Source organism: Ostrea edulis, chromosome 6, assembly GCF_947568905.1.
Source record: "Ostrea edulis chromosome 6, xbOstEdul1.1, whole genome shotgun sequence".
Classification (NCBI taxonomy): Eukaryota; Metazoa; Mollusca; class Bivalvia; order Ostreida; family Ostreidae; genus Ostrea; species Ostrea edulis.
Genome location: NC_079169.1, coordinates 60,784,128 through 60,926,848, shown reverse-complemented (window position 1 = coordinate 60,926,848; position 142,721 = coordinate 60,784,128). Strand labels below are relative to the sequence as shown.

The 142,721-nt window shown below is 35.7% G+C and overlaps 2 protein-coding genes and 1 long non-coding RNA gene across 4 annotated transcripts; 2 read left to right on the top strand and 1 right to left on the bottom strand.

Annotated features, from left to right (window-relative positions):
- Positions 1-41,513: 41,513 nt before the first annotated feature.
- LOC125646706 (uncharacterized) lies at positions 41,514-42,543 on the bottom strand. The gene is made up of 3 exons (XR_007359802.2): positions 42,439-42,543; positions 41,933-42,061; positions 41,514-41,602 (listed from the first exon to the last, which is right to left on the bottom strand). It is a non-coding gene; the product is annotated as an uncharacterized LOC125646706 (long non-coding RNA).
- A 10,749-nt stretch (positions 42,544-53,292) lies between these two features.
- LOC125646704 (uncharacterized) lies at positions 53,293-79,501 on the top strand. Of its 2 annotated transcripts, none has more exons than XM_048873213.2 (10): positions 53,293-53,527; positions 67,514-67,638; positions 67,925-68,133; positions 69,508-69,657; positions 70,767-70,820; positions 73,890-74,028; positions 74,445-74,560; positions 75,006-75,084; positions 75,236-75,558; positions 78,096-79,501. In XM_048873213.2, exons 1-10 carry the CDS (start codon positions 53,430-53,432, stop codon positions 78,114-78,116), a joined length of 1,314 nt encoding a protein of 437 aa, XP_048729170.1. In that variant the 5' UTR covers positions 53,293-53,429; the 3' UTR covers positions 78,117-79,501. The 2 variants fall into 2 exon arrangements, with proteins under 2 accessions (XP_048729170.1, XP_048729169.2); XM_048873212.2 differs by lacking the exon at positions 53,293-53,527 and adding an exon at positions 65,092-65,256.
- Positions 79,502-94,597: 15,096 nt separating this feature from the next.
- Positions 94,598-133,078, top strand: LOC125647288 (protocadherin Fat 4-like). Its single transcript, XM_048873973.2, has 18 exons — positions 94,598-94,667; positions 102,697-102,774; positions 112,295-112,468; positions 113,210-113,291; positions 116,794-116,960; positions 117,124-117,291; positions 118,328-118,443; positions 118,676-118,844; positions 119,977-120,135; positions 121,326-121,460; positions 121,550-121,672; positions 123,954-124,142; positions 126,063-126,256; positions 126,669-127,026; positions 127,148-127,306; positions 127,863-128,076; positions 130,159-130,214; positions 131,638-133,078. Exons 1-18 carry the CDS (start codon positions 94,598-94,600, stop codon positions 131,724-131,726), a joined length of 2,700 nt encoding a protein of 899 aa, XP_048729930.2. The 3' UTR covers positions 131,727-133,078.
- The last annotated feature ends 9,643 nt before the right edge of the window (positions 133,079-142,721 follow it).

Below are 142,721 nucleotides of genomic sequence, written 5' to 3'. Positions count from 1 at the left end.
AGGGTAATTGTTAATTGCTTGCTAAGATACTATGAAGTTAATGAAAATCTTTGAAACTGAGCTGAGCTAAGCACAAATGGAAGAGGATGGATGAGCTGGACGTGATATACAGTATTTCATTCTCCCTTACTTCGTTCGTCCGAATATGAATTAATCAAATGCTGATTACCAAAAAATAAGAAATTCATCTGGTATCAGTAGGATAGCGGCTCGCTAGAACTTCATTATTCTTTCCAAACGTAAACATATCACACGTTTTCAACAAGAATGATGATTATCAAAAATAAAACAAAAGGTACATAGGTCTCATTAATTACTTAAGACAGAGATTTTAACATATCATAACTCATATGTATATATTCACATATATAAACAAGTCTAAATCAACATTATGCCTCTTCTTTAATTCACACATCGTCCCAAAGAAGCTCAAGAAGAAGTTAAAAATGTTCAATTGTTAACGCACGATGACGGACGACGATCAATTGCAATATGTCACCTGAGACCTAAAAATCGTAGAAACGATTTTCTAAATCGTAGAAACGACTTTCTAAATCGTAGAAACGACTTTTTAAATCGTAGAAACGATTTAATAAATCTTAGAAACGATTTTCTAAATCGTAGAAACGATTTTCTAAACCGTAGAAACGACTTTCTAAATCGTAGAAACGACTTTTTAAATCGTTTCTACGATTTAATAAATCGTAGAAACGATTTATTTTTATTTTTTCTGCTAGGTTGAATTGGCACGAATACGCCGTCGTAATTTCACAAGGAATAAATGTGAAATCTTTAACTGAATTTTTTCTATACCAAGGAATTATTTTATTCAAATTGTATATTGTTGTTTTTAATGCGATGATGTTTCCGATTTCGTTAATGTTTAAAAACATTTTAGAAGTTTTATAATTTTATAACAACATGATAAAAATAAACGCTGTTTTATTTTATCATTTATTTGAAAGCATACAATGTTGGTTGGGATAATATATCCAAAGATACATGTACTCCCGCATAATTCTCACCTATGGTGCCAGGGGTCCATTGGGTTGAATGCATTTTATTTATTTTTTTATTTCAGGCATATATATATATATATATATATATATATATATATATATATATATATAATTTATATATACATATATAATAATATATGAATAATAATAATATACACTGTATATCAAATATTTGTTACAAGTATTTTTCAAAGTCATAGAAATATCATATACAAAGTTGATGTAGATATACATGCATGTGTATTGTAGCATCAGTTTAAGATGTGGACTGTATGCAATTTTAACAGTAGAATAACATAAAAATTGCATAAGGAATAATGTATACACAATGTAGTCATAAGTTAACCGTATTGTTATAATAATAAATATTTAAGGATAATATATATATATTGTAGACAGTCTTAAAGGATAATATACCATGTAATAAAAATAAAACAAGTATATGTATACCATATAAGAGGGATGTACCATTACGGAAACTACAGTTTATTCACATCCCTTTAAGACTGTTCTACTGGAAGAGTAGTCATGTTACACCAATTTAAAAAAAATTTCAACTTTTGCATTTACATACTTCAATACTGATGAATAAAAACATTTTTTAACACGAGTTTCGAATCGGGAGTTACTTTTGAAAAAATATTTTACACGAATTTGAAGTCAAAAAGCGCTTAGCCAAGAACGCTCATCCGAGACACTATGCTCATAAACCCGTTCATTGTAACTGATAATGAGTTATGAAATAAAACTTTAAATAAACAGTCTCTATTTGATTTTATTGTTTGTGCTTAGCAAGGACGATATATTTGAAAAATATAATTATGATGCTGTCAATTACTTTCTACCGGTGAAATAATTACCAATTGTTATCAAACGTACATGTAAATTGCAATTAAATTAGAAAACTTTAATTTTCTCTAAATTTGTTTATTACCGTGTGATAAATCATCGTGTGTTACCAGGTTCATCAATTTGTCATCTTAATATGTTTAACAACTTTTAAACCTGCCTAAAAAAGAGACGGCTTACTGTTGAAAAATGGACCCCACAAAAGAAGCATGATTGATCTTTCTCTTAAAGGAAAGCGGACGTAGTTCCTGGTACATGAACAGTATATTCTTCACGAAGCGCAGTTACTTCCTCATTCTGGTTCAACTTATGTCCGCTTCATATGAACCTCAAGGAGATCACAGACCACAAGATCTAGTAAATGCGTTCAAAACAGAATTCATAATAGGTGGAATTGTGTAAGGTTTTTTTTTTTTTTTTCGAAGCGCGCAGTGATGGGATTAAATAGTTTTAAAAGATTTTTTAAAAATATAAAATAGTTAATTAGACACTCATATATAGATGTGAAGAAAGAAAAACACCTCTTATTTCATATCAAAATCTGTTGGAGTGGGGATCCGGGTTAGAATAGGTCTTCAGTATCCCTTCCTTCGCGTAAGAGGCGACTAAATGGGGCGGTCCTTCGGATGAGACCGAAAAACCGAGGCCCCGTATCTATGGCATGTCAAACGTTGCAATATTTGATCTTTTCCATTTGTATTGTATAATTTTCCATTTGTATTCTATATTTTCCATTTGTATTGTATAATTTTCCATTTGTATTCTATATTTTCCATTTGCATTGTATAATTTTTCATTTGTATTGTATCCAGGGAATGTTTATTTTGATTTGTTACGAAGGATTTCATTAGTTAACGTCACTGATGTACCACAAATGGATAATTATACAATGCAAATGGAAAAAGATCAAATATTGCAACGTTTGACATGCCATACGTATCACAGGGCTAGTTGTATTCGGTGCGTCCGCGCGTCGATCGTGGTCAATGTTTTCCAGTGAAATTTGACGTGTTAATCATTTAATAACTTTTAAAGTGATGACTTATACACGATGCTGATTGGTTGAAAAATTCGTTTGATTTCTCAGTCAAGATTTCGTTCGGAGTTCATCTGCACTAAGCACGCGGGACTACTTTTCTCTGGAATGCGTCTTCCCCGTTCTAATTTTAGCGCTATTTATAGAACCGGATTTTCCACACAAGCATTATATATAACGAAATGCATTTGTTTGATTTTTGTTTTTCATTGCTATAAAAAATTAGCACAACTAAAGATATGAATAAAATACAAATTAATTTAAAGAAACAACATACATAGGCGATGACGTGGCAGAATAGTCAATTTGATGACGTAGACCACTTACTGGTAGAAGTAGACAGATTGCACGAGTTCCCGGTATGAATCGTCTGCTTTACGAGATCGATAACATGACGGAGCAAGTGGCGACTTCTGATCTGGTAAATATCAATGAAATTGAACTGCGTTATATGGGGCTCAGTCAACGGGTGCGTTTTGAACGTTTTCCTCGATATTGAAATGGAGCCGAATTGCATTCCACCGTTCCAACGACACAACCAGTGTTCAACGTCTCCTCCAACACGATGCAGCATAAATCCAGTCACCACTTGTTATCTTCCTTTATATTTAATTCAGCTTTTAACCATTGCACCTTTAATTTGGCGTATAATCCATTTAAATCTGCACAGTAACTGTTCCTGACCTGAACGCACAACCATGCCGTTTTGTTTTTGTTTTCATTCTTGCCTACATGTACATGTATATGTATTCCTACGCGCCATTTCAGAAACGTTAATTCAAGCTTTTTGATGGGAGAAACTATTTGTTTTTCTATCTTAAAAACATAATTAAATGATAAGAAATAAAACTTAAAATTCTTTGTTTGATGCATGTATCAAACGAAACATTGGACGGAAAACTTTTTCATTGCTACGCGCATTGATGAAGTTTTCCGTCCAATGTTTTGTTTGATACATGCATCAAACAAAGAATTATAAGTTTCATTTCTTAAATAAACACTCAAACGAGTTTGATTTTCTTTACTTTTTAGCTTTTTTTTTTTTTTAAACAAAAATAGCTTTGTTTCCAGCACTGAAGCTTTTTATTTCAAAGTCAGCAAACGAATGAAACATGTACTTTGCGTCTTTTAGCTATCGATATATATTTTGCCTTACTAAACTGTTTATATTTTTATGAGAAATCACAATTTTAGGTGCGAGGATATTCACATAGTGATTTCCACTATTATAAAAAAATAATTATTTGCTGAATAAGTAAAGAAGAGTCACTCCTAGTCCAGTCATTCTTTACAAATATGTAGCGTAATCTCAAACTAATTGCAACAAAAATGTTTTTGTTTTCAAACGGTGAGTCAAGAGATGCTCTAGCGTGCATAACAAAATCGAGAGCACAAAACAAAGGAGAAACGTGTATTTTGGGGCCAAAACGTACATTTTGATAAAAAAAAAATCACCGAAAACTGGGAATTATCATTTATCTTAACACATGAGAGAAATAAATGAAACACGATTGCTATAATTATCGGGAAGGGTGTTAACATTCATAAACTACTTTATTCATACCAAAATTTCAAATGAATGAATGTTTTTTATAAGGCGCAATACCTTATTGTGGACGAAAAACCGATGAAAATGAGAAGAGTTAATATGAAACTCGTAAACATTGATTCTGGTACAAAATGAGATACTATTTATATGAGACAGTTAAAGAAGTGATAATTAATTTTTAAAAAAATTATTCAACAGTTTGAGATTTTAAGAACATGAGAGTGTATCAGTGGCGGATTTAAGGGGGAGCAGCCGGCGCCCCCCGCCCCTAAAATTTTCGAAATTAAGGTAAATCGTAGTCTTTTGTTTAGAAAAATGTAAAACGATAAAAGAAGCAATATCTTCCACTCTCGGAGAAATAAATGACAAAATGTTTTGATTTTTATTAATTACTTTTATTGGGAGAACTTGCATTCCCCCCCCCCCCCCCCCCAACCCTCAAAATTTAAGTCATTTTATTAATTTCACTTTATCATAAATGACAGAAAATAGTAAAAGTAACTACTTAGGAGACATATTTCAAGCCCTATAAAATCTGTAAAATCCAGGAGCTCAAGGCCGCTCCCAGACCCCCTGCCTTATAAACTTGTGCCCTCCCCGCTTAACCGCAATATCTGATATTGAGATATTTGTTTATGTATATCTGATATCTTTAAAAAGGTTGCAACATTACACATTTTCTTTGGTAATTAATTACATTAAACTATATTAAGCGAATATTGATAGAGTTTTTCCACTTTGAACCATTAATATTAGAAATTCACATATGATGGAGCTACATGTACCTCCAGCAATATTAGGTATCAGACAGGTAAATATAGTGGATTATCTGACAAACACAGGTTTATGTAATATATACTGGATTATATGGCAGGTGGATATAGTGGATTATCTGACAAACACAGGTTTATGTAATATATACTGGATTATATGGCAGGTGGATATAGTGGATTATCTGACAAACACAGGTTTATGTAATATATACTGGATTGTCTGACAGGTGGATATAGTGGATTATCTGGTCCCATACTTTATTGATGTATATGTATGTACTCATGTATATGACCTCTGACCTTGGTCTGGTTCCTCACTGAACTCTGAACTGGAGCTCCAGTGCTCGCAGCCCTTCCCATCTACCCTGCAGCAGTCGACGATTTACCCCAAACCTGTGATGATGTGTTCCTCTGTGTTATGATATTCAAGTTGGATGCCATTTGTTGAAGCCCTGCTGAATTAAGGTAGGGCATTGTTTATATGCCTTGTGTTCTTATATCATGTAATATCTCGGTTACACGATACTGCACATTTGATTTCTTTAAACCGTTTTAAAAAGCATTTCTGTATTTCAATATATTTATTCATATTAAGATTTCAGAAAAATTTTCCTCTTTTCCTAGCCCTCACATGATTGTTAAAACTGGTATAGCTCTTCCCAATTTATAGCCCAACCGTCTAAATTTTAAGGTCAACATTCTCTTTCAAGCAGAATTTCCATGTCCTTGTAAACAGTTAATGACTCGAAAGTTAATGAATGATTTGCACTATGATTGCATTAATTTCCAGTCTTCGCACATACATCTATTTCAATATATAATATGCCTCTTAATATTTCTTTAAAAGTTTTATAGTCAAAACGGAGAACCTTTTTTAAAAAAAGTAATACTTGTTAGGCCCCATGCTATGAACGATTATTTTAAGAGTTATTGCTCTTTTCCCAATAGTGACGTTTAGTCGATTGCCATTACACTGCTTACAAATTGAAGCGGCTTGATAAACGTTACAAACGAGGAGGTGACAGACAACGTTTTATTTTATTTTACTGTAGTGTAGCTATATACACTTTTGCTTTGTTGTAACCCGTGGTGTGATATTCAGCGAACCCACACCAATACATGTATGTATACAATACATACATTTACATGCCGTACATAATAGATTATAATATTTCTAATTTCGGCTATTTATAAAACAAAATCAAATACACGTCGTAGAATGACCCATTTAGAAAAATGTAGCAATATCCACTCAGAAGACATCATCAATTTCTTTTTTACTTTTATTCGTAGAATGACCGACTTACATGCAGAAATATTTGGGGGAGAGGTAATTGATTACGGTTTTACGCCGTTTTGACAATATTTCAGCCATTTTACGGGGGAGGGGATGAGGAAACAAAAAGCAAATCTCGTCTAACGTTATTGACACTTTTGTTTGAAATAACATAACACTAAATATGACTAACATTTTTATTCTTTAAACCAGTTGTAAGAGCATTTCTATATATTTATTTGAATAAAGATTTCAGAAAAAGTTCTTGTTTTGCATGCCCATAAAAGTATGATTGTTAAATCTGGTATAAAACTCTTCTTCGTTTGCAAGAAATACGTGACGACTTTTTAAAAGGTTATTCGAGGGACATTTTCAAAAAGACATTTAATCTCTAGCAAACCATTAGATGAACAAGAGGTCCATGGGCCACATCGCCCAACTGAGTCACCCTTGACACATATTTAAAGATTTTCCCTACATATTTGCATTAAAACTTTGATCGCTATTGTGGCCCCAACCTACTTGATTTTTACGAACTTGAATCCGCACTACGTCAGGAAGCTTTCATGTAAATGTAAACTTTCCTGGCCCAGTGGTTCTTAAGAAGATATTTTAAGATTGTCCCTATATATTTGTATGTAAAACTCTGATCCTCTATAGCGACCCACCGTACTCCCCTGGGATCATGGTTTTAACACACTTGAATCTTCACTATGTCAGCAAACTTTCATGTAAATGTAAACTTCTGATCCAGTGCTTCTCGAGAATGTTTTTTCCCTATATTGTTATGTAAAACTTTTATCCTCTATTGTGGCCCCATCCTACCCCCCGGGGGTCATGATCTGAACAAACGTGAATCTACTTTATACCAGGAGACGTTAAGGTAACTCTCCACTGTTATGGTCCAGTGGTTCTTGAGTAGAAGACTTTGAAAGACTTTCCCTATATATTCGCACGTAAAACTTTGATTCCCTATTGTGGCCCCACCCTACCTCTGAGATTCATGATTTTCACAAACTTGAATCTCCATTGTGTTAGGAAGCTTTCATGTCAATTTAAATTTTTTCTGGCCAAGTGGTTCTTTAGAAGATTCTTAAATGATCCCACCCTATTTTGCGATTATCTCCCCTTTGGTTGAGGAATGGTGGGTAGCCTTCACCTGAACAAACTTGACTCCTCTTTACCCAATGATGATTTTTACCAAGTTAGTTGAAATTGGTCCATTAGTTTTGGAGATGATTTTCCTATATATTAGCCAGGGGCGGATCCAGGAATTGGGGTTACGGGGGGGGGGGCACTTTATTAGGCAGGGGGTCTCGGGGCCGCCATGAGGAAAGCTCCTGAATTTTACAGATTTTATAGGGCTCGAAATATGTATCCTATTTAGTCATTTGTACTATTTCTATCATTTTTTGGGGTGAAATTAATAAAATGACGCAAATTTAGGGGTTTGGGGGGGGGGGGGGGAAATAAGTTCTCCCAATAAGTAATTCAAGAAATCAAAAGATTTTGTCATTGACTTCTCTGGGAGTGGAAGAAATTATTCCTTCTTTTAACGTTTAGTAGATTTTTCTAAACAAGATACCACAATTTACCTTAAATTTGAAAATTTTAGTGGGGGGGGGGGGGCTGCGCCTCCCTTAAATCCGCCGCCACTGTTAGCATGAAAGGTGAAGATAACGAACAGTGATCAATCTCATAACTCCTATAAGCAATACAAAGTAGATAGTTGGGCAAACACGGACCCTTGGACACACCAGAGGTGGGATCAGATGCCTAGGAGGAGTAAGCATCCCCTGTCGACCGGTCACATCCGACGTGAGCCCTATATCCTGATCAGGTAAACGGAGTTATCCGTAGTCAAAATCAGTGTGCCAAGAACGCCCTAACTTGCACCTGTCTACCTTGAAGAACTGGTCAGTCCATACAATCCATCTAGGTCTTAACGATCCGAAAACGCCATGCTTATTCAAACACCAAGAGTTAAGACCAAAACGTATGACGACAGAAGGTTTGACAAAGCAACCGCCACACTCTGGAATAACCTTCCAAGTTACATCCGCAACGAAAATTCTTTCGAACTTTTCAAGAAAAAATTATGAAAACTTACTTCTTCAGACTTGCTTATCACGATTTTATGTAAGCCATTTCCAGTGACAGTATTAATATTCTTTTTTATGAAACCTTTTTGTATGCATTTTCTGTAGTTTAATCACGATTTTGTGTAAGCCAGTGCTAGAATTCATATTCTTTTAATGAAACGAATATTTTTTTTTTACACTGTTTTAGATATGTTCAATTTTTAATTGTATTTTATTGTTGTTTTAATGTAAAGCGCTTAGAGTAACTTTTTTTAATTATATAATGCGCTATATAAATACTGTAAATAATAATAATAATAATCGGTATGAAACACGTCACACAGCATTTGACCTAATGATAGGTTGTATTGACGACCTTGATCGTTATAACGACAGAGAATTTGCGAAATGCTGACTTCAATCGAGACTGTTGTAACCCCTGTACTATAAACTTGTTTGTCAGTAGCTTGCCTCGATTTGAAACTGACTATACTCAGAAGAAGCTCTTGCGTATCGAATCAGTTGAGAGATATAAACACCATATGCAGGTGATAATGGAATATTGCTACATAAATATGGGAAGTTGACGATGAAGAAGCTGAAATCATCCCGTTTGTCATACAGTTGAGATGTCAGTTTGCCGTTAATGTCTACTTCCAATAAAATATCTAAGTATGAAGCAGAAGTGAGTGATTCTGTGGTGTATTTTATTTCGAGCTCACAGGGATATATCGAATCGACATATGAATGAAAGTTAATATTGTTATTAGACAAAACGTCGTCGACATATTTAAATGTCGAATTAAAGGCCACAGCAACAGATTTTTTCTTCTCACATAGAAGTGTTTGAATAAATTCTGCTTGATATGAATATAGCAACAGGTCAGCTAACAAAGGAGCACAATTCGTGCCCATGGGAATTCCAACAGACTGTTGGAAGACCTGATCACCAAAGACCACGAAGATATTGTCAATGAGGAACTCTACTATATTTTTAATTTCAACTTCAGAGTACTTGTGCGTGGAATCAGAGTGTGTTTAACAAAGTTTTTGGATGATTGATCACTAGATATGAATATTTCCTTATCCCATTTTTGTTGAAGAAGCAACTGTCTATGATGTCAAAAAGTCTAGTCTTTAATTTATCGTGTGGAATGGTCGTGTATAGTGTTGAAAAGTCATAGGTTTTGATGTTATTGATTTGGAAAAAGTTTTGCGATTTCAAGTTTACTAAAAGTTCTTTAGAATATTTTAGAATGCACATTTGATTAACACCACTTCTGGCATATGTAGTCGCACAGTAAGTTTGAGGTTTTTCCTTCATAGCTGTTAATATTTTCGTGAGGAGCAAAGATAAGGGCTTGGTAGAGCACTTACTGGATCCAGCAATGTATCTCTGTTTGTAGAAGAAAAGTACAATAGTATAAATTAGGACATAACAGTGGTAGGATGGACATTAGGTTTGCGCTTCGTCCGTCTGTCTGTCTCTCTGTCCGTCAGGCCTGCAAATCAGTTTTCCGCACGTTTTTCTCTGTTCTTGCAGAAATTTCTTACATATTTATTACATTGCTTTGCCATAACAAGTTATAGATCAAATGCGAATTTGGTTTTGGTTTGTTGATTTTTCACAGTTATAGCCCTTGGACTTAGAAAAATCGCATGAATTCTCAGTTTTCCGTACTTTGTTTTCCTTGCAGATATTCATTTGATATTTGGTACATTGCTTTGCCATAAAAGAAGTTACAGATCAAGTTCCAATTTGGTTTTGGTCTGTTGATTTTCTTTTTTACGAATTTATGACTTGGAAAAATAGCATGAATTATCAGTTTCCCGCATTTTTCCTTTCTTTTGCGTGTAGCTATTCATTTGATATTTGGTACATTGCGTTGCTATAACCACATGTAGTTTCAGATCAAGTTTGAATTTGGTAACGGGTCGTTGATTGTGCTAAGTTATAGCCCTTGGACTTAGAAAAATTGCATGAATTATCAGTTTTCCGCACTTTTCTCTGTTTTTGCAGATATTCATTTGACATTTTGTAGATTGCTTTTACCATAATAAGTCACAAGTAAAATTCGAATTTCGTCTCGGTCCGTTGATTTTTCACCAAGTTATTGTTCTTGAACTTAGAAAAATTGCATGAATCATCAGATTCCGGACGGGAGTTTTTGTTGGACTTGCAGATATTCATTTGATATTTGGTTCATTGCTTTCCCATAACAAGTTACAGATCAAGTTTGAATTTTGTGAGTTTTCGCTGAGTTTCGGCCTTTGGACTTTAAGTGATAGTGTGAATGATCAGTTTTGCGGACTTTGATTTTTGTTGTTGTACTTGCAGATATTCATTAATTTTGATAATTGGTGCATTTTTAGTTTGCTTAGATTACAAAGTTGATAAGAACTAGTGGAGTCACATCCACACCAGCTTAAAGTTTACATCCAGGTTTCTTATTTATGTAGATAAGAATACTACACTCATTAAAACTTCTAGCATAGTAATACAACAATTTAGCTAAATTATTCATGATCGTCTACATTTCACAGTTCATTGATTTGGTGAAAGACCTGAATCTAATTATAAATTTGTCTTTATTCCTGGTCTAGTCTCTACTCGAATAGTAGTTGATTTCCTATCATTCCTATCCTGGTTCCCCAATTTTCCTCTTAACCATATCCTATATAATGAACTTCAAATATTGTTGCGGTCCAGTAATTTTTGCGACCGGTAGGGGTCTATGTATTGTCATGCAATACTCTCAGAATACTAAGTCTAGTTTTGGTAACAGTTGAGATCCTTGAAGGACATATCTCATGTTTTCAAAATATACAAAATTATATACCTTTTGTCTTAAAGTTTCTTTTACTTAAAGTAATTAATTCTAATGGTTCGTTCATCGAAATATTGCGATAATTAGCCACAATGCGGATTCAAATATAAGCCCCGATTAAAAAAAAAAGTCGTTAATTTGTGAGGTGGACAGCATGAAAGATACAGTGATATATCGCATAACTCCTATAAGCAATACAAAACAGAAAGTTGGGCAAACACGGACCCCTGGACACGCCAGAGGTAGGATCAGGTGCCTAAGGAGGAGTAAGCATTCCCTGTCGACCGGTCACACCGCCGTGAGCCCTATATCTTGATCAGGTAAACGACGTTATCCGTAGTCAAAATCAGTGTGCCAAGAACGGCCTAACAATCGGTATGAAACACATCAGACAGCATTTATTTAAATGTTAACAAATTTCTCGAATGTTATTATATGTCTTAGCCACCAATGTATACAAATAGCAATGTAAATACCCAACATGTGGCGAGGAAAGCGAGTATGAATTCGGCAATCGCGAGTAAATAATGTTTACATGTTTCATTGTCTACACACTATTCGGTAATTGTATTATTCCATTAAACATCTGTAATTGGCGTTTTTTGTTCTTTCAAGTAAACAGTGCAGTTATTATTTATATTTAGATTACACAAGTTATGATACGGTACATCGTTGACAACTAGGCCTACTGTCAAGAGTGCATTTCCAAAATAAATGAAAATCATCAAATTTAACTTGAAAATCACAATAATTTATAAAAACTTAGATAAATCGACGCAGACTACTGACAAACAAGTTGATGGTGCAGGGGTTCCAACAGTCGCGTTTAAAATCAGCATTTCGCAAATTATATGGTCGTTATAACGATCTAGTTTGCCAATATAACCTGCCATTGGGTCAAATGCTGTCTGACGTGTTTCATACGGATTGTTAGGCCGTTCTTGGCCCACTGATTTTGACTACGGATGGATCCATTTGCCTGGTCAAGACATGGGACTCACTGCGTGTGTAACCAGTCGACAGATGATGCTTACGCCTCCTTGGCACCTGATCCCACCTCTGGTATATCCAGGGGACGTGTTTGCCCAACTCTCTATTTTGTATTGCTTATAGAGTTATGAGATTGATCGGTGTTCGTTATCTTCACCTTTCATTTTTTTTCTATGCATTTGTTTTTTCATATGTTTCGTTAGGTTATTGCTATTTTAGCTGGTTTGATGGGTATATAATTGGGTTTTGTTTAAACTCAGGTGACTCTTAAGATTCAAATCTCTGTTTGATTTTCAGTGCTTTCTGAAAATACTTCTAATGCAAGGTGAAGATAACGAACAGTGATCAATCTCATAACTCCTACAAGCAATACAAAATAGATAGTTGGGCAAACACGGACCCCTGGACACACCAGAGGTGGGATCAGGTGCCTAAGAGGAGTAAGCATCCCCTGTTGACCGGTCACACCCGCCGTGAGCCCCATATCCTGATAAAGTAAACGGAGTTATCCGCAGTCAAAATCAATGTGCCAAGAACGGCTTAACAATCGGTATGAAACACGTCAGACAGCATTTGACCCAATGCGAGGTATATACCTCAAGTTCAAAGTTGTAGAATGACCCACATACAAAAATGTCGCAATTTTACAAGATTTCCACTCTGCAAAAAAGGGGTGTTTTCAAAATGACATCGTGTAATTATACACCCTTTAGTCGTAGGATAACCCACTTACATGTAGCAATAATCTGGGGGAAATTAGGAAACGAAAAGCAAATTTCGTGTAACGTCATTGACGCTTTGATATGTTCAAAATAACATTACACTTTTATTTAAATAAAATATGAGTAACATTTTCATTCTTTAAACCAGTTTCAAGAGCATTTCTATATATCTGTTTACATAAAGATTTCAGAAATTTTCTAGCTTTTGTTTGCATGCCAATATATGATTGTTATAAAACTTGTATTGCACCCCTCTTCGTTTGAGGGTTTTTTTCACAAAGACATCATGTATCTATAGCAAATCATTAGAAAAACAATACCGTAACTTACTTATACTATTGGGGCTAGGTACATGTACGACAATTCTAAAAATATCGCGAATCAACGCGTTAAATTGAAGCCGTATATCAAAGTAGGAATACACTCAGCCAATTTGTATAACATCCATGTGTTCTTCAGCCGAGAGGACGCAAATTTCCCTTATGGCAATCCCTACTATTTCACTAGATCCGCCATCTTCCATGGATCAGGTATTGTTGTCTATCACTGTTCCTTCATTACCGATGGATATTGAAAGAGACGTTACGGAGTAATTTCGAATACATTCGCGTGTGTTCCTCGTATCTCCCTACCTCCTGCAAATTTGTAATATCATCATTGGTTTATATCCATTAAGTGCAAACCACATATATTCAATAGACCGTCAGTGGTAGCCATTAGAATCTAGTCTTTATACACGGTGAATACATATATACGTGTTATCTCCCTCACAATTACTTTGGTTTCAAAGTGTCGGACTGCTCAGTAACACAGCTGAAAACTTCGGTCGAATAAATAGATTTCGGACTGAATGCGGACAACACATTGAACGCAAATACGTAAGTTAAGCAGTTTTTCACGTCATGGTTGTTTCAGGCCACATGTACAGTTTATTCTACATGACTGCTGAAAATCATTTTCAAGTTTTATTTCTCATACATTTTCGCTATTTAAAAAAAAAGCAGTTGGTAAGGAAGTTGACCCCCTGCATGTACTAGTATGGTTTCTACATAATCAGTAAATTTCGCATGGGGCTCCAACATTGCTCTCGTCCTGTATGGAATTTACTGACACGTATATACCACAGGTCATCTACAAACCATGTTACTAATACTACATGTATCTCTAATAAAGTAATGACATTACAATGGAATATTCTAAATTTGCTCGTTGAAAAACTTATTTCATCTTAAATCATCTCTTTGATCCGTATCCGAGAATCAAAATCATTGCACTATGCACATCTTCAAGTTGTTTCCAAATACCCAAGCTTCTAAACTGTGAGAGGAGTTATAAGGACAAACCATGTCTTTTATTTCATATATTTCCTCAAAATGGACTCTGTTGAACAACCTATAAAATTGTCTGAAAAATTGAAGAAAATTAAGATCCTTTACACATGCACATCTTCCATACCCATACAAATACTCTGTGAAATAAGAAGGTCATTGCTTGAAAACTGTGGAAGGAAAAATAAAAGACAATTCATGTACTCTCTGTGCAATATGTCCTCTAAACTGACTAAGTTTTACATTCTGTAATTTTCTCCAAAATTGAAGGTAATCAAAATCATTGCCATATAACACTTTCAAACCCCATATAAATACTATGTAAGATAAGAATTTTCTCACTTTGAATACTGTGGGAGGTGTTCACCAAACAAATCATGTACTCTCTTTATAATATATCCTCAAAAGTGACTAAGTTCAAAACCCTGTAATTTTCTGAAAAGTTAAAGAAAATCAAAATTCTTGCCAAATGCATATCTTCAATATTCATACAAACACTCTTTAAAACAAGATGGTCCTCACTTGAAAATTGTGCGAGTTTGCTGACCAAATTATGTACTCTCCATATAGCAATAATTTTCAAAGTAAAGGGGCAAAACTCCTGCAAGACAGGTGAAAATGGATAAAAAAAAATTGCAACATAATCTAGGGTGTTCCTTAAAGAAGCTACAAGTACATATCAAGTTTCAGCTTGATATGTGAAAGGAATGAAATTAGAAACAGAAAACTCCGAACGGACGAAATGAAATTGGAAACAGAAAACACCGAACAGACGGACGTGCAGACATCGCTGTACCATAATATATGTACACTGTACGTCCCGTCTAAAGGCGGGTGTATAAAAAACGATAAATGAAGCAATCATTTTGATTTATTGTTACTTTAATTTGGGGATTTTTTTTATTTTATTCAAATTTACCCTAAAAGTTTTTATTAATTTCACCTGATTAATAATGACAGAAAATAGCAAAATGACTTCATAGGAAGCTTTGACCTCTGGCCCACTTCACCTTTCATCAGGGCTTTGCCTGAAGACACTGGGGCCTTTATGCGGCCCCAGAGCCCCTTCCTCATTAAGTTGCACTCCCTAACATTATTCCTGGATCCGCCCCTGAGTATACATTGTGCAACAGCTGTATGGCTGTTACAGAGTTACCTGTATATTATTTCTTGGAACTCCTTATAAAGGTGCCTTATTGTAATTTTCGAATTTATTGGGCGAGTGTAAATATAGAAATTACAGCATTATAACGTAATAATGTAATTTGTGTATTTATTGGGCGAGTGTAAATATAGAAATTACAGCATTATAACGTAATATTGTAATTTTTGTATTTATTGGGCGAGTGTAAATATAGAAATTACAGCATTATAACATAATATTGTAATTTTTGTATTTGTTGGGCGAGTGTAAATATAGAAATTACAGCATTATAACGTAATATTGTAATTTTTGTATATACACCCACCCAGTAAATTAAAAACACTTTACAATATAACAAAGACATTGTTGATACACATGTACAATGACGGTTCAAGCCTTGTATTCCGATAGTCCGATAGCCCGACATGTTGGCCATCACAAAAAAAATTAATTAATAGAGTTTGAAGTTATTCATGCAAGGTGAAGATAACGAACAGTGATCAATCTCATAACTCCTACAAGCAATACAAAATAAATAGTTGGGCAAACACGGACCCCTGGACACACCAGAGGTGGGATCAGGTGCCTAGGAGGAGTAAGCATCCCCTGTTGACCGGTCACGCCCGCCGTGAGCCCCATATCCTGATCAGGTAAACGGAGTTATCCGCAGTCAAAATCAGTGTGCCAAGAACGGCTTAACAATCGGTATGAAACTCGTCAGACAGCATTTGACCCAATGCGAGGTTGTATTGACGAACTAGATCGTTATAACGACCATAGAATTTGCGAAATGCTGACTTCAATCGAGACTGTTGAAATCCCTGTACCATCAACTTGTTTGTCAGTAGCTTACCTCGATTTAAAAACTGACTATACCCAGAACAAGCTCTTACATATCGAATCAGTTGAGATATATAAACACCATATGCAGGTGATAATGGAATATTGCTACATAAATGTGGGAAGTTGACGATGGAGAAGCTTTTGTCATACAGTTGAGTTGTCAGTTTGCCGTTAATGTCTACTTTGAATAAAATGTCAGGCATTATTTTATGGAAATTACCAGAAACCGCCAAAATCGGCACGGCCTGATTATAAATCAGACAATTAATTTCTGACCAAAATCATTCAAGTGTGAACTAAATCAGAGAAACCTGGTATTTATGGAAATTAAAACTGCTACATGTAACTGATGAAGTACAGGCAAAATATGTAGTAAATGACCCTTACCATTGCAGAGAAATTCAACCAATTTTTTTACACGGACGGACAAACATCATCAAGCTTTAAACCGGATTGCTTTGGAATCTGGCCAAAACACATAACTTTAAAAAAAATAATTATTGCCTTTCAATGTTATGTTTAAGTCTCTCCGTGTCTTACTCCCTGACATGATAAAATACTTACATCATTTTGAGATCTAACTGACTAGGTATTTGTGTATGAATATGAATGTAGTAGTCTATGAAATTATTATCAAGATAATGAGGCAAATGATATTTTGGTCGATGATGAAAGACTGCTACACATGTTGCAAGTTTTAATCTGTATAATCAATCAAAACAAAATGAATGTTACAATGAGCTGTCCCGTACAGAAAGTAAAATTTGAAAAACAACTTGTTCACATGAATGGTAGGATTTGGCAAAAATAACATCCATTCATAATATTTGCAATAACCATATTTGTTGGCAAAAAAGGAAAGGAAAAAAAAAAGCAAACAGAGCAAACAAAGGAAAAACAGAGCCCCGGTGTCGTTATCCAGGTGAGTCAAGACCTTATAAGAAGTGACTTAATTGTAGAAAAAGTTGTTACGATAAAACGTGAAATATGCCCCAATTAAAAAAATATTACAAATTAAGTAGATTATGCTGGTAAATATCCCTTCTAAAAATTTGAAATAAAACTCAAAATATCACTAAGTAACCGATTGAGATTGTAAATTACAGTGCCATGACATTAAATGGCGTCCGTAACGAAGAAAATGTTTACACTAGTTTATATCAAAGTTATTTTTAGGAAATGCAGCCGAGAAACAACATGTTTATTCCATTCCTAGTAAATTTATAATGTTTATAGCATGAATATTAAGATAATGTCAGCTAATACTGTAAATATTTTTATGTTTGTAAGACTTTTACTGACCCCCTTTTTCGCTTCATTTCTCAAGCAGTTTATTTGAATCTCTAAGAATATCTTAATCTATAGGTATAAAACGATGTTCAAAATTTTGGAAAAAAGTTCTTTATGCACAACATCACTTACATGTAGCTTCAATTTTGATGAATTTTCGGTTACTGAATTTGACAAATATTTGTTTTTATAGTTAGTTGATTAAACAAATGCTGATGAGGATTTATTACCGAAAATTTGTATGTGTCCATGTTAAAACGTATATCCTACACTATATTATAATAATTTTGAACTGTGTTCTTTGGAGTTTCTCTACGTTCAAAATATCTCTTGTTTGTAGCGGGGGAAAAAACTCATTGCTAAAAAGGTACTCATGTACAAATCATGCGAGCAAACAAACAGGAAAAAAACCGAATTAATCTCAAAAACTATACGACACAACTTATAAGGAACCTGTTGATGGAATCAACAAGCGTTCTCCTTTTGATGATTTTTTAAAAATGCTGTTCAACGTCAAAGTTCCTTCCCCTTAAGAATCACTTATACTGAATACTATAGGGGTTTTGATTTTCTGTCATGCAATAAACTGCCGGTGATACGTCGAATAGTGTAACAGATATAACTTAATCTTTATGACATCATATTTCCAGAGACGGAAGTGGAAATTTTTGCATTTCGATTTTCTTCTCTTTTTTTCAACAAACTGTAATCTATATCTCAAAATTTAATTAAAATAAGATGGAATTCTTCCCCTTTCGATTCTATTCTCTTTCATTTGCAACCAACCTCAGACTTATTAATACGTTGAACAGTAATTGAATTATTCGCAATTGAATTTTGATGACGTCATTGAACATCGAGTCACAATAAAACTTTTCCCGAAAAATATACATGTAGATGTATGTCGAACCCGACCAAAGTTTTCCCACTGTGCGATGTTTTGCTCTTGTGACGTTAAAAATCGCTCTGGCACACGGCACTTGATCCTGTTGTCTGCTGCCTATTACATAGCGATCTCTTACAGTACCAACCAGACCCAGCCTGACAGAAAGTAGCCCCGGGGACTGCTCTCTGGGACTGTTTAGCAGTCCCAGTAAACAAACCGAAAAGCATTCCCAGCAGTCAAAGTAGACGGGGTTAAAATAACTAATTGGAGGAGCTAAGCCGACAGTGAGATTATCATTAAACATTGTCGATAATCGTTGGAGCGCGTCAATACGTTAGTTGAAATCGAAGATAAATGCCTTACAATGTAATTAAAGAGAAAAACAATACATTATACATGAAAACAGCACATATTCAAAATACTCGTGGGACACTTTTTCATGAATTTATAACAAAATGATAGTTTATGAATATGAGTGAAAAAAGATACATGCAATGTTTATAAGTCTGATAACCACAATTTCACAACATAAAATCAATTGACGTTCATGTCCTCTTAGGCAATTTTGTTGTTATTATTCATTTTTTTTTTTAATATTTCATACATGTGAAGTGTATCTTGGGTTCTGAAAATTATGTAGCATAATTATATTTATTTCATGACTGGGTTATTGAAATAAATGTGTTTAAAGTCGCCTAAACGAGTTATTCACTTAAAACTGCTTTCCACTTACGTGTACACGTATTTTAAATTTGTAAATGATTGGTTAGATACATGTATGGGTTACTTATTGCCAGCATTGTAAAATTGTTTAATTTCACTACAACATTTAGACAGATTTAGATAATTATGAAGATTCCAATCAAAGTGTATTTGTTCATGTTTTAACCTGAAATTGAAGGTTTTCTTGTCAATCTTAACATCACGTGATTCATTCACGCTTGGCTGAACAAAGCAGTTCCGGGGACTGCGGTCTAGAGCAATTCCGGGGACTGCTGTCTAGAGCAGTCCCACTTTTTGAGAGAGCAGTCCCCGGGACTGCTCGGGTGTCAGGTTGGGTCTGGTTGGTACTGTATATGTGGCCACAAATTGTCGGAGTTTTCGGACCGTCGGACTATCGTAATACAAGCCCGTCGGACTATCGGATCGTCGGAATAATGGGCGGTCACTGTACGAGGACATGGAGTCTGCACAAGGACATGATCGTCTATCACAATTTCTAAACTGTTATTGTTGTTATAGTATTCTGCTGTTGTTCTTAAAACTTAGAATCATAAACATCCGTTGAATTTACGAAAAATAGTGTGACCATTTCATTACCCGTGTCATTCCCTTAAATTCAAATTCACAAACTCTTAATCGGCCGCAAGAGATCCGATTTAAATCCATTTATATATATATATATATATATATATATATATATATATATATATATACTACTCAAAATTTGATAAGGATCATAGATATTTTTCTGTTTAAAAATTAATAATTGCATAACTGACAATATTGTGTCCAAGTGAAATCAAAAACGTCTTCAACAAACTTGGACGTGTATTTCATGCCATGGGAAATGCGTTCCTCATCACAGTTTATGCTTTTGCTACCATTGCACGATTTTCACTCAGGCATCGGTGTCTGATTCTTTCTAAAATTTCAAAACTCACTTGAGTGTTTACACTACGTTTATCAACACAATGCCTCCTCAATGTGTAAGGCGTCGCCTGACGACAGAACAACTAGGCAGATGTATTGGAATGCTTGACGCTGGCTATTCACAACGTGGCGTTGCAAATGCACTAAACGTCAGCCAGAGCGTTGTAAACAGGGCCTGGAACCGACAGCAAAAGTTTGGTACAGTAGCACACCGACATGGGGGTGGTCGTCAGAGGTCGAAAATCCAACGCCAAGACCATTTTGTGGTTCTTCAGGCACGACGCCATCCCTTCTGGACAGCAACCAGCCTACGTAACGACCTCCTGAACGCCTCGGGGGTGAATGTGTCCACTCAGACGATACGGAATCGGCTTCACGATGAGGTCTCAACTTGAGAAGGGGATGTGTTCGAGTCCCTCTGACTGTTCGACACCGGTGGGAGAGATTGGACTGGGCTGAAGATCATGTCACTTGGACACAGAACGACTGGGTTCAAGTTCTGTTCTCCGGTGAGTCCACTTTGGCAGAGCTCGGAAACGCCCTCGTGGAAGAGTGGAACAACCTTCCCATTGGAAACATCCGGGTGCTTATTGACAGCATGGCTCGACGTTGTCAAGCCGTCATTGATGCTAGGGGAGGCCATACCCGGTATTGACACTTCATCGACTAAGTGTAATGATGGACTATCCCCAAAAACTGTGTAATTCTTTCTGTTTTGCTGTTAACTTTTTGTAATGAAATGCCTTTTGGTGTTGTTATCAGATTTCAAGCATTCCATATTGATAAAAGTTCATGCCGTTCATGAATTTTCGTTCATAACCCGAGTAACCAAGTTTCTGAGTCAAATTTATGTCTTTTGTTATGTTAGTGGTAAATTACACACATATAACCTAGTGATCCTTATCAAATTTTGAGTAGTATATAATATAAGCGTCGAGCATAGGCCTAAATTTGGCAGCCCTTCACCGGCAGTGGTGACGTCTCCATATAAGTGAAATATTCTCGAGCGGGACGTTAAACAATATTCTCTCTCTCTCTGTTTACATATATATATATATATATATATATATATATATATATATATATATATAAAAGCAGGTATATAAGCAGTTCCGAAATATATTCAAATAACTAGTGCTTTCTGGATTTTAACATCAATCCTCAGTTGAATACAAATATTGAGTAGATATATATGTTCATATCTATATATATATATATATACTTTTAACTTTGCCATAACAAACATCGTTTTCCATTTTTTGACATCTCAGTTAAGGAAATGGCATGTTCTCTGATGTCTGAAAAACTAAATGCGGTAGTAGTTTTTCCAACACTCGCATCTCTTACGTGTATCAATTAAAGATGACCGTAATTTCATGTCCATATAAGTGAAATATTCTCGAGTGGGACGTTAAACAATATTCTCTCTCTCTCTCTTTACACACACACACACACACACACACACACACACACACACACACACACACATATATATATATATATATATATATATATATATATATATATAAAAGCAGGTATATAAGCAGTTCCGAAATATATTCAAATAACTAGTGCTTTCTGGATTTTAACATCCATCCTCAGTTGAATACAAATATTGAGTAGATATATATGTTCATATCTATATATATATATATACTTTTAACTTTGCCATAACAAACATCGTTTTCCATTTTTTGACATCTCAGTTAAGGAAATGGCATGTTCTCTGATGTCTGAAAAACTAAATGCGGTAGTAGTTTTTCCAACACTCGCATCTCTTACGTGTATCAATTAAAGATGACCGTAATTTCATCTCCATATGAATGAAATATTCTCGAGCGGGACGTTAAACAATAGCCTCTCTCTCTCTCTCTCTCTCTCTATATATATATATATATATATATATATATATATAAGCAGGTAAATATGCAGTTCCGAAATATATTCAAATAACTAGCCGCCTACGCTTTCTGGATTTTAACATCCATCCTCAGGTGAATACAAATATTGAGTAGATATATATGCACGGTGAAGATAACGAACAGTGATATATATATATACTTTTAAATTTGCCAGAACAAACATCGTTTTCCATTTTTTGACATCTCAGTTAAGGAAATGGCATGTTCTCTGATGTCTGAAAAACTAAATGCAGTAGTAGTTTTTCCAACACTCGCATCTCTTACGTGTATCAATTAAAGATGACCGTAATTTCACACCACATTAATGATTATGTGATACACAGATGTTGGAATTCCCTTCCGCCTCGTTGCACTGTCATCAAATAAATTGCTGTATGTCTGATTTTTAACAAACATGTTTACCTGGGTCTCTAAATTAGTTAAAATGTCGTCCGATTCACTATCACATCTGTTTTCGTTAACAGAGAACACACTTGCGTTCTAATTAGTAAGATTTCTTGTGGGAAATTATTCATTGTTGATATTGTCTAGAGTGTAAAACAAGTAACAGAATTTTTTATTTCAAAATGACACAAGTGAAATAGAATAATTTGACTGATCATCGAGGTTTTTAAATAAAATTAGATAGGGTTACATGAGGAATATGTTTTGGTTCCAGCTGACAAAGCTCATAATAACATTGTCATTGTAAGGCGTATAACTACAACTGTATTTTAAACGAACTGGGCATTTTCGGTAATCGTACTAATACTCCAATTGCCCTTTAAAAAGATGAAATTCTTCAAAACCATGCTTCAGTTTTAGACACTTTTAATATCCCAGTCAATGGGTCGAATGAATGAATATGACTTACCGTACCTATACTGGATTCCTAAACTACATAAAACCCCTACAAACAAAGATACATTGCTGGATCCAGTAAGTGCTCTACCAAGCCCCAATCTTTGCTCCTCACGAAAATATTAACAGCTGTGAAAGAGAAACGCCCAACTTACTGTGCGACTACATTTACCAGAAGTGGTGAAAATCAAAATTGGATTTAAAAAAAATTCTAAAGGACTTTTGGTAAACTTGAAATAGCAAAACTTTTCTCAAATCAACATCAAAACGTATGAATTTTCAACTTTTTACACGACCATTCCTCACGATGAATTAAAGACTAGACTTTTTGACATCATAGACAGTTGCTTCTTCAACAAAAATGGAAAACGCAAATATTCATATCTAGTGATCAGTCATCCAAAAAATTACTTTTGTTCAACACCACTCTGCATGGTGTGATAATCGAGACGTAAACATTCATGGTATTTACCTCCTTGCACATCATTCAAAGAGCAAATTTCCAACCTTCGTTATCCGTGCCAACATAGACGAGGACGATTATGATTAAACTCAGGAATCTGACTTTTGGCCTGAAACAATCTCTGTTAGAGATTTGATTGCCCGCCAGGAAAACAACAATCATGCAGACATGGGACGTTCAGAAGACTGACTATGAATCCGTTTTTTCAAATAATAACTTTCATGATATTATCTTGTTGGAATGTACATGGTGTATCTAGCTGTTTACCTGAGTTAACAGAAGTAGCGTCTTTTTCAGACATAGTCTTTATTTCTGAGCATTGGCTTTGTAAGGAGAACTTATCAATTCTAAATACATCTTTCCCAAACTCCATACACAGTATTGCTACTCCTGGTATTTCTAAAAACAACATTGCAAGAGGAGGAATCGCCTTTTTAATTCGCAAATCCACTGAATTCAATATTCAGGGTGTAAGGTCATAGTGAAAGAATTATGAGTATTGAGCTCGCTTATGGTGCAAATGAACTGTTTATAATTGGATGCCTTCTGCCATCTACAAATGTACATTTCGAAGAATACAAAAATGTATTATCAGAAGTCTTCGATTTATTTGATGAACTGTGTGAAATTGGACCTGTACTTATTTGCGGTGACTTCAACACTGACATATAAACAAAAGCACAAGCTCAAAGTCAAAGCTTCTTACAGAACTAATGCATGACAGAAACTTGTGTAGTATATTCAAGATGGAAAATCAATACACATTTCAAACAAAAGACAAAACTTTCAAATCTATCATAGATTACATTTTAGTTCCTGAATGGCTAGAGTGTGAAGTAAAGTACAAGCAAATGTTTAACGACTTCAAATATGAAATATCAGACCATTCACCTCTACTTTGTGAAATAAATACCTCAAATATTTTTCAACTTCTGCCACATGATATGTCAAGAAATATTCCTAAATGGTCGTCTGCTGATCCCAAAAACCTTAAGAACTTTATACAGAAACAACCCAACATCTTTTGAATAAACCCAACGTAACTAATCTTTCCACAATTGACATTGACCAAAACCTTGTTCACATTACTGCCTCACTTCTATCTGCCGCAGATCAACATATACCATATGGAAGATTTAGACCCCATCTCAAACCCTACTGGAAAAGATCACACCTACAAATTACTCATTATGAAATGAGGTGTGCGCGACGAATATGGAAATCAGAAGGATCTCCCAGAGATAAAGACAGCACATCTTATGTAAATTACAAAACCCAAAAAAGGATTTTTAGACAACAACACAGACAAGCAAGAAAAAACTGGAATCTTTCAATATTTGATGAAATAGACAAAGCTGCAGAAATTGACATAGGAACATTCTATAAAACAGCATAGAGAAACACAAAACGTACTTCAACAGCAATTCCACAAAAATTAACTTACAACGGTAATACAGCAAACGATGTCAAAAGCATATGTAACTTATGGAGAGACTATTACTCTGACCTTGCTGAGGAAAAATATGTACCAGATAAATTTGATGACGATTTCAAGCAAAACATTGATAATGATATTGAGCGCATAGAAAAGGATATCAACCTTCAAAATAAACCTTATCCAAAAGAAGATCACATAACTCGAAATGATATTATGGACCAAGTGAAACACCTCTCTAAAGGCAAGGCTCCTGGACCTGACTTCTTAACAAACAAATATCTTATACACGGAGGAAACAAATTGATTGAACATTTATGCATACTCTTCAATAATATATTGGAGTGTGAATATGTACCTGAAATGTTTAGAGTAGGTAAAATTATATCGATATACAAAGGTAAAAACAAGGATAAATATAATCCTACAAACTATAGAGGTATCACACTTCTGTAATTAGCAAATTGTTTGAAAAAATACTTTTGTCAAGTTTTACACATAATAATGTGACTTTTCCACACGATTTACAGTTTGGTTTTAGATGCGAATATGGAGCAATTCCAGCTTACTTTGTTTTGAAAGAAGCCTTAAATTATTATATCTCAAGAGGTTCAACGGTTTTCTGTGCATTTTTAGACAATGAAAAGGCTTTCGACCGAATATGGCATAATGGCCTTCTGATTAAATTGTATTATCTGAATATTGACAGTAGATTTTGGCAAATTTTAAAATACTGGTATAATGATAGCAAATGTTTTGTATCTTTTGGAGGTCTTAATTCAAGCCTGTTTAAAATATCTCAAGGTGTAGGACAAGGAAGAGTGCTGAGTGCTTTTATGTTTCTTGTATATATAAATGATCTCTTGCATGAACTGTGTAAATATAATTATGGACTAAGACTTGAAGATGTACATATCCCGGGTATTTTATTAGCTGATGATACTGCACTTACTAGTTATTTACCAAAGGTCTTACAAAATATGTTAAATATTGTCGAAGAATATGCTTACAAATGGAGGCTACATTACAATCCATCTAAAAGTGTTTTTGTAACATTCAGTAAATCACAAAAAAAGGATTACTGTATTACTCTTTTTGGTAATGATATTCCTCAGAGTGACTCAATTGTATACGCTGGATGCCTTTTACAAGGAAATATGAAAAATGATAAATTAACAGAACGTGTATGTAAAACTGCGAGATGTAAAATACATTCGTTATATTCAATCGGAGTCAACAAAACTGGATTACACCCAGCTGTATCTGCTAAAATATGGAATATGATCGTTTTGCCTTCTGCCTTCTATTCTTGTGAACTCTGGCCGACTTGATCAAATACTGAAATTCAAAAGCTTGAATATATCCAAAAACACTTCTCTAGGATCGTGCAAGGTTTTCCGAAATTCTCACCTTCACTTGCAAGTATATCGAACCTTGGACTTTGGACTATACAAGGCTATATAGATAAATGCCAACTGCTCTTTCTTGGCAGACTCTTGAGAGCGGATCATTCCTCTATTTTTTATCCAAATATATCGATTTATAACTGCCACTCCTGTATCTTCAACGTTTTCACCAACTAAGACTTTATCAAAAACAGCAGAAAAATATCAACTCTCTGACACTATGAATTCCGCAACTGTCTTCAACAAAAAAGAATTCTCAAAAATCGTTGTGAAAACTATACGGACAGCAGAGGAAAGACAGTGGAGAGGTGCATTATCTCCTGATCCATCTCTGTCTACATTTGGAAAAATCCACACAAGATTATGTCCAAACAAACTCTGGTACCTGATGAAAGAAGATCCGTCGAAACGGTTGCTATTTAATTTTCTCATACAGCTTTCATCTATGAAAATCGTTTCTAAATTGTGCTCATTCTGTGACAAATATTCGGATAACTACAACTTGCAAATTCTCCTCGAATGCTTTTACACATTAGATGATAGACAATGTCTTTTAGAAATGATATTAGATATTATTGATGTTCATGAATATGTTCTTTTTGAAAATCAGGATACAGAAAAAAAATATATATCGTTACTGGGTTGTATTGATGAAACTAGTTTCAATGACATATCCTTTTGTAAATGGAAAGAAATAATGCTGTGTGTTGCAACGATAATATACAGAATAAGAAGTTGCTTTATTGTAGATTGCCGAAAGTTCTAGATGATTTGTTACCTAAATATATGGTTATATATATTATAGACATAACTCCGTTTACCTGATCAGGATATGGGGCTCACGGCGGGTGTGACCGGTCAACAGGGGATGCTTACTCCTCCTAGGCACCTGATCCCACCTCTGGTGTGTCCAGGGGTCCGTGTTTGCCCAACTATCTATTTTGTATTGCTTGTAGGAGTTATGAGATTGATCACTGTTCGTTATCTTCACCTTGCATAGACATGTTACTTATATTTTCCACTATGTAAATATGTTCTATGTTTGATACATGTAATTTCCACAAACTCTCCGTTAAGTCGGAGGAAATAAAGAATATCTTATCTTATCTTATATATATCTCAAAAATTGATAAGGATCATATATATTTTTCTGTTTAAAAATTAATTACTGCATAACTGACAATATTGTGTCCAAGTGAAATCAAAAACGTCTTCAACAAACTTGGACGTGCATTTCATGCCATGGGAAATGCGTTTCTCATCACAGTTTATGCTTTTGCTACCATTGCACGATTTTCACTCAGGCATCGGTGTCTGATTCTTTCTAAAATTTCAAAACTCACTTGAGTGTTTACACTACGTTTATCAACACAATGCCTCCTCAATGTGTAAGGCGTCGCCTGACGACAGAACAACTAGGCAGATGTATTGGAATGCTTGACGCTGGCTATTCAGAACGCGACGTTGCAAATGCACTTAACGTCAGCCAGAGCGTTGTAAACAGGGCCTGGAACAGACAGCAAACTTTTGGTACAGCAGCACACCGACATGGGGGTGGTCGTCAGAGGTCGAAAACCCAACGACAAGACCATTTTGTGGTTCTTCAGGCACGAAACCATCCCTTCTGGACAGCAACCAGCCTACGTAACAACCTCCTGAACGCCTTGGGGGTGAATGTGTCCACTCAGACGATACGGAATCGGCTTCACAATGCAGGTCTCAACTTGAGAAGGGCATTTGTTCGAGTCCCTCTGACTGTTCGTCACCGGCGGGAGAGATTGGACTGGGCTGAAGATCATGTCACTTGGACACAGAACGATTGGGTTCAAGTTCTGTTCACCGATGGGTCCACTTTGGCAGAGCTCGGAAACGCCCTCGTGGAAGAGTGGAACAACCTTCCCATTGGAAACATCCGGGTGCTTATTGACAGCATGGCTTGACGTTGTCAAGCCGTCATTGATGCAAGGGGAGGTCATACCCGGTATTGACACGTCATCGACTAAGTGTAATGATGGACTATCCCCAAAAACTGTGTAATTCTTTCTCTGGTTTGCTGTTAACTTTTTCTAATGAAATGCCTTTTGGTGTTGTTATCAGATTTCAAGCATTCCTTATTGATAAACGTTCATGAATTTTCATTCATAACCTGAGTAACCACGTTACTGAGTCAAATTTATGTCTTTTGTTATGTTAGTGATAAATTACACACATATAACCTAGTGATCCTTATCAAATTTTGAGTAGTATATGATATAAGCGTCGAGCATAGGCCTAAATTTGGCAGCCCTTCACCGGCAGTGGTGACGTCTCCATATGAGTGAAATATTCTCGAGTGGGACGTTAAACAATATTCTCTCTCTCTCTCTCTCTCTCTCTCTCTCTCTCTCTCTCTCTATATATATATATATATATATATATATATATAAGCAGGTAAATATGCAGTTCCGAAATATATTCAAATAACTAGCGCTTTCTGGATTTTAACATCCACCCTCAGTTGAATACAAATATTGAGTAGATATATATGTTCACATCTATATTTATATATACTTTGAAATTTGCCATAACAAACATCGTTTTGCATTTTTTGACATCTCAGTTAAGGAAATGACATGTTCTCTGATGTCTGAAAAACTAAATACAATAGTAGTTTTTCCAACACTCGCATCTCTTACGTGTATCAATTAAAGATGACCGTAATGTCACACCACATTAATGATTATGTGATACACAGATGTTGGAAATCCCTTCTGCCTCGTTGCACGGTCATCAAATAAATTGCTGTGTGTCTGATTTTTAACAAACATGTTTACCTGGGTCTCTAAATTAGTTAAAATGTCATCCGATTCACTGTCATATCTGTTTTCGTTAACAGAGAACACACCTGCGTTCTAATTAGTAAGGTTTCTTGTGGGATATTATTCATTGTTGATATTGTCTAGAGTCTAAAGTAAACATTTATACGGTACCAATTTTGATGCACCAGATGCGCATTTCGACAAATAATGTCTCTTTGGTGATGCTCAACCGAAATGTTTAAAATCCGAAATAACTATGAAGTTTTGGAGCTAAATATAGCCAAAAACAGCGTGCCAAAAAAGTGGAGCCAAATTCGTCCAGGGATAACAATTAACAGAATTTTTTATTTCAAAATGACACACGTGAAATAGAATAATTTGACTGATCATCGAGGTTTTTAAATAAAATTAGATAGGTTACATGAGGAATATGTTTTGGTTCCAGCTGACAAAGCTCATAATAACATTGTCATTGTAAGGCTTATAACTACAACTGTATTTTAAACGAACTGGGCATTAAGGGTCGAATGAATGAATATGACTTACCGTACCTATACTGGATTCCTAAACTACATAAAACCCCTACAAACAAAGATACATTGCTGGATCCAGTAAGTGCTCTACCAAGCCCCAATCTTTGCTCCTCACGAAAATATTAACAACTGTGAAAGAGAAACATCCAACTTACTGTGCGACTACATTTACCAGAAGTGGTGAAAATCAAAATTGGATTTTAAAAAAATTCTAAAGGACTTTTGGTAAACTTGAAATAGCAAAACTTTTCTCAAATCAACATCAAAACGTATGAATTTTCAACTTTTTACACGACCATTCCTCACGATGAATTAAAGACTAGACTTTTCGATATCATAGACAGTTGCTTCTTCAACAAAAATGGAAAACGCAAATATTCATATCTAGTGATCAGTCATCCAAAAAATTACTTTTGTTAAACACCACTCTGCTTCCACGCACAAGTACTCTGAAGTTGAAATAAGAAATATGCTGGAATTCCTCATTGACAATATCTTCGTGGTCTTTGGTGATGTCTTTCAACAGTCTGTTGGAATTCCCATGGGCACGAATTGTGCTCCTTTGTTAACTGATCTGTTATTATATTCCTATGAAGCAGAATCTATTCAAAAACTTCTACGTGAGAAGAAATAAATTCTTTCTTTGGCCTTCAATTCGACATTTAGATATATCGACGACGTTTCATCTATTACATGTAATAATAATAACTTTCATTCATATGTCGATTCGATATATCTCCGTGAACTCGAAATAAAAGACACCACAGACTTGTCCATTTCTGCTTCATACTAAGGACATTTTTAGAAAGTAGATTCTAACGGCAAACTAACAACTAAACTTTATGACAAACGGAGTGATTTCAGCTTCTCCATCTTTAACTTCCCATATTTATGTAGCAATATTCCATTATTATATGTACCTGCATATGGTGTTTATATATATATACTGATTCGATACGCAAGAGCTTGTTCTGAGTATGGTCAGTTTTCAAAATGGAGGCAGGCTACTGACATCCAAGTTGATGGTGCAAGGGTTTCAGCAAACACGTTTAAAGTCAGCATTTTGCAAATTCTGTGGTGATTACAACGATCTAGTTTGCCAATAAAACCTATCATTGGATCAAATGCTGTCTAACGTTTTTCACACCGATTGTTAGACCGTTCTTGGCACACTGATTTTAACTACGGATAACTCCGTTTGCCTGATCGGGAAATGGGGCTTACGGCGGGTGTGACCGGTCGACAGGGGATGCTTACTCCTTCTAGGCACCTTGCCCCACCTCTGGTATATCCAGGGGTCCGTGTTTGCCTAACTCTCTATTCTGTATTGATTATAGGAGTTATGAAATTGACCACTGTTCGTTATCTTCACCTTTCATATGCATGTCAAATATATACGTTTTTACAAATACATGTATATGTATATGAATTGTTAGTATTTACTTTATTATCATTATGTATCTCATATTGTATAACAGGATTGTAAGTCAACATGCTGGATGGATCAAATAAATAGATTGAATGTTATACCGGTAGAAGCTTTCAAAAAGCGTGAAACGATTACATAAATCAAAAAAGGATAAGTTAGACAGAGAATCCACATATTTTAAAGAAATTATCGCAGCCAAATAGTTATCAAAAGGAGGTTTTACTGCCTAGATACCCGCCTGTGCAAATGTAAATCATGTTTATAAGATAAAATAACAAAACAACTGGTAATATTTGCGCATCAGTTCTCATGTGCATACTTATGTACATAACATCCCCTTTCTAGAATGAAATTATTTTTATACAGAACCAATAATGTATCCAAAATATGTCCCCCCCCCCCCCCCCCCGATCATCCTCAGAAGTCGTTCTGAATAGTCAGTTTCTTGCTTCTGTAAGCTTTTGAGATGACCACTTCTGAGATTCAGAACGACTTCTGAGGGTGATCAGTGGGGGAAATAACATATTTTGGATAAATCATTGGTTCTGTATATAAATATTTTCATTACTATACTGATAGTCTACCGCAAAGTTTTGATAAGTTTCCGCAATATTTTAGTTCTGTATCAGTTTGTACAATATGGTGTATACCAATTTTCAGCTTTGTGGAAACTTACTGAGACTTTATCATCGCCATGTAATTATAATAGGATGTTTGTGTTGCAATCAATATATAGAATTTTTAAAAAGATAACTGAAAACACTCGGACTAAATGCAAAGACAGCCTGTTACATGTATATTATAATTTGCGGAATGTGTTTTTCCCCTTTCGTTGTTAGTCTCACCCCCTCCCTTTGGAGGGATGGTGGTGGTGGTGGTGTCCATTTGTACTAATGAAGTATCACCTATAAGGTGTCAGTATATTCTGGTAGATTATTGCAATATACATCAGTGGCGGATTTAGAGGGGGCGTAGGCGGAGAAATAAATGACAAAATCTTTTAATTTTTTAAATTACTTTATTGGGAGAACTTAATATTTTCCCCCCAAAAAACCTTAAAATTTGGGTCATTTTATTAATTTCACCTTATTAAATTGATAGAAAATACATGTAGTACAAATGACTAAATAGGAGAAATATTTCAAGCCCCATAAAATTTGTAAAACCCAGGAGTTTCCGGGGGCTTCGCCCCCTGGGCCCCAACCAGGGCTTCGCCATGGACCCACTGCCTCATAAAGTGGCGCCCCGTAACCACAATTCCTGGATCCGCCCCTGTACATGTAGATATGAGGAGATACTGTCTGTATAAGTTGATAGCTCATCAAACGCACCTCCTGCGATGTGAAAGTGAAAATAGCTGCAATCCTCGCCGGCGGAATTATGGTAAGGTTCAATTTCAGCAACTATTTGCGATAATGTGCTCCACGAAGATTTCCTTAAAGATTACAATTATTCTAAATGAACCCTGTGCTTCCTAATCCCCGTAATGTAGTTCTTGTTCATCAGTGGCGGATCGAGAGGGTTGTAGTCACTCCACTTTACTTCCATAGTTTTAAACAAAACTGGTCATTTTACCAGTTTGCGATATTCACCCCTCTTTGGGGCCGGGGCGGAATAGGCACAAACTTGGGTCGCAATCCGCTCATCCTTTAAACAATTCCTGGATGCGCCCTTGCCCACAGGCACCTTAAATATGGATATTACTACCCCCCCCTCAACTTTTTTTTCATATTTTTTTTATGGGAATAATTTCTCTGAAGTGTATGAATTCGTAGTCTATTTCATCCCTCTTCGATTCATGTAATCGTTTCACGGTTTTTTTTTGTAAGCTTTAGAGATTGTCCTTCTACCGGTATAGAGATTGGCCTTCTACCGGTATAATAAAATTCATTTTATTATATACCAGTAGAAGGCCAATCTCTAAATACATGTATCCATACTTCCGGTGCCTGTGCCCTTGCCCGTGGAGAACAATACGTAAAGTGCACTTGTAAATATATTACCATTTTGTCTGTAATGATATTTCAGGGCCGTAAATTAACCTTCAATTTGGAGGAGGCAGGAAATTAGGCGGGGGTCTGGGGGCCGCCGAGGCCCCCAGACGCTGAGCACATTTTGTGCACACTGAACACGTTTTGTGCAAAATCCTTGATTCTAGGGCCTTCTAAGATGTTACTTGACTAACTCATTCTAAAAGAAAGATTTGGAATCCTTTTTAAGGGAGGTATCATGTTCTTAGTTATTGGAAACAACATAAATTCTAATGAACTTTAAATTTTAATTTTTTTTTTGGCTCAAAAGTTGGAGGAGGCAGCTGCCTCCTCCGCCTCCATGTAATTTACGGCCCTGTATTTACGGGTGTATTCAATACCACCTCCTAATAAAAACACGGGGGTGGGGGGGGGGTGGTATCGTATAGACTCTCATTATTATCATTACAAACAAAATTACCGGTTCCTGTGATTAGACAAATATTGATTTATATTCACAAAATAAAAATTAAATCAAAATCGGAACCAGGAAAGCTTAATTGATTCCCAGCTACATGGAAATGGACATAAGATTTTAATAGTGATATTGTTTAGCTACAGTTCATAATGCATAAGATATAATTGCAAAAGTCTATCTGTTAGTTGGATAATATCTTGTATACAATATAAGAATTTCATAAGTTAACATCAGGGACCTATATACTAACTAGTATATAGGTCCCTGTTAACATCAACACTGTTCCAAGTATCTGATTTAAATCATTACTTCTTTTTACTGGCTAACAATTTATATTTCTATTAATTTGTCTTGAAAATGAAAAATCCATCGTACCACTGGACTTGTTTATAAAATGAAATTGATCCAACTTCGCCCCAAAATCACAGATTAAACAGTGGCGGATCTAGACCTCACTGTGTGTGTGTGGAGGGGGGGCTTTTTTGGTCAAGCAAAGGAGATATGGTTTTGGTATTAAATGTTAATGAAAATTGAAACATCCATACTTCTTCATTATACTAGCCCGAATATTTAGAAATAATTGTCAAAGTGCACAAATGATCTTACAAAGATTTGGCCTAAAAGCAAAATATGCTTGACCTGGATCATTTAAATTGGCTTTAAAAGTGTTTCAGGTGTTTTCCCCCAAAAAGTCACTAAAATGATTTTAAAAGATTTGAGATGACCTTATAGAAATTAACAAATTTTGCACTAATCAAAATTTATAATCCATAGTTTTGAAATGTTTGAGTGGAGTATGAATGGTTGGTATGAGTGATTATATATCAATTGTACATCTTACCTTTAAAAGTATATATTATGATGCACTTAATTTCTATTTGTACAAATAAATTTAAAAAAAATTAAGCCTAAAAAAAATAATTTAAAAAAATTATTATAATCCGAGGATTAATGTGCATTAAATTATACTTTGTTGTACAATATGAAAAAGGTACAAATTAAACAAATATTAGAAAGAGATTACATATCTTAATGGTAGTATAAGTTAACCACATTCACTAACTGCAAAATTGTAGCTCTCTGAGAAAATATTGGGACAGATCTGTACCAATTAATATTTTCTCAGAGAGCTACAGTTCTGAAGTTATTGCATTCACATGATTATGAATTTCACAATATTTCATATGAATTTAAACGTAAAAATTAAAATGTATCCTTTGTCTTTGTATTGGGTGATGTATATTGCAACATAATTTTCAATGTTCATGCTGAGAATTGCTTTGCCATTATTTTCCAAATATCACCATATAAGCCTACAATATTACATATTATGTATCAAATGAATTATTTATAATATTGACTGAAATAGCATGATATGTTGATCATGATATGAAATGCTTATAAAAGTATTAGATGGCAAATTACAACCTCACAAAGTCATTCACCCAGTAATTGTAGATAAGGAACAATGAGAAACAAAGTCAGGGGCTTGCTGAGCTGTAAAGAACATCCCATGTGTATTATACACAAAGGGATTAGTTGGGGTAAAATTCACCAGACAAAACCTGGGTACAGATATAACAAAAAAATGGACAAAATGACCATGCAAGGACAAAGTCAATATTAGAAGTTTATTAAAGCATAATAACAAAATGTCACAGGACATAATACTGATTTTTATATAAATTCAGGGGGGAAATCTGTTCCTTTTGTAAAGTTTACAAAAATGCATGTGTAAAATATATGTTATATTTTTATGAGATTGTTTTTCAATTTTATACTATAGATTTTGATAATTATTATTAAATGCTTATTCCTTTTATCATATCTATTGCAAAATATGAATTAAAATAGGATTTTCTTTTACTGATATAGAATACTAATAGGCTTTGTAATCATTGGGTTTACAAATTGCTACACAAGATCTGACATTTTTCACATAGCTTCTGCGTGCATGCATGTCATTTGATTCCATATCAACATATCAATTAATAAGCAAGATTCAAAATGTGAAATTACTTTGAAAAAAAAAAAAACACAACAAAAAACTTGATGACTGATAATCTATAATATGCATGATAGTTCAAATTTTCTTATGAATATATATGTATATCAAATGATATATCAGAACAATCAATTTGCTATTATTGTACGTACATGTATATGCTTTCATAATTTTGCTGTTGTGTGATAATGAAATATTGTCAAATTAAAAAAAAATGTGAAATTACAATTTATTGTCCTTAGGTTTGTAATCAAGAATGAAGGAGTAAATGATAACCTAGTGGTGGATCCAGAGGGGGTGCTGGTTCAGGAAATTTTGCTAAAATAAAGTAAAAATAACACATTTTGAGGGTGGACCCCCCTCCCTTGATAACCAAAATTAATGGTAAAATTCCCCTCTCTCAAAAATTCCTGGATCCATCCCTGTAAGCATTAGACAATCATTAATTTGTCATTCCATTATTCATAATTTCTTCATTGGACACATGGAGGCCAACTCTCACATGTGTGTATATAGACATAATTCCAATTATTTTGAAAATAAAGAGGTCAAAGTACCAATTGAATTCAATATAAAATATATAAAGAATATCTTATCATGGATATAAAGATTAAAACATTTCAATCATGTTAATTAATAGATTTTTAGGTCAATTGATTCTCTCATGTGACCTATTGCTAGTGGTCAACTTCTGTTGTGACAGTAAACAAAACATCAAGCTTGAAAATATCATGATTCCTAGGGTAGAAATTCTGACTCCAGGAGGAACCAAACTTGATATATAGTGTTTATGTGTAAAACATTTAAATTTAGATAACATCTTCCTTAATGCTATTGATACTTTTAGGTAAAGAAGGAACAGGTAATTGTAAATTTCATGACCTCTATCAGTGATAATAATAATAAAATTTATATACATGCAGCCTTATATAAAACAGTTTATTACTCTAAGGTGCTTTACACAATCTGATTAAAATAAGATCTTTGATCCGCTCCGTTATTGTTATGTCGTTTCAATAAGATCTTTGATCCGCTCCGTTATTGTTATGGAGAGGATCAAAGATCTTATTTATAACAATAACGGAGCGGATCAAAGATCTTATTTTAATGAGATTGTGCTTTACAAGGGCAAGAAGAGGAATGCAACAATAAAAAAGAATTAAATGACATTATGACAACTTATACATGTATCTGTAAATTAAATTATCAAAATAAAACACTAATGGCTAAAAGTTGGTTGGTTTTTTGGGTGGTTTTTTTTTTTTGGTATTTGATAATTAAAAACACAGTTTATATATACATGTTAGAATCTAAAGGTTTTGATACTAGCTTTAAAATAGATGGAACCAAAAATGGTCATAGTAATTACATGTCTTTATGATTTAAAAGAATCCTTCTTTAATTTTGTTGACACTAGAATATTATAAATGATGGATGCATTGTCAAGAAAAACAGAAAGATGTACAAAAATTGTGACACTTGCAACTCCAGGGTTCTGATTCAAGGTCAGATCCAAATAGTGTTAAAAGTGTATATCAAGTTTATAATTGTAAAATGTTTCATCAGTATAGACGCTTTTGGGGGAATGAATTACACCTTATACATGTATTATACTTCTACTGAATATTAGAATTTAGCATATAAATGCATGCCTAGAGCAAGAAAAGTTACTGTATTATATAGATTTCATTCATATTGAGGTTAGTAATACTTTTAACTAAATAACTCAGGTATTTAGTTAAGGTCAGTGTCTTGTTGATATTTTTGATGTGTGTATGCATGTACGTGTATGTGTGCGTGTGTGTGTGAAATACAAAACAATCCATAAAGATTTGTTTCAGAGTTTTGAGTAGTGATCAGTTTTAGCAATCATCAACAGCTAGAGTATGAATCTGTACACTCATCTTTGTTAATTTCTAAAAAGACTTAAATTGCATTTCAAAAGTAGTCAAGTGTTATGTGAAGGAGATTTGAGGAACATATGTTCCTGCTAAATGTGTGTGATCATACATTTGGGGTGTCAATGGATGGACAATCATCTGAAGATCGAAGTTTTGAAGAAATTGAAATCCTTTATTGAATATTAATCAATCTTATTTTCATTCTAAAATCATGTACTCAAAGGAATTTTCTTTCAATTACATATGTAAGTGCATTAAATTGAATTATTTTTCTATTTCTTACTTACATTTAAAACAGTTATGTTTGTCATTTTGTTTCTCAAAGTAGAAAATATTTTCATGTAGATTTTTCTTCCAAGATTATTATTCCTTAGATTTCAATTTAGAACATTCAAGTAAAAGAAAATAAGACTCTAAAAAAGGAGGTCTCCATGTGAATTGAGAGAAAGAAACGGAAATTATAAATTCTGTGGTGACATTAAATTTCATTTCATAATTTTGCCAGCTATAATAAGGTATGATATGAGATTCAGGGTGGTACATTTATGTGCATACATGTACCTTGTATCTCCAATTGAAAATTGATTGCTTTAAATCAATTTCAACATTATGAATATCCTACAAAAGTAAAACATAATGATTTTAAAGTTTAAAAAACACATTGTTTCACTCCTGAAACCTTGACCTCACATGGATATATATTGGTATTTAGTGTTGGTAGGTTTTGGTTCTTTTTGGGTGGATTTTGGATAATGTAGTGAATTTCAGTTAGTTGTAGCACAGTAACATGGAGTGAGCTTGCTTGCTTCCTGATATCTAGTCAATCACTTTTTAGGACATACATATTTTTCAAACTTGCATTGCACATATTTGTTTACATTTTTGGTAGGAGTGTTTTATATGCTCACTATATATGTCATCTTCATATATAGATGTGTAATTGTTTGCAAAAAGAGGAGACATCTAAATTCCTAATAAAAATGATAATTACATTTAAATCATAATTGTGCACTTCATGTACTTTTTACATGCAAAATCATTTCATATAATTATATGGTTTTTGTATTTTCTGTCCATATCTGTAAGTCTGTCTGTCACAAAGTCTTAAATTGTGCATTAAAATGCTTCTCCTCCTGTATGGATTATCTGATAAACTTGAAACTTTGTACAATGCTTCATTGCCATTTGCAGATGTGCACATTGTTGGGAGAGGATTTATTGTTATCCTAAAAGTTATAGTGGTTCGATCCAAGAGGGATGCGGGTGTAAAATAGCTTGTGACCATTTCTCCTAGTTGCAAACATATTGCAGAGTCTTGAATTTTTTTTTTATTTTTTTTTTTATACAATACTTCATTATCATTTAATGATGTCTAGATTTCTCTGACCCAGGAATCTAATATTTTCCTAAAATCTACAGTGGATCAAAAACAAGTATTTTAAGTGTTGTTTTTTTTTTACCCTTTATTGAATAATCTTTGTAAAATTGCATGTGCAAAAGTAAAGATGCTTTGAAAATTCAATTACAAAATTAAACATTTCACTGGTTTGTTAAGGTACTCACTACACTAAAGCTTTATGACACTATGTTACAAGATGGCGATTTAAATGTTTTGGGAAAGTATTTGTATTGATCGATTTATTCGTCTATAACACCATAGCTAAGTGGTTAATTAATAAAGCATTGGGCAAGAGAGAGAGAGAGAGAGAGAGAGAGAGAGAGAGAGAGAGAGAGAGAGCATTGGGCTGGTGAACTACAGATCTTGAGCTCAAATCCACCAGTCTTTTGTTCATGTGTTGAAATAATATTTTTGAAAATCATGTTTTTATCCAAATTTGCATTTTTTGCTGTTTTTGGCATACACACTTATTGTATATCATCAGATCTTTTTTAAAATATTAAATCTATTTGTACTGATTTGAGAAACTATTTCCCGGTGTAGTGAGCCACCTTAAATGTAAACATAAAAAGACTCCAGTCTTTGTTTACATAACACAGAATGAAGGCTAAAATATTGCTTTTATTCCTGCATCCAAAAGGTTAAAATTTTGGCTGTGAACACAGATTCAGTTATACTTTTCATGTTTAACATTTAAAAAAATGAAAACAAAATTTAAAAAAAAAACAAACAAAAAAAACGTAAACGTCCTGTTTGAGAATTTTTCACTTGTATGGAGACGTCACCATTGCCAGTGAAGGGCTGCAACATTTAGGTCTATGCTCGGTGCTTATGCCCCTTTGAGCAGGGGTGGATTAATATTGTGTCACACATTTAGGTAATGTCATATAACTGTAAACAATGTCTCTAGAGGATTTGGGTGTTGCTCAACCGGAAATGTAATAAATGAATGCATAAGATTGGATCATACTTCTTTTTGGACTAGAACATCCAGGACTGAACTTTCTTAGGGTCGAAATGTCTGTTAACCGTTTATTCGTATTTACCTGTCAAAGTCTTTTTGACGCTTCAGGTATAGGAGAAAGTACTTTGACTTCAGAATGAATGTGATTGTCAGAGGGAGAATGATGGACCGAAGCATGCATTTTGTAAAATGATTCTTGTGTTGTTAAATCTTCGAGAATCTTGTTGGAGATGTCTGATTCGGTTCACGAAACAACTTAGCATCATCTAGCAGTAGCAGATTTCACCGTAAGCACTTAATTAACACTAATTTTAATATATTGTAAACCAATTGTAACTGTAAGCTAGGCTATTCCAAAATTCCACAACATATCAGAGGAACCGGTAATTTAGCCTGTACATAATGATAAGAGTAGGGGTATATACCACACACCCCTAATAAAAGCACTGGGATTACTGAATCAGAATGACAATTGGGGTGGGGACGATAAAAGCAGAATTTTCGAATTATTTTGAAGCGAAGTTTTGAGTAAGAAATGGTGCCATTCCTTTTGGGTTATTTTTTTCATTAGGGATGGTACCATAGGGCCTACTATTATTATTACAGACAAAAATACCGGTTCCTGTGAATATTCACACCTGACGACCTGTAAAGGGTTGTAAATAGAGAATGTGAACAGCTGCATGTAAATAAGTTAGTGTTCTAACTGCATAATTTAATACCGTTCAATTTTATTCTAATATTTTTGTGATAGGGTTATATGTATACAATTGAAATTGCATGAGAAAGAGTTTAGTAATGCAGAGCTCTAATATAATTTAATTTCTCATGTTGTTTAGACATTTATCCATTAACACATGTATAGGTCTACATAATTTAGGAATGTAATTACTAGATATAAAGTTAATGTCATTCCTTAGCTTGCAAGTACATTCTTAAGAATCATGACAAACAACACTCTTTAAGATACAATTTTCTGCTTTATTACTATATTCATGGGATAAAAGTCCCCATCCTGTGTTTTATTTGGGATATTTATTCCCATTCATGCTCAAATAGGATATTCACTGCCATTTCATGTTCATTATGGGACATTTCCTCCTATGGGACATTGTATCCCATTTTGAATTTAAATATGGGAGTTAAAATCCTATGGGAGAAATTATATTTTTTCTCCCATGGCATTTTTGGTAGGAGTGAAAATCCCCCAAGTGGGATTAAAAATCCCTCCAAAATCCCATGGGATTTTTTGATTTCAGGTGAAATATCTTAAAAACTACAATAGTTACAAGTGTAAATGTTGGTGCATGTCTTGTGGACATAAAATCCCATCTTTTTTTGTAAAGGGTTTATTTGTATCCTTAATAAAAGGGTTGGCGAAACTCCGGACTTTTGTCGTGTCCAGAGTTAAATGTCGCACTGTTTATAGAGGAGGGTATGTACATGAGATCTATACAAGCTATCCACACTTCAGGTGCCTGAGGTTCATCACGTTACTCCTATGTAGGCGCTCCAATGTCATCTATATAAATGAATTTAGGTAATTCCCCACAAACACACAAATATTGTTTAATACACTTTTAATTCTTTTTGAATATCGATCGTATGTCTGACAAGTCCGAAATTTCTCAGTTAAAAGAAAACTTCTTAACATTTGATCTGTAGCTTCTCATGGATATGTTAGATACAAGCAAATATATTAGTTTTATGATAACATAGCAGATTGCTGCTCTTTTTATTCAGCAGCGTGAAAGTTAACATAACACAAGCAATTATGCTTAATATGGGCCCTCTGGAAAGAAAGGGAAAAAAGAAATCTTACAATTCAACACATAAGATGATTTATATCATTGTAGTTTACTATTTACCAAAAACTAAATATATATATTAACTCTTTGTGTTACATGTTAGACAGAGTACAATATAGCACCACAATGCATATCCTCAGGGATTATACATACAAATGTACCATTTCTTGATTGTTAGCTAACTATCTGAATATTTTACATATTGCTAGTAACAATATTTCTCTTCCAAATTGAACACCATCAGAAATCGATGAATTTAAATTTTTTTTTTAGTATAAATAAAAGTCAATACCAAATAAGTGTTAGAAGCTTACGTTTCCACGAGCAACAGTATCCATAGCGAAGCTGACCCCCAGGTCTGTAACAGTAGGACCAACTGTTACAATGGCGGTTACTTCTACAACTACCAGTCGACCGCACACCTCCTGGACATCTTAGTCTCGCTATTAATCCATAAATTAATTATTATCTATAGACACCCAGTTGAATTCAAGATAATAGATGCAAGATGTGCTTGAAACAGTGTACACACAAATGCCCTCCATGAGTGACCATGTGTAATAAACAATGGATAAAATTATAAAGTTTCATACAGAATTACATGCTGGACAAATTCAATATGCCCCGAACTTAAAATTCGTTAGTATAAAAACATTTAAATTTGAATTTGATAATTAATTTAACTAATGAGATAGATTACTTATAAACTGTTATTCCAATTAAAGTTCACCAATATAAAAATGAGAACTATATCAAGAGTTTTCTATTTACGTTTATAGTTAGTGCACTGCTATTCAGTGTTAATGGACGATATTCTCACCATCTGTAGAAGATGTCAAGAGTAATATTGCAGCCAGGAAAATAATAGTGGCCTTCATTTCTGGGTTTTGCTGTAGTTACGAGAGCAGACATTCATGCAGAGCTTTTATACAAGCTCTGCTCAAATACAAATTAATACTTGTACATGAATTATCTTCAACAATAGAAATGAAATATCTTGATCGATTTACAAGTATAAATTGATGTCATTGATCTGAAAACATTTTCAAGAACATGAAAAAGACCCCAGACGATGCTGTGCACGTTGTACATGTCATTAACCTTGTTGTTGAAACATCAAGTAGCATACATCCAGTCTTGTTTTTATTACGTACTAAAACTTCCTTAAGTTGTTAATTCTTTGTCTTTATAACTGACTGAATATGCTCTATAAAATAAAAATCAGCTTTTGACTGTATGGAATTGCAGATATTGGACAGCATTATGAAAATTGAGATGACGCAAAACATTGACTTTACCTGGAAAGTGGGCGGCGCATATTAGCGAGTCCATTCCTTAGAGATAATAATGATCAATGACTAAACAATTTTGAATTTGATAAAACAACCCAAGAATTCCAGTTTTAATTTACACACTGATTAATGAAATGGCGAAGATAATAAACAGTGACTATTTTATAAATCCTATAAAGAAAACAAAATTGTGAGTAGAGCAAACACGGACCCCTCGGCACACTAGATGTGGGGTCAGCGTGCACTGTAGGAGTAAATATCCCTTGTTGACCGGTCACATCCACTGTAAACCTTAAATCTAATGACAGGTTTTATTTACAAATTACATCAAAATGATATAAATCTGAACATAAAATTTTCGAAAGGTTGACTTTAAATGACAGAGACTATTATTAATTAGATATTAACGGTTAACTAACAACTCATTTTTATGACAAACGGGATGATTTCACTTCTCCATCGTCAACTTCTCGTATTTATGTAGCTATATTCCATTATCACCTGCATATGGTGTGTCTACATCTCAACTTATTCGATACGCAAGAGCTTGTTCTGCGTGTGATCGGGTTTTAAATTGAGGCAGGCTACTATCAAACAAGTTGGTGCCGGGGTTTCAACAATCTCGCTTAAAGTCATCACTTCGCACATTCTATGGTCGTTATAACGATCTAGTTTGCCAGTGCAACCTACATCTGTATCATTAGCTCAAATGCTGTCTGACGTGTTTCATACCGATTAAGTCGATCTTGGCACACTGATTGTGACTACAGATAACTCCGTTTATCTGATCAAGATATAGGGCTCACGGCAGGTGTGACCAGTCAACGGGGATGCTTACTCCTCCTAGGCACCTGATCCCACCTCTGGTATATCCAGTGGTCCTTGTTTGACCAACACTCTATTTTATATTGCTTGTAGGAGTTATGAGATTGATCACTGTTCGTTATCTTCACCATTCACTATTGAAATCCCTATAACATCAACAAATAGTCAAATTTTAAAGTAGTCGTGTATACCCATAGTCTATAGCGATATTCAAACAAGAACGAGTGAAATTATATTTGGTAGATGGTTTCCCTTATTGGCTACTGTATTTGTCTGAATGTAAAACAATTATATAACTTTTGTTAGGAATGTTGCTCTCTCTCTCTCTCTCTCTCTCTCTCTCTCTCTCTCTCTCTCGAGATAAAGCGTAAATATATATAAAGTGGGTGTTTTAATAATTTTCCAATCTTTCACTGAGAAGACGTTGTTTTTCAACATTGTTTATATATGTCCGTCTTTTGACCTATCGGAGCGTCACTTCCCGTGCTCTTTGATTAATCTATCCGGTAAGCCATTGTTTGCTGCGGCCATCGCACCTCCATTATGTTAATTAAAAAGTGTACAGGAAGATTTACCACGCTCTCGCAAAGTGTTCTTGACATACAATGTATTCTTGGATTTGATATACGAGGGCGAGTCAATAAGTAACCAGCTTATCCCATTTCCGATTGACCGAGACGAGACGGTCACGATTTTCATGCCTTGTTTCAATACATTTTTTATACCTGGGTACAAAGTTACACGCGTATCTAGTCATTCTTTAATAAGATATAGAATGTGAAACATGGCTAATGATGTAAAGGCATGCTTTTTATCTAAAGTTGAGTACTTTGCTATAATTCGGTACTTGTATTTAAAAGGTAAAACAGGCAAGAAAATACATGGTGAGTTAGCCAATGTTCATGGGTCTTCTGCGCCATCTTATGCTCAGGTTAAATTCTGGGTAGGATAATTCAAACGCGGTAGAACGTCTTTAGAAGATGAAGCCAAGTCTGGACGCCCACTGGATGCCACCGACGAAGAAATGTGTAAGAAAGTTCGGGATCTGGTATACTCTGGTAGGCGAATTCAGGTGTGAGAAATAGCGCAGGCATTAGGCATTTCACATGGTAGCGTTTCAACAATCTAGCATGATCGTTTAGGTATGTGCAAGCTAACAGCCCGTTGGGTCCCCAAATCCATTAACGATGAGCAAATGGCAACCAGAGCATGAGTTTGCAGCGCCTTGTTGAAGCGATTCAGATCAAAAGATGATTTTCTTTTGCGTCTGGTGACTGTAGATGAGACTTGGGCACATTATTATGAGCCAGAGAATAAAGCTCAGAGTCGTCAGGGGGTGAGGCCAAAGAAGTTCAAGACACAACCATCTGTTGGCGAGGTGATGGCCACAGTATTTTGGGACGCAAAAGGCGTTATTATGTTGGACTTTTTACCCAAGAGAAGTTCAATAACTGGAGTGTATTATGCAAACTTGCTAGACCAGCTGAGAACCGTCATCCGTGGAAAACGCCGAGATAGACTCTCTAAACGTGTTTTGCTGCAACACGACAACGCGAGAGTCCACATTTGCAACGGATGCCGTAGAGCGAAACGGGTATGAATTAATGCCACATCCTGCCTATTCGCCTGACCTAGCTCCTAGCGATTTCTTCCTATTCCCAATCTTGAAAAAGGATATCTATGGATGTCATTTCCAGTTTGACGAAGTGGCAGCAGTTGAGGAGTGGGTTAATGGAAAGGAACCTGACTTTTTCAGTTCTGGGTTGATGGCATCTGAACACCGTTGGTCTAAGTGCATCACACTAGAGGGCAATTACATCGTCGAAGAAGAGGTGGATCTCAATCGGAAATAAGTTAGACTGGTTACTTATTGACTCGCCCTTGTAGCTTATTGAGCTAAAACTATATTGATCACGGTTGAATTCTAGATTAGTCATTTCTATGTAATTCAGTAACCATTATGATATTATCGTATTTTTATAGTCAACAGTCTGAGTTCTCTATACATATCGTGGAATGTTCAGATTTGCTACATCATTTATACATGTATTTTAGAAACCCCGCAAATGATATGAACAAAATTGCGCATAATCGGACATTTAGTAAATGCTTTGTATCATTGCCGAAGTTTTCATAAATTTTTGTAGATGTATTGCTGTAATTGTATCTTTTTAACCAAAGGCCCTCCAAGACCTCCTTCAGAAGAAAGAATTTTTCTTCAATACCTTTAGATCGTCTGAATGCTGTAAAAATGAGCACACAAAGCTGCATGTGACACTGCTCTCTAAAACAACCCACTCATCTAAACGGCCACTAATGGGTACTTGCTGGTAGATTGACTGTGATTTTCAGTCATTTGTTTCGTACTTTTTATCAGTGGGTGCCGTTTTATTGATTTTGATGATCTTTAGAATTTCTTTATCGTATCCTGAAAATTTTCTCTATGTAAATTGTTAAATACTGTGCTAGTTTGTTTTACCTGTAAATCGAAGATTATTTTCTAAATTTATTGAATCTATATTTTCGATTGATTGTAACCAAGTAATCTGCACCCCTGTCTGTTCCATAATTCAAAATATGATAAAATAGTGTGTAAGTCAAATATTTGATACATAAAAACACCACGTTAAATTACATTTAAATGTACAAGAAAAATTGCCGCAACAACTATTGCGTCTTTTCTGCTGCATCAAATCAGGAACACTTTATAACGCTTTTCACCGAATACTACAACTACCGTAACAACTAAAATTGCTTTCTATATTTCCGCACCCATCACAACATCTAAATTCTATTACTAAATCAATCAGGTGAAGAGAAAAATTACTATCAGCTGCATTGTACTTGAACTGCATATTCTGGATACGCTCTACCCTCCTTAATCAGCTTCATTATTTTCTAATTCAGAACAATCCTGAACAATCGATTTTCAAGTAATGAAAAGTCACTTTAAAAAACCAAACACTTTTACTATGTAATCCATTTCAACATATATATGTATAATAGCAATTATATATACTACTCAAAATTTGATAAGGATCATAGATATTTTTCTGTTTAAAAAATTAATAACTTCATAACTGGCAATATTGTGTCCAAGTGAAATCAAAAACGTCGTCAACAAACTTGGACGTGCATTTCATGCCATGGGAAATGCGTTTCTCATCACAGTTTATGCTTTTGCTACAATTGCACGATTTTCACTCAGGCATCGGTGTCTGATTCTTTCTAAAATTTCAAACTCACTGGAGTGTTTACACTACGTTTATCAACACAATGCCCCCTCAACGTGTAAGGCATCGCCTGACGACAGAACAACTGGGCAGATGTATTGGAATGTTTGACGCTGGCTATTCACAACGTGAAGTTGCAAATGCACTAAACGTCAGCCAGAGCGTTGTAAACAGGGCCTAGAACCGACAACAAACTTTTGGCACAGCAGCAAACTGACATGGGGGTGGTCGTCAGAGCTCGACAACCCAACGCCAAGACCATTTTGTGGCCCTTCTGGCACGACGCCATCCCTTCTGGACAGCAACCAGCCTACGTAACGACCTCCTGAACGCCTCTGGGGTGAATGTGTCCACTCAGACGATACGGAATCGGCTTCACAATGCAGGTCTCAACTCGAGAAGGGCATGTGTTCGAGTCCCTCTGACTGTTCGACACCGGCGGGAGCGATTGGACTGGGCTGAAGATCATGCCACTTGGACACAGAACGATTGGGTTCAAGTTCTGTTCACCGACGAGTCCAGGTATTGTTTGGAATTTACAGACAGGAGGCACCGAGTGTGGCGACGACAACGTGAACGTTTCCATGATGCCAACATCAGTGAACATGACCGTTATGGTGGTGGTTCCATCATGGTCTGGGGTGGAATCAGCAGGGATGGAAGAACAGATCTTCATGTCCTGGAGAGAGAAACATTGACGGGGGTGCGGTACCGGAATGAGATCCTCAATGTTTTCGTCAGACCCTACGCTGGTGCTGTTGGCCCTGAGTTCATCCTGATGGATGATAACGCCCGTCCTCATCGCGCCAGGGTGGTGGAGCAGTACCTTCAGCAGGAGACAATTGTCCGTATGGACTGGTCAGCGCGCTCGCCGGACTTGAACCCGATTGAGCATGTATGGAACATGCTGCAGGTTGCCCTTTCACGCAGTAGAGCACAACCCACGACTTTGGCAGAGCTCGGAAACGCCCTCGTGGAAGAGTGGAACAACCTTCCCATTGGAAACATCCGGGTGCTTATTGACAGCATGGCTCGACGTTGTCAAGCCGTCATTGATGCAAGGGGAGGCCATACCCGGTATTGACACTTCATCGACTAAGTGTAATGATGGATTATCCCCCAAAACTGTGTAATTCTTTCTCTGGTTTGCTGTTAACTTTTTGTAATGAAATGCCTTTCGGTGTTGTTATCAGATTTCAAGCATTCCGTATTGATAAAAGTTCATGCCGTTCATGAATTTTCATTCATAACCTGAGTAAACACGTTTCTGAGTCAAATTTATGTCTTTTGTTATGTTAGTGGTAAATTACACACATATAACCTAGTGATCCTTATCAAATTTTGAGTAGTATATATATAGTATGCAATATAGGTAGTGCATTTGTTTTTACAACTTTCAAAAAAATCATACATGTAGACCTATAGACAATAATCATTTCGAAATATCAAGGAGTTTACACAATAATTGTTTTTCTTCCTATTGTACACATATGTATTTGTGATACCACATCACCAACACAGTCTATTCATTGTCTCCCAGCTAATTTAGGACAATCGTTCTTATCCTAAAATGGGTCCATGACTAAAGTTACAATTTTTCTTCTATATTTTTCAAAATATTTACAACATTGTAGTTTTTTTTTAAATATACCTTTGAAAATAATACATTCTTTGTGTGATAACACATTTCTTCTGATTTTTCTTGTTTTCTAATCTACTAGTGGAATGTGATGTATATATGTATATATTATAAATGATTACGTAATAATTATGGTTGGCGATGATTTTGATCAAAATATTATTGAAACAGTGCAGACAGCTTATAATGATTTTTTATCCTATAATGGATTGGTGTGTGGTGTGGTGTGGTGGTGTGTGTGTATGATTTTTTATCCTTTAATGGAATGGTGTGTGTGTGTGTGTGTGTGTGTGTGTGTGTGTGATTGCTTTAACTTAAGAAAACAACCTGTAATGGATTTTACCGTATGAAATATTGCTTTACATTGTGAAACCAACTTATGGTGGGTTTTCCTGTATCCGCTGACCTTAACACACTCGATAATGGACGTAGCAAACCTGATCCAGAAGCCATAAATTCAAACGTGACAGCATATCAGGAAAGAGGCAATAAAATTTACAGTAATATTTTAAGATCATACATTCAAGTGGACAAGTGGATGTCCAACTCATTTATTACAATACCAACAGCCATATTTTGTGACAGAAAAAGGGTATGTTGGTTAAGATGATAATACAAATATATTGATTAAAAACAATCTTCGTTTCAGAAGCTGTAGTGGATCCATAATATCTAATATTGGCATTAAGATATTTGCCGTTATATTTATAACAGGTAGTTGCCTAATAAAACAACAACAAAACTGCTGCATGTACATCTTTTAATCCCAGTATAAACAGTGTCAATTGATTGTATATTGTTTACAGGCCCTCTCAAGAATCTTTCACTCATATGGAGACGTCACAATTGCCAATGAAAGGCTGCAAAATTTAGGCCTATGCTCGGCTTTTACGGCCTTTGAGCAGGGAGGGATCTTTATCGTGCCATACCTTCTGTGACACGGGGGCTCGATTTTCGCGGTCTCATCCGAAGGGCTGTCCAATTTATTCACCTCTTAGACAAGCCCTTTACTGAGGACTTACTCTAACCCGGATCCCCATAGGATTAAACAATGTCAAAGAGAAGAAATAATATGATGAAAACATGATGATTCAACCTTATGTAATAATAGAAAAATCAGTGAATCTACCTCTTCCGCTTAAGATCGGAAGATGCACAAAAATCCATCTAAATTAAGATCCATATCATTGGTTGTCTTCTCAATCATTTATGTAATCCATCAAAATATATCAACTTCGAGAAAGTACGGAAAAAACGTCATATAAAACTTATAGGAAAGTGTTTATAAGTTTTTTAAATTCATCTCATTGAATGTTCAATACAATTATTAAGATCCATCATAGATGGGGTGATGATGCAGTGTTTCTGTTCGTTACTTGTGGAAAGGATTTAAAAAAGCACCAATAAGGATAGGATAGTCAAGAAGGTCAAATAGTTACCGTGATATATCATCCTGAAACCTTTTCTACATGTAATGACGTTTTAACCACAAGAAGCATTAGGGACCAACCTAAAGATACGAGGGATTAAATGACACAGGCACTGCACCAAGAGTGACAAGCGCTATCACAGCATCAAATTCAACGTTTGATCAGAGGCTTACGAAGACGCATATAGAGTCCGTCATTCGTGTGAACGGAAGTTACATTTGATATCTGAGAAAAATTGTTTAGTTTGAAGTTTACAACATGTTAACCTTATCTAAATTTACTCCAATTATAATAGACATTTAAATCGAAAGATAGAAACATAGTTATCTGTAAATGTAAATTTCCCTCAAAATATCAGGTATTTTTTAAAAAGAATACATTTACAGGTGGTGTTTTTAAGAGGTCAAGTAATGCTATAAAAATAATGTAAAACATGAAAACTACTGTTTCTCTTACAGAGTGAAATGAATCACCATGCTTACATTGTAGGCTGGGAGAAAAAAAATCTGGATTTGCGATATTTTCATATTTAATCCCTCAAACGTCGACAAAGTCATTTGGTTTGCTTTTAATTAATAAACACTCATATAACGTTACACAATGGGTTGGTGTGTTAAATATATCACTTTCAGTTCAATTTGAAAAGGAATTCAATCCTATTTTGTTTTGTACTTAGTAGAAAGAATGTTTATATCAACATAGTTCTGATAGTCACACATCTTCATCTGAATTCGTTCAGCGCCCTGTGTGTCGGGTAAATTGTGTCTATCTTGTCAGATTCTCGCCATATTTATGCCATTAGGCGTATTTATGGATTGTTTTATTTATCTATCATCGTATTTAGATAAGTGGAGAGTCCTTTAAATAACTTTTATACCTTTTATAACACTTGTGACATTTATATGGAGCAAAATTATTAGGGACCTGGAGTTTGTCGATTGCAGACCATTTCAGCCTTAGTAGTTCATCGATTCTATCCAAGGACAAAGCTGTTTGAGCACCTCATACATATATGTAATTAAAAGTTAGATAAGCAACTGGAGAACGTAACGTTAAATACACCCCAACTAAAATAGTAACTGGTTGTAAAAGTTGAACAATAGGTTTTCTCAAGTTAAACTTTTATGTTTGTTTAGTCGTCTACAGAATGTTCTGGACATGTGTGTGCAACCTGTGCGAGAAATACACTGTCAGCTTCAGAAGGACGCAAATGAAATACTTTTTTAAAGACCTTGAATCTCATAAACAGAGATAGAACATATGACACGGAATGAAATTGATTAAGCTTCACTTAAAGAAATGTTCACTTAAAAGTCGTATTATACATGTATATTGGATCTACGAACTGGGGAGAGACTGTTTTTGTGGGCGAAAAATATGTCTCCCCTTAATCATAATAGATAAGCGGGCATAGGCTTTGAGTAAAATGTAAATTTTTCTATAGTGTTCTTAACAAGTTTTTGCAGGTGTTAAACTGGAGAAAAAAATCATTGTGATAAATCTTACCTTTCAATTTTGAAATGTTTCTTGTGTATAGATTCAGAGTTATGTTGATTTCGCATCTCTGTTTGCTGATGACTGAATGAATTAAGAGGGACAGGGTAGAAGGAGAGGAAAGAGACTTGACGGATTTCTTGAGTTGTGACTGCGGAAAGAGATGGTTGAAGACGTTCCGTAGCTTATGCACCACAAGATACGAAGTGGATAGGCAACAATAATTCCCAATAGTCCATGGGACGAATGACTACTTGTAAGTAGGTACATAATTGCACATCCACAGCAGACTGGCAGTCTGAGACTACCACACTATGAATGCAACATGTGGTGAATAGTCCAGAAAATATCAAAATAGAAATGTTTCTGGAAAGCCAACATTTCAGACTTGGTTAGTTGTCAACAAGGAGCAAGTCATACATATTTGGCAGTGCATTGAGACTCAAACTAGATTGTACAGCATTGTCATACTTTGAAACTCTTCCCCAAGGCATCAGAGGTGACACTGGACAATTTATTTTTCAACGCTTTTAGATATTTAACCAATAGGAATATATAAGAGCAACAACTTAACGAGAGAAACATGACAATCGGAAAGTCTCTATAACTTGCATAACTAGTCTCCTTGTTGTATTCGTAGTGATGAAGCAACATGCATTCATTGTACGAAATAATGTTCTGTTATCCTCAAAGTACTTCGTTGCATATGTGATCATAGCGCAATATTCTTATGATGATAGATAGGAAACTCTTAACTAAATTTGTTCCACTATACCTCATTTAAAGTAAGTATACATCAGTATACTTAAGCTCAATCTGGTTTGTGTAAGCTTCACACATTGGTATATCTCAAACAAAATTACTTTTCCCCTACCTATTTCTCGAGAACGGCAGGGTGAATGGTATACTATAAGTCACCGTTTAATCGCAGGATCGAGCCCTTGGCACACCGAATTTCAGTAAGGATAACTCCGTTTATCTGATCAAGATATTGGGTCAGGCGGGTGTGACCGGTCGACAGAGGATGCTTATTCCTCCTAGGGACCCGATCCCACCTCTGGTGTGTCCCGAGGGGTCCGTGTTTGCCAAAACTCTCTATTTTGTATCGCTCATAGAAGTTATGAGATTGATCACAGTTCGTTATCTTCACCTTTCATCGTATACCATTGTGTTCATCTGCTCATGGTAAAGTTAAATACAATACAGTGACACAATTTGTTAAGGCATTATTTATGCACTTCTCACGGTGGTTGGAACTTCAAATCGCGACTTCAGTTATACCCTCTTTCCACTGCATAACACGAGTGGTCGTATTGGTACTAAATGACATTTGAATACTTTGTATCAGTTCTTTTTATTGTAAAATTAAAAGAAGTTTCTTAGGTTTAACGTTTTCGGTTTTGATTTTTGCTTTTAGAAAGAAAGGATTCCATGATGGATATTCATAAGTGAACTATAACCAACGTACTTTCACACCATTATTATTTTATTTGTTTCAGACAGTTATTATATTAAGTTAATTTGATTAGCATTCTGAGTTGTCATATTTCTACGTGCACACACCAGAAGCTGTCTGTTTTCAATGTATTTTGACAAAGCGTTGATAACAAACTCTTGAACCTTTCAGTTATAAGGTGTGCTTATATAGGTATGCAGTAGACTCTAGGTTTAAGGAGACGTCCAAATTTATGACTGAAACTGTTCATTTAAGAGAAAACAAATACACAGCCTGCATTTACACTTTCAGAGTTGGAATGAGACGTTTAATGTTTATACATTAGTGCTGTATCTAAGTACAAAATAACGATGCTAAATCTTTACTGCAACATTTAGTCCAATTCAACGTTATTGCAATACAACGCGAACCCTTTTCATTAATACTAAATCTACTTACACGAATGATGACTTTGAACAATAACGAAAAAGAAAATTCTGAACCAGTACCAAATGGACAAATTACACAAGGAAATCCAAAGAAACTGAAGAAGACGAAAAGGTAATGCAATTATTGTATAATCGATATCAGTCAAATGAAAATAATCACCCGCTAAAGGTGCAAGTACAGACATATACAGTTACCCGTGTTCTACAATGCACCATTCATCAGACTAGCGCTCTACAATGTACCATTCATCAGATAAAGATGTTTTCCTCCATGATTATATTGTTGTAATATCGAAGATAAAACCACACTTATTACTGTAAACATTTCGTTTTAAAAAACGAAAAACTTCTAAAACTACTGAAATAATTTGTTTTGTCAATATTGATCTTCTTTTTTTTAAAACCCATTTTAATCCCCATTTACAAGTATGTTTAGTCTCATACGAGTGATCTAAATAATACATTAATTCGAAATTGAAGAAAAAGGATGAGAGAGACGAGATATAAAGGGCCCTGCGATTCATCTGAAAATGGAAAAGGGTTTCCCATTGCCTAACCCATGTATTATGAAAATCTTCCCACTGAAACTTAAGTTAAAGCGTGCGATACAAAGTGCGGACGGGCAGACAGAGTGATTACTATATATAGTATAGGAATCCGATCATTGCTAATAATTTATATGAAAATATTCTGAAGTTATTAGGTGCCATTGGAAGTGCTGTTATCTTATTAAAAGTAAAACATTCCATGTTTCATGACTCTGTAAAGACAAAACCAATGAATCTGAAAATAGAAAATGGCTTACTCTACCAAATACATGAATTGCATTCCACCTCTGATGTGTCCAGGGGTCCGTCTTCGCCCAACTATCTATTTTGTATTGCTTATAGGATTTATAAGATTGATCACTTTTCGTTATCTTCACCTTTCATGCATGGAATTTTATGGAAGTATATCCAAGGAAGCGTAATTTAACGAGTGCCATAGAAAGTGCCGACAGATATCGTGATTACTGTAGGACACCCGCTTTATGGCGGGAACCTTACGACTTACATTTGTTGAAGTATATTTTAATACCTTCTGTTTCAAATTTTTCTTCTTTCTAGGAATATATATGATTTATTTAAATACATGTAATACAAAACATGAATTATTAATAACCACTACATCGTAGTTGGAAACCGCGGAGAAATGTTAAAATAATAGAAAACGACCAATAGGTTGTCCAAGATGTGTGCTTCCCCCGCTGATCGCCTTCAGAAGTCATGCGCTTCATTAAAAAAGTATGCCGGCGTAAAGAGTCGCAATTCATAACCTCATGTATGTATTTTCATATTTACATTCTCCTTTCACTTTGTCAAAATTCCCAGCTGTTAAAATACACGCAATATATTTATAAAGATTTGTATGCACATTTTTCACATTTGCATCGCGTTCATGAGGAAATGTATTAAGATATCGATGGCGAAAATATTGAAATATATCCTGGACACGTAGTATGTTTTGTTTCTTGGAGGTTGACGTTTATAATATCGACTGAAAATTCCGACTTTATACGTAACACGGTTTTGTGGGGCTTACAGGACTTGCAAGTATTCCAGCTTCGTCTAGCAGCCTCTACCATGACCATTTTCCCTTTTAAATTCAACTCATAGATTTCTATATCACACAATTTCAACATTTAGAGATAAAATGTGATATCGTGGTCCACCACTGAAGAGATTTTATTTTATTCTTAAAACAGGGATTATATAGGGATGGGGAAGTGCGTAACATCCTCTAATTCGTCCACTGGATTGTACTTTAAACATAAACTGAGAAATTTGAAAGACATAAATGATTTATATCACTTTGCATGAACAATTTTCAGACACACAGTGTTGATTAATATCAAGACAAATCAATCGTTTATGATTAATTAAAGAGATTGCACAACATTTTTAAAGTTCCATTGGAATGCTGTCGTCCGATGTTTAAAAATACACTCGAAAAGTCCATATATATCCAGTTCATCGATTGATAGAAAACCGAGTATATTCTTGAAGTAAGTATAGGGAAAAGGGCATCAATTCATTTCCCATAGAACTCAATACAAACCTTTGCTCCACTTACTATTTTAGTCTATTGATTTAAAAACAACTTTTTCTACCTCCTTTTAAATAGTTCCGATTGCTTTTTGTTTTTATAAAATTAAGGCATGTTTAAAAGTTTCTTTACTGTAGAGTATTTATTGATACTTTTTTTTACCAACACCCAGGCGTCCGTGTTTGCCCATTTCTCTATTTTGTATATCTTATAGGAGTTGGGAGATTGTTCACTGTTCTTTATCTTCACCTTTCATGATGCACCTACAACAATGTTTTCATCAGTGTGAAACGAGTTCAAGCGATTACACAGGTTGTCTATACGGGAAAACTCTGAAACCAAAAACCTAGTAAACGCTACCAAAATTTGATCAACTTCACTTACCTCAGTTTATAATGTTGCTAATTTATTTTTGCATCTTTGTATATTTATTCACATTTTGTACAGAAATATTTTAAAACAGAATTTTGATGTTTGTAGCAAGTGTCCTTAAAAGGGGGTGGACACGATTTGAGCTGGAAAATTTTCAAATTTTATTTTTCCATTATTTAATGTTTACAAAGCTTAACTGACAGAGGTATTTCTAATGGTCAGCAAAAATTTGAATGTCAGTTGTCGAGTTATGAGAGATACAGAGCTCACAATTCTTATGTAAACAAGGCTCGTGTAATGTTTTTGATTACATAGGTTGCATATACTAGTTAAAGTTTCGTTTAAAGCAGATTTTTCAATTTACAAATTTATTCGGAACACTACGAAACAGTGTCTAGTGTTTGTCACATCTCATTTGTTTTGAATATATGTTCAATGAAGCGATCTTTATGCAATCAAAAACATGGCACGAACCTTGTTTACATAACAAGGAATTGTGAGTGCTGTATCTCACTTGTTACTCGACAACTGACATTAAAATTTTGACAGACCATTAGAATAGGCATTATATAAAATCGTGTCCATGCCCCTTTAATGCAAATGCTCACAAATATTTTCCTTCCAATTGTCGTTAATATACATATGTATGCTTAAAGGAGTTATGATATTGATCACTGTCCGTTATCTTCACCTTTCATGTATCACAAAAACGTCCTGTTGTGTTGTAAATTTACTTCATTACAACATACAGCGATCCTCGGTGAACACTCAGTATTATATATACCGTATATCAAGATAATTTCCTTGGTTAATCTCGATTTCGTGCAACCAGTTCTCATCCTGATGATTAATTTATTTATTTCCAAATATTTTCCCTTTTGAGCTGGTCCAGGTTAATGTCTACTAAAATCAATCATTGATTCTGAATATCTGAGGAAATGCATGGAATCTTTGGACAAAAGACAATCTGATAGCTACAGAATACAGTATAAACTGCCTTATCCAATTATTTTAGCTCACCTGAACTGAAAGCACAAGTGGGCTATTCTGGTCGCCTTTTGTCTGTCCGTAAACTTTTGACATTTTCATTTCCAGAACCCCAGGCCTCAAGACCATAAACTGAGAATAGACTTAAGTCAAAATTTTGATCACTTATATCTTAAGATTTATCTACCACAAATGTTTAAAAAAAAGTGCAGGGGTTTAAAATATTCAATTGCAAACATATACTGAAAATTGTATTTGTTTATGAAAATTATTTCAAAAGTTAGTTGGATATGAAATTTAGACTTAATCTCAGTTTATGGTCTTGAGGCCTGGAACAATTTCAATCAAACTTAGTACAAATCATCCTTAGTTAAATGGGATTCAAGTTTGTTTAAATGAAGGGGCATATCCCTTTCAAAGGGGAAATAATCACGAAAATAGGGTTGGGTCATTTAAAAATCTCAAGAACCACTGTTTCAGAAAAGTTAAAATTTACACGAAAGCTTCCTGACAGTGCAGGTTCAAATTTGTTAAAAGCATGCCCCGGGGGGTAGGGTGGTACATGTACCACAATAGGGGATCGAAGTTTTACACGTGAATACATGTATATGGACAATCTTTAAAAATCTTTTCAAGAACCAATGCGCCAAAAAAGTTGAAATTTACGTAACAACTTCCTGACATAGTGCACATTCAAGTTTGTTAAAATCAAGCCCCCGAGGTAGGGTGGGGCCACAATTAGGGATCAAAATTTTACATGAGAATATATAGAGAAAATCTTCTCAAGAACCAATTGACGAGAAAATTTCAAATTTACATGAAAGCTTCCCGACATAAAGTAGATCCGATTTTGTGCAATTCATTGTCCCCAGGGGTAAGATGGGGTCACAATTGAGGAGCACAGTGTTATTTGCTGAGATACATGAAATATCTTTTAAAATATCTCCTGAACTATTTAAGTTTGGGATTTTACTTTTATATACATTGTTTTACGGAAAGACCTTTCATGTGATGCAATGGTGTGTGATCTTGTGGCCTTATCCTGGAAGTTTGACCTACTTGTAATAAAAATCTTACGGCAAGACGTTTCATTTCATATCATGACCTTGGAGTTTGACCTACATTTAAGAAAACATAACCTATTAAATATACCCATAACTATTTAGGTGGGTTTTCATATTTTGTACATATATATTCTTTATTGCAAGGTATTGTACACAATGCTGTTTGATCTGTTGACCTACTTTTTATATTAAAAAAAAAACCTTACCTATTCAATGTTTTCTAAACTATCTAAGGTAGGGCTTTCATATTTTGTATTTATATTCTTTAAGGCAAGACTATTATTTCGTGAAGTGTGACCTTATGACCTTGGAGTTGGACCTAATTTTCAAATCTCTGGCCTATTCAATATCACCTGAACTCTTTAAAGTAGATCTTTCATATATAGATATTTTATGGCAAGACCTTTTATTTCATAATATGACCTTTGACCTTGAAATTGGACCTACGTTTAATATTACATAACCTGGTAAATGTTTTCAGAACTATTCAAGGTAGGTCTTTCATATAGTGTATAATTTTATAGTCTTTATGAAAAGACATTGTGATACAATCATATTTGATCTAGTAAACTTGACATACATGTACCTTCCTTAAAAACACTGACATAATCAGTATCTCCTGAACTATTTAAGGCAAAGCTTTTATGTTTTGTATATACATGTACATTCTTTAAGGCAAGAACTTAATTACTTTGGTATTTGATCTTGTGACCATGACTCGCAAGTGTGACTTACTTTTAATAAAAATCTGGCGTATTCAATATTTCCTGAACTATTTATGATGGGACTTTCATATTTTGAGTATACTTTTCTTAAGGCAAGGTCTTTCATGTCATATTATGATCTATGACATTGGTCTTATCTTGAACAGCTAAATCATGTTAGTCATATTTGTGTTGATGCATCTGCGTGTTTTGTGAATTCATTTTCAGTTGTTGTGATCATTTGAGGCAATGTTGGGGCCCCAATATGGAGGTCAAAAGTATTCATGGGAATAAAGATTGTTTTAAAAAATATTTTTAAAATCACAACGGCAGGGTCAAGGTGACTCAGGTGAGCGATGGGCCTCTTGTCTTTAATTCTCGAAATGGGTATCCTGTAATAGGAGTTACAAGCCTTTAAAAAAAACCCAGACGTTCGGATGGCCTTTTATTTGCTTCATCTTCCTAGCTTTCACAAGAGCTTTGCCCTGGAAACCTCCAGAACTACCATTTTCATTGCCCAAAATGTAAAGCCCGCTTCTTAGCTCCACGAAATGATGACATTCGGTACATTTTCTTACTAACAACAGGACTTTAAAGATATGCGACAAGTTTAATTACGTCAGTATGCGTTTATAGCGGTTTACAGGCATATATCGAATCAAACTAAAGTAACTTAAAATTAAAACAGAAATATAATACCTCAGCAAATAGTTTGTAGTACATGTGTACTTTGTCTTTTACTATGCCCATCTGTATATATACTGCAGCTATGACGTGTGCAATGTATAGGAAGTCACCTGATATCAACTTACAATGTCCCGGATGATATCGATAGGCTTTTTCTGTATGCAATATAACAATTTATCAAAATAAGACAACAGGTAAATAATGCTGGAGATAAGACTACTCCAGAGTCTTCTCCAGACGACAGGATTCCGGCCCACTGATAAAAGACAAATAAACAGAGGCCCTATCCTTCTGGCACTCATTACATTTCCAACTGTGATAACAACCATAATTTAAGCGCATTACGAGTTTACCTACAAAGAGTTTGTATCCTATGGCTGATCCGGGTTTGAACCAATTGAACATTAGAGTGATTACTGTGTTACTGCAATTGTAACAGTCTCAGATGGTCTTTTTGAGTGTTATATGAAAGGCGAGTGTTATACACGTAGCTTTATTGTGTTTTCTATAGAACGGAGATCACCTACATGTAATACAGGTTTCGTAGTGGCTTGGAAACCTTCACTTTATCAAGGAAATATTTATTGGGTGAATGCACGAGATCTGTATTGGCGAGGAGCACAATGATATGAAACAAATACTAGTAGCATATTTCTTGACTATCTCTTCAACTTTTCTGGCTTTTGGTTTCGTTGTAAAATTTGATCATAAATTGTCTTTGGCACTCTTGTTCACAGTATATATAGTTCAGTCATATTCCATATTCCTTTTTTAGAATGATTACTAGTATCATAATTACACGCCGTTAAGCTTTGTCATTCGAACCAGCCTCCCAGGTGGAAACGTGGTTGAAATAACAAAATTGTTGATCTATTCTTTGTTAAATTTTCAATTCAATGATTGAATTGAACCATTCACCAATATCAAAGATTAAACAATTGACAAATCAATGGAAATCTAGAAAATTAAATCAGTACTTCAACTCAGACTAAGTCATCTTTGAACTATCCTCAATATTATAGGATTAAACATTCTTTTTGAAGAATGTATCGATGTGTAAACTCTGGACATTTTACTAACAAACTGAATAAAAGTGCAAGTTTGTGTCTAAAATATCCAGTTTACACATCGATACATTCTTCAAAAAGAATGTTTGATTCTTATAATTCCAATTCGTTCCCTGTATTATCAATTTCAAAAATTTGAATACTAGTAGATTCCCCCGCACTATGCCACTTGTTTTCAGGCGCGTGTATGTATACATAATGATTTTGGATTTATTGATGTGTAAATTCTCGTTTAGATTACTTTTTGTCCAATCAAAATAATTGTAATAAACAACACTGGAATTATAAACATTAAATCTCTGAAAGAATGTTTGACGTTGTGGGGGATACAAATCAAAACGTAAAAATGACGCGAGATCAGATTTGAAAATGGTTGGCAACTTGAGAAATGTGCCACTGTACTAAACTCTAGTTGCGCGAGAAGATAAGTAAAATCTGATATTCACATTGATATTAGTTTATGGACTAGAAGGATTGTTTACATAAAACATCTCTCTGAATAAAAAATTATCAAACCATTTCATTGTTCAAGTTTAACAAGAGACCCACAGGCCTTATCAGTCAACTACGTATTCAAAATTAAAAGTACCACTTGCCCCACGGGCTATGAAAATATATCATGATGATTTTACTGTTCTGCAAATCTAAGGAAATGTTTTATATTCAGCAGCAGTAAAAGACAAGATATGGTCTAAAAAACAAAATACCCCGAAAGTGTCCATACTAATGAGAGACTTTACATAATATAACATACATTTGTATGTTATATAACATGTAACATCATATGACTAATTTGGACCGCCCTTGGGTTGCACAATTCACATGTTTGCTACATTCAATTCTTCTCTCCCTAGATATGCATATATAGTATAAGAAAATTAAAAAAGTATTTCTAATGTTAAAAACAATAATCACAGTGACTATGATAATTTTGGCCCCTGCTGGATTTTAAACGCCCATTTCTAGGATCATGAAATTTACATTTTTGGTAAATGGCTACATGCTCCCTCTAAACATCAATTTCGTATGAATAGCATTAAGGAAGTTTTACCTAAATGTTTTGTTATTTTTTCTATTTAGTATCAATTCTTGTAATATTTCGACCATGATTTACAGTTTAGGACCAGCAAACATTATTCAAAATTGTAAGCATTTCACTAGCATTTGAGTTACAGATCTGTAGCTAGCATTTTACTCTAAATCTCTTGCGAGTTTCATAACTGGGCATTTGTGGTCTCGCATGAACGAGTTAAGACTTCTGTCGTCATTCAGTGTTATATTTCCGAGAAGACAGCAATTTTACGATTTAAAAAAATCTAATTCAAATTTATGTTCTCCACTTCATGTTCATTGTATTAGTGCATGTCTTTTTCTCGTACACCGTCACTCTATTATTAAAGGCATGGAATGTGAAGATAAAGATTTGTATTACCATTAATAAGGTTGATTTTTTTTTTTATCAAACTGTCTTTCCGTCTAATGAAAATTATTATAACAGTGACCTTAAACGATGGTATGAAAATCAATAACGATCTATACTAGAAACTGTTTAGACCAAATTACGTGTCATGTAAATCAATAACGATCTATACTAGAAACTATTTAGACCAAATTACTTGTAAAACTCTTCGTGTACTTAATTGGTTAAGCTCATATTGTAAATATAACCAGAAGTGGTGATTTTGAGATGCAGACGTTCTGGGTAAAAATTCCATTTTGCTTCATGCATGACGGTACCTGGAAGTATTTTAGAAGATATACCAATGGAAGTAAAATGTTGCAGATGGACAGTTTAGTGGCTTTCACTGAACAAAAAATGCGGGTAGAATTAATGAATGGCTGTCAGTGGACACGCTAGCTTTTCTTTGAGCTTTGCAGAAATGGAAATCGAGCCGAGAGAATGGAGAAAATATTCATCGTCGAAGTGTTCGAGAATAAAACCGGAGACATTTCGTAATACAAGTAACTAGAAATAAATAATTGTTATCTTCAAGCTATGAAAGATCTCAATAATTGATGAACAAATCGTCCATAACCCATACCATATCTATATGTCTTTTTAACAGATAATCCATTGCATTTCTTTCAAGACAGGATAACAAATCTATCTGTTAACTGCTTCTCTCTTTACTAGGTCAGTCGTTACGAAAGGGATGTAATAAATTTTGTTAAATTTGTAGTACATGATTTTGACATGAACATGCATCGCCTGTACTGCACATTGAAAGTTTGAATGAAGTATGGCAGACTGTTGTGAAGATATATAGCATGTTCAGGGGTCAAGATTGTTCTCATGTGATATATAGCTATACTACTACAGTGTACCTGAAGTTGAGTTTACCGCGAAATGGATATGTGTTTCCTTCTTGTAAAATCCTTCTTTCATGGCCACAAGTCAAATACATGTGTTTGTCTTTTTTATGCCATAGGTTGAAGATAGTGCCCTCGGTTTTCCCCCAAGCTGGGATTCTTTGCATATTCATTCTGATTACAAGTATAAACACGACAAACGATTGTACGATATGTAATGTCTAATTAGAATAATTGTTAATTAATTGTAGCAAATTCTGATCATGTGTGGAGTTGTGATTGCCCTGTGGCGAGGGCTCATTCAGGGAACTAGTAATAAACAGTCTAATGCCCCGGGTCCGATGTGTTTGTAGTTAAAGTATGCAACATATCACTCATATTGCGAACATCCGATTTTTATCCACGGTGGTACAATTTGAATATCAATTATTGATATACATGTTTAAATAATTTCGAAATATTATTTTACTATCTAACATTGGTGTAGACATTAACAGACAATATGTGTTTATGCCAGATGTACTAATCTCTCTGAATGCCTAATCGCGGTAGTCTAGGTATAATACCATGGGGATCCGGGTCAGAATAAGTCCTCAGTACCCCTGGGTTGCCGTAGGAGGCGACTGAACGGCATCGTCGCTAGCCACAGTTACAGAGTCCGGTAATACAGTACCTTCCCTACCTCAAACCGTGGCTGCATGATCAGCGAAACCATCGGTTTTCATGAATATCTATGAAATGACGCAATGATTGTTTTGACCAATCACAATAACAGATTTCCGATATTTTAATGACTGTGCCCACAACTAAAACGCAGTGGTTACGTTCGTAAATTCTGTGTTAATAAACTTAATCGTATTCTCAAACTTGATGAGGAAATTCGGAATAAAATGGACGTGTTGAAATCTTTAATACTAGAGTTGATCGGGCAATTATCTAAAGAGAGCAGCGTAGTTATGCGCATTATATGGTAAATTTATTACACCGGTGAAGTCAACAAAGAAGCGTCCATTAGTTACAGCAGCTAAAAAGTGTCTAGTTTGTTCTCAATCGGTAATCCTCGGATTATTCCGCTACGAGCGCGCAATGACCGACGAATGATTATCTTTCCACCAAAAAAATCATGGAGGCTCACCGATTGGTTGACTATTGAATATTCATGAAGTGGAGTTTTTTTTTATCATACAGCCACGGCATTTGACGTGGTGTAAACGGAGACAATAGGCGTGGCTTGCCACGATGGTCCTTCGGATGAGACCGCAAAACCGAGGTCCCATGTCACAACAGGTGCGGCACGATGAAGATCTCTCTCTCTGCTCAATGGCCGTAAGCGCCGGGCATAGGCCTAAATTTTACAGCCCTTTATATATACTAGCAATTGTGACGACTCCATATGAGTGAAAGATTCTCAAGCGAGATGTTAAACAATATACAACCAACCTAGTGGTTAGGACCCTCGCTTAGCAACCAGAAGATCCGATTTCCCTTTTCGTTACTGATGCAGCGTACAACCCTAAGACAGTGTTTTCTACTTCATCAAGAACCCAGACTTAAAGGTGGAAGCCATAAATCTCTGATTTGATCTTTAAAACGGTGGTACCGGGTCATGGTAGGCGTTAGTACGATGAATAACCTTAACTGCTATAGCTTTATGCAACATACATAGGTGAAAAATTCTGGCGTTTCACTTAAGAGTTGGTGACTTCTATATACGAGTCAACATTCCTCGAATATGACGTAAAATAACACTCAAAGCATAATAAAGAGCGCAACGGCATACTTCCTAAAGCGTAATATCTTATGACAGTTTCCGTTTTCAAGCATACAAAATTATTTCAACGTCCATGGATTTTTAACAAGCTTTCATCTGTACTATTGGGACTTTGACAGGCGTATCCCTTCATTTGCACAAACTTAATTCTCCCTCACATAGGATACTATGTGCCAAGTTTGGTTGAAATTGGTTGGGCAATTCTGGAGAAGAAGATGGGAATTGGAAAAGTTTATGACGACGATAGACAACGGACAAATTTCGATCAGAAAAGCTCATTTAAGCCTATAGCAGGTGAGCTAAAATACATTGCTTAACGTTTAACTTTAATGGTTGTCCAAATACTACGTACACATTCATATAGAGAATTTATGGCTCCTTGTTTGGGGATTAAAGAAGCATCCGCTAAGGAGGTGAACCACAACACTGTGTTTATAAACATCATTTAGATAATCCATATCCAACCCAGCATCGAGTACACAGAAAATAATGAGCATGACGGTGTATTTATACCTACCCAAGCACATACATAGTCTACAAGCTATAAATCTAAACGGGTTTGTTCAAATATTATCTGCTATATGTAAAGGGATTTCACATTATATTTACTTCTATACATGCATTCGCCAAGGGCTCTTGAGAAGAGAAATTTTGGGTATGGGACACGGTGCATTACAGCACGAAAATGTCTTTCCTACAAATGGGAACATTACCAATGTCTTTAAAATTCGCCGAGATCAGACGGGGGAAATAAAACGAAAGTTGAAGATCAAGAAGAAAACCAAAGCTCAGAGGTAAACAAATTACGTAACGATATTTTTAATTTGGAAGCGGATTGTGAAAAAGTTTAGGAACGAGCAATTGTATAATTTTGAAAAACTGAGTCCGGAAAATGGACACGTCAGGTAGAATTTGCACTGTGTAAATCTAAAATACATTGGCAGTTAGCTTATTGATGAAGACAAAAAAACTCACAAAATGTGTTTGGCGTATTTTACACGCACATCAAACTCTAGATATCTTAAGAGTTATTCTTCCAATACAAAATACGTTTTATTCTTTAAGATTTACGAAGTAACCTTTGGGCTTCAACACTTACAATGTAACACACTTTTCATTATTTACACTAACGTAAATATACCTTTCTCATAATGGAAGGAGAGTACCAAACCTAGGATGTTTCACTGAAGATTTGAACAAGGCGGATGTTACGCGGCTTGCTAAATTCAGAATTAAATTATTTCCGATAGGAGGACTTGAATTAATTATAAGGATGAGAAATAAACTATCAATCAACGCCAGAGGAAATAATCGTAGTGTGGGAGTATTAAAACAAAGGGTCATTCACTGGGAATAAGTAACCGGGTCATTCACTGCGAATAAGTAACCGGGTCATTCACTGCGAATAAGTAACCGGGTCATTCACTGCGAATAAGTAACCGGGTCATTCAAAGCGAATAAGTAACCGGGTCATTCACTGCGAATAAGTAACTGGGTCATTCAAAGCGAATAAGTAACCGGGTCATTCACTGCGAATAAGTAACCGGGTCATTCACTGCGAATAAGTAACCGGGTCCTACACATGTATATCATTTGTGGATTTTTCTTTTATCAGTGCTTGAAATGAACTTTTGAATATCAGTTCATATTTGACTCAAATTCATACAATAGTGACATGCATTGAATTATGTGGGAAATGAATAGGTATACTATAACTAACCCCAACTAGTAATTTACATCGAATTTGCTCCCTTACATTGGCTTTTATTGCTCACGCACTCGCACATCTTCATGTACCATCGTGTCACAATAACCCCCACCTCCGTTGTGAAAGAAATTATGAAAAGGTGAAGATAACGAACAGTGACACAACTCTTACAATATATAGGAACTACGGACCCTAGAACACACCAGAGGTGGGATCGGGTGTCTTAGAGGAGTAAGCATCCCCTGTCGACCGGTCACATTCGCCATGACCACTACATCTTGATCTGGTACACGAAGTAATCCGTAGTTAAAATCAATGTGTAAAGAACAGCCAAACAATAGATATGAAACACGCTAGACATCATTTGACCCAAAGACAGGTTCTATCAGTAAATGAGATCGTTATAGCGACAATAGAATTTGCTAAATGCTGACTTTAAACGAGGCTGTTGAATTCTCTGTCACATCAACTTATTTGCAGTAGCCTTCCTTGATTTAAAAGCTAATCATACGCAGAACAGGCTCTTGTGTATCGTATCAGTTCAGAGACATATAAAACACCAAATGCAGATGACAATGGGATATTGCCATTCTTAAAAATAAATATTGGAAGTCGTATACATGTATATACATGTATTACATATATTATTATCAATGTAGTCTTAATTGATTTTATGTCTTAAAGATTTCAGAGAGAGAAAAAAAAGATAGAGAGGGAGAGAGAGGGGGGATTTAATTTCAATAGTTGATTTATAATTACACAGCTACTAATCAATGTCAAGTTCCTTCAATTCAAAGGACAGCAAAGGTTTTCTATTTCCATGATTTCGAGTTGTACATTGTAGAAGATTTGTTACAGGTACAATTGCACTGTATGCGTCTGTCACAAAAGCTGTTTTCAACATTTGAATCTCTTATCCATGCAAAACATGACAGTATATGTTTTAAACAATGAGTTCCGGTGATCGCATCCCCAGTTACATCAACCAATGTTGTAATTTAAGTTGCCGAACATCATGCAGTACATGTATTAATGCTATATATAAAACCACGGAGCTCCAGGAGAGTTAACTTGGAAATTTGTTGTTTTTCCTGTTCTGACTCCTCTTCATTTATCATTATTTATCAATGCGTACATTTCACATTGCTCTCGTGCTATCCTAATCCTGGTGTTAAAAAAATAATTAATTTTTAACAAATCTGAACATATGCTATTTGACATAATGTTTTCATTCCTGGTCCATTTGTTATACTGCGCAGTGTGTTTTTAATATCCTACATTTTACCCGAGAAAGACGAACGGATCTCTCATAACTCTCAGTTCATTTTATGTTCATTTTGTAGATGTCGAAAACGCCTATCGCAGCTTCTACATACTCACGTGGTTCTAATCACAGTCTGCGTACTCAGCGCCCTGGACGCAGGTTGTGTTCTGGGACAAATCATATGCGATATACTCATTATGTCAGGTTAGATCAGAACGTCTTTTATTGAGTCTGTATTTATTACCTTCACTTATTAATCCCAGAAGACAAACTTTCTTTAATTTTGAATTGAAACAAGTTTTAACTAGTACATCTAATTGTAATAACATGCATTTGCTTAATTAATTAAGCATAGTTTCATCTTATATAACTAATATGAGTAATCGTTTGCGTGGTAACTTACTATCTCAAGCGATAAGTTGTTCTGGTTTTATTAATTGGCATACATGTCTCAATCAACACAATTTAATCATGGCATTCTAATTTACAGAAAAATTACACACAAGTGATACTTTAAAGGGCGAAGCATTGGAAGTGTTAATGAAAGTATGTCCCGAGGCTAACTATTCCACGCCGCATGCGCATTCACCTACCCTGGAGGAGGTCATGCAAAGCGTTAAGAAACATTCTTGTTATGCAACAAACACATCGACAAATCACATTCACAATGGTCATCACAGAGTCGTCTTTCAAAATGAAGTAAGTAAACAATGACCACCATTAATAGGATACTAATATTGACGGTTTCAATGATCTCAACTGTCATTCAGCATTCAGTGTAGATCATTTGAGAATATCTATTTCAAAAAGTAATTTTCAACAAAAATGTTTCAGAAATATATATCCCCGTGTGGCAAATTCAAAAGGATCAGCTCTACATTTAGAATGTCTGTAGTGATAATGAAAAATATGGATACCATGATAACGAGTTCGATCTCTCAAGATACTGACATACCTAAATAACCATCATTTGAGTCATGACGTTTGACCTAATGACTTAAGACTAACGAGGCCATTTACTCTTTGTGGGGGACCAGTGACCATGTTTAATGTCTATAAAGCAAAGGATTCTCAAGATACTGAGCGGACAATATCTTATGCCCAGAATATTTTGACCTTGTGACCTCAAAATCAATAGAGGTTATCTACGCCTGGGGATGTACATGTACTAATGTAAGAAATTTGATGGGTGTCAAGCAAAGGGTTCTTAAAAGTATTGAGCGGACGATATATTATGTTCCGGAGTAATTTGACTCTGTGATCTCAAATTCAACAGGAGTAATCTATTTCATCGGTAGAACGAGACTTGCCACGTTTCATGTCAGTAAAGAAAATGGTTCTCCAGATATTGAGCACACAATATCTTATCATGTCTAGTATAAGTTTTGACCTTCAATGCTTACTTCTGAGGAGGAACCAGTGTACCAAGGCGTTTGATGTCTGTCAAGCAGAGTGTTCTCAAGATATTGAGTGAAAAATATCTTACGATGTCCAGTTTAGACCCTTTACCTTGTGACCTTCACATCAATGACTCCTTGAGTTTGGTACATATAGATTAGTGAACTAAGATTGATGCATGTCGAGCAAAGGGTTCTAAAATTATTGATCAGACAATATCCTGTTGTGTCCATTTTGACCCTTGACCTTATGACCTCAAAATCAATAGTGGGCATTTATTCTTAAGGGAAACCAATATACCCAGTTTGATGTCTGTGAAGCAAATGATTCTGAAGTACATATTTTGTATGTCCACTTCGACTTTGTAACGACCAAAATCAGAAAGGATCATTTATTTGCTAGGGGCAACCATTATTTCAATTTTGATAACTGTCAAGCAAAGGAATGTTTTAGATACCAAGCGCACAATACTTGATCTACAGACCGACTGACAGACAGGTGCAAAACGATATGCCCCTCTTTTACAAAGGGGCCATAAAAAGTACAAAATGTGATATACAGAATGTCATCTAATAAAATCATATTAACTTATGGAAATTCTATGAAACATTCATGAATGATTAACATAAGCAAAGACAATACTCACTATCATGATGTTAAATTTTCATAATAAAGTTCGCCAGCAGACAAATGGAACATCACAGATCCAGGCGAGCCGCCTCTGCTTCCGATGGTCACGCTCATACAGAGCACACTCTGTTAGAACACCTTACCCACGCCTTCCACCTCGGGAGTCTGGTCATTCTATCACTTCTTGTGTTTGAGGTAAACCAATTCAGAGTATGTTGTCGCTTTCCTATGCAATTATCAATACCATATTTTTTTCCTCAGTTTATTCAAATTTTCCCCCAATTTAGACTGGTCACGGCAACCGCTTCACAACTGAGAGGTCCCGGGTTCGTTTCTTGTTTCTAGATCTGAATTAATCCTAAGACGTGTATTGTAGGGAGTTCCTTTCCTTAACGCCTGGCTTTAAAAGTGAAAGTCACGGGTCTTTCGGATTTGACCTTAAAATCAGAGGTCCCGTGTTACGGGCAAGAACACTCACTAATACGACCTTGATCACAATACATGAACCATAATTTGTGGCAATTCACCTACACCTGGTTAAGTCAACATGTGTAAACAATATCAGTGAAAAATTCTAATTGAGACGTCAAACATCATGCAAACAAACAAGATACTGATGCCCTGTATGACAAAAAAGTATTTCTTGTACTAAAAGAAAGGTCTTGTCAAAATAAATACACATGAAAAAAATTAAAGCCCTTACACTAAGCATCCAAAGGTTATGGCGAAGGTTAAAGTTTTTCAAAAGTATGTCGAACCCCAAGGTCATCAGATCAAAATGTTTGCTATCAAAATAAAGGTCTTGTCAGAAGAATTATTATATACTTTCAATTTCATCTCTTCTTTTTTCTTTAAAAGTTTGCGGGCATATATCACACGATATATGCCCGGAAACATTCCGGCCCGCAAACATTACTTCACAATCAATACACAAGCAAATTACTACGTCGTTAATTTTCAAATTTTTCGTGTTTTTCATCTTTCACTCAGTTAAACCAATAAAGAAATTGTAAAAAGTAAATTATTGTTAGTTTCTAAATGAAATTGAAAGTATAAAATAAAAAGGTTATAGACTTTGTATGGGAAATATGACGACCGTATATATATAATCAGAGGAATTTATGAACAGTCAGTCAATTCAATTACAACATTTAGCTGTCAAGCTGAAGTTCCTGAACCTGATTAATATTATTTCATAAAATTATGCGAAATCAAAGAATGCTAATATATCAATGTCTGTCATCTAATGTGACGTTTATTGACTACGGATATACTATATGTAATTAATATTCAATTATTTTCAGACTTTCCTAAAAATATTTGCCATGGGAAGCCACTTCCTCAATCACAGACTGGAGGTAACGTAAATGAAAAACAAGAGATGTTTGTTAAAGATATATGCCCTCATAGTGCAAAATTGAAAAAGGTTATACACATGCATCATTTAATTCATAGTAGTATCGCCAATTCAAAATATTGAGCAGACAATATCTTCCTATGTCAAGAGTGGATTGACCATGTAACCTAAAAATCTTTAGGCGTCATCTACTCCCAATGATGTACCAGTATACCAAGTTTGGTGTCAATCAATCAATTAATTCTTAAAATATAGGAAATAATATATTACTACGTCCAGTCTAACCCTTGACCCTAAAATCAATAGGGGTCTTCTTTTGAAGATGTACCAGTGTACCAAGTTTGATGTCTTTCAAGCAAAGGGTTCTCAAGATATTGAGCGGACAGTATATTCCTATGTCCAGTTTAACCCTTGACCTTTGGATCTCAAAATCAATAGGGGTCATCTTCTGAAGATGTACCAGTGTACGAAGTTTGATGGCTGTCGAGCAAAGAGTTCTCAAGATATTGGGCGGACAGTAATTCCTATGTCCAGTTTGAACCTTTTACCATGTGACCTCAAAATCAATGGGGCCATCTTCTCCGGAAAATGTACCAGTGAACCAAGGTTGGTGTCTTTCAAGCAAAGGGTTCTCAAGATATTGAGCGGACAGTATATTCCTATGTCCAGTTTGATCCTTGGCCTTAGGACCTCAAAATCAATAGGGGTCATCTTCTCCTGAAGATGTACCAGTGTACCAAGTTTGATGTATATCAAGCAAAGGGTTCTCTAGTCATTGAGTGGTCATTATATTCCTATGCCCAGTTTGACCCTTAACCATATGACCTCAAAATCAAAAGGGTCATCTACTCCTTAGGATGTACCAGTGTACCAAGTTTGATGTCTGTCAAGCAGAGGGTTCTCAAGATATTGAACGGAAAATGTCTTCCTATGTCAAGAGTAGATTGACCCTTGACCTGAAAAACAATAGGAGTCCTCTTCTGCTCATAACCAACCCACATATGAAATATCATTACGATTAAGTGAATGGTTCTCAAGATATGGGCGGACAACATGTGGTCTACAGACCGACAGGTGCAAAGCAATATGCCCCTCTTCTTTGAAGGGGACATAATTATCACTTCGAGATTTACCACTGATGAACTGGTTCGCGGTGAGTAATATACACGACCTGTCTGAGACAATCAATACGAGTGACATTAATGGACTTCTTTGCGGCGAGACCTATTTGCGAAGATGATGTTCTCACGCGCGAATAAAAGCTGGTTTTCATGTATCACTAGATTTCAACAACACCTGACACCTGTAAGTGTCGGATCCACAACGTGGATACAAGATCATCGTCAAATACAAAAATTATATAAAACACGAAAATGATCAACGGTACAATCATTTAGAAGCTGTAACTAAAATCTACAAACGTATTTACAGTGTATATTACATGCGTATTATACACCCACAAACGAAGGGGGTGGGGATGGAGTGGTATGTTGGAATCAGTATGTCCGTTCCTCCGTCTGTAGACATAAATTTGTCCGTGCATGATCTAAGAAACTAAATTTTATATTACAAATCGCATTTTCCTCCATGAACCAACCAATTTCAGCACGCGCCAAAATCCGTTTATATTGACCATGAATGGATCGTGAAATAGTTTAAAGCACGCTACTGAAAATTTAAGAGCGTAATACTTTAAAAAATGCAACATGTGTTAGGGAGATCCTGCAAAGTCACACTTTGGACTAAGATTTAGGCCTATGCTCGGCGCTTACGGCCTTTGAGCAGGGAGGGATCTTTATCATGCCACACCTGTTGTGACACAGGACCTCGGTTTTTGCGGTTTCATCCAATGGACCACCCCATTTAGTCGCCTACGACAAGCAAGGGGTACTGCGAATCTATTCTAACCCGGATCCCCACGAGAAAGGATGTTGTGGATTGATTGATTGTCTCTTGCTTAACGTCTCGTTCGAGAATTTTTCACTCATATGGACACGTCACCAAGACCGGTGAAGGGCTTCACACTTAGGCCTATGCTCGGCGCTTACAGCCATTGAGCAGTGAGGGTTCTTTAACATGCCACACCTACTGTGACACGGGTCATCCATTTTTAAGGTCATCTCCGAGGACCCGTGACATTCACACCTGATGCCAAGCGTTTGGCGATGGAACTGTCACTACCTGTATAATCGATTAGGTCTGTCGCGGGCGGGATTCGAACCCCGGCCTTCCGTATGCGGGTCGAACGCTCTAACCTCTGGCCGTAAAGAAATTTCTCTTAAAGCTGTATGGTCCGAATTACAACATTGTTTTCCATCTCGTAAAAACACTATTGAATCATCGCATGTATGTAGTTATGAGTCTGTATGGCATGTAATACATTATTTCACCTGTTTCAACCAAAATTATTCAATTCTAAATCGGTGTTTACAAACAACCGCGTCACTGCCATTTCAAGTGACAGTCACGTGACCAGTTCAAACTTTCAGATCATCGGTGGTTTTATCTGTGTAAAGTTGTGCATTTTGTTACAACAGTACTGTGCCGTAAGTTTAATAGAAATAAAATTATCAAATGCCTCTTAGTAATTCGTTGTTTTATGCTCTTTCTGCCTTAAAACTAGACAGTTGCGTCTGAGTTGTTGGGATTCCCCTGATGCGCGTGGGCTATTTATAGACGTCTAACACTGTATAATTTATGCGTTATCTGTAACACCTCGGGCCTTTCACTGAATACACCGTGCTTTGGGTGAAAGGCCCGAGGTTTTCCGGATGATTTATATATGTACCACACTATATTTACTTTCTAAATAATATTCTCACTGTTTTCTTTTATATGCAGATGTTTTCAAGCATATAATTAAGGGAAAGTTGATAACTTTGTAAAGTAATTAATCTGTTTTAAAGTAATTATGTACAAAAATAATACATGAACATCGGGTCATACAGCTTTAATGTTATTTTTTACACCCCCCCCCCCCGGAGATGTACCCATATTGTGCTGACAATCTGTACAGTGGTAAACTTCTGAGATTTGGATGAGCTATTAATAAGTGTCATTTACGTTACAGGTGTTTGACGCTTTCGTTGTTACGGTGTCCTGGATACTAGACCTGTCGTTTTATGAGGGAATCTGGGCTCAACCAGGATCAGAGGCAGCAACTATTCTCATTATCATTTTACCCTGGAGAGTTATAAGGATAGTCAATAGTATGTATTTGTACGCCCGCGACAAACATCTGTCGTTGAAAAACCTATATTAACAGTAAATGTCACGGGTCTTCAGAATGAGACCGTACATGTACATACCTTATTTTCGTATCCCAGTAGGCGTTGGCATGATTAACAGTGTTATATGCCATGGCAAAACAAATAAAATTTATACGTTTAAAGTAGAGCAGGTGACGTCTGAATTTGATTCTTTTTATGTGAGATCACTGATAGGTTACATAAAAACCAATCAGAATGCTTGGTATGAGTGGTAGATTCTTGCTTTGACCTGAAACAAAGTTTCTTTTCTAGATTTTGTTCCCGTCTTTTCTAGGTTTTGTTCCTGTCTTTTCTAGGTTTTGTTTTTTCTAGGTTTTGTTCCCGTCTTTTCTAGGTTTTGCTCCTGTCTTTTCTAGGTTTTGTTCTCGTGATCAAAGAAAAAGACTTAGTGATACTTAAAATTATCAAACAGCAATATAGACGACTGGTGAAAAGGGGGAAAGAACTAAACAACAAGTTAGAACAATACAGAGTAAGTAAAGACCGTCCAGTGCTTGTATGACCTCCAACAAAATATGTACTGCTTCTCATAACCTATATCCGTCCGCCGCTTGTATGACCCCTCAAAAATATGTACTGCTTCTAATAACCTATATCCGTCCGCCGCTTGTATGACCCCTCAAAAATATGTACTGCTTCTCATAACCTATATCCGTCCGCCGCTTTTATGACCCCTCAAAAATATGTACTGCTTCTCATAACCTACAGGTGTATATCCACCTTAAAAGTGCATACATTTTGGTACTTACACCCATCGTCTTTTAGTTCAAATGAATTTGAAACCGAAATAACAATGTGTGTGTTTTGGTATTTGTAATTAGCTAATTCGTACCATTTGAAGATATTCAAATATAACAATTTAAGCTATTTGCTCTTTTCCCCATATATTGTAATATTCTTATTGGCTATTCATTTAGATTGAGCTCCGTCAGTTACAAGGATTATGTCGCAAGCGTGGGGCCACAGAGCCAGAAATATTTGCCTGTGCACCATTGGGTAAAATAGATTTTTCGTAATCTAATATCTTCATAAAGGAATTAAAAGCAACTACATGTATAAATTCGATCTCACAACATTGATTTGAATCAAATTGACGATTTGTTATAAGTTTACGTAAAACCTCGAGAACATTCGTCATTTTCTTCAGGTAAACGTCGGAGAAGTAGCGTGATGTCGGGGATGTCTAGCTTCGCCTCCATAGCTATGATAGGAGCGATGGGCAGTCAGCCTGATTTAGCTCGAGAATCGTCCTCCGATGAGGATGATGACATCACATCGCCTACCCCTTCCCAGGTTAAACAAGCTAACCAGCTGTTAAGATCCATTTCCACATCGAGTACTTTCACAGATGGTGGAATGTCAGATACCGTTACCTTCTCTTTGTCGCCGGATCCAACCAGTGCCATTGGCCAATCCAATCCTGTATTTACCTATGACGTAGATGTTCCATCAATAACCTCCAACAAACAGGTAAATAGTGCAATTTAAACAATTATTAGGGGTGTCCGGGTAGCGCAGAGATAGCGCTCTTTCTTCTCACCGCTGCGACCCGAGTTTGATTCCCGTGATCGGCAGTGTTTGTATGCGAGAGGGTATGGCGGTCGCCCGCTTGGACACGTGGGTTTCCTCCGGGTACTCCGTATTCCTCCCACATAAATGACCCCCTAGCGCAGACATCCGGACCCCATTGGAAATAAGCTTTCGGAGCTTTCATGGGTTATCCTAGGTATTCATGTATGTATGTTTGTATGTATTTATATACCGAATAAATCTTTATTTATTACAAACACTATATATAACTTTAATAATACTATGACATTAATTTCCACAACATCCTTTCGAATCCCGGCCGCGACAAACCCAAGTCGTTAAAACGGGTAGTGATAGTTCCATCGCCAAACGCTCGGCATCAGGTGTGAATGTCACGGGTCCTCGGAGATGACCTTAAAAACGGATGACCCGGTTCACAGTAGGTGTGGCACGCTAAAGAACCCTCACTGCTCAATGGCCGTAAGCGCCGAGCATTGGCCTAAGTGTGAAGCCCATCACCGGTCTTGGTGACGTCTCCATATGAGTGAAAAATTCTCGTTAAGCAAGATACAATTAATCAATCCACAACCTCCTTTCTCGTAATTCTTCCACACAATACCCTTCTATAGCGACTCCCTGGGTACACTGAGTTACCTAAACCAACGCTCAATACACCCGGTCTCGCATAGCTAAGTGTATGTTGGGTTATCTAATATCCCAACAGTCACTATCACTGATCTAATATCCCCAGTCACTATCACTGATCTAATATCCCCACAGTCACTATCACTAATCTAAGTAATATCCCTATAGTCACTATCACTGATCTAAATAATATACCCACAGTCACTATCACTGTTCTAAGTAATATCCCAACAGTCACTATCACTGATCTAAGTAATAACCTCAGTCACTATCACTGTTCTAAGTAATATCCCCACCCTCACTATCACTGTTCTAAGTAATATCCCACAGTCACTATCACTGTTCTAAGTAATACCCCCACAGTCACTATCACACATCTAAGTAATATCCCCAGTGTTTTAGGTACCTCATTACACCTATGGTTCTTTAAAACACCTTATGAAGTATGATTTCACCATCGAAAGAGTGATACAAGATCTCAATTATTTCATCTGAATTTTCGTGATTTTTCCGCAATGATAAAAAATGTGATTTGTTTGTAAAAATGAGATTCTAGAGTCCAAATATGGCTGTGATTTGGTGCATGATAGGGCTATCTAATAAAACATGCCTAAAAGACTCAGACTTTCTGATTTTTCAAATAAAAAATATTCATGAAAATTGAAAAGGTTATTGTTGATACTTTTTTCATCTACTGATAAAATCTTCAAAAATATGTCTGTTAGGAAAACAGATATACATGTACATGTATCAGAGAAATATATTTTACAAAGTAATTAGAATGAAATAGTCAAAATTCAGAAAATTGCGATTTTTCAGATTTGAACCAAGCCCGTTCCGAATTATAATAATGTAATCACAGAGAACATTGTAATCAGAAAACTAAATTCCCCTAATGTATCACTCTTTTGATTTTGAAATCACACTTAATAAAGAAGTGTTTTAAAGAATCATTAAATAAACGTGTGGTGTAATGAGCTACCTTTTAGAGGCATATATCGACACATGTGTAATGAGAACACGTGTTAGGATCTTTTTATATTAAAATTGAGACGACGATGCAAGAATACACCGATACAAGTTTTCGACCGTGCGCAGAACGATAAGTGCAGCAAATCCAAAGTTTTTATAAGTATTACGTTTAATGTATGAAAGGTGAAGATAACGAACAGTGATCAATCTCATAACTCCTATAAGAAATACAAAATAGATAGTTGGGCACAAACAGACCCCTGCACACACCAGAGGTGGGATCAGGTGCCGATGAGTAAGCATCCCCTGTCGACCGGTCACACGTGAGCCCTATATCCTGATCAGGTAAAGGGAGTTATCCGTAGTCAAAATCAGTGTGCCAAAAACGGCCTAACAATCGGTATGAAACATGTCAGACAGCATTTGATCCAATGATAGGTTGTATTGACGAACTAGATCGTTATAACGACCATAGAATTTGTGAAATGCTGAATTCAATCGAGACTGTTGAAACCCCTGTACCATCAACTTCTTTGTCAGTAGCTTGTTTTCTTGTATCTAGTTTTCTTGATACCCCGATTTTCCCACCATAGAGATAGTTCTGCAGCTAACATGGAAATTGCCTGAAATCTGTATCACCTATTCTAAACTGTCAAGTCAAGAGAGCTGGATTTCAGAAACATGATGTACAACAGAAATGAGACACCAAACTTTAAAGAACAGAATGAGATTTGATTCCTATCCTGACTAAATCAATAATTATAATATCGAGGGGAAAAAATCATGTAATGTTTAATTTTTTAATTCTTAGCTAAGTACAATTAATTTTTACATTAATTCATGTCTGTTTTGTTTTTCAGGGGGATTCTACAAAACTGTAAAGATATAACTTTTGTGCTTTCTGTGATACACTTTTGGATTCAAGGTTATTGTTACATGTATATCTCTGTTTTCAAGACCTCAATAAATTTTGAAAACCAACAACTATGGGGCAAATGCAGTGTACCTAAATAAAACTAATATATTATTGCTAATACTCTCCGTACATGTCCCGGGACCAAACACTATTAGCTTTGTCAAACCGATAACTAGGCCTATAGGTTGTGACTGTTCTCCCGCCAAACGTTCGGCATAATATTTTGAAGTGAAAGTTCTGTCTTTCAGATGATATCTTAAAGTCGCCTTTACTACGACCCTGAGAGTCATGTAAACGTCATAGTTTGTGTTAGGTCATGTGTGAATGATACTCAAATGACTTGTAAAACGACCCAAACACATTGCGTGGCCTTCAAGCCTTCCTTTTTATCCAGCACTGTCAGTTCCTCAATAATAAACCATGTCTGTTTTTATCAACCAGTATATACAATCGGTTCTTTAGGATTTTCAGGCAATAAGCGAGGGTGGCATTATAAGGGGGGGGGGGGGGCATTATATCGAGGGAGCACTGTAGTTAGTTGCTCCATAGCCTTGATTTTCGTGATACATGTAAGATCGTGACACACAATCACGTCACGGAGTAGGCAAGTCAAAATCGTGCTTTCGATGACAATGAAATTCTCGCTATGCTGTCACAAGCTACACGGTCATGGAGACTGGAAATCAGATGCAGTCATTTAACGTAAAATCAAGAGGATTATACAAGATAGACATTCTATCTTATTTACCGTACCTATATGTTATAGAAAAACTTACAGCGATACATTGCTGGATCCAGTAATTGCTGTATCCAGTCCCCCCTCCCCCATCGTTGTTCCTCACAGAAATATTAACTGCATTGACGAAGAAACTTCAGACATAATGTACCGCAACTTATGCGAGAAGTGGTGTACGAAAATCAAAGAAACCTTTCCCATATCAACAGCATCAAAACGACTGACGTTTCAACACTTTATATACTACCATTCCTTACGATATGTTAAAGACTTGACATCACAGACAACAGTTACATGTACTGCTTTTTCAATGAAAATGGGACAAAGAAGTATCCATGTCTAGTGATCAGTCATTCCAAAATTGATTTGTTACACACCACTCTAATTCTACGTACTCTGAAGATGATATTAAAAAGATGTTGGAGTTCCTCATTGACAATATCGAAGTGATCTTTTGGAATTCCTATGGGCACGAATTGTGGTCCCTATTTGGTTTTATATTCTTATAGAAAGAATCTAAACATTTAGATATATTGATTATAGGAGTGTATTTTTCATTCATATGTTGATTCGATATATCCCAGTGAGATCGAAATAAAAGACACCATAAAGTCGCCCATATCTGTTTCACATTTTCTATATTTATGTAACAATATTCGAGCATCACCTACTCTTTGTGTTTACGTCTTTCAACTGATTTGATACGTGAGGGCATGTTCTGCGTAGTGTACTAGCGGATGGGTAATGTCACACGAGTTTCAATCGTCTCGTTTGAAGTCAGCGTTACGCAAATCATGTGTTCGTTGTAATCATCATCTTATTTGCAAATACAACCTGTCGTTGGGTTGAGTGCTGTCTTGCATGTTTCATACCAAGTATTAAGTTATTGTTTACAAACTGATTTTGACTACTGATTACTTCGTTTACCTGATCAAGATAGAGGGTTCAAGGCGGATGTGTTTGGTCAACAGGGGATGTTTACTCCTCCTAGGCACTGATCTCACCTCAGACGGGACTTTAGATAATAGACTATCAACCAGTGGCTTGTTATGTTTTGACATTCAATGGAGTTTTTTGTCCATGTTTTTAAAATACGTTTTAATGATTAATCAATTATATATACATGTGCACAGCTGGTATATGCATTTTAGGACTCCTTATTGAATTAAAAATTACATGACTGCACTTTCTTTTGTTTGGAAATCATGAATTTGTAACGCACTTGAATGCTCCATCAAAGAATTTATTATCACTGAACAATATATCGTCACATACATGTACATGCATGAGTGGGTAGTAGAGTCGATTCTAATGTTAAAAGTGAATGGAAGGCTTTTGGTTTGAATTAAAGATCATCCTTAACAGATGATAAAAAAAATAGGCGGATAGACAAGGTCATTGCGCAAACCAAACATCACTGTCCATTCAATACAACTCCTTTTATGATAATAATAACGATTTAAAAAAAACACGTTTCGCAATTAAAAGTATTTAAAAAGTACAGATCCGTGCATGGAACGATTCCCACCCACCCCTACCCTTCCTTTTGCTGTACATTTCCATACTTGTGTCCTTCATGGTGTATAAAAAAAAGAGGTGAAGTTCAGAAAAAAATAGGAAAATATTACTGTTTTTTCGATAAGGGTTTCCTCTCAAATTCATAAAGTGAGCATTGATTTTTATCTAAATGTCGGACGTTTCATACCTAGAAGTCTGCGGGTAATATCTATACTGGTGTTTGTCCCAGTTTTAAATTGTTTTTAGGCATTCAAAACACCCTAAAATGTCGAAAATCAGGGAACGAAATTAGATTTTCCACGGAGATGATTCACATTATCCAAACTGTTTCTGGAAGTTTTAAAATCAGAAATGACTACACCTCTACATGTAACACTGGGAGTGTGAAATTGCTCCGTGGGAATGGGGTGACCTCAGACGTCTTCATAGAGATGGGTGATCTTGGCCGGCTTTTATAGGGGAATAGACACGAATTTTTATTGATTGAAATTGTTAATTTTGTTAGTTAAGTCAATTAGAAATATCCTTGCACAGGATATACTTTGAATTTTGTAAACATAATACCCGGCTACCTACACATCGGTGTTTGTCAACATGCTTGTCATGGCCAGGAAACCACATGCAGAGGAGAGAACACCAAGATTTCTAAAACGTAAAGGAAAATCATTCAATATTTCGACATATGTTAATGAAATCAACTTAGAAAGCAAATACACACACACACACACAAAACCCAGAAATGTTTTGTTTTAGATTTTTTCTTTTAACCAAAGACGTAACCTTTGGCGACATACTGAATAGCTGTGTCACGTGTCATGTAACACGAGCACCAATAGAGCTCTAGCCCCTCCCTCCCACAAAAAGTCAAAGACGGCTACATTATAGATTGATTAATTAATGATGGTTTTACGCCGTTTGGCAACATTTCAGCCATTTTAAGGTGGTTAACTAATTCAAATATGTTTGGTTGTGGGTGATTGAGTTTCCCTGACGGCCCCCAGTGAGCCTACCCTTTTTCGAAAATCAGGGAAACGATCTTTTGCGTGCCAAGGGTGTTGTGATCCTTGACATGGGACACCGTTTAACGTTTCATCTGACGGACATCGCTACATTATTGCAGCGAGTTATGAACAGTTAAATTATAAGCTACGGCAGAAAACTTGTAGCAGTATTGTGTATACGCATGCATAAATAGTACCAAAACGTAAACTTCATGTTTGTTTGTCTTTAAATCTTACAATGTCAATTACATTCATATACAGGAAATAAAATGTTGGGTACACGGGTGATTGATTTACATGACATACTTGTCTGAACATTAAAAACGTAAACAAAATAGCGTGGATTGAAGAGAGCGAATGTGAATAGTTTAGCTAAATTTATTGCAAGTATTGACCATTGGTGAAGAACGAGAACTAGTAAATGGAAAGAAAAAAAAAACAAGAGGTCCACAGGCCTTGTCAGTCTGAGTACTACTGAAACGGTATCACTACTCCCAAGGGCTATGAAATCTATGAAAAAAATTCCTGTTCTGAATATCTAAGCTAAATTCTAATGTTCACCAACAGTATAAAACAAGATGTTTTCTTGAAACTTCAATGCCCTCAAAAGTGCATACACTGATGAAAGGCTTTACATAATATAATTGGTGTATGCACTGCATTAACATGAAAATATTAAAAGATATGACTAATTTGGACCCATCCTAGAGTCAAAACCCTGGGTTGTGAAATTCACCATTTTTGTACATCCTTTTCTGCTATTCCTAAGTATGCATTTAGATTTGATACAGTGTCAGCAAACTTACACATAAATATCATATACTACATATATGTTTGGCCCCACCCTGGGGGTCTGAACCCATAACCTGGGGATCATCAAATTTACAAAATTCGTAAAGGACTACCCTCTCTTTCTAAATATCCATTTAGTTTCAATTTAATATCAATAACACTATAAAGAAGATGTTTTTAAAGTGTTTTACACATAAACACAATATACATTTGTAGTAAGTTTGGCCCTGCTCTAAAGTCAGAGCCCCTACCCCGGGTAGATATGGCAAGAAATTGGTGCAGTTTCCAGTGTAACCTGGTTACAAATTTGCCATTTTAACCCTGATTCTGAAGTGAAGTAGGTGTATCTGTACCAGTAACCTTTTATTGTAGTGTAATCTGGTTACAAAATTGCCACCCAGGGAAACTGCTCCAATTTCTTGCCATATATGCTCCGGGAATCATGAAATTTACACATTTGGTAGGGGCATTCCTGCTCTACACCACTATACATTTAGTTTTTCTTACACGTGTGCGGTTCTTGAGAAGAAGATTTTTTTTAAATTGTGCAGTGTTTTGCCCCATCCCTAGGGCCCCAGGAATCCTGAAATTTACAATTTATGTCCCACTTGTTCCAAAGATGATTCATACGAAATTCGAAAAGAATTGGAATTATAGTTATTAAGAAGTTAAAAATGGCCAATTGTTACGCACGTCGCACGACGACAACCAATTGCAACTTGAAGTAAATATTAACTAGTATGGTAAATATTAGGATTTTTGACTTAGAATGAATACAGTAAAAAGAAATAGTCGTGCATGGTGAAAATAGTACTTCTATCATAGGCATTTTAGGCAAATGTTTACCCGAAGTAATTGTCACAAAATACGCAACAATTGTGATATACGTTCTTTTTCATACATCCTGTGTGGGATCGAATGCACAGGGCTTTCACAATAACGTGATTATGTTTGTGAAACTTTTGAAATTTCTTACCTTTCCCTTTCAAACTGAGATTTGTTCGCTATTTTTGTAACACTTTATAAAATGATTCATTTATGCTTTATTTAGTATTTTGCAAGGAACATCAAAAAACTTAGATTTGAAGATTAACTTAAAGAAACATCAGCTGTGAAAGTGATGGCAACCATTTTTTCTTAAATCTCTCAAAAGCATAGGAATACATCATTATTAATGACTAATAAAAACATTTATTTTGTACAAAAACAAGAGAGACCTAATAACATTACATTAGATAATTGCTTTACGTGTAAAGAAATATACAAGGAAGAATTACTGTCTTGCAAGACAATAATGATCTCATCAGCAAAATTACACATTCATGTTCCTGCTTTGAGGTTAAAAAGTGTTTGAAATAATTAAATATTGGTGTTATTACTGAAATATATAATATAGAGCAACATTGAATTAAATGTTTGGTGATAAAGTGTCCCTTTAATCTTTCAGTTTTGCAAATAATTTGTTTGTACAGACAAATTGAGACCGGTTACTTGACAACAATAAAACCCCAAAACCAGTTCTTTAATAAACCTGGAAGATAAAATACTTGGAGAAAGAACACTGGCTATACATGGACAGATGCATAGAGAAAGAATAAATAATGAATAGTACACGTAAATATTGAGAATATTTAATACACTTAGAAGTAACTTTTATGCAATGCTGATTATCATAAAGGTAATGGATATTTACTAATTCAACTTGAGGGAGACAATGTGTTAATTGTGATGTAGTACTGTTAACTGGTCTAAAAGATGAAATAACTTTATACATGGTTTAAAACACTTAACACATAATTTTACATGTAGGGGGCCATTTATGTAGAGAAATAAAGGAGATTGTACAAGTTATATATGATATTTTTGTAGTCCTCATATTTTCCTTATTATATGAAATTTTACAATTGTTGTACATTTTCAAAATCAACATAAAGTGGATAAATTTCCCCAGATTTTAAAGGCAATTAGTCATGAATGTCATTTACAGAGATTGCATTTGCAACACTGTGCAATGAAAATGCCTCCAGACTGATGATGTCATTTGTGTTGGAACAGCAGTTGGTATTGCATTCCATGATTCAAAGTAATATTTCTTTCATCCCCGTGCTAACGATTGCAGTGGTTTACCGTCGAAATCTGGAAAATATATTCTTAGTATTTTTTGACAATTGAGATTTGTGTTACATTGTAATCTACAAACGTTATAGCATCCTCTTTGTCACCTTAAGAAATTAAGTATGATTTACATCACATTGTTCTAAACAAACCAAAATGAAGCATGGTGCAACTTTCAGTATCCACTCTTATTTTCACATCTGATGACATAAAACAAAATGCTTATACTTTCCCGAAAACCCGCCGTAGTTATTAAACGCAGACTATCTATTAATATTTATCAAATTCATTTTATAATTAATGCAGGGGCCTCCGTGGCCGAGTTGTTAGAGCATCGCGCTCAAAATCACATCGCCTCTCACCTCTCGCGCCGGTAAGTGAGAAAGTTTCCCAGTTCACATTGGGAAGGTCGGTGGTCTCTTCCCATGTACATTGTATCTGAGTTCTAAAACTGGGCGCCACCAGATAACTGAAAAATTGTTGAGTGTGGCGGAAAACATCAAAAGAAATAAAATAGAAAATAATTAATGCATATCTATCGAAAAATGACAGTACTTCCATTGTGCAAATTCTACTAAATACAAATCCATGAAAATTCGACCAAAATATCATATAATATATCAAGCCCAATGGGGAAACAGAGATGAAATTCCTTGAAGTGTGGGACCAAAACAAACTCTGAAAACTTGGCACAATATACTACTCCAAGTCATAATTATGTAGGTCTTTTTATTTCATAAGAAAAACTTGTGTTAACCGTTCGATAGGCGGCTAGCAAATGACCACCTGAACACACAATCGTGACCATGCCCTTTTGAATAACAGGTAAGGATAACGTCAGATAGCTCCACAAGTGGGGATGACTCAAGACCGTCCCAAAGGTGTCTAATGGTCCCATGACGTTATCAACTCTAAACGAATCCCAGACAACACCTCCACCTCCTATTACTGTTGGGTGTTGCTAAAACGAAGAACGGGGAATCAAGAATTATAATTAATTAATAAGTTGACACCAAAAATCGGGCAAATATTCTTTATTTTAATTACCAGTGCCTAAAAAACTTTATCTCAAAGTTTTGCACTATAAATTGATTAAGCAAAGTTAAATGTTTGTATATAAGTTCACAAAGCTTTTTACAAGAATCTTGCAAACAATCAATAACAAACAATTAAGATCTAACTTTTTTTTTCAAATCACTTTTTTCGAAAAAATCAAACAAATATCTTCAGTACCTGAATTACTGTGTTGTAGTTTACAACTGAGGTCATATACAGTTCATTTCAAAATACAGGTGTACTAAGAGCATATTCTGCACACACCTGATTTCCTGTATCTGCAAACACCTTGCTTCCGGTATATATATCTCAATCTCATCTGTACATGTATATGGATTAATGATCGACTTCCTGGAGTTTTTACCCCGTGGCTTCACAATTTGCTGTTGAAATTAGCCAAACAGCCTTACGTAAAGTCTTACTGTTACAAATATCGGCCTTTTGAAGGGACTGGTTCACGGTTTTTTAATCAAAAATTTATTTTCTGTGTTGAACACTAAAAATATAACTCATTTAATGTTAATGGCCAATATTTTGACCTTCTGAATGCAATAACAGAAGCAATATTTTAGCCTTAACTTTGTGCTATTTAAACTAAATAGATATGTCGAAGGAGCAGGTAACCCTTTAATAAAATTACCAATTTCATGATCCCAGGTATATGGGTTTTGGTACCAGGGTGGAACAAAAATGGTCATGATGATTATATGTGTGTGAATTACAATTTGAGAAGAAATACAAAAAAGGTTGGGGTTTTAGATCAAATATTGGAGTTTATGGTCAAAAAACAACATTTTCATTAAGAAATGCTTAAGTAAAGACACATGAGAGACACTGTTGCCTCCTGTATAGCAAGGTCATGAAAAATCCTTGGTACAAACAGAAAAATCTTGTCGCAAAAAATACACATGCATGCAAAATATGAAAAGCATGGGCGTTAAAGTTGTGGCCAAGATTACAGTTTTCGAAGGATCAAACGGTCATGATGTCAAACAAAATTTATATCAAAAGAAAGGTGTTGCTTCAAGGCATACATGTACACGTGTTCATTCTTTCTTTATTTCCTCCCATGGGAGATTGCATGAACAATTACAGAAATTACATCATTAGAGTATTACACATATTCATATATACAAAGGAAAAGGATATGAGATTTGTACATAAGAAGAAAGTTGAGTACAAAATAAGTACAGGCGATATATAGCTAATTAGAATTGAACACCGGAAATGGTGAAAAACCTGCAGTTATGTAAGACGTAACTGTCTGTTGTAACATGCTGCTGCATCCCTCAGGAAGCGGAAGTTCAGAAGATGCAAGCCGGGTTCGTCATAATGGGAAAGATTAACTGTGAACATTCTAGCACCTAATAGAAAAAGATATAGATCTTGATGACAGAGACCGCAAAGTTCAGCACTGAGCACAATATCAAGGTCAATTACTGTATTCCACCAAGCATCTTGGATAGCGACTGTTCCTACGCAAGTGGTCGAAACGTGTTCAAAAACGTTTGTGAAATATTTGCCACAGATGAGACAAGATGTCGGAGGAGAGTGTGGAAAGGACCATAGCTTAGTAATAAATTTGCAAATCTCTATTTCATGAATGTCAGATGGAATTTTCCAGATAGTCTGTGGAGGTCGCCCTGCCGTTATTTTGTTGAATTGTTGAAAAGAAGGATCCGAGAGCATCCGTTTGTGCCTTGAATCTAGATGGAAATCAATTATTGCTGTTTTGACGCTTGTTTTCCACAAACTCTTTGGAGGAAAGTAACCATCTTGCAGATAGAGTAGAAAATGCCGGTGGAGGTTATACTTATAGAGTAGATTAAAAACATCGTGGATAAAACCAAAATGTTTGAGTTCCGGAGACTGTAGGTAAGTAAAAAGTCGTTGAAGAAATATCTTCTTGGTAAGGGTTTTAGTGTCTAATTCACATAACCGACCAAGAAATAATAGTTTTCTTTTGTCTATTTCAGAAGAAATCGGAAGAAGTCCAAGTAAGGATTCACAAATGTCAGATCGAGTAACTTTTGGTAAACCCATTGCATGCTTGCAAATGAAGTGCTGTAAGGTATTAAGGGCCTGCAGATCTCGTTGGCATAAATCGCTCCAGAGTTCACATCCGTATAGGGTGGAAGGGAGAACAATTCTGTTGTACAAACGCGATACGGCATCAGGGTTAAGGTGTTCTTGTATTTTGAGTGCATAGTAGGCTTGTCGACCTTTCCTACACGCGTTGGCAATTTTCTCAGTATGAACAAGCTTGGATTGAAGAAGAATTCCAAGATGGTTATAAGTTTTGGATAGGTAGACAGGTTCAGTGCCGAGATACCATATGGGGGAAGCATTGTTTTTTGCTGTTGAGGGGGAGAATCGAAGAACACTAGATTTGTCGGCATTAAATTGGAATCTCCAGTTTTTATATCAAAAGAAAGGTGTTGCTTCAAGGCATACATGTACACGTGTGAAATATGAAAGTCCTATTCCCATCCACTTAAAAGCTATGGCTAAGGTTAATGTTTTTGCGAAAAGACAGACGAAAAACATATGCCCACCGAATAGGGTAAAAAAATATATATGAATCTTTATCATTCAACAAAGACAATATGAAAAACGTATTCTAACGTTAGACTAAAAACAGTTACATACAATTTTAATAGTTTATTTCTATAAATAAGTAAATTTATTTTCTGCAGTAGTCATAGTTTTTAAATGAATTGTTTACTATATCGCTAAAATACACATGTCATTTTAAATCATTAGAAGTCAAATCAAGATGTTTGTGAGGAGAGACAATCTTGAAAAAGCAGTTTTCAAATTTCATTATGCTTTGTCTTCCTAAAAAATACATTAATATTATCAAGACTGAATTTCAGAAACCAATCATTAGGTCTAGTAATGCAAGGGAAAAATTTGACTCCATCTGCCCACTCATTGGAACTTTGCGAGTTCAATATCAACGAAAGAAATCCAACATATTTTTGTATTGATTATGGTCAGAATCTTAAAACCTATTCTTCGTTTCGAAAAACGGGTAACCGTGTGTTGATGTACTTATACTAAAGTATGATGACTTTGTTATTTCAAATTTTGACAGTATGCCTTCGAATTTAAAAGCAACTTTAGGTTTTTAAAAAGATAATTCTATTTGTTTAGTATTTCTAAAGTTTTGAGTAAAAGAAAATCGGGATTTATCTCAAACTGTTTTGATCATTTAAATGTCCATAATTATATTGATTCAGAAAAAACAGATGAAAAGACCGTGTACTCAAACAACGAAGAACCGGCTGCATTATTTGGTATCTTACAGTGACCTCCCGTTGACATTGTGTTCATAAATCTTCTCTACAACCTCTCATTTGTAAGATCAACAAAATGCATGGTCATCTAAAGCAGTAAGGTCTCTATCTAAATTGGAAATATCATGCTCCCAGGGTCGAGGTTCTGACTCCAGGGTGGAGCCAATCTTACTTTAATGCTAATGAAACTAAATAGATATTTCGAAGGAGCATGTAACTTTTTAACAAAATTTCCAATTTCATGATCCCAGGGATAATACCACCTTCAGACTCATGGATTTTCTTACGAGTCCTTACGGATCTCCGACTCGTAGTCAGTCGCAAGCATTCGTAAATCACTCGTCGGTATCTGTTAAAAACTCGTCACAACTCGCACACACTCGTAAGGATCCGTGAAAGTAGGGCCAAATTTTTTGACATGTCAAACAAAATTAACGGTTGTCCACGGATTTCATTTTCCGTAAATAACTTGTAACAATCTGTAAGTCTATTTCGTATGGGCGTAAAATCACAACATTCTAAAAGAATGTGATGTATAGTTAATGTACAGTCACAAGATATGCATTCAGGCTGAGGTTCTCTGTTTAGTAGGTAAGAATGTGTCAATTTTGAATGTCCGATGCGTATTCTTGAAATAATCACTTCGTCTTGGCGTTTCATTACGATGTTACACGATTTGTTTACTTTGTTTTGAATAGAATTAAGTTTACTTGTGTCACAGAAATCCCAATAGATTTGCCAAACAGAATTTACATATAGTTTTATGAAATATTTAAAATCAGTGTATGGAATTTTGAAATGTACAATATCACCTTGAAGTGCATTTTTGGCCGCTTTGTCAGCTTTGATGTTGCCATGGATACCAATGTGACTTGGGATCCAGCAGAACTAAACTATTTTACCTTGTTTAGTTAAAAGATAGTACCGGTGTAAGATATCTGAAATATATACAAATCCGATTCAGCATTAAAAGTATAGAATTGGGCTAACTACACGTCCGACAAAAGCAACGCTTATAAATGTGTAAATCGGAGAACGCTGTGTACCGTAGCCATTTTTTATGTGCCTTTTTAACAAATACACGTACATTGTCAATGAAGTGGTTCATCAAGTCGTATAACGTAACCACAGGTAACTGCAAGTATATGTTAATCTTCACAATGTACCTAGGAAGAAACCACCGACCTTCCGCAAGTAAACTGGGAAACTTCCGCATTTAGGAACCGGTCAATATGTATTCGGGGGTTGGGACCGGTGCATTCCATATCTCCATTTTAACAAGATTGCTACGCATAGCCATATGTCCCCGCCGCCGCCAAAAAGTTGAAGCACAAAAGTCCCGTAACTCCTGTATAATTTGTAAAATCTAAATTGTGGAATATTATCAACTACATATTGTGACTAACAATCTTGCAAAATTTGAACGAAATCCATTGAGCGGTTTCTGAGGAGTAGTGTCCACAAAGTTAAGTGGGGCGGACAGACGCACGGACACCGGTAAAATTGAAAAGGGTTATACACATGCATCATTTAATAGATAGTAGTATGATCAATTCAAAATATTGAGCAGACATCCATTGAGCGGTTTCGGAGTAGTTGCGTCCACAAAGTGTTCCTATAGTGTAGAATTTACAAATTCAACAAAGTCCCATAACTCCTATAAAAAATGTCGAATCAAAATGCCGACACAATATGACCAACTACGTATGGTGACTAACAATGCTACAAAATATGAACAAAATCTATTGAGCGGTTTCTGAGGAGTTGCGTCCACAAAGTGTTCCTGTAGTCAATTTCAACCAAGTCCCATAAGTCCTGTAAAATTTGTCGAATCAAAATGCTAGCACAATGTGATTAATTACACATGGTGACTAACAATCCAACAAAATCCATTAAACGGTTTCTGAGGAGTAGCGTCCACAAAGTTAAGTGGGGCGGACAGACGAACGGACACCAGTAAAATTGAAAAGGGTTATACACATGCATCATTTAATAGATAGTAGTATCATCAATTCAAAATATTGAGCAGACATCTCCCTAATATGTCAAAAGTGTATTGACCATGTGACCTAAACATCAATAGATGTCATCTACTCCCATATGCTGTACCTGTGTACTAAGTTTGGTGTCAATCAAGTGAATAATTCTTACAATATAGGATACATTATATTACTATGTCCAATTTAATCTTTGACGTTTGACCATGTGACCTCAAAATTAATAGGGGTCATCTTCTCCTGAAGATGTACCAGTGTATTAAGTTTGATGTCTGTCAAGCAAAGGGTTCTCAAGATATTGAGAGGACAGTATATTCCTAAGTCCAGTTTGACCCTTGACCTTGTGACCTCCAAATCAAGAGGGGTCATCTCCTAAAGATGTACCAGTGTACCAAGTTTGTTGTCTATCAAGCAAAGGGTTTTTAAAATGGAACTAGAAATATTGGGGGTTAGAGATCAACTTCTTAAATTATTGGCGAAAATACTGGATTTTTATACAAAATTTCGAGTAAATTAGGTTAGACTTCTTTAAGAATCGGTATTCTGTTTGGAAAAAATATATCAACCAAATCAATAAATTACAACATTTGAACTAGTTCAAAGTCTCAGCTACTTGTATCATACAGCTGTATGTACAGTGATTCATTTTAATGGTATACATGATACATGTATGTGTAGAAACTACATTTCCAGCAAAAGAGGTTTTCATTTGTGTATAATGACATACATAAATTTTATGACGTGATTGTATATATATATTGGTTACGAAAGCCTATTAGTATCATGTAAAAAATTTAATTCACATTCCATTATCTCGTAATTACGAGAAAAGATCTCGTTATTACGAGAAAAGATCTCGTTATTACGAGATAATCATCTCGTAATTACGAGAAAAAATCTCGTTATTACGAGAAAAGATCTCGTTATTACGAGAAATGATCTCGTAATTAAGAGATAATTATCTCGTAATTACGAGAAAAGATCTCGTAAATACGAGAAAAGATCTCGTAATTACGAGATAATGGAATGTGAATTAATTTTTTTTACAAGATCTCGTAATTACGAGAAAATATTGATATAAAACCGAGTTGCACAACTTATGGATAATCTTGGAAACGTTTGATACTATTTCCCTCTTTGTTGATTGGTCAGGAAATCGAAATGATCTCATTCAAAGTGTGTGTGACGGTACATATTGTCGTCCGGTGTCGCATGATTTAGCAACGCTAAATACCGATAATTTTCGTTCCGGGTTATCATTTATGTTCCGGTCCGCGTAAGTTTAGTTGCGGTCATAATCACACTAGAAACATGAAATGCATATGTTTACGCACATTTTTTGTGGGTTTTATTTCGTTCATCGGGTTATACAATAATCAAAGACAAATATCATTAGAACCAGAATATTTGTACGTCTATTTTTGTGTTTTCAAAATTTGTCAGATCAATAGGTGTTCATTTTTGTTTTATTACGGAGGTTTGATCTCCAATTCAAAGGATTGTAAACTGGAGGTGTGAAACATGTATATATGTAGATAGAGTTGTTACATGACTCCTTCTACAATATGTACCGACACAAACCCTCACCATTATTAGATGTACATGTAGCAACAGGTACTGATCTACATGTAGGAATGAGACTTCTTGAGCTAAGTTTGGATTTTTATTTATCTATTATATTTTTACAAATTTAGATTATATACTCAAATGTATGCAATATTTTTCATATTTATTGATCAATGCCAACATATATCTTTAATGATCAAATAATTTCGCACTGGTTACTTAAGATATTGAGTACGCGCGTGTGTGTGTGTGTGTGTGTGTGTGTGAGAGAGAGAGAGAGAGAGAGAGAGGAGAGAGAGAGAGAGAGAGAGAGAGAGAGAGAGAGCACTAGTCCCTGTACATGCATGTTAGTAAAAACAAAAGATGCTTACACTTAAAGTGCTAGATAGTGGTTTGTTGAAATAATATTTTCATATTATAGATATTTTAAATTGAAATTTATAAATATATAAAATAAAACAAGTGAAACATGTAATCATTTAATGAGATTAACAAAAAGGCGATCACGGCCTCCATTAAAATTGGTATTGGAATCGTACAAGAATTCCAAATATTCATTCGCATTAAACAATTCAGCATTTAACCACAGCTAAATATTCTCTACAGAGATACCACCCTTCCGATCTATCGCGGCCGGCGACAATGTATTCCCATGTTTAATGTCTCTGACGACAGTATGTACTGTGATGCAAAAAATATGCCTTGTCTCAGCGCATATTATCGTCAGCGACAATATGTAGTATATGTACCAATGGACAATATGTACCGTGAAGGTACGTGCATATCGTCGCCGAGGATGATATGTTCCAAACGACAATATGTACCAGCATGGTGTGCACTTAACGATGGAATTACAAGAATCTTGAACTTTCAAATTTATACAGTTACACTAAGCATTATGATAGTTTAACTTTATTATTAGCTTATATCATCGTAAAATTTAATTGATTTAATTAATTGATAGTGCAGAAACCTACAATAATAAATCGTCGTTTTCTTTCCATTGTACTTTAAATGCATGAATAAATTAAACTTTCGTTCGGTAAGTTAACTTTCTAAAAATTCTATTGGTCTACTTGGCATGCTTTGAATGGAAAGTAATTTCTTATATTTAAAACAGCATCCAAAACACCTGACGGAATGAGGAGAGGAGAGCTTATATAAAGAAAAATATCATGTGACCAATATTTACATATTTTTCTCGTAATTTCGGGATAATTATCTCGTAATTACGAGATCTTTTCTCGTAATAACGAGATAATTATCTCGTAATAACGAGATCTTTTCTCGTAATAACGAGATAACTATCTCGTAATAACGAGATAATTATCTCGTAATAACGAGATCTTTTCTCGTAATTACGAGATAACTATCTCGTAATAACAAGATCTTTTCTCGTAATTACGAGATATGGGAATGTAAAATTTTTTATATGATACTAATAGGCTTTCGAAATTGGTTGTTATTTTACTTGCCACTAAAAAATAGTTCACTCATATACAAATGCAGACATGATAGATGTAGTAAGATATTGAAAAACTGCGACTTTCCAAAACAAGAGAAACTGCGACTTTCAAAAACAAGAGAAACTGCGACTTTCAGAAACAAGCTAGGCTCTTCCTTGGGGCTTTTCATCATGAGAACAACACTAAAGGATTCATAAAAATAATTGTTACAGGAATTCAAAAGATGAAAAATCACATAAACGGTTTTTTGTAGTGTGAACTTTCTCTCGGAACCCGGTCACCAGGAACCATTTATCTATAACGGTGGAAGAAATAAGCAAAAATAGCAAAGATATATTCAAAAGCGGATATTAATGAAATTCGCAAACATACCAAATAAACAATGAAGAATAGATGAAACCCCATTATTCGGAGTCACTGAACTTTGTACTTTAAAAAAGCATATATTCTGTCTGGAAAACGGTTTACATCATATCTTTTTAACAATTTGACTTGATATTTACTTGCTTAAGAAAAGCAAACAGAAACAGCCACATTGATTATGGTCAGAGTTCTAAAAGATATTCCTCGTTTCGAAAAATGGGAAATCGTGTGTTGATGTACTTTTACTAAAGTACATGAATGATAATTCTGGTTATTTCAAAATTTGACGGTATGCCTAGGAATTTTTAGAGCAAAGTGACGCATTTAATTTTTGAAAGAATTTCTAGCAATTTTGTATCGCATTCGGCAAAGGTTTGAGTAAAAGAAAATCGGGATTGATGTCAAAGAGCTTTGATCATTCAAATATCCTTAAAAACATTTAGAAGTGAAAAAACAGATGAAAAGATCGTTTACGAAGAGCCGGCAGCATTCTTTGGTATCTTGCAGTGACTTTCCATACTCTTTCATATAGGAATAATGTGCAAATTCAAGTTCTGGATGCTAGCATTCAGTACATTTGTCGCCTTATGCATAACGTTGTCAAAAGGTCAGTGCGCAATGTTTCGATTGATTTCATGTTTTACTGTTTTAGCCGTTTTCTAGATGTTTCAGTCATGATTTGACACATTCATTTCGTCATCATTTCAAGGAAAAGGTTTAATTTGTATACAATGATAGCAACTACTATATCAATCAATCAGGCAATAATATTTTGCAGGGAAAGTATTTGTATATAGGGGTAAACTTTGTATGTTTTAAATTATTTGTTCCTTACAATTTATATTTTGTAATTTAACGTGTTTGTAGTTTTAATTTTTATACTGTTTACCACTGGAAAAAGAAACCATAGGTAAATGTATACATAAATATTTTCATTTACAATTACATCCGATAGCAAAAAATACTATATATTCCTAAATGTACGCGAGGAATTTATTATCGTGTAATTTCGCGAGAAACATCGCTCGCAAAAAAATATTTCTCGTTTTTATTTTTATATTGCTACATCTGTAAAATACATGCAAAAACACTTAATCAACAGAGCACTCGCGAAATTATTTTCTCGCGATTTGACGTCCATGAGTCATTTCGCGATAAGTACTCGCGTAAAATAAAGAATCTTAGACAGTGTTTATCCTGAAGCAGATTAAATGATCATTAATGGTTGGTCAGTTGTGTATTGTTCGAGAATCCCCCCCCCCATATGGAGACATCACCATTGCCAGAGAAGGGCTGTAAAATTTTGGCCTGTGCTCGGCGCTAACGGCCTTTGAGCAGGGAGGGATCTTTATCGTGCCATACGTACTGTGAGACGGGGTCTCGGTTTGTGCGGTCTCATCCGAAGGACCACCCCATGTATTCTCCTCTTACGACAAGCAAGAGGTATTAAGGACCTATTCTAACCCGGATCCCCACGGGACCATCTTTAATTGTGGTAATTCTATCCCGTATATCATTATCCTTTCGTGTAAGATACTCGAATCTACTTGGCCGAAAAACGTTTCAAAAATCATATTTACCCGTGGGAGTAAAGCATTCCAGGGTGATAGTATGTGGCAACGGGAAACGGCACTTGGTATCTAGTGATATTACAGTATAATTTTTAAAAACTATCAATTAAGAGTAGTAACATGAAAATGATATATAATTCAATTTCAGAATAACCATCTATATATTTTGTAAATTTCAAGTCTTAATGGAATTAAATTTTGGTTTAATACATGTAATTACGATATATTATTCATATTAATAATCATAGTTTATAATTTGTCCAAACCGGTCTGTAAATAAAATACTCCGGTGCTCCAGTGTTGTCAGTTCTGGTCCTAACATCTTTAACACTATAATCTTTAAAAAAAACCCATGTCATTTGGGAAACAAGATATATTAGACAAATATATTCTTAAAAGAAATTGAAATGACCAAACTTCAGAAATACCGCTATTTTTTTTTTATTATTGTTATTTTTTTTTTATTTTTTTTTTTTTAGATTTGAACCGAACCAGAGAAAAAAGTACCGATTCCGATCAAAATTGAGCGAAATTACTAAATTAAACATATTGTTGCTAAATTTCCTCTTTTCATCAACACATTAGCTTCTTTTATAATTTCATTTAATTTGTAAACCATTTTACATCAAAGAAAAGTAGTTTTCTTACTACAAAAAATTGCAACATTTCTGACTTTTGGCCATTTCATTTCAATTTCTTTCTAAATAATGCTTTTTAAAGATTTAAAAAAAAAACACCAAATAACGTAATTTCAATTTTAATAAAATTTTATTTGAAATATTAATCGGTCTACCCGAGTCTTTTAGGCATATATTATTAGATTTTCATATCATCCATCAAATCACAGCGAAATTTGAATTCTAAAATCTCTTACTTGCAAACAAAACACCTTTATCATTCCGAAAAAACTCACCTGAAATAATTGAGAACTCGTATCAAGTTTCAAATTTTATTTTTTTTCATTCGCTGTTAACACAACATAGAGAACATATTAAACAAGCATTCAAAAACAATATTCACGCATGTACAAGTAATTCATATAAATATACATTCAACCCGGAGGGTTTACTCTCTCGATAATTAATTGTGTATATTTACACAATTTTTAAAGTAATTTTTCATTTTTGGTTGCAATAGATTATGAACTTTTATAACATTAGGTTTAATCTAAAATATTTCTGGTATATAATGTCCCCTAATATTTAAAGGCTAAATCAGAACAAATAAGAATATAATGCATCTCATCTCCAATATCAGAACTGCAAATGTTACATTTTCTTTGATTTCAATCTATATCTAGCCACCTTCCCTTTTCTATAAGTAATTTATGATTTGTGGTTCTAAACCTGATTAATATACGTTGTTTTTGTGTTGAAATATTCGACAATACATGTATATATTCTTGACATTTAAAAGTAAGATTCGTAAAAAGTCTTTAAGTTATGCCTTTAGAAGATTCGTTACATTTAGATACCCAGTGTTGAATAAACTCATCTTTCAATCACACTGTTGAGGGTGGAATCATTCATACAAGGTACGTATCGAATAAGATTTTAGTGTAATGAGTCCCCTTAATTAACCTGGAGGCACTCGACGATTCGTCATGGTCCGACGCATTCAGTTTACACAAGGCCCCCGTTGCTTGTATTTAATTCCCGGGATAATTATCCTGGTTGAATCTACTGAAGATTTATTGTTGAATGATTTTTTTATGTACTGTACGCAGTGGGAATTTAATTTTAATGTTGAAACTTTTTCTCTCAAAGGGTCTTATGTTGAAGAATTTTTTTTTATTATAATGGAAGTACATGTGTATTATTGAGACTGTGAAAGAATTCAAATAACTAGGTATTGTGTTTGTCAGGTCAGGTTCTTTTTGCAAAGCTAAGAAACATCTATGCGAACAAGCCCAGAAAGCTATGTTAAAAAAATCAGATATTTAAAATAACCAGTTAAGCGTCAACATAATCTACATGACAAAGTAATTTTAGCCGTTTTAATTTACGAGTTTGAGATTTCGGTATAATAATAATAATGATAAAATTTATATAGCGCCTTATATAAAACAAATTACTCTTAGGTGCTTCCCAAGGGTAAGACACAAATAAATGAAATTAAATGACGGTATGACATAATAACTAATAATAATAACGACGTTTTGTCTATTAACAATAACTTTCATTCATATGTTGATTCGATATATCCCTGAGAGCTCGAAATAAAAGACACCACAGAGTCGTCCACTTCTGTTTCATACTTAAGATATTTTATTGAAAGTAGACATTAACGGCAAACTGACAACTCAATTGTATGGCAATTGTATCAGCTTCTCCATCGTCAACTTTCCATATTTATGTAGCAATATTCCATTATCACCTGCATATGGTGTTTATATCTCTCAACTGATTCCATACGCAAGAGCTTGTTCGGCATATAGTCAGTTTTTAAATCGAGGCAAGCTACTAACAAACAAGTGTATGGTATAGGGGTTTCAAAAGTCTCGATTGAAGTCGGCATTTGGCAAATTCTCTGGTCGTTATAACGATCTAGTCCGTCAATACAACTTGTCTTTGCTGTCTGACATGTTTTATACCGATTGCTAGGCCGTTCTTGGCACACTAACTTTGACCACGGATAACTCCCGTTTACCTGATCACGACATACATATGTAAGGCTCATGGCGGGTGTGACCGGTCGACAGGGGATGCTTACTCCTCCTAGGCACCTGATCTCACCTCTTGTGTGTCCAGAGGTCAGTGTTTGCCCAACTATCTATTTTGTATTGCTTATAGGAGTTATGAGATTGATCACTATTCGTTATCTTCATCTTTCATAACATCTTCTATCTGTAAATATATTAAAATAAAACACTATCATTAAGTCTTGATTGGGGGGGGGGGGGTGTGATAAACAAAGCAGTCACATATTACACATGTTAAAATCTAAAATATCATAAATTATAGAAGTTCTCCAATCAAAATTTTTGAATTTTTTTGTTTTGTTTGAGAAGATGGCATATGACGAAGCGGGGATGTTTTCCTGTATATATTAATTACTCATTTCTTATTGGGCCAACTTACCATCTAGCCATGAAAACAAGATAGTAAATATTTTTTACAAATATCTATAAACACAGTACTATAATCAGAGCTCCAGATAATTTTTTACCACGAAGAGTATTTACCCCCTGATTTTCAAATCAATGAGTATTTTGCTTTTCAGAAGAAGTCAAAAGAATATTTTGTAATTTACTGATTATCTTTGCTGTTTTGCCACTAGTACAGAATTGGATCGTAATCATGTGACTGGGTGTCTGACATATTAAATTTCAATACCTCAATGATAATAGGTAATTCGTATTTATATTATACTACATGTATCACAAGTATGCATTACTTTGGGGGTGTAAAACGTATTTAAATTCGCTAATGCGTAATTGTACGCATGATTTTCAACTTAAAATGCGTATCTGGTCAAATTAAACGAGTATTTACGCTGATACGCATCTTATCTGGAGCTCTGTCAAAATTCCATGGTTTGAATGAATTTATAGAATTCTGAACATATGTGGCAGAAATTTTTCAAAGGGGGGGGGGTTGAAGAGGAACTGCAGGGGTGGATCCAGGAATTGCGGTTACGGGGGGCGCCACTTTATGAGGCAGAGGGTTTGGGGACCACCTTGAGGCCCCCAGTGGGTCCAGGGCGAAGCCCTGGTGGGGGTCCAGGGCGCGAAGCCCCCAGAAGCTCCTGGATTTTACAGATTTTATAGAGCTTAAAGTATGTCTCCTATTTAAGTCATTTTTACTATTTTCTATCATTCTTAATAAGGTGAAATTAGTAAAATGACGCAAATTTTAAGGGTTTTTGGAAACAATTAAATTCTCCCAATGAAGTAATTCAAGAAATCAAAAAGATTTTCAATTTTTGTCATTCGTTTCTCCGGGAGTGGAAGAAATGATTGCTCCTATAATCGTTTACTACATTGTCTAAACAATATACCACGATTTACCTTAAATTTGAAAATTTAAGGGGGGCGACGGGGGAGGGGCGACGGCTGCGCCCCTCTTAAATAAGCCACTGAAATGAGAGTTGTTATAACGTACGTTAACATAGTTAAACGACAACTTAATAGGAATGCTATCAATTTGTATTTCTAAATTCAAATTTGGATTAATGTTATTGTATAATTATCAGACGTAAATCTGTCACTCTTGATTTTAAAACGAATCCTGTTTTAAAATGCATTCCGATTTACTCCCAGTAATTCATTTTTTTAAATAAATAAAATGAAATATTACAGATACAAGCTATATAAAAGATAATTTGAATTATCACCTGATAGAAATATTGACGCACAATTGTATAAACAATTTCCATCGTCTAGGATTTTAATAACGCTAGAGTCATTCTCTCTCTCTCTCTTTTTTTTTTAGCGAATCCAAAGGTGGGGGGGGGGGGGGGGGTTGCAACCCCTGTACCCCCCCCCCTCTAGATCCGCCACTGTGTGCACTTTCTAATATATGGTATAAACATGGTATTGTAGATAAAAACGCTGTAAAACAAAGTCTGAAGGATCACTTTCACTTGGTCAAGAGATGTTTTTAGCTCTTCGAAGGGTACAATGTACAGACTTTTTATTAATTGATTGATGTTTTCCGCCACACTCAACAATTTTCCAGTTATATGGTGGCGCCCAGTTTTTATTGGTGGAAGAGAGAACCAAGATACAATGTACTTGGGAAGAGACCACCGACCTTCCGAAAGTAAATTGGGAAACTTTCTCACTTACCGGCGCGAGCGGGATTCGAACCCGCGCCGACAGAGATGAGAGGCCGTGTGATTTTGAGCGTGATACTCTAACCAGTCGGCCACGGAGGCCCCGACAGAATTTTTAAAACAAGTTTGATCTGAAAACTTATTTTGAAAATCTACCTTATCAAATCAGTAGCATCTTTTTGAAATTTCATACTACGAATCATCGCCTCTCTCAGTAGAGACTAACCAATGGTTTAGTATTCCATATAACGAAAGATTATGTGTTTTAAGTAATGAAACACAACTTGCAGCGGGATATCATTTTGTATTACAGTACACAGAAAATAATGAGTAAAGTTAAAAACCTTAAAAAAGCCTGTGAATGTTTATTTCAAAGATATATGAGTTAGTCTGTTTAATTACCACACAACTTCAAATTTGTGTACTTCCAAGAACAGTCCTGGGACATTCGATACTAGACAATTTTCGACGTATTACTTACTCTCAAGATCTTTGTCATCCCAAAACGTTCAACCAAAATAAAAACTTTTTGTCTTTATCTACGTGTTTGTACATATCAGTGACTGCTAATAAAATATTACAAAAAGCCGTAACAGTGACTGCTATAATCACAGAAATAATTAAGATCATCAAAAATATCAGATGAGCCTTCGTCAGCCAAGCGTTGTCGCTAAAATAAAACGACCAGAAATGTTGGTTAACGCCCCCAAATTAATTATAGATGAATTCAATAAAAATGTTCAAACTAAATTTAAAGAAATGTATTATCACTTCATCTTTTCATTAGGCCGGGTTTCACAAAACTATCTTAAGATCTGTCACCGCCACGGTGGTCTAGAGGTTATAGCGTTCGTCCCACATGCGGAAGGCCGGGGTTCGAATCCCGGCCGCGACAGATCAAAGTCATTGAAACCGGTGGTGACTTTTCCATCGCCAAACGCTCGGCATCAGGTGTGAATTTCACGGGTCCTCGGAGATGACCTTAAAATCGGATGTCCCGTATCACAATACGGCCTCTCACCTCTGTCGGCGCGGGTTCGAATCCCCCTCGCGCCGGTAAGTGAGAAAGTTTTCCAGTTTACTTTCGAAAGGTCGGTGGTCTCTTCCCAGGTACATTGTATCTGGGTTCTCTCTTCCACCAATAAAAACTGGGCGCCACAAGATAACTGAAAAAATTGTTGAGAGTGGCGGAAAACATCAATCAATCAATATCCAAATTCAGCGTTTTTACTTATCATTCACGTTAGGTAATCTATGGTTCTTTGTGACAGATTACCGTCTCCCGTTGCTATAAATATATATAATATGAGATATAAACCGCAAGTTAAAGGTTAATATTTTAATGTATTATATAGTACAGATTAATGGAGGTATACAGTACATACAGAAATAAAATTGAAGCTCGTTCTTCTTCAGTAACTAGTCTAGTAAAGTTAAAAACTCGTCGATTTCTCAAAAAATTCTGATAATAAAACGTTCGTGTGTATTGAATATTCATTTATAACACTAAAAAATTAGTTAGAAGAAAACACGATTATCGCGAAGATGATTGAGAGTTTTGCTATAAAGCACAATGTATATAGCTACATCTCCCCGGAAAACTAAGTCAGAGTTCATTAGATCCCCTAATTGTTGACAGGAATTTATTTCTAACCTCGGTATAGTGTATTGAAAAAAATTATTAAAGCACAAAATGGCGTGGGCTTTGTAGATACAATATTACAGAATCCACCAATGTGCAGGAAATATTCCAACATAAAAAGGGGTGGATCAATGGGAGCGTGAATCTAAGCGTCAGGTGCCCAAATTCATACCTTACAATGCAATATTAGTAAGAGAAAAAAAAAACCCATTTCGTTTGTACATGTAAAATACAAAGTAGCAATATATTTGCATAAAGTAGGAACTCAATATTAGAAATATTGCACCTTGATGAGAAGCGATTTTTTAGAGTTGAAAAAAAAATCAAGCTATTATGCCCCGTGGGGACCCAGTTGCGGAAAGAATAGGTCCTCAGCACTCGCCTTGCTTGTTCTTAAGACGCGACAAAATGGAAAAAACGAGTTTGTCGTGGGTGTGACATGTACATGTATGGATAGTGTACTTGTAGAAGCGCATACGAATTTCGAGCCTTCAAATATTCCTAATCTCGACGAGACCCCGGGAGGGGGTACTGGTTACGATAGGTTTTGTGTAGGTTATATTTAAGATAAGGTAAAATACAATTCAGAACAAATTTATCACACCACTCTAGTCTTTTCCCTCAAAATTAAAATATACGATTTTTAGGAGCCACATGCAAGGACGGAGATCATATCGGAGAAGGGGACCCTAAGAGTAAAAACAAAGAAGTGGACACCACAAACGGTAAGCGTTTCAATCATGAACAACCTTTCGGATCACCAAGGAAGATGCACTGTTAAATCCGTGTGCCATTCGTGTACAGTGGGGAAAAAGTGAGTAGAGAAAAATGACGTTACGTTTCTAACACAAGAAAGACGACTCATAGAAAACCGTCATTCACTGGTCAGTGCGAAGTTCGTTACAAGTAACAAAGGTAGTTTTTGTATTGCTGTGCCTTAGCCATCCCTCCCACCCAACCCATTGTCAGTTTCGAATTTTGTTTTTATTCATTATTTTTCAGTTTTGTTGATTTGATGTTTGTTCATTAAAAGCGATCTTGTAATGAACGCAACCAACCATCTTGTAACGAACGCAACCAACCTATCAACCTTTTTGTGTTTTACTACCAAATAGTCAAGAAAATATTTAGTTTCGGACGAGGGCCCTGAGGGAGAGAAAAAAAGACCCGCACCAGTCTGAGACACTCACAAGGGGAGCGCTACAACAAAACTCTCATATCAATGCTTAAATGGTTTCTATCATAGATGATACGTTTACCTGATTAAAATATATATATAGGTCTCACGGCGGGTATGACCGGTCGACAGGGGGTGCTTACTCCTCCTAGGCACCTGATCCTACCTCTGGTATATGCAGGGGTCCGTGTTTGCCCAACTCTTTATTTTGTATTACTTATAGGAGTTACCATTTTCGCTAGCCAAGAGTTTACAATCCGCTCCGCTTTTCTATATAGCTCTTTAGAGCTTTAGAGCGATTTTCTTAGCTTTGAGTTGCACCTTCTATCGGGTGGAGAAAACAACCTGTTTGGATTATGAAAATGCGTGTTTCAGCTACTGTTTAAGAGTTGTTTTAAAATGGCTGCGATCAGATAATAACGCAATGTGGTATGCCAATCATTCAAATATTAATAATTTCAACTATCTCTTAGTTACATACTTGAAAAAGAAATCAGTGAGAATATTATTCAGAAAATAAACATGTGGTGAATCCATGAAATACATGTAGTCGTTGAGTCTACGTCTATAAAGAACCCCACGCGTGTAAGGTGAATTCCAAATTGAGGACAATAGTTCTGATACAACTGTCTAAATATGGGATAGATAGAACGTAATACAACAAATTACAAGAGATGTTTGATATTAAACGTATGGTACGGTACTGTAGTAAATAATATGCACTTCTTACGAGTCTGAACTGCGCACGTGACATCATTGGTTTGAATATGTATTTGATACACGGCCGAGTGACAGACAGCTGTATGTATATACACATTCCTTTGTTTTGCACGTGATCTAACGTAACACGTTCTCTGATTGAGCAGGGGACTTTCCCTGTGTTTTGTTTCATATGCTGAAAGTTGCGGCTACGGACATCGCACTAAATCTGCCAAGGGTTTGTAGAGAAGCGGAGCGGATCGTAAAACCTTGGCTAGCGAAGATGAGCTACGAGATTGATCGCTGTTTGTTATATTCGCCTTTCACGAAGAGACAGAATGGGACAAACACCTTAGTTGCTTAACTCCAGGATATAGGTCAAGTGTACTCGAGGTAACAGGAATGACACCCAATTTTCTGATGCTAGGTCATGAACCAAGGATGCCCGTTGAATAGGTGTTTGCACAAATAATTCAGCTCAGACTCCTGGAGAGTACATCTTGAGCTCAAAAGAAAAATTATAAAAAGCACATGGCATTGCTCGTACGAAACTAAAAGGGTCTAGCATTAAACAGTAGGAAAACTACGACTTGCACCCCCCCCCCCCCCCCCCCATATATGTACAAGACTGGGGATAAAGTGTGGCACTTACAAGAGCGGATTGGGGAAGGAAAGTTCGCTAGCAGGTTTAATAGACCATGTGTTATTACAAAGAAGTATTTAGACCAAATACGCATGAAGAATGCAAAAGACAGTTTAAGATAGTTCACTATGACAAATTACAGCTTTTTATAACGAAAATATATTAATTCGATGTAAACCACAACCTTCGAGATCAACCCAGTCCTTCGCTTTTGGCAATTTTTATTAGTAAGCCATCTTATCTAACCATAGTCTTTTTAAGATTGTAGTAGAGATTTTGGCAATAGAAATAAGAAAAAATATAAAAAAAATTAAAGGCATAACAGTTGGTAATGTGGAGAAAAAAATTTCCCAACTTGCCGATGACACGTCAATCATTCTTGATGGTAGTGAAGAAAGTCTTTCGGAAACTCTTAAAACTTTACATGCTTTCTCAGAAATGTCTGGACTATGTATGAATTACACAAAAACTCAAACAGTATGGATTGGCTCAAAAAAATACAGTAACGATGTTCTTATTCCCAACAGTAAATTTAATTGGAGTACTACTAAATTCACTTTACTAGGAATACATTTTGATGTCGACTTGCAAAATATACCTAAATTAAATTATGATCCAAAATTAGTAAAAATCAAATCTATGCTAAATCAATGGGGGAAGAGATATTTAACTCCCATTGGAAAGATAACAGTTATTAAAACATTAGTGTTACCATTGTTGAATCATATCCTGATGTCCATCCCTAACCCATCTATTGCCTATTGTAAAGAATTAGAAAAGCTATTTTTCTCCTTTGTGTGGGGTTGTTCAACCCACAGGGTAAAGAAGGATGTAATTGTCAAGAAATATGAGGATGGTGGTCTAAAAATGATAAATCTAAAATCATTTATTGCTTCAATGAAATTGTTTTGGGTAAGACATCTTATCTCTACAAATAGGGGGTTGAGTAATTTCATATCAAATTTTAACCTAAATAAATTCACATCCTGTGGGATTGAATACACTAATCTACTTTTAAAGACATTAAAAAATAAATTTTGGGTAGATGTATTCAAGGCCTGGATCGAATTACAGAACAGTTGTACTGAGTCTAATGTTACTGCAGATTCACCTTTGTTTTACAACCCTATGATCCATATTAGCAAGAAAATGTATTTTAATAAACATTTATTCGACAATAATATCAGACACATTAATGATATTATTGAGGAGGACGGTACTTTTTTTTTAGCTATGAAACTTTTATTGCTACTTATCCAAATGTAAAAATTAACTTCTTGGAATATGCAAGTATTATTCATGCTATTAAAACTTGGATTAAGCAGTCAGGTACAGACACTAACTTCAAAAGATTACCAACTCCTTTTATTAGAAAAAACATTTACAATGTACTGAAGTGTAAAAAGTCAAAGTTTTTTTTATGAATTTTTAAACAAAAACTCTTCGGTGACTGCAGGTACAATAAAATGGAGTCAGCTTTTGGATATTGATAACAGAGAATGGAAAATTTTCAATATACTACCTTTTAGAATAACTAAAAACTGTAAACTCCAATGGTTTCAATACAGAATAAATAACAGGATTTTAGCAACAAATTCGTTTCTATTCAAAATTAAAAAATTAAATTGTAAAATGTGTACGTTTTGTCACAGAGAGGAAGAGACAATAGAACATATACTGTGGGAATGTGATTGTGTTCAAGCATTCCTAGATGAGTTTCAACTTTACATAGAGGATAAAACAAACTTTCATATAGTTTTTACCAAAAAATATTTTATTTTAGGTACTCCTGGTAAAAAGTTTTGTATGCAAAATACTCTTATCCTTTGGTTGAAATACTATATTTATACAGCAAGATGTACTGAGAAATCATTGAACATTCGTTTTGCAATATCCTACTTAAAACTCTTTTATGAAACACAAAAATTCCTATTTTACAAAAATGGTGATAGCGAAAATTTTGATACCCAGTGGAACAGATGGAGCCTGACCTTTACTTAACTCTCTCTCGTTCTCTCTCTCTTTCTCTTCCTCTCTCTGTGTGTGTATCTCACATATAAAAAAAACTTGTCTGTATTCCTACATGATCCTTGGTATGCATATATTGAACATATATTATGATATATACAGATTGTTTACAAAAAAAAAAGAAAGAAAAAAAGATTGTAGTAGAGATGGACAACGAAAGTAGGGACAGGCTCGAGAAAAGAGGTTTTTCGTACCAGTGTTTGGGGTGCGGAAAATGTACTGGGGAGAAGCGATACGTAAAACCCCACTATTTCAAGTACCATTCGGTATTTGGTAATGTGCAATATTGCTGTAGTCTATGCCATTTCAGGGGCAAGACAGAGATCCTGCCAGACATGCAAAGGGATACAAAGCCTATACTGGTTAGCGAAGGAGAACCCCAGAAAGCAGGGAAAGAAGTAAGTTTTTATGTCCACAAGAGTATCAACACTCTTCAAACTGGGATCAACACTTATGAAAACTATCATAAAAGGAAAGCCAAAAGATATGGCAAGAGAAGGCCAGTGGAGTACCCGCCAGCCATACTGATGCCATCTTACATGACGCGGTGGTCCCGGAGACAAATGTAGACTCTCTAAAGAAGACCCCCAAGGCATTGAAGATCCAGAGCACTGAGCAGGGTTCACTTCCAACTCTGCCAGAGATCACCTTGCGCCAGGAATTAGAAGTCGTGGACCTACTAGACGAAATCCTGGGAGACAGTCCTATCGATCAATTCTCCACTGAGTCACATGAGAAGTTGGATGTGATGAAGGAGACTTGAAAGACTCTGAAAGAACTCGTAGAGGTGTCAATACAGATGACCAACTGCTCACCATGTTGAATACTGGAGTGAAGAAAAACACCATGGTTCTGCAGGACATGGCTTACATGCAGAGGAAACGACAGTGGGAGGAGAGACCCCCAACGTTATACTTCAGCTGTACCCACACGTGGGATCGCAATCAGAAGGTCAACCGTCAAGCGGGTGACAAAGGACTATATTAAAATAACAAATTAATTAGTAATGATCTTTATAATTTAATGTAATAAAATGTGTGTAAATTGTATTTGGTCAGTATTATTCGGGTAAGTATGGTCCGAAGTAAATCAACTACTACATGTAGAAAATGGATTACTAATAAGGTAAAAATATCTCTATACCAAATGTATTAGCTAGGCCTGTGACTGTCGTTGTAAATTGATAGTAATCGGTTATATCGTTTTTGTTGAAACAATGAGTTATTGGCGAGGACACTAAGATTTTTAAGTGGGGGAAATGACATGATTGTGACAGCTAGAGTATTCTGTTTAGTGTTAATACCCATAATTCTATGTCGTATTTTCCCCTTTTCCATACTGTACATATGGATCATATTTCGGTATGTTTTTCTGCATATCTCTCGCTGATGCACGTTTTTGTAAAAATTGTTACATCTTTTGTATTTAAAGATGTTTGTCATGTTGCTATAGATCGTTGCTTTACGCTGGGTATTGTATTTTATATCGTTTGTTGTTTTTACAAGCTGTGATCAAACTTAGCGATGAACTGGTCGCTGTAGGTCAATGGTTCGATACGTTTTTTAAAATCGGGTTTGGTAAAACACATCGGACTTGACCTGTAGTTGTTATTTTTACATGCACGAGATACAGAATGACGTCCGATAATGATCAGACTATTGTTAGCCTCGAGTCTGACGAAAACAGTAATGAAAATAATCAGTTTTAACTACAGATCCAACAGGCATCTTACATTTAAGCTGTTTGGAAACCGCTTACATTTGAAATTCTGACTGTGAATCTTCGTAATTATTTTTTTTTTTCAAAGTTAGTTTTTTCTATAAAATGAATCATGGCATAAGTATTGCGATACGTATCGTATCGTGAAGGGGGCATATCGTTTCAGCCAATGCACCGCTAAACGCTCGATCCTGAAAGCAAAACCGTACTATAGCATGAGTGAGTCCATTTAGCATTTGTCAGGGAAGTTCAATTCTGGAGGTAAACAGAGCTACTCTACGAAAGTGAGTGTGCAGAATTGCAAGAAAATTCGACCATGCTACAGCTCCACATATCAAAATCTGATCCGGTCGGAATTCAAGTCGGGAATGACATGTATTGTGGTGATATTTGACTGAATTTAGAAGTTGAGAAACTCCACTATCCGTACACAACTTTCATTCATATGTCGATTTGATATATCCACTTGAGCTCGAAGTAAAGGACACCACAGAGTCGTCCACGTCTGATTCATACTTAGATATTTTATTGAAAGTAGACATTAACGGCAAACTGACAACTCAACTGTATGACAAACGGGATGATTTCAGCTTCTCCGTCGTCAACTTCCCATATTTATGTAGCAATATTCCATTATCACCTGCATATGGTGTTTATATATCTCAACTGATTCGATAAGCAAGAGCTTGTTCTGCGTATAGTCCGTTTTTAATTCGTGGTAAGCTACTGCCAAACAAGTGTATGGTACAGGGCTTTCTACAGTGTCGATTGAAGTCAGCATTTCGCAAATTCTATGGTCGTTATAACGATCTAGTTCGTTAATACAACCTATCATTGGGTCAAATGCTGTCGGACGTGTTTCTTATCGATTGTTAAGCCGTTCTTGGCACACTGATTTTGACTGCGGATAACTCCGTTTACCTGATCAGGATATAGGACTCGCGGCGGGTGTGACATATCATACCGACACACTATCTTGGCACCTAGGCAAGAATGTTATTCCCTCTTCCAAGGAATACACGCACCTGGGAATTTTACTGAATTCCACATTTTATCCCACTAGCAGAACTTCGAATGCTTGCATGAAAGGACGCCAAACATATTTTGCACTAAAAACATCCGAACAGCTCAACCCAATCACTATCTCCAAGCTTTAGAAGAAGGTAGTTCTCCCCTCTGTATTATATGGATGCGAACTCTGGTGCGACCTATGACGAAAAGATGTCGAAACCCTTAATACATTTCAACATTTTATTGCAAAACACGCAACGGGTCTTCATCAGCAAACCAGATCGGATATGCGTGAAAGCCTACTGGGTCTGCTTCCTATTACTGCGGAGATTGACATCAAGAAACTGCATTTTTTTGGACGTCTTTGTGAACTGGACACTAACTATCTCACAAAACGCATATTCCTCACTTTCTCGTATATGATGAACCCCTGTGCCAAACATCGCGGATTTATTCAGGACATCATGCTTCTATTGACCAAATATAATTTGTACCCCGCTTTAACTCGATATCTTGAAAGTGGTGCCTTCTTCTCAAAATCAGAGTGGAAAAGATCTGTTGAATCCTCTGTCATCACTTACCATTCCGATTCTAGACGGCAACGCATGCGTGCTGATTCTGACTTTGCCCGATTTATCATTCTTTGCGATGGAAAATCACCAACTCTGTTATGGAATATTCCGCACAATAATAACGAGATTCTTCTATGCAAGTTTATTGTAAAATTATGGACTCTTCTGGATACACCACTCGAAATTTGCTTACTGTGAGCGAGACCTTTCACGAATGTGTTTGAGCACGTATCAACTACATGTACCTGTTCTGAAACAACCCTATATCACGACGCCTGGTGGGAAACTCTAATTGAAGATTGGATATTTCTCTGGCTGCCGACCTATGTGGGCTGTCCCAATATGACTTGTATTTATTTATCCTCGACGCAAGAAGCATGATCCCAAACTTGCATGATTTTGACATTCCAGAACTACATCTTCTGAACTTTCGTTTTATAAGAGATGCAGCAGCAATGTATTATAGCAAATTTCGAGTTACACTGCAACTAAATATTGTATGCTTGTAACCTGTTGTGTGGGTATTTTTGTATTCTTCCTCTCTTCCATTTGTAATTACTTGTATTCCTAATATATTATTGTGCACATGTCTTGATTAATGCACTACTATTGTACTTGTAAGAATCTCCATCTGGAGGAAATAAAGAAAGAAATGAAAGAAAGAAAGGGTGACCGCCCAGTATTGCGATAGTCCGACGGGCCGGTATGTCAACAAGTAAGATGGCATGGGTAACTCAATGAGTTTGTAGAATTTAATCATTAAATCATATAATAAAATGAATGTTGCTGGGTTCAGTCAATACGATGATTTAGTCATCTTCGAAGTACAGTATTCACCTCGTCCTTTGGGCTCGGTGAATATTGTACTACTCAGGTGGTTTAATCACTGTATTGGCCTCGAAAACAGCAATATTTGTATAATGTTACATTTTTGATCAATTTGTTAGTCACTGGTTGAAGTCCAATCTCTAAAGCTTACAAAAAGCGTGAAACGATTACATAAATCGAAATTGGCATGGGATAGACAAAGAATCCAAACATTTCGGAAAAATTATCCCGCACAAAAAATCAGCAGGAGGGGGGTGTTGGTGTTGGCGGTCTTTACTTCAAGTGCCTGTGTTGACTTCTTCAACCTCAAGATCATCCTCTGTAGAAGAACGTTATTCGCTTGCCGTGCATCATTCCTGACTGGTTTAAACTGATATGATTGAACCACAAAATCGGATAGGTCGTCAGAAAACAGAAATTCGTCCATATCCATTAAATCAGAGAGAGTTTTCGTGAAACAAAACGGTGTACAGTTACACTATTTTCAATACGTTGTTAACATCGATGGGTCGTTGTGACGTCACTAACACAGAATCAAGAACGATAAGCGGATAACAAATTCATTCTATGTGCAAGTTTACAGCTTTATTTCTGATCAATGCAAAGACAATATATATATTTTTTATTTTCCGCAATTTGAGTTTCATTCATACCAATCTTTATGTATATAAAGTAAAATACCATTGTTAGAAATAGTTTCGTATGACCTTTTGATAGTGTGCAATCAATGAAAGAACTTTTTAAAAATATCGACAATCATTATATTATACAATATTTACAAGAATGCGACTTGTACAGAAAAATTTGAAAACTTTTATAATACAAATGTTTATATACACGATTTTTTTCAACCTATTTATTTATATTTAACTATTATGTCCCTCGGATGGGACGTTAAAGGATGCCCTGTGTCAAGGATCACAACCCCCTTGGCACGCTAAAGATCGTTTCCCTGATGTTCGAAAAAGAGTAGGCTCACTGGGGCCGTCAGGGAAACTCGAACAGTCACAACCAAACATAATTCAATTAGTTAACCGCCGTAAAATGGCTGAATATTGCTAAAACCTCTATTAACCAATCAATCATACAATATACGGCTCCAAACTTAACTGTTTGTGACTTGTCATGTTTACAAAGCTGCTTATGAAATAATCCGGAACCGACGGTGTGACTTCATAGATTAAACTTCAATGGCCGCTCTCTTAGCGGCGGGTAATTTAAAATATATGATAGATAAATAGATTTAATCGTTAAGCACGGATGGTTGTTGTTAAAGACTGACAGTGTCATAAATTTACGATATCAGTAAGTAATGCTTTATTCATAAAAGCAACAATGTGGTTAGGGTTGCCTTTTCCTTTACGAACACATCTTGTCATATACTTTAGCTGAGTATTAGAATTTAGCTTAGATATTCAAAACAGGGATTTTTTCAAGATTTCGTAGCTCTTGGGACTAGCCTAGTGATACTTTTAATTAATACTCAGGTGATCAATAAGGCCCGTGGGCCTCTTGTTGATTATAACGGACTAGGGACGTAGATGTATTATTACTGTATATCCCAACAGGTTTGAGTATCTACTTCGACCGCAGTGATGATAAAATGAAGTTTGATTGTTGTGGATTTGTGAAAGAATGGGAATTCTATGCAAAGTCGAACGTAGGGACGGTTCATTTTCAAGTGTGGCGTCCGTCGGGCTCAACGTACACATTGGTGGGAGAGAACCAATACACTGTTACTTGTAAGACCAAATCACCTATTATATACACCATTATTGCCTTTCAAAATTTGATTAAAGTGTTTAAAATATTTCAATACATACATATGTATATGTACAGGTCTATTTATAACAGGCTAGCTGAAACCCTGGGAAATCACAATTGAATAATATTGCTTAGAGGAAGGACTTTTTAATGCGTGTTTGACATGTTGTGGACATGAATTGAATGAACAATATATTTAATTCAAATGAATTTAAATTTTTAAAACAATAATTGCGTGCATTACTTATGCTATATCTTTTGATATTATATACAATAAATAAAACTTGATTTAATATTAGGAGGTGACTTGGAGCTCCAAATTCAATGTTCCTTGTGTAACATAAACGATCTCTTTCTGTATTGAAAATTAGATAATGAATTTACAAATGAATTTGTAATCCGTCATGCCGAATACTCAGTATTTTACCAAAGACAAAATGAACTAATGCACGCAACTATTCAAAATGTGTTCTTAAATTCATTTGAATTAATGATATCGTTCATTCAATTCATGTGCACAACAATTCAAACACGCATTTAAAAAGTCCTTCGTCCAACTGTGATTTTCCGCGGGGTTCACCTAGTGTACAGATAAAAAGGCAAAGGGCAGTGCTACGATCATTACATGTTTCTGCCTCAGATGCAAAGAGTGCCAAAATAAATAAATTTAAAAAAAAAAATGAAAAGATCCAGCTAGATATCTTTCAATTTTCTTGTAGCTGGAAACGAAAACGCTGAAATAAGAATTTCCATTACAACAGCCGAAAGAATTAATGTTCAGAATGGAGATATCATTGGAATGTGAGTAACACTGCCAACACATGAAAGGTGTCAGATAAGGAAAAGCAATCAATCTCACAACTTTTGTAAGCAATGCAAATTAGAGAGTTGAGCGAACACGGACCCCCCGGATATACTTTATCAGAGATGGCATCAGGTGCCCAGGAAGAGTAAACATCCCCTGTCGATCAATCTCACAACCCCCATAAGCAATACAAAATAGAAAGTTTATAGGCAAACATGGACCATTGGATATACCAGACGTGGGGTCAGGTGCCTAGGAGGAGTAAGCATCCCCTGTCGACCGGTCACATCTGCCGTGAGCCCTATATCCTGATCAGGTAAACGGAGTTATCCGTAGTCTTGAATTCGACATTTAGATAATATCGATGACGTTTTATCTATTAACAATGATAATTTTCATTCACATGTCGATTCGATTTATCCCTGTGAACTCGAAATAAAAAGCACCACAGAATCGTCCACTTCTGCTTCATACTTAGATATTTTATTGGAAATAGATATTAACGGCAAACTAACAACTCAACTTGATGACAAACAGGATGATTTCAGCTTCTCCGTTTTCAACTTTCCATATATATGTAGCAATGTTCCATTATCACCTGCATATGGTGTGTATGTATCTCAACTTATTCGATATGGAAGAGCTTGTTCTGCGTATGTTCAGTTTTAAATCGAGGCTGGCTACTGACAAACAAGTCGATAGTGCAGAGGTTTTAACAGTCTCATTTAAAGTCAGCATTAGTAAATTCTTCGGTTGTTATGCATGTAACGATATAGTTTGCCAATACAACCTACATGTACCATTGGGTTAAGGGACTGGTTCGCCTTTTTCGAAAGCATATTCATTTCTGATGTTAAAAATCAAAATTATAACTTATTTAATGATGACAACCAAAATTTGTACCGTCTGAATGCAAGGATAAGACCAATAGTTTAGCTTTAATTCCGTGTTATATAAACAAAGACTCGAGTCTTTTTATGTAAACAAACAAACCAGTGATTTGTACAATCACAAATTTTAACTTTTAAATGACACATTTTACCTAAAGTGTACTACAAATGTGATATATATAATAAACATGGATCAATATACATTGATTTTCAAATCTTCGTAAACAATAGCACACCTCAATCTTTGTTTTCAAAACAAATAATAAACTGTCTATTATGAGCTTCTGTCATGGTAAGTAACCTTAATATTTTTGTGAAACCTTCTAAACATATTGGATTGTAGATTTTGATCATTTAAAGTGAAAAAGAAAATTTAGGGGGAAATCGTGAAACAGTCCCTTTAAATGTTGTCTGACATGTTTCATACCGATTGTTAGACCGTTCTTTGGCACACTGATTTTGACTACTGATTACTCCGTTTACCTGATCAAGATATAGAGCTAACTGTGGGTGTGACCGGTCGACAGAGGATTCTTGGTCCTCCTAGGCACCTGATTCCACCTCTAGTATATCCAAAGGTCCGTGTTTGCACAACTCTCTATTTTGTATTGGTTGTGAGATTGATCACTGTTCGTTATCTTCACCTTTCATTTATTTTTAGAGATTACTCCTGAAATTCTTGGTATTACATGTAATTGTATCATAACTGGACATAGGTAAACATCAAATACGACTGACACCCCCCATCCGTAGATTCAATTTGATTGATTTTATATTGTTTAACTCCCCTCTCGAGAATCTTTCACTCATATGGAGACGCCACCAATGCCGGTGAAGTGCTGCAAAATTTAGACCTACAGTGTATGTTCAGCGCTTACGACTTTGAGCAGGGAGGGATCAGTATCGTGCCACACCTGCTGAGATACGGGACCTCGATTTTTGCGGTCTCATCTGAAGGACCGCCCTATTAGTCGCCTCTTTCGACGGGCAAGGGGTACTGAGGACCAAATGATGAACTGTACATTTTAGAAGTGCCTCCATATAATCGGAAAAACTAAATCTGGTTATATTTCTGAGATACATGATACCTGTTAAACATAAGCATGATACAGATTTTGGTACCAGCTTTACTATACCCTATTTGTTAATAATCTGAAGCTTTGGACCGCATCGATAACCATGCCCTCAACTTCCATTGAAAGGGCAGAACTGCAAAAATGTAATTAAAGCTGGTCAGAAAATCACATCCATCACATTTTATGAAATTCACCAAATGTGTACATCGATACTGATGGACAAACAGGCAGATGGACACACCCATAATCTATATGCTTCTTTTTCGACTAAAAATAAAATATGAAAGTTGTATGATCAAATGTTTCAAGATAATGTGTATTAAACTTGTGACCTTGACCTCGTGACCACAACATCTATTTGGTTTTCTTTAATCATTATCTATCTCATATTGAAGGAATGAAAGTAACGTTTACTGGTTTTATAGTACATAAAGTAAGTTGGGGTAGTTCACGCATTTTAACGCTTTGCAGTTAATAGAAAATAAACTGTACCCTCTTACTTTATATCGTTTAAAATGAATGAAAATTTATTTCCTTATAATTATAATCCAGCAAACCGCGTTTGACTTAATTCTTGAATAATTCTAATGAAAATATAAATTTGATATGACGCAGACCCATATATTGCCGTAGCAACAAAATGAAAACCTAACAACCAAATGTATTGTGAAGTCATTTGTAGAAAGTCATATAGCGGGACTATACCGCAAACTTTGTTTATACGATATAGAGAATGTTGATGTCAAATGAACCAATCAAATTGCGTGTTACAGGCAAAATAAAATTATGAAAATAAAAGGTATTTACTCATACTGAAGGTCGAATACTGATCCCACTTCTGGTGTCTCCGGGGATCTATGTTTGCCTTACACTTTATTTTGTATTCTTTATGGGATTTAGGAAATGATCTTCGCGTTTTCATATGCACACTCTATATTGTAAACTTTCCAAATGATCTTGTCCTAATAGTCTGTATTTATACATACTATATACGAGATAGCCTTCTTTTGGTGTTTGAACTTTGTTTCCGATATCAAAGTATCTGTTTTTGTTAAATCGATGCAACCCTCTCCCTATGGCTGGGTTCAAGTACCATATTTTCTTAACAAAGGTCCGCGCGGGTTGCTAATTCAGCCAGCTTGCGTACAAATGGTTGATTGATGTTTTCCGCCACACTCAACAATTTTCAGTTATCTGGTGGCGCCCAGTTTTTATTGGTGGAAGAGAGAACTCGGATACCATGTACTTGGTCTCTACCGACCTTCCGAAAGTAAACTGGGAAATTTTCTCACTTTCCGGCGCGAGCGGGATTCGAACCCGCGCCGACAGAGGTGAGAGACCGTGTGATTTTGAACCACTCGGCCACGAAGGTCCGCGTACAAATGAGGTACTAAGACAAAGTAGAGTGATGTTTATTCATATTTCATGTAGAGGGGGAATTATTGACAAGTGACCTATATACAATAATGTATGTTTGGGAGATATTGAAGTTCGAGCCATCAAAAGTCACCTGTATTTATGAATTAATTTAGATATCAACCAGTATTACCAATAGTATCTTATAAAAATGAGGGTTCAAATAATCAATACCGCCAAACGACAGCGGCAGGCACAACACCAGTGGGCGGGGCATTCGACTGGAGCACGGTGACGCAGTCCACGAAGAGAAAGTACGCTATACGCGCTGACGTTACCAATGGTATGTTCTGTAATGTGTATACACACATGTGTGTAGGTACAGTGTACAAGCGTTTTTTCAGAATAGTGTAATTTATTTTCACGGTGCACTAAATACAACGTGTCCATCCGGCATCACATTGTTTAATGGATTTTCATTTTCAAAAGATGTATATTTTGCACAGGTAACAACCCATCCATAACAAATCTTGCTGCGACCGCCACGTTTACGGATGACACGGTCATTGGGACGCTCATATTTACGCTGGCAGTTTCTGATGCAGATTCCTTAGATCCACTTACTACAGCTATGACGACAACCTCTTCCCAATTTACATTTGATTCAAGCACTTGTAAGTCATTCCTTAGCATCTTTGTCTTTTCGTAGAAGTCAAGAGAGATATTTCGTTTGTTTTCTTAATTTTCTGATTTTTATTCAGGCTTCGATGTACAGATAACCATTCAGGCTTTGTTGTACAGGTGTCTTTAGAACGGATTCATATGACTTTTAAACAAAACTACATCTATTTCGTTATTTCATTATTGCAAAGTGAAATTGCGTGAAGTAATTCCCCTTGAACGTCTTCCAAAGGACTGGAGGTTTAACAATTCAAAAAGAAGTCTGGTGGTAAAAGCAATCGTTTCGCAACCAGGTTCGATTCTCAACTCCTGCTTCACTTCAAACCTATGACGTTTATTATAGGTGGTGATTGTTACTTCCTGCATTGAAAGCGAAACTCACAGGTCTTTTTGATAGTTAGAAATGGAGATCCCGTGTCGTGGTAGGCGTTGACGCGATAACGAACCAAACTGCTATGATCTTGACCACCATACATAGTGATCAAAGTTTGTCGTACTTCACCTACAGTTAGTGAAGCATCTATGAGTGAAAAATTCTTGATCAGGATATAACACAACAAAGTCACAATAAATACAATCCAGATGCTTTAGTTAATGATTATACAAAACGTTGAATAAAGTTCTTTTTTGTTCAATATAACAAAGTTATATAAACTTAAGCTCTCAACGTTATCTTCGTTTGTGATATTTTGGATCCACCACTGCGTCTATCATTACCTGCATTTTTATCCACCTTAAACAGAAATGCATATCTTGTACCTGTACGTTTGTATTGATTTTACAGTTTTTATGGAGTATAGAGAAAAATTAATAGAAGGCATGGTACCAAGGGGAGGTTATGATAAACAAATCATGATCAAACTCAATGTCAGTTACATCAACTATTATAGTACATTTTAACTCTTTGTTTCAGATGATTGTTGCCTTAACATAATCATTCACTTGATTTAGTATTATAGTTTGATACATCCCTTATCAACGACTGCTTCCTACACAAAACTGGTGATTACTTTATGAATTGTTTTCAAGTAAAAGTCACAAGTACTGCACAGCTTCCTGCTGGAACGACACCGCTTAACTTCCAAGTGACTGACGGCTGTGGAAATACTGATACAGGGACCTTAACTGTTGTTGTTACTAACATAGTAAGTATATAACTGGGAGATTTAGGAGCGGACGAAATACAATTAAATTTTAATGAGATTGTACAAAGCAAATCATCACTGTTGTCATTAATGCTTTCTATTTCCATCTATTATACGTGGTAACATGTTAACAGGGGGCAATAAACGTACCTTGGTTGTATATAAACGGAATCGTACACTGCCTCGTGTGCAATAGAGATTTCTATAATTGTATTTAAATTATTTCCTACAGCCGCCAGTGATACATAACCTACCATATAACGTTAACGTCAAGGAAGATCAGACGGCGGAGCTAGAGCTATACGTCATCAATGCCACAGATTCGTCACAGTACGACACAGTCACGTGCAGTATTCAATCCGTCAGCCCGGCGACCTCTATCTTTTTTACAAAGAATTCATGTAAGTAAAGGAAACGAAATCAATTTGTTTAAAGATATATCTATACATGGATATTTAACGCTCTGCAGTTTATGCTGGCATATTTCTGCCATCGCTTGTCAGATAATTATGTCGACTTATTCGTTACATTTTAATTATATCGACTTGTCAGATGATTTTGCCCATTTCTTAAAAAGGACGTTAAGCAAGCTTACCGCACATTATGCACTTTGAATTGATATCATAATATTATAACGAACAGTGATCAATCTCATAACTCCTACAAGCAATACAAAATAGATAGTTGGGGAAACACAGACCCCTGGACACACCAGAGGTGGGATCAGGTGCCTAGGAGGAGTAAGCATCCCCTGTTGACCGGTCACACCCGCCGTGAGCCCCATATCCTGATCAGGTAAACGGAGGTCTTATTACCAACGTTTCGGTCTGTATCCTGCTTACCAGATTTTCGTACTTTAAGTGATACTAGACCTCGACCTTTGAAGAAAAAAAGGCGTGCTCCATTTGACATGAGGAGTACGTGTACCACGTTTGACGGTTCTAGTCCCAATAGCTCGGTCTACATTCTGCCTACAAGGTTTTCTTATCAACTGATACTACAACAGTGACCTCTGACCTTGAAAAACAATAGGCATTTTGCTTTCATCATGGTGATTAAATGTACCAAGTTGTAAGATCTTGGAGCTTTCGGTTAATTTTGAATTCTGTCTACACGGTACGGACAGACATACATACGGACGACGCCATACCATATGATGGGGTATAAAAATGTTAACCGTAAAATGCTTTCACACCCAAATTGTATCATCCATTTGACAACGAATACGATATGTCTACATGATGATCTGATATATTTTTGTAATATCGAATGGAAATTCATTACTGTTAAAATGATTATTTACGCTGGGGGTTAAATACGCGTTTTTCACGTCCAACATTACATGTGGGGGGAAATACGCGGTAACTGAATATAATATTTTATAACTATTCGCAATGGGAACATCTACGCGCTTTTTACGTTACCGCGTAATTGGTGTAAATTTACCCCACGTGTAAATAAACACTTTTACAGTGTAGCATTTTAAGTATTTCATAACTGGATATATATCATAAACCATTTTGTTCTCTTCAGTGTATGGTATATACTTGCAAGCTTTCCCTTCTTTGTCATACGATACTGTGAATGCATACGTCTTAACAATTGCTTGCACGGACTCGAAAGACACCGTAACAGGGACATTCAATGTGTATATCACCCGGAACAACGCACCTGTATTTACCAACTTACAAGGTATTCCCAGTAAAAATTTTCTCCAATCGTAAGTTACAACAGGAGGGCTAATCGTTTTTCTTAACAAAGAATGTTCTTTTAATCTAGTATATTATAGTTTTCTATTAAATTAAACTATATCAGAACTTTGATTATCCATCAACTTCGATACAAACGTGAATTCCTTGAGGTTCTTTGGGGGAGGGGGGACTTTGATATTTTGGAATGAATTGTGATTGTACAATTTCATACAGGAAAAGCAATGGTGAAGGGAAACTCAATTCAGAGTTCAAGATTGTTTCAACCATATTAAATGGTGCTAGGGCGGGGTTCATATGCGGGTTGAGACCCATGGGCTGTTCTGTTTGTTATCCCCTCAGAATAGATATTTGCATGACACCAAGATTCGATTTTGCGTTTCAAAAATACTTCAGTGGAAGGAGGATGGCCTTGCTTACAATTTGTATTAAATCAATGAAATGATATTACAAAATAGTAATCATATATTTTCATACCATTCCTCTGCAATAACAAATGAAAATTTTGACTACCAATACTAAATCATTGTTGCATTTATTAATTTGAATCTATAATATATTCACTGAAATTACGAATCACTAATTTGACTTCTTCCTAGCGAGACTTTAACACCGTATGTAATAACTGGTAGCCAACAAGAAAGGGTCCCGTGCAATTAGAAATTAAATCACTATTAATTACAAGTACGCGTCGTACATTATCCATATAATTTCAATTTATGCTAAGTTTATAAGACGTGCAATTGCACATTCAATATTATAGGTTACTATTATATTTTGTATTACAAATAATTAAAAAAAATCAAAACAAAAACCCCCACCAAACTTGTGGTGTTGAGGCCTTAGTAAGTTTCCAATTATTACTGAGAGTGTTGAAGTAGATCACCGAGGGAGTCAAAACATCGGAGGGTCGTAAAACAGCACATTCAATCATAATATTTCAAAACAACATGGTATTATAAGTAGTACGTCATGTATTGCAGCCTTGTACGTGCAAGTTTTTATCATGACGTATTATATCTAAAATAACCAAAACGCCATATTATTGTATCGTATTTAAAGGGTGCATATCGTTGTTTCAGTCGTAAACCAAGACACCCCTCTCTTACTTGCACAACTTCGTAAATATGCACTTGTAATGAAATAAATAACTCCTTTTAATCTTTCCCGTAGCGTCTGTGAATGTGACAGCATCATATACTACGGGTACCAGCATTTACACGGTGACGTCTTCGGATGCTGAAGGAGACCAGCTGTATTACAATATGACCTGCTCCTCAGTCACCTGCCCCTTTGCCATATATCATTGTATGTGTTTGAGTTCCTTTGGCCAACACTGTTATTTCTAAATCATGTTGTTATGTACCTGTAATAAGTTATCGCGATATGTCTTGCAGCCGGAGAGGTAAGATCAACAGATAATCTCCAGGGGTACACACAAGCCGGCTACGATCTGTATATCTATGTCTATGATGGAAAAACCCTGGTGGGTCCCAAAACTCTGACAATTGTTGTGACAGGTACGTTTTACTCATTAAAATAGTCTCGTTGAATCACTTATATAATGTACTAATTAATTAGGCCATCATTCATTGGCCTTTTTACTGTTTTTCATGGGATGATATTATTTGCATATGCCCTTTCGAGGTAGAGGCAGTCATATTTGTCAGTCTATCCATACGAATGTTCTACTGTTTCACCTTTACGACTGAATTTGAACTTGCTCTTTACCTTCTTCGTGGACAACTATAGACCCAAGCTGACTTTTCTGTGGTTCAAATATGTGAAATTAGATTGTATATAAAGTTTGCACGATATGTCCATCACTTGGACCCCTGACGTTGTGGGGACGATTCACATTGTACGGATTGCTGATATTGAGGATTATATCCCTCATGCATAGCTCTTATTCCCTAAAATAGCTCTTACAAGTTTATTGTTATTTCGGATTTCAAACATATCGATTGAGCATCACTGAAGAGACATTATTTGTCGAAATGCGCATCTGGTGCATCAAAATTGATACCGTATAAGTTTTACATTGACACGCGCAGTTTTGTAGTGTTATGGAGAGAATTTTATCCATCTAACTTCTCACAGTTTTCAAGCTAGGATTTATTAAATCGTACAGTGTTGTACACAATGATACTGAAGATTTATGTTCATTTTCATACTTGTTTTACATCTCATTTGGATTTTTCCTCTTCATATAAAGAAGACACTAGCTTTAGGTGAAGTGCCACAGATTTACCTGGCGGCCTTAGCAGTTATTATCAGTAATGTAAAACTTATACGGTACCAATTTTGATGCACCAGATGCGCATTTCGACAAATAATGTCTCTTCAGTGATGCTCAACCGAAATGTTTGAAATCCGAAATAACTATGAAGTTTTAGATCTAAATATAGCCAAAAACAGCGTGCCAAACAAGTGGAGCCAAATTCGTCCAAGGATAAGAGCTATGCATGAGGGAGATAATCCTTAATTTTGAAATGAATTTCTAAATTTTATAACAGCAATTAAATATACATCCGTATTTTCAAGCTAGTAACGAAGTACTTAGCTACTGGGCTGTAGAGACCCTCGGGGACTAACAGTCCACCAGCAGAGGCCTCGACCCAGGGGTCATAATGTAAAACTTATACGGTACCAATTTTGATGCACCAGATGCGCATTTCGACAAATAATGTCTGTTCATAACCTGCCAACAACAACTACCGTGACAAGGGGCCTCCGCTGAAGATCATAAACGAAAGACTAGTGACTTTCGCTTCTAATACCGGGCGCCTTGTAAAGGGTGTACATATGAATTCTAACAGGGAAATTGTAGGTTCAACGTAAACATTTCTTGGGATTGGAGGGGTCTATATGATTATTACACTGTATTACAGCCTTCCTGGGATTAGACGGGTCTATATGATTATTATTACAGCCTTTCTGGGATTGGACGGGTCTATATGATTATTATTACAGCCTTTCTGGGATTGGACGGGTTTATATGATTATTATTACATTGTTCCTGGGATTGGATGGGTCTATATGATTATTATTACAGCCTTCTTGGGATTGGACGGGTCTATATGATTATTATTACAGCCTTCCTGGGATTAGATGGGTCTATATGATTATTATTATTACAGCCTTCCTGGGATCTGTAAAACTAGAATGCTATAGACAAGGACTAAGTCTTCCTGATTACAAGTGTTGATTGCCAGAATAACAACTGTGTGGAAAATAACCATTTTAAATCTCAAATATCGGAAACGGTTATAAAGCTGTCATTGTGATTAAATTCAGAAAAAACAGATTTGTACAGGAATTATTGTACAAAACCTTTAAAACAAAAAGCAAAAATTCCAATTTTAGTGTTCAACTAGAGCTCTTTCTCACAAGCTGGTACATACATGTACGTGTCTACGACTGAATATTGCGCAATGATAGATAAATGTATATCTAAATTTGAATGATTGAAACACTAGGTACTTAAATGAAAACTAATATACGGTTCAATATCTGTGATTCCTAACATTGGAGTAAAAATCAAATTTCACCCTTTAAGACTTGTGGCTCTCTAACGATTTATTTTTGATAATTTGGGACTTCTCTTTGTTGCCTTTGTGAGATTTTGCAAATAAATGTAACAAAGTGTGGATTCTAACCTTTGAAATATGGATTTTCAATGGTGCATTTGTATTATGTTATGATCCATGGCTTTGAAATTTTACATTGTCTTTCAAGAAAGTATACATGTACATAAAAGAATGGGAACAAAATTCATATTCTTTTGATTAATAATTCCAGACATTAACACAGCGCCGACTATCACAAATCTTCCACTGGCATCTGCAGTGTCAGTTCCGGAAAACTCCGCTCTAGGAGTATCAGTGTTCCAGCTGTCCTTCAGTGACCTTGACACGACGGATACGCATGTAGTTACCGCAACGTACACACCTTCTTCCGGGGGAACCATATTTACAATGGACACTACAAGTATGGCTCAGCATTACTATTTTTGGAAAATACTACAATATGACGATGGTCGCCAAATACCATATGTTACATGTAGTTTAGAGCTATTGTTCATTGCAAAGAAAAATGAAGGGTGGAAATAATTCTGCACATGTACAGGGAAGTAAAATCACTACTATACATAAGTAATCATGTGTTATCAGAAAACCGTCCATTGATTCAACAAAGCCAACAACACCACGGGTCTTTCTGTCTGTAACTATAGGAACACAAATTTTCTTCACCTATATTCGTAGACATGTGAGAGTTTTAATATTTATTGTTAAGGAGATATTGATCTTGGTGGTCAAAACAATATAATTATGTACAACCATGCGTGTATAAACTGGGGTTGGTTGTTTGTATGTTGTTTAGCGTCCCTCTAGAAAATATTTCACTCTTATGGAGACGTCACCGTTGCCGGTGAAAAGCTGCAAAATTTAGGCCTATGCTTGGCGCTTACGGCCTTTGAGCAAGAAGGTATCTATATCAAGCCACACCTGCTGTTACACATTGCCTCGGTTTTTACGGTATCATCCAAAAGACCGCCCCATTTAGTCGCCTCTTCCGGCAAGCAAGGAGTACTGATTACCTTTTCTAACCTGGATCCCCATGGGGCTATGAAAGGGGTGTGGGGGTTGCCGAAACAAAAATAAAATTGTGTATATAAAACACAAAAAAGTTAACGGTGTTAATGTGATTTTTTCAGTTTTATTATTTTTAAATGTCACTCTTGATTGTATACATTATCTACGATTTAGTTGCTTGACGATCAGCAATGGAAGTTCATGCTAAAACCAGGTGCTGCAAAAAGGGACCTCGATTTAACTGCCGAGAGTATGGTGAAGGAGCAATCACCATTTATAAATATCTATTTTTAGAGGGGGTATTTATTCTCGGTGTCTATTCGATACAGTGACGACCCTTGGGGATCCGGGTTAGAATACATCCTCAGTACCCCCTTGCTTGTCGTAAGAGGCGACTAAATGGGACGGTCCTTCGGATGAGACCGCAAAAACCAAGGCCCCGTATCACAGCAGGTGTGCCACAATAAAGATCCATCCCTGCTCAATAGCCATAAGCGCCGAGCATAGGCCTAAAGTTTGCAGCCCTTCACCGGCAGTGGTGACGTCTCCATATGAGTGAAATATTCTCGAGAGGGACGTTAAACAATACTCAATCAATCGATACAGTGATGTAATACTAGTATATATACATTATAAACATTTATTCTCGTGAATGCAACTTCTTTGGACAAAAAACTGAACAAATCGACTTTAAACTATGAATGTGTGATAATAATTAGTATCAACATACTTTAATCATGAAAATTGGACCAGTACGGAATACAGAATTATGCATAGCATTGAATGAACTAGAATAAAAACAAGGTGCTGTTTACATCAATCTGCCTTTTCAAGAAAATTTCCCAAAATTAGTTTTGAAAAAAACATTAGTGTCGGATAAGACTTGGTACACGTTCAGGTTGAAGTGTGGTATGGTGTAGTACACAGGGAATTGTATTGGTGTGATACACTAGAGAACCCCCACTGCTCAATGGCCGTAAGCGCCAAGCATAGGCCTAAATTTGAAGCCCTTCACCGGTAACGTTTCCATATGAGTTGAAAATTCTCGAGAGGGTCGTTAAACAAGATACAAATAATTTGATATTTAACAAAGCCATCATAGAACTATAAAAAGTTGATCAATACTCTCCAGTATTAGTGAATGTGTTGATAGAACACTATTAGAGTAATTTCAGTAAAATGAAAGAATTGTATATTTGGATACTAATCCTCTCTTTGATTACTACTGTAAAACTAAATATATAGGAGGGTGTATTTTGCGGCGTAACCGCTGTTTGAAAATTAAATAACAGCTGATTTTATACAATTATTGTAGGTGGTTTGATTTCAACTTCGTCTACAACAAACATTAACTACGAGGTCCTGGCATCACCATCCATAGTCGTTAATGTTCACGTGTCCGACGGATTCGCCTCAGCGACATCATCCCTGACAATCACAGTGCTGGATATAAATGAGGCTCCCGTTTTTGGGAAAACGTTGTACCATCTTACAGGATCAGAAGGATCTGTATGAAATATTAAGCATTGTAATCTTACCACCTTACAGGATCAGAAGGATCTGTATGAAATATTATGCATTTTAATCTTACCACTTTACATGATCAGAAGGGTCTGTATGAAATATTATGCATTTTAATCTTACCACTTTACATGATCAGAAGGGTCTGTATGAAATATTAAGCATTGTAATCTTATCACCTTACAGGATCAGAAGGATCTGTATGAAATATTTTGTATTGCTTATAGGAGTTATGAGATTGATCACTGTTCGTTATCTTCACCTTGCATATTAGACATTCTAATTTGTGAATAGGTGTAACTATGATTGTGTGTACGTGAGCAAGTATTTGAGTTTTCATTTCAACTTTTATCACAGTCAGTTCAACACATGGCAATTTAGCATGGTGGTTTTCTTTTAGGCCGGAAGTAGCGTGGGAACTCCTGCATTTGACGTCGCAGATCCAGATACGGGAGCCACACAAACCTATGGTATTGACTGCCCCGAGTTCAACATCAATTCAAATACAGCTGCTGTCACTCTAGCAGCAGATTACGATCTTGACGTAAGTGGATCTTTGTCAGTGATTACGTGTAACGTAAGTGTCACAGACGGTGAACTGACGGCGACGTCTGCATTGAAAATAACACTTAATGACGTTAACGACAATACGCCAGCTTTTAGTCAGCCATCTTACACATTCTACACTCAGTCAAACGAAGCTGTGGGGACTGTTCTGGGTTCCATAGCTGCTTCAGATGCAGATATAGGAGCCTTTGGTAAGAATTCGTTACAGTAGGGATGTTTTTATCAAAGTAGTAGAAACTAAATCTAATATTTTGGAAAAAATACTAATATCCTGACAAGTTTCGTTAAGGAAAAGCCTTAATAATATTTTAGGCACAATATCATACACACTGGATCAAGTTAGTCTCGGAAACGAGTACTTCGGCGCACAGTCAAATGGCGACTTCTTTGTCAAGGCTGGACTAACATCATTTTCCAATGGGCAGACACTGAGTATTACAGCCACTGTAACAGACTCGGCTGGATTATCAGGTGTGTGGATAGAATGGAAGAGGAATTTGATTATTTTAAAAGAATAAAAACCGAGTTGAATTTGATATATTTAATTCTTTCTTTACGACTCATACTAGTAACCAACATTCAATGTAAGTGTAGTACCACCGTAGTGAAAGCACATTCGTTCAACAGGCTTGTCTATCAGGACCTAAAGATTGATTGATTGATGTTTTCCGCCACACTCAACAATTTTCCAGCTATCTGGTGGCGCCCAGTTTTTATTGGTGGAAGAGAGAACCAAGATACAATGTACCTGGGAAGAGACCACCGACCTTCCGAAAGTAAACTTTCTCACTTACCGGCGCGAGCGGGAGTCGAAACCGCGCCGACAGAGGTGTGATTATGAGTGCGATGCTCTAACCACTCGGCCACGGAGGCCCCTTGCAAAAAATATATTATATACTCCCAAAAGCAAAGTAATTATAACGTAAATAGTAATCGCATCATTGTATATAACTGCCTACATAATATTACTCATTATGGACAGATACACCACTAAGATTGTTTTGATAGACCTACTATAATACTTCAGACACAGCTACGGTGACTATAGTAATCCCTCTGTCTACTACTGCTGCCACCACCACCACCACAGACAGATACATGACATTTGTCGATGACCCCCGAAACATTGCTTGGGTATGCGCAGCTATCGTTGTTTTAGTGGGGATTGTCATCTTGATGATCTATCAGTCTTTCCGGTTTGGAGACTTCACAAGAATTGGTAACTGGTGTCAAAGGGTGAGGTAAGACAACATAAAACGATATAAATATTATACCTTTAAAGCGGATCCGGAAATGATGGGTGTCTCTTCGGAATTTGCATTTGAAAATATCAGAAACGATGATTAAATTTACATCGGTATCCTATATTATTTTTCATTAGTAAATTTCAAACTACCGGTCTGATCAATTCATTTTCTGTGTTTTTATGCCTTCCGGTGTTGTACTGGGATTACATCGTTCAGTCTCGTTTAAAGTTAGCATTTCACAAATTCTATGGTCGTTATAACAATCTAGTTTGCCAATACAACCTAGCATTGGGTCAAATGCTGTCTGATGTGTTTCATACCGATTATTAGGCCGTTCTTGGCATACTGATTTTGACTACGGATAACTCTATTTACCTGATCAAGATATAGGGCTCACGGCGGGTGTGACCGGTCGACAGGGGATACTTACTCCTCCTAGGCACCTGAACCCACCTCTGGTATATCCAGGGGTCCGTGATTGCCTAACTCTCTAATTTGTATTGCTTATAGGAGTTATGAGATTGATCACTGTTCTTTATCTTCACCTTTCATCCGTCCTTAAACATTTCTAGGAAAGTCTCTAGGTGCTTTGTCATTAAATGAAAGATTAGACTACCCTACCCAAGACTGACAATTTTTTAAAGTGGCCATATTTTCAATCGACCATAAAAATATTCAATTTGGCGCGAATTTGAGGAATCGATAAATCCGTTAACGATCAGCAACAAAAATGTATAATAACAGTAATACTGTAAGTTTATTTTGTCGAGAACAGTTAAATTTGCATTTTAAAAAAGTCTTCGTACATAAAATTATTTTGCTTCGTACTAGTATTTCGCGCTATCATGGGATAAAACGTTTCACGTGCCTGGTGACTACATGCTGTCAGTTAGAAACACATACACGGCAATATGACGGGTTTATGTAAAACATTGCAAGTATTCTGTTTATTAATAAATATACATGCTTTTTTAAACCTTAGAATAATTGTACTTTATTCTGACACCAATTAAGTCTTCCAAACGAAGTATAGAAACTTATTGCTTTTGCTTATTTTTTATATTGTTTTCTCCTTTTTCGCTCATGTAGCAGTTACTACATGTATTACTATGCTACCTGTATCCACGACTGACTTTCGATTTAAATGAAAATTTGAAAACTGAGCTATTAAATTATATTGAACGTGGAAGTGAAGTGAACATTTGAATTGATTGATTGCGGTTTTACTCCGTTTTGGCAATAATTCAGCCATGGCAGTTAACTAATTAAAATACATGCTATTGTATGTTTGGTTGTGAGTGTATTTGAGTTTCCCTGACAGCCCCCAGTGAGCCTACTTTTTGGAAAATCAGGAAAACGGTATCATTTGCGTCACAAAGGGGGGCCATTTGAAAGATTCGACGAATTTTGACTTTTTCAAAAATGTTGAACATATTGAATTTCTATCATAATCGCATGTAATCGATTAAACACCATTGCCAATCGGTGTCTCTGGTTTCGAACGTATGTTGGAAGTGGACGGAATTTGAATTTTTCAAAGAAATTAAAACCACTTGGAATGAATTTGATTGACTGACAAAGATGACATACATGTACCTATGGGAAAGATATGCCCTCACAGCATGACACAATTCAATTTTCATCCACAGGATTACCAATAAAATTGCATACATGACCTATCTATTATTTGGAAGAAAAAAATATATCCCCAATAACTGTTCGTTATCTTAACTTGCTAATATTTTAAATGAGTTTTAATATCTATTAATAATATCACATTTATGTACAAAGAAATACCATCACATTTTGAAGAAGGACATACGTTTTAGTTTACTACAACTATTCCTCCTTGTTATTTTAGTATTACTTTTAGATTGATTATTGCTGTCTTGTTACTATTACGTAAAGAGGTTCATGTAGATATATAAAACAATGAAAGAAAAGTAAGAGTTGAAAAAAAATTCAAATAAAGTTGTTTCCCTGCATTGAATGCTTAAATAAAACATACAGTATATATACTATATATCCCTAACGTTAGACTTCATTATACATTTTTAATTTCCTCTTATATTTTAGTACGAAACCGTCAGAACCAAAGAAACCGTACAGAATGTCTACCTACCGTACTCAAAGTGAGTAAACACAGTGAAATTATTTATTGTTTAATAAAACATGTATGTTCCCGTGAGGATCCGGGTTCGAGTAGGTCCTCAGTACCCCTTGCTTGTCGCAAGAGACGACTAAATGGGACGGTCCTTCGGATGAGAGACTCCGTGTCACAGGAGGTGCGGCACGATAAGGAACTTCCTGCACGGGGATTCGGTTTTTGGGTCTCGTTCGAAAGACGGCCCCATTTAGTCGCCTCTTACGACAACCCGGATCGCTACGGGGTCAAGCGTGGAATATAATGTTGATGTGTAAAACATTTAAAATATTTTCTTAAGGTTGTTTATACTAAATGGATATTTAGAACGAGCAGCTAGTCCTTAGCAAAAATTTTGACTTTTATAATCCCAGGGGGTAAGTGTTTCGGTTCTAGGGTGGCGGCAAAATTATTATAGTGATATTGTATATGCGATACGGTATAGAAAGTAAATGCATATTTAAGAAAAGCAGGGAAGGAAGTGCCAACATTGTGAAGTTCACAACCCCAGGAATTTGACTTTAGGACGGTTCCAAATTATTCATATAATGTTAATGTTATGTAAAAAAAAAATATTAAAAAAAAATGTATACCCCCGCAACAAAGTTGTGGGGGGTATATTGGAATCGGGTTGTCCGTCTGTAGACGCTGTGGTTTCTGGGCTCTAAAACGTTATCCTTTCCACCTACAGTCACCATATCATACATATGGACTACCCTTGAGACGAAGATGTTCCTTAACGATTGTAGGGTCAAAGGTCAAGTGCACTGGACATGAAAGTAGCAATATGGTTTCCAAGTGTCCTATATCTTATTAACCTGTTCGCCTACCATCCAATAGGGTGTGTTACATATCCTTCAACAAAGGTCCCTCTTCAAAGCCAAGATCATAATAAACCGCACATTTAATTCCCTCTCTTATCCATTTCTCCCTAGAGAAGAGACTACCCAAGGTTTTGTCATTGTTTTTCTTTTTTACACTCACGAAAGTGGTAATTTATACCTATTAACAACACCCTTTGGGAGATTGGGGTAAGCGGGGGAGGGGGGTGTATTCTTAGTGAGCATTGCTCACAGTACCTCTTGTTTTCATCAGTATAGGCACTGCCGGGAGCATTCTCGAACGGGATGTTAAACAATATACAATGTACCACCAACGGGGGGCATTTACGTTTCAAGAACATATGTTGATTTATACTGTTGCTAAATATTAGAATTTAGCTTAGATATATACAAAACAGGACATTTTTTTCTAGATTTCATAGCCCTTGGGGCTAATGATGATTTTAACTAATATTCAGGTGACCAATACATCCTGTGGGCCTCTTGTTCTGAATTGTCCAATACCTCTTCTTTGGAGGTATGGTGGAATATGTTTGTGGTTAAGTGATACATAATGATATTTCTCTCCAGAGGTTCGTGATATACCAGAAACCCGTTACAACAGGCACTCTGTAAACAGCGGGTGGAAGCCTTGGCGGACTGGAATTGTGGAACTATAATCCTTGTCAAGCACATAGAGAAAGGGAAGACAGCGGACAATTACTTCGAGACTTTTGGAAGAATGTTAAATATTGTAAATCAATATATGTACAATAGTATTCAAAGTTTGGTGAGGACATGTACGTCAGATTGTTAAATTTTCTTCTTTAGACTGACATTAGTATTTTTTTTTTTAAATCAAAACAATTATAAATAACGGGAAATATTTTAATTTGCCGAGGAAAAATTGTGTGTTTATGATTATAATAATCCTAAAACCAACGTGGCCAAACGTCATTTGGATACAATCATTCCTACGCAGAATACAATCGTGCATTTAACGCAGAGTACCACCAACCTCAACCGCAATTTACTGTGGAGAGTGTAGATGTCCGTGAGAGAGGGATTAGGAAGTGGTCCATATTTTCTTTAGGCCATGCCAATTTGTAATCTAGTTCGTCGGATTCGCCGCTTCTATTTGTAACAAATCCAAATTATAATATTATCAAAAAATAATATCCGCCGCGTGTTCAAAAATATCCGTAAATATTTTTTTTAGTTTTTACAACAAGCGCACAAATAACCTTGATGTATATGCTGAGAAATGACAGAAGCGCGGGCTCTCGAGAAATTTCCTAACAGTGTAATACGGTTAAGTTATTCATGATGTCTATCTTAATATGTACGATACTTCATAACACTGGATTGGAAGTTGTTCCTTATGCTGGAATCGAACTGGAAGCCGATGAAACGTTTGAAGCGCTATTCGATGCCACTATTTAGAGAACATTGACAGCGTATGATTGATTGTTTGATTAGCCTATATATTGACTGAAGTCTCTCTTGAGAATATTTCACTCACATGAAAGACGTTACCATTGCCTGTGACGGGCTGCAAAATTTAGGCCTATGCTCAGCGCTTATGGCACTGAGGGATCTTTATCGTGCCACACCTGCTGTGACAAGGATCTCAGTTTTTGCAGTCCTATCTGAAGGACCGCCCCATTTATTCGCCTCTTACAACAAGCAAGGGGTACTAATCGATGACTATTTTAAACCGGACCGACAGTTAAAGACAAATTCACAAAAGGTTTGGTGATGTCCTATCAAAATTCAAGAAAATGCTGAAAGCGATGCAATGGATATTGCATTTGCAATGAATGTCAAAACTGGATGTGTCCCTAGCAATATGCATATCTCTGAATCGAAAGTTTGTAGAAATGAAACTTAAATAAAATTCTTGAAAAAGACCTTATCAGTTAATGTTGCAAAGTACATGTATTAGGTATAAAGAAAATAAGTCTTTGAAACCTGAAATACTTCTTATTTATTGTAAACTATATCAACAAAGTTGAAAAATATTAAGTTTATGTGGTAAACAAATGATATCTGATGATTTTAGATCTTTATTTTTAGGCGCCCGCTTTTTAAAATCACACTTAATTCAATTAAAAATATTTATATTTCTTGTATTCGCTCGCCTCATAATTTTTATCTCCAAAATTAAAAATAATATTTGTAAAATAATTTCGCCCTCTCGCCTCACTTTTTTTGTTTGAAAATCCGAAGAACTATTTTACAAATTGGTGTGGCCTTATACAGATAATTCTGAATGACATATAGCATTTGGTCAGATCCCCTACCACTTGCTCAAACACTTCAACACAGAAAATTTCGTGTAAATTGGTCGCAGTCGTTCGTTTTCTTCATATTTTTAGAAGACAGAAAACCTCCCTACAATGCATTCACATCAGTGAAAAGACAACATCATTACAAATGAATATCATAAACGTCAGGAAGAAAGCTGTGCAGTTAAGGCGATTATTGATGATAATTAAATTCTAACCATGGATACAACCGTTCTACGAAAGTATAATGTAGGATACAACCATTCCTGGTATATTGACAATTTTTAACGATGCATGATTTTAACGATGTATTTTGTGATGCCATCTCGAGTTTTCGATACATGTATGTTTTTGAATTTGAGTTTCTTTCATACAAACTTTCAGATATATGAAAACGTCGAAGAAGAATAGACACAGTGATTTTTCTTTCCAATCTTTGAAAAAATCTTAAATTCAATGTAACAATGGGTTAATCACATCATGCATAACGCACAGAACGTAAAGTCATGTCTCTTGTCCGATATATACCTTCCCCATGCATTCTGCAGCACGTTTGAACAAATATATTTCGGATATCACTGAGCCGATAAGTATTTCAACTTCTGTTAGAAATGTTTGTACAAGACTTCATTGGTAGTACCTTATATAAAGTACAATTACTACATCGAGTTCAGTTTGCAACGGTCACCATTGCTGGTATTACGCCAAGTGTTTCTTTAGTGTAGTGATAAGTCTTCAATGTTGCCATGCTAGTCGCGTGCACAGTACATTATCTACTGATTTGATTTTATAACTTCAGTCGGGTATAAGTAGTATAATAATTCCCCATTCGGTAACCACTTAATCTGACGTCATGCAGGCGCACGCTCAGTTGCTCTTTCAGCTTCTATCGTTTTATTCACAAGAGTTTCTACATACAAACGCCTAATCGCCATATAATGAGTGACAGTGTTCAAACTCAGGGATGAGTTCAGATTGGCAGCTTTTAAAGGCGCGAGGATACGATTTTTGATCGTTTGAAATTTACCTTTATTTGTCATTACAGAAAGAAAGATCTTTCATAACTTCCACACGGTTGATTCAATAATTATTTTCGTCAATAAATATCATCATTTGAATAAATATACCTTGTTGTTGACGCCCTATTAGCTTCAGTGGGTTAGTTCCATATACCCCCTGCACCTCAACAAAGACGCCAGATTTATTTGGGCTGTACTCAAACAGTTTCCAAAGGCATAGCAGAAGGGATTCCATCTCTTTCAGAACTTAGTATTCCGGGGTTTTTTTCATCAAGTGGACCATACAAAGAGCACGTCTGTCATAACGGCAGTTCATGTACAAGTCATCAGACAAAACATTACACAAGCGACGCTGTACTGCTGTGAAAAATAAAATGTAGATCAAATATAATGCGACATTGTTTTATATAATTGTTATATTATTCATTGGTTTTTTGAATCTCACCTGTATTTACCCATGCACTCATTGTATTAGCTCCATCAAAAGATATGAAGCGAAGATTAGTCAAGCTAACACCTTTGGATTGGAAGAAAGACTATTTCTGCTGTCATTTGCAATATTTGTCTTTGTTACGCGAATGATCCCAAGATATGTTTCTTTTATGTCCGAATTGCTCTCTACCTGTTTTGTCTGTGCTCTCATCTGCCAGTAATGTAAAGCGGTGTGCATTTCGCAGCGACCCCAACAGCTTCAATTCAATTGTATCACTCATCATTTCTGTAAGTTCAGTCACAATTGTGGATGACAAATATGTCGCTGTTGGAGAAGCTGTCATGACATGACTGAGCAGATCATCAACACCGAGACTTGCAACAAACTTCATAAAATCCTGAAAATTCTCAGTTAATGCCCATCGTTTTCTAATCATGAAATTGTCACAACTTTTTAAATACGTCTCTGTTAAGAACTTTTCTTGACAATGACGAAGACAGCCTCATTTCATGTACAGTTTATGTATTTCCCTAGTTTTAATACAAGTATAAATACCCGCTGTATCCTTATGCACATTATTGTTCTTACGACCATCGAGTAATCACGTAGGGTGGTGGTCCATATCCCGTGCTAAATGGCGTTGGTGTTTTGGCAAACTGCTAACAAAACTTGTACATATAACCTCGCTTAAGGTGAGGCGTTACTAACGTAGATCCATGGATATCTAGACTCGTACATCTCTGAATAAAAGTGTCTGATCAATTTTTTGTCAGTAAACAATCCTCCTTCTCGCAATCACCCATCTTCACAAGTCAAGGGTTATTGATTCGTTACCTCGCACTAACCCTTGACATCAGTGACTATCAAAAGTTGGGCTCGTTCTAATTGTTTCCACAAAAGGGTGGGAACCAATGATAATGCGGTTCTATTTATAACGATTCAAATAAAAACATGTGTATTGATACATCTTCACAAGTCAAGGGTTATTGATTCGTTACCTCGCACTAACCCTTGACATCAGTTGCTATTTAAAAGTTGGGCTCAAGAAGAAGCATGTGATTGGTTTGCAGCCTGAAGCTGCAAACCAATCAGACAACGGCTTTTATAATCGGTCGAAAACAAAACTAAACAGTAAACACGCATGGCGACGGCATCATGGTGTAGAATTTGTGGCCAATTAGTACAAGACAGATACCGTCGATTGATTTTCGGGAGTTCGTTTTGCTTGAAGAAACAATTAGACGAGGTTTTGGGGGTATGAGCCGAATGAAAATGATGGATTGTCGAAGTGCGTTTGTCGACTATGTTTAAACAAATTGTCCAAAAATAATGGGAACAACTTCGTAAGATAGCGATTTACCACTGCCGGTTTTAGTCCCAATAAAAACATCTTTTCCTTCTCTGATACATGATATCGAAAGCTTTTGGTTTTCAGTCAAATGATCGATTTGATGTTTTTCATATATCTTTTCGTCAACGGACACCATTTTTTACTTTCTGTTTATTCCCTTACCAAACTTTCATCTGAAACAAGAAATCCCACTGGCTGATTAATTTTAGCGTATTGCGTCATCATTCTTCTCGAGCCCAACTTTTAAATAGCGACTGATGTCAAGGGTTAGTGCGAAGTAACGAATCAATAACCCTTGACTTGTGAAGATGGTATTGATATGGCTATTTCAATTATTAAAGCAATATTGTCTTAAGCAAAAATCACAGGGGCTAAGCACGTTGTGGGCCCGAACTCTGTGATACTGTACCATAAATATAGAAAGGGATCTAACTCTGACCCAGATAAATAACTAACCACTCGCTTCAAATGCCTAAAAAATCTTAAACTAGGTACGTTATGCGTAATTTGTCGTTTCCTTGCATAGATTAATGTTTTAACTACTTGCATGCCAAATTTCAAGTCCCAGGTTCTTAAAAATAACAAAGATATACGTCATCGTTCTCTCGATTTCACTGGTTTATTTTCACTAGGACATTTACCGGTCCAGGTCACGGAGTCGTTTCTCGCCTATGACAGCAACGAAATTCAGACTTGTGTGGAAGATTTCGGACCTGTCAATTAAAATTTCACTTCAATTAGCTAGCGAGTGGTTAGGTTTTTTTTTATCTGGGTCAGAGTTAGACCCCTTTCTATATGTATGATATCACAGAGTTCGGCACCAAAACGGGCTTAGCCCCTGTGACAAAAAGGTTTCCAAATTTGATCTACTATCAATAAACGTAATTAGTGGTGCAAATATTTCAATTGGGCGTGTTTATCAATACAGCAGTATGAGATTGCGTCATTTGTATCCATGTACACCACAACAAGATGCAGTGATTTCATAGGATGTTTTATTTATAGTGGATTGCGTAATGGTCTAATGAGCCCAACTTTTAAATAGCAACTGGTGTCAAGGGTTAGTGCGAGGTGACGAATCAATAACTTGTGAAGATGACAACGTATATATTTCCTATTTACATGAAGCCCAGCTTAAAAACATCGTGTTTGTAAACACGATGATATGTTTACATCCGCAGGCACCTGAAAAGTGGATAGCTTGTTTATATATATATGTACATACCCCCTTTAAGTATGAAATTATTTTCATACACATCCAATAATTTTTCCAAAATATGTTATTTCCCCACCGATCATCCTCTTAAGTCTTTCTGAATAGTCAGTTTCTACCTTCTGCAAGCTTTTGAGATGACCACTTGTGAGATACAAATATATGTAAATGTGAACAACAAATCGGGGGCTACCTGCTTCGTATTCCGCCATTTATTTCATCGTACCCGAGCTTTTACGTCCATTGACAGCCTTATAGGAGGTCGTGACATCACTTTAATTGCGTCTCGCGTTATCTGATTGGCTCTTCAATCTTCCGACAACCTCAGTCTTTTTCTTAGCAATGATGGAAAATATACGAAAAGAGCTTTTTGAAATTTGTCCAAGGCGCATGGTTTTAAAAATGAAAATGATGAATAGAAATATCATCTCAGATTATATCATGGTAAAAAGTTTGTTTTGATACATAACTTCATGGAATTAATTATTTGAAGATGATAATAAATCGAAATCAATTAAGCTGAAATGCTCTGAAGTATATTTTAGAAAGATGACGCGACATACAAAGTGATGTCACGACCTCCTTTAAGGCTGTTAATGGACGTAAAAGATCGGGTACGATAAATTAAATAGCAGAATACGACAAATAAAACGGATGACATGGGATTTACATTGTAGATGAAAGATATAAGTAGAACTATATTAGCCTGACGAGATACTCGCAGAAATTCCTTCGGGTAAGTTGGTTTATACACCGTGAGTCGTTCTCGAAGCAGGTAGCCCCCTGTTTGTTGACATGATTTGTTGGTTTCCTAATAATTAAGATTTATTTACTGTATATGATATGTGCGAAACAGTTCAAACACGCATCAAAAAGTCCTTCCTCCATGCAATACTATGATTTCCTGCGCTTGCGTGGGGTTTCGTCTAGTTGCTTCATAAATATGGGAAGTTGACGGTGGAGAAGCTGAAATAATCCCGTTTATTATAAAGTTGAGTTGTTAGTTTGCGTTAATATCTATTTTCAATAATATGTCTTAGTATGAAGCAGGAGTGGACGACTCTGTGGTGAATTTTATTTAGAGTTCACATGGATACATCAAATGGACTTTTAAAAAAACTCTCCTTCATAAGAATATAAAAACAGGTCAGCTACATAACACAAGAAACACTTATAGACACACACCAGTTAGGATAGTTAAGACAATATCACCAGTTATGATAATTTACATAATGGAAAGGTCATTGACTGAATATCGGAATATATGCCTGACTTTAGGAGTTACAGGAATACAGACTGCTTTTTATATTGCACAAAGACCGTGGGAGTATTCACTTAATAACCTCCAACAATGATTTAAAGTAAACAAATCCAAGTTAAAGGTTTATACCTAGATATAATCAATGTTTTTCTGTATCCAAACAAACATGGTTATTGCATCTAGTTGCGATATATAGTGCAATGTAATAGGAATAGATCGAAATTGTAAGTTCATTTTTATTAATATAACACTTGATATCTTCGGTTGATCTTGTATATGAAAGGCGAAGATAACGAACAGTTATCAATCTCATAACTCCTATAAGCAATACAAAATAGATAGTTGGGCAAACACGGACCCCTGGACACACCAGAGGTGGGATCAGGTGCCTAGGAGGAGTAAGCATCCCTGTTGACCGTTCACACTCGCCGTGAGCCCAATATCCTGATCAGGTAAATGGAGTTATCCGTAGTCAAAATCAGTGTGTCCAGAACGGCCAAACAATCGGTATGAAACACGTCAGACAGCATTTGACCCATTGATAGGTTGTATTGACGAACTATATCGTTATAACGACTACAGAATTTGCGAAATGCTGACTTCAATCGAGACTGTTGAAACCCCTGTACCATCAACGTGTTTGTCAGTAGCTTTCCTCGATTTAAAAACTGACTATACGCAGAATAAGCTCTTGCGAAAAGAATCAGTTGAGAGATATAAACACCATATGCAGGTGATAATGGAATATTGCTACATAAATATGGCAAGTTAACGATGGAGAAGCTGAAATCATCCCGTTTGTCATACAGTTGAGTTGTCAGTTTGCCGTTAATGTCTACTTTCAATAAAATATCTAAGTATGAAGCAGAAGTGGACGACTCTGTGGTGTCTTTTATTTCGAGCTCACAGGGATATATCGAATCGACATATGAATGAAAGTTATTATTGTTAATAGACAAAACGTCGTCGATATATCTAAACGTCAAATTAAAGGCCACAACAAGAGATTTTTTCTTCTCGCGTAGAAGTATTTGAATAAATTCTGTTTCATATGAATGTAGAAACAGGTCAGCTAACAAAGGAGCAAAATTCGTGCCCATGGGAATTCCAACAGACTGTTGTAAAACTTGATCACCAAAGACCACGAAGATATTGTCAATGAGGAACTCTAGCATATTTTTATTTCAACTTCAGAGTATTTGTGCGTGGAATCAGAGTGGTGTTTAACAAAGTAAGTTTTTGGATGACTGACCACTAGATATGAATATTTCCTTTTTCCATTTTTGTTGAAGAAGCAACATATGTAGTGGCACAGTACGTTTGAAAGTTTCTCCTTCACAGCTGTTAATATGTTGGTGAGGAGCAAAGGTAGAGGCTTGGTAGAACACTTACAGGATCCAGCAATGTTTACAAGGGTTTTTATGAAGTTTAGGAATCCAGTATAGGTGCGGTAACTGATATTTATCCGACCCATTGACTGGAGATGGATTTTACGACCTTTTTCTGGACTGATGTTATTATAATACGATTGTTGAACTTATATATTAGTTGGGTTTGAAATTCGTACTCTGCAATCTGAAACAAAGAAAATGTCACAAATGAACGGCGATGACAATGCCACCAGTTATGAAAACATTTTATGAAACGGGTCATTGACCGGAATGTATGCCCGACTTGATTAAGTCGTTACAGGGATACAGACCGCTTTATGGCACTACAACTAACACCGTGGGAGTATTCAGCCAATAACCTTCATCATATAATTTAAAGAAAACAAATCAAAGTTATGGTTCATGCGTAGATAAAATATTTTTTTTTCAATGTTTCCATACTAATGCAAGGTGAAGATAACGAACAGTGATCAATCTCATAACTCCTACAATCAATACAAAATAGATAGTTGGGCAAACACGGACCCCTGGACACACCAGAGGTGGGATCAGGTGCCTAGGAGGAGTAAGCATCCCCTGTTGACCGGTCACACCCGCCGTGAGCCCCATATCCTGATCAGGTAAACGGAGTTATCCGCAGTCAAAATCAATGTGCCAAGAACGGCTTAACAATGTGGTTAATGCATGTAATGGTGATCTACAAAATGAATGTAAAAGGAATAGATCAAAATTATAAGTTCATTTTAACTAATTTACTATAATTATGATAACTCCCGGGCATCTTCGGTTAACCTTTTTTCTGTTTAATGTGTGCATTGCACGTGTCCTCTTGACACGTGATGAAGACAACAAAGGCGTAGGTAAGTTTTGACATGGTGTTCTATTGGAACAAGGACCGACCAAACAAAATTCATAATGCGAATTCATTTTCGAAACACTCGTGGGATATCGTACATGTATATGCACAGAGCGATTTATATCCAAATAAGACAATCACGTGGCCAGTACAAGTCTCGTTACAACCCTAGTTTTTTTTTTTTTTGTATGCATATTTAAGAGAGTGGTTTTTTTTGTTCGTATTGTAAACTTTATTATAAAAAATGCAGCATATGCATCTTGAAGGATTTTGTGTTCTTCATAGTAGTACGGACCAATGGAATTGTCGAAAAACGAAAGTGTTGAATTAAAAGTATGGTACAGGGGTTTCAATAGTCTTAAAAGGCAAAATTAACTAGGTATCACCGTTGGTGGTAGTCACACAACGACCACCTTACTGAATATCAAAAGTTCTTTCTCTTACAGTTTCAAAGTAGTTCTATTGTGTATCAGGCGGACAAATTAACGACGTAGACGAGGTCCCTAATTATCGCTACGCATCGCAGGGGTAACAATGATTGGTGGGATGTTTACAACATCTTCTCAGGAAACCCATTGGCCACATGAAAACAACTTACATGAAAGCTGCTTACTTTCAAGATTCGAGTTTGATCAAACCATGCTACCCGGGGAGAAGGCGGCTTTATATGTAAATTATATAAAATCTTGTCAAGTGCGTTCTGACGATGACCTCCGCAAAAAGAACGGTTTCAAATTTTACATAAGGCAATTCCTTCAAACGTTTCTCAAGAATTACAATGGTAGAATTCGTTGAATTATATTGCAAGTATTACTATGTAGTATAGATTCAAGGTTCTTTACGCCATGACCCTCTGGGACCTCAAAGAGCTTTAGACACAAGGGGGTATCGGATAATTATCTTAGAAACTACAAGGTCCGATATTTAGACTTTTTTTTTTTTTTACTTCAATTAAAGACCCATGGAATTAAAGATTTTGAGAAATTCGGAACTGTTGTTTGACGTAAACCGTATATATTGCGGCAAATAACATTGTTTAAACAACGTTTTCTGGGGTCACGGTAGGGGTTTAAAGTTTTGTATATTAGCAATAACTGGAAAGATATACCCAAGAGTATACTTTATCAAATTTCTTTAAAACCTGACCCTCAAGTTCAGGGTTATGTCACAATAGATGTATAAACTTTGAATTGAGAAAGAGCTTTAAAATATTCTTTACATAGTCACAAGTACATAAATAAAATTAATGTACAAGCATTGAATTAGATTGTGAATTTCGCAACCCCAAGTGTTCTGACTCTAGGGTGGGCCCTCAATAGTCATATAGTGTTAACATACATGTATTATGTAAAGTCTTTCACGTTAGGGAGCACACATTTTGTTTGATACTGCTGTTGAATATTTGAAGTTAGCTTTGATAGATTTAGCTGACAATGTAGATATACAAAACAGGAAAATCACAATTCTAAATTTTGTAGCCCTTGGGGCTTATGATACATATGTATTTTAAACTATTATTACTCATGTGACCGACAAGGCCTATGGGCCTCTTGTTAAAATTTTCCACCGATTTCTTTTTAATCCAGGAGAAATACAATTATATTAAAATCCCGATACGATGTGTTTAAATATAAAACAAAGTTATTTCTCATTAGTGCATTTAATTTCTCACCGATAAGGTGAGATTCGCCAGTGACAAAGGTAATTTAGAAGTATGTACATGCCTGCCTACTAGACAACACAATTGATTTCATTGAAAGGCAAAGGAATGGAGGTTACTGATTTACCACTTGGGACTCCGCAGGTTTTTACGAGAACGTGTTCTTTTCATCAGTCTCTGTTTGACTTGTACATGGACTGCTA

Excerpts from the sequence above, each read along its gene's own strand:
- LOC125646704 (XM_048873212.2), top strand. The coding sequence starts at position 65,120 with ATGGGACACGGTGCATTACAGCACGAAAATGTCTTTCCTACAAATGGG. Across the intron at positions 68,134-69,507 it reads GAGTCGTCTTTCAAAATGAA|TTCGCCAGCAGACAAATGGA; the intron begins GTAAGTAAACAA and ends TTCATAATAAAG. Across the intron at positions 75,085-75,235 it reads ATTTGCCTGTGCACCATTGG|GTAAACGTCGGAGAAGTAGC; the intron begins GTAAAATAGATT and ends CATTTTCTTCAG.
- LOC125647288 (XM_048873973.2), top strand. The coding sequence starts at position 94,598 with ATGTGCAAATTCAAGTTCTGGATGCTAGCATTCAGTACATTTGTCGCC. Across the intron at positions 127,027-127,147 it reads TGCAGATATAGGAGCCTTTG|GCACAATATCATACACACTG; the intron begins GTAAGAATTCGT and ends ATAATATTTTAG. Across the intron at positions 130,215-131,637 it reads GTCTACCTACCGTACTCAAA|AGGTTCGTGATATACCAGAA; the intron begins GTGAGTAAACAC and ends ATTTCTCTCCAG.